This window comes from Chlorocebus sabaeus, chromosome 21 (genome assembly GCF_047675955.1).
Source record: "Chlorocebus sabaeus isolate Y175 chromosome 21, mChlSab1.0.hap1, whole genome shotgun sequence".
Taxonomy (NCBI): domain Eukaryota; kingdom Metazoa; phylum Chordata; class Mammalia; order Primates; family Cercopithecidae; genus Chlorocebus; species Chlorocebus sabaeus.
In genome coordinates, this window is record NC_132924.1 from 113,397,655 (window position 1) to 113,519,550 (window position 121,896).

The 121,896-nt window shown below is 45.8% G+C and overlaps 2 protein-coding genes, 1 non-coding gene and 1 pseudogene across 9 annotated transcripts; 1 reads left to right on the plus strand and 3 right to left on the minus strand.

Annotated features, from left to right (window-relative positions):
- LOC103227011 (large ribosomal subunit protein eL33 pseudogene) overlaps window positions 1–364 on the minus strand; it is a 435-nt pseudogene extending 71 nt beyond the window's left edge.
- Window positions 365–24,716: 24,352 nt separating this feature from the next.
- SLC37A3 (solute carrier family 37 member 3) lies at window positions 24,717–87,154 on the minus strand. 6 transcript variants are annotated; one of them, XM_037991160.2, is made up of 15 exons: window positions 87,028–87,154; window positions 71,128–71,289; window positions 68,963–69,071; window positions 58,116–58,208; window positions 52,756–52,839; window positions 49,563–49,708; window positions 46,619–46,715; window positions 43,056–43,140; window positions 42,273–42,451; window positions 39,644–39,785; window positions 36,905–37,006; window positions 36,250–36,297; window positions 34,342–34,493; window positions 28,194–28,259; window positions 24,717–26,331 (listed from the first exon to the last, which is right to left on the minus strand). In XM_037991160.2, exons 2-15 carry the CDS (start codon window positions 71,214–71,216, stop codon window positions 26,158–26,160), a joined length of 1,566 nt encoding a protein of 521 aa, XP_037847088.2. In that variant the 5' UTR covers window positions 71,217–71,289; window positions 87,028–87,154; the 3' UTR covers window positions 24,717–26,157. The 6 variants fall into 6 exon arrangements, with proteins under 6 accessions (XP_037847088.2, XP_037847090.2, XP_037847089.2 ...); XM_037991162.2 differs by having other exon boundaries at window positions 24,717–26,396; window positions 87,028–87,153; XM_037991161.2 differs by lacking the exon at window positions 87,028–87,154 and adding an exon at window positions 86,633–86,851.
- LOC119621641 (small nucleolar RNA U13) lies at window positions 63,925–64,026 on the minus strand. The gene has a single exon (XR_005238185.1). It is a non-coding gene; the product is annotated as a small nucleolar RNA U13 (small nucleolar RNA).
- Window positions 87,155–92,615: 5,461 nt separating the features above from the next.
- Window positions 92,616–118,681, plus strand: RAB19 (RAB19, member RAS oncogene family). Of its 2 annotated transcripts, none has more exons than XM_007983149.3 (4): window positions 92,616–92,808; window positions 96,533–96,756; window positions 99,872–100,055; window positions 112,778–118,681. In XM_007983149.3, exons 2-4 carry the CDS (start codon window positions 96,556–96,558, stop codon window positions 113,044–113,046), a joined length of 654 nt encoding a protein of 217 aa, XP_007981340.1. In that variant the 5' UTR covers window positions 92,616–92,808; window positions 96,533–96,555; the 3' UTR covers window positions 113,047–118,681. The 2 variants fall into 2 exon arrangements, with proteins under 2 accessions (XP_007981340.1, XP_072865503.1); XM_073009402.1 differs by having other exon boundaries at window positions 99,878–100,055.
- Window positions 118,682–121,896: the final 3,215 nt, after the last annotated feature.

The following is a 121,896-nucleotide window of genomic DNA, read 5'->3' on the forward strand; positions in this document are numbered from 1 at the left end:
ATGGCCTTAGCAGGAAGATTGCTTCGGAATGTGGCACGAACCATGCCACTGTTTCCATGGGCCCGAGTTACCTTTCCCCAGATGACTCTGGTTTTATTTGGTTTGCCGCCTGGAGTCACTGTGTTGTTCTTTGCTTTGTATACATAAGCGCATCTCTTGCCCAAATAGAATTCTGTTTCATCTCGGGCATAAACACCTTCAATTTTAAGAAGAGCTGTGTGCTCCCTTTGGTTCCGGAGACCCCGCTTATAGCCGGCAAAAATGGCCTTGGACCACAGCCTTCCAGACATAGTTCCTTTTAGAAGTCCCGTTCCCAGCAGGCCTCCACAGGAGCCAAGATGGCGGGAAGAGAAAGACGAGGCCCCGCCGCGTGGCCTTGAGAGCCATCAATTTAAAACTTCAATTTGACAAAGATTTTGAGCACCAACAATGTATCTATCTGTTGGTCCTGGGTAAATCAGAGGTGAAAAGACAAGTGCCCTGCCCTCAGACTATCACAGCCAAGATGGAGAAAGGTCTGGCATGTAAACAAATAACGAGGGAGTACGAACATAAGAGGGAAGGAGTGATGGTGTGAGGGGGGCTGGAAAACCTCATAAAGGGAGGGGATTAAAGCAAAGACTCAGAGCAGGGCCCAGGCATGGACCAATGTCTGATGCAAGCTGGGTGAGGCCCTTATCAAGCTGGATACCAGATGCCCCATCTAGAGGAGGCAGTTTCCACTCATCCCCAGCAGGTCATATCACTGTAGGTAGACCCAAGAAGGTCAAAATAAGTTGAAAAAAATTCTCAGCCGGGTGTGGTGGCTCATGCCTGTAATCCCAGCATTTTGGGATGCTGAGGTGGGCAGATCACCTGAGGTCAGGAGTTCAAGACCAAGCTGGCCAACACGGTGAAACCCTGTCTCTACTAAAAATACAAAAATTAGCTGGGTGTGATGGTGGGTACCTGTAGTCCTAGCTACTCAGGAGGCTGAGGCAGGAGAATCGCTTGAACCCAGGAAGCAGAGGTTGCAGAGCTGAGATCACACCACTGCACTCCAGCCTGGGCAACAGAACGAGACTCCATCTCCAAAAGAAAAAAATAAATAAATAAAAGAAAAAGGAAGAAGTTGAAAAAAAATCTAATTTTTGTGTGGAATTCCTCATTTTTGAAAGCTGTTAATTAATTTGAATTTTAAAACTTTATAGTGGGTTCCTCAAAATGCTGCATAGAATTACCATACAATGCAGCAATTCCACTCCTGGGTATATTCCCCCAGAGAATTGAAAACAGGGACTCACAGATATTTGTAGGCCAATGTTCATTGCAACCCAAAGTGGAAATAATCCAAGTGTCTATCAACAGATGAACTGATAAATAATACGTGATATATTCATACAATGCAATACTCTGCCATTAAAAAAAAAGTTCAGCTCCAATACATGTTACAACATGGACGAATCTTGGAAATCCTATGCTAAGTAAAATAAGCCAGCCACAAAAGGACAAATATTATATGATTGTACTACATGAAACACCTAGAATAGGCAAATTCATACAGACAGAAAGTAGATAAGAGATTACCAGGGGCTGGGGCAGGGAGGTGGGTGGAGGTGCCTAGGAGTTCTTGCTTAATAGTACAGTTTCTGCATGGGGTGATGAAAACGTTTTGGAAACAGTGGGTGATGTTTGCACAACATTGCAAATATAACTAATGCCACTGCATTGTACACTTAATAATGGTTAAAATGGGGGCTGGGCACAGTGGCTCATGCCTGTAATCCCAGCACTTTGAGAGGCCAAGGTGGGCACATCATGAGGTCAGGAGATCGAGACCATCCTGGCTAACACAGTGAAACCCCATCTCTACTAAAAACACGAAAAATTAGCCGGGCATGGTGGCACATGCCTATAGTCCCAGCTACTTGGAGGCTGAAGCAGAATTGCTTGAACCCGGGAGGCGAAGGTTGCAGTGAGCCGAGATCGCACCACCGCACTCCGGCCTGAGCAACAGAGCGAGACTCTGTCTCATAACAATAATAAAAATAATGGTTAAAATGTTACACACACACACATACATATATAGATATATATATATAAACAGCTGGGCCCACTGGCTCACACCTGTAATCCCAGCACTTGGGAAGGCTGAGGAGGGAGGATCACTTGGGGTTAGGAGTTTGGGACCAGCCTGGCCAACATGAACGAGGTGGTGAGCGCCTGTAGTCCCAGCTACTCGGGAGGCTGAGGCAGGAGAATGGCGTGAACCCGGGAGGCGGAGCTTGCAGTGCGCAGAGATCCGGCCACTGCACTCCAGTTTGGGCGACAGAGCGAGATTCCGTCTCAAAAAAAAAAAAAAAAACCTGTCTCTACTAAAAGTACAAAAATTAGCTGTGTGTGGTGGTGCACACCTGTAATCCCAGCTACTTGGGAGGCTGAGGCAGAAGAATCACTTGAACCCAGGAGGTAGAGGTTGCAGTGAGCTAAGATCATGCCACTGCACTCCAGCCTTGGTGACAGAGCGAGACTCCATCTCAACAAAACAAAACAACAACAAAAACGAAAATTAAATGTTGTATATATCTTACTACCAAAAAAACGAAACCAAAAACCTCTAGAGTGGCTAGACAAAACGTATTAGGAGTGGCTCTGTGGGCTGTGGGCCAGCAGTTTGGGCCCTTGTGCTCAGTGGTGACAGCCAGCGCCATCTCCACTAAGCCTCTTCATATTCAAGGACCAGCGGTAACGCATAGCTCTATGCTAGACATTGGAGTGGGGCTGGGGAGGTGGATAAAATTAAAAATATATCTTTCCAATCCTTGAGATTAAAGCTAGAAATAGACCTAACAGTAGTAATACGGCAACGTGCTTTCAGGGGGTTCCAAAAATGTGCCTGGAGAGATTTGGAGAGGAGATCGCATGGATCACACCTGGCTGTGGGGATCACCAAAAGACTGTGAAGGCGCTGGCACATGAGCTGAGCACTGAAGTTTAGGTGAGAGGGCAAGGATGCTGCCTGCCTGAGCAGAGGTCTGGGGGAAGAGCAGAGGGTGTTTGCGAGTACGGATCCAGTTTGACTGGAGCAGACTCCAATTAGAGAAGGAGCTGGGAAGGGAGGAGGGAACTGGGATGAAGAGACCAAGCCAAATCGAGGACTTCCCACTTCATTTTGAGCAGAACAAGCAAAGTTCTCAAAGCTGTTCCTGAGAATGATGAGCCAGGCTCCTGAGAGGAGACAGGGACCTGCTGGAAGGCTAGCAGAGGGGCCAGGAGGGACAACAGTCAGAAGCTGAAGGTTGCAAAGGGAGGGTCCGAATGGGGCCAAGGTGATAGCCACAAAGATGAAGGGAGAGGCTGGAGTGAGGGGGAGGGTCGGGGTTTCCTTTTGATGTGTGGTTTTTGTCTTTTAGGTTAGAGGAGACTGAGGCAGCAGAAAGAAATGGCAGGGGCTGGGTGCAGTGGCTCACCCCTGTAATCCCAGCACTATGGGAGGCTGAGGTAGATAGAGCACTTGAGGTCAGGAGTTCGAGACCAGCCTGGCCAACGTGGTGAAACCCCGTCTCTACTAAAAATACAAAAATTAGCCTGGCAAGGTGGCGGGTGCCTGTAATCCCAGTTACTCGGGAGGCTGAGGCAGGAGAACTGCTTGAACCTGGGAGGTGGAGGTTGCAGTGAGCTGAGATAGCACCACTGCACTCCAGCCTGGGTAACAGAGAGAGACTTGGGGGGGTACTGGAGATGAGAGAGGATGCAGAGGGACCACTGAGCAGGAGGGACCGGAGGGAGTGGAGCTGAGAGACCCGGCAAGGTGAGGATGGCGCAGACACAAGTGAGGGGAGGGTGGGAGAGAGCAAAGAGCAGAGTCTCTGGGGCAAGGAAGGAAGATGGCTCCATACTTGCCCAGAAAGATAGTAAACTAAGTCATCTGCTTTGAAGGAGGGGACCAGGAGTGGCTCTGGTGGCTCAACAGTGGCATGTCACAGAGGAAGAATTCAGTGGCTGCTGAGTGTCACGGGGCCCAGCTGAGGCTGGAGAGCACACGCCCAGAGCAGCCCCACGAGCGACGTGGTTGTCCCTGCTTCGCACACTAAAAGGAGAGTGGGAAAGGCATACAGCGTGGGGCGCAGTGGCCAAGCAGGCCTAGGAGCAGTGTAAGAAAACACCAGAAGGGAGAGATTCTCCATCAGAAGGCACGTTCTTGTGGGGTTTTTGTTTGTTTGTTAAAATTCAAAGTGTTTTCCCCCCAGAATATACTTTTTAAAACTGACAATTATTTATGGGTATAATGTAATGTTTTGAGAGATATATACATGTTGTGAAATGATTAAATCAATCCCATGAACATTTCCATCACCTGCAATGCTTACCATTTCTTGAAGTGAGAACACATAAAATGTATTCTCTTAGCATTTCTGAAATATACCATACATTAGTATTAACATAAGGCATGGCCACGCGTGGTGGCTCACGCTTATATCCCAGCACTTTGGGAGGCCAAGGCAGGCAGATCCCCTGAGGTTGGGAGTTCCAGACCAGCCTGACCAACACTGAGAAACCCCGTATCTACTAAAAAAAAAAAAAATACAAAATTAGCCTGGCATGGTGGCACATGCCTGTATTCCCAGCTACTCGGGAGGCTGAGGCAGGAGAATCACTTGAACCCGGGAGGCGGAGGTTGCAGTGAGCCGAGATCTTGCCATTGCACTGCAGCCTAGGCAACAAGAGCGAAACTCCGTCTCAAAACACACACACACACACACACACACACACAAGGCACATCTTTGAAATGGCCAGCCATGGACAGAAGGGTGACTGGGAGGATGAGAGATGGAGATTTTGAGGGATTTTGAGCTGAAAGGTTGAAGCAGGCACAGCCTCATGTAATTATGAAGTCCAGTTAGCCTCACTGCCCTGTGGGTGACTGTGCGTCCTACAGAGGGAGGCACCCTCGCTAAGAATTGAACATGGCTGTGCAATTCCTCAATACAGAGATGGCAGTGAAGAGGGTGGGAGCCTATCCGTCGGTGCTCAACTCACTACAAGAGGAGGGAGTGATTCCCAGAAGTCGGCAGATAGAAGGCACAATGAGGAGATAGAATCACAGTTCAGGACTTACAAGAGAAGAGGGGGAGTTGAATGATGGTGATGGAATCCAATTTGTTTCCAACACTAAACTCTAGGTCCTCAGGGGCAGGACCTATGCCTTTTCCCATCTAAGTACTAATCAGGCCTGACCCTGGCGGGCTTCTGAGTCAGGCACATCCAGGGTGGTGTGGCCCCAGCTATGCCTTCCCTTTGTATCTTCAGGTCTAGCGAAGAGCCTTACACGTGGCAGGTGTTCCATACTACGTGGCATGAAGGGCAGCATGTCAAGGGAGCACAGGGCACGGCATTCCCTTTTCCTGACCCATAGTCAGGGAGACGTGGGAAGAAGAGACAATTTGACAGGAAGTGATAGGGTCAAGAGGAAGTCCAGCAGATGCTGGCGGGAATGGGTCTGGAAAGCTGTGGGCAGCACCAGAGGAATTGAGTCCTGAACAATTGCAGAGAGGGAGCCTGCTCCTAGGACTTCGTTCAAATTCCAAATGGAATATACGGAGTTCTAGGGAAGGGCATGTAAATTCAGTAAAACTCATTCCGACTTTCATTAAACAGCCCAGAGCACAGGTCCTATTAGTGGTGTGTTGGTTTCATCTCTTACGTGAAAGAGGTTTACTGAAAAAAGAGCAGTGTGATAGAAATCAAACACAGATCAGGGCGCTAAGCCCAACTGTGCCAACCAAGTCTGTAGCCTTTGGAATTGACGCTGAATGACAATCTCACTGTGCCTCAGCGTCCTTGCTTCTCAATGGGGCGAAGTCTCTGTCCTACCCATTTCATGGGACGGCTCTGATGAGAAAAATGAAAGCGATCTCCAAACATTTCACATCTAAGTGCCCCGAATTGTCCCAGGGCTGTGTATTTTACCTATCCCTCGTGCTTTGCAATGTTACATAACACGTTTGAAATAAGTGGGTCGTCTACCAGGGTCTGGAATTCACTGTCATCTGGAGACCTAGTCGTATTTATTGTAAGTTTTGACTCCTGGACAAAAAGCAAAACATTATTCCCACTCAGCCTCCTCCTGTGTTCTGTCCTCACGCAGGACATCATCCACACAGCACCCCACTCTTCATCTTATGATGCTCTTTTTGGAAATAAGTATATTTGGATGTTTTGTTACTAAAGCTGCATTCTCCCCGTAGCATGTGTGCTCTGCAGAAACAGGGAAGGGAAAACAGGAACACTCTGAAGCAGTACATTGCCATCCTCACCCACACAGAGCCATGGCTTCCTAGACAAGTCCCCTAACCTGGATGTCTGCAGTGTCCTGGCACGCTGCTGGTAAGTGACAGACACACGCAGGGCTGCAAGGCTAGGAGCTCCCTCTGTGAGGGAGGAACGAGGACACTTCACAGCTTTCACTTGAGTGGATCCAAGAGAATGTTTTGTGAAAGTGGCAAAAGAGGTAAAACAGCTTTTTCGCTGCAGAAGTAAAGTGGGACACCCAGCGAGAGGCTCGCTGAGGGAAACCACGCAGCCTATGGCCTGGCTCTGGCTGACCAGATGAAGAATGATCCCTTTCTAAGCCTATTATGGCACTAGGATGGTTTCTCAACCCGTGATTGTGTTGCGGGTCAAAGCAGGGTAGCTATTATGAGCCCCAGGCCTGGACCTACACGAGGGAGTTCAGTGCTGAGGGCAGCTGGCCACCCCCTCCCATCATGGCCAGCAATCGGTGTGGACCAGCCAAGAGGCATGGGGGCACCTGGCCGAAAAATTATCCCCAGAGGCAAACATTTAACAGCTGTGATGTCTTAAATAAATATCATTCTTGCTGAGCAAGGGAAGAAAGAAAAGAATAAACAGAAAAGAGTGGGAGAAAGAAAGAGAACAGAATGCAGATTAGATTTAAGAAGGGCAGACACGATGATGAGGGGTGGTATCTATATCAGTGCAGGAGCACTGAGTAGCTCGCTAGGGCTAAGCAGGCCCCGCCATCAGACCCGTCCCAAAATTGGCAATGCAGATTCCCCTCTTCTCTAAACGTGCTTAGGGCTTAATGCAGAGAGGAGCCGGGAGCCCTTCAAAAAGCCATGAAGGCTTCACCCTGGCACAGACCCAGAGCAGGCACCCTTTCCTCACTGGCAGCATCCCCTGAAACATCGGCCTCCCCTCTGCTTGGCAGCCCGTAGGGCCCAAGGAGAGCACAGAACTGATCCATGGAGGAAGGGTGATGCGGAGAGAGAGCTGCCTGACTCACCCCGTCCTCAGTCACTCAGATCACGGGTGGGCAGGCCTGCGGATGATGAATCACTGAGAGCTGCGAACGCTATTCTGAGCTCTGCCAAGAACACGAGTGCTCTTGTTGGCACCCTGGCACCCTTCACAGTTTCTCTCCTTCCTTGTCTGGCTGCCAGGAGACATGCATTGTAGGAACCGGGTATCTGAGAGGGTTTTTTTTTAGCCCAACACAGAAACCATCTAACTCTTTCTATTCTTCCTGCTTCTTAACCAGTTCTTGTTAGTCACTGATTGGAAACCGGAACTGAAAGCCACCTCCTTCCCAGCCTAGCTGAGACAGGCTTGCTGAGAAGCCATTCCAGGGCAGGGCAGACCTTACGGAATTTACCAAATGAATCACCTGGCTACGTGTTTGGCTATGTGTCTGAAAGTACCTAAGAAGTATGTCAGTTAAGTTCTAGATTCTGTAAGGAAAAATCAGACTGGTACCCAGAGCTCTGTATAATTGCACCACACATTAGTTAATTTCTCAATCTATCTGGTTCCCATACGTCCATGAGAACTTTCATCCACTTTCATTTTTCATCCATAGAAAGAGTTAAGTGCTTTACAGACTAAATCAAACCCACCACAGGCTGCTGGGCTCAGCTACCAGGAATTTAAATAAGAACCTGCCTGTGTAACATCCTCACGCTCCTGTGTATTAAATCGCAAGAGGTCCCACAAGCGAAAGTCAGCTGTCCTTCACCTTCTCACTGTCTTGTGTCACAGACCCTTGGGAATAGGTATTTGGAAAAGCAGAGGTCATGCCTGTATGCTTCAGGAAGATGAGGAGTGTATACCTTCCATTCACAAACGTATACTGAATATGAAGAAGGCATTTTGAGGGTTACAGAGATGGAGGCACCTCAAGGAGATTAAATCTAGTAGGAGAGATAAGAAGTGTACACACATCATTATAAATAAGCACCGACAGCTGCGGTGGCTCATGCCTGTAATCCCAGCATTTTGGGAGGCCAAGGAAGGAGGAACACTTGAGGCCAGGAGTTCGAGATCAGCCCGGCCAACATGGCGAAACCCCATCTCTACTAAAAATATGAAAATTAGCTGGGCGCGGTGGCGTGTACCTGTAGTCCCAGCTACTGTGGAGGCTGAGGCAGGAGAATCACTTGAACCCGGGAGGCAGAGGTTGCAGTGAGCCAAGATCATGCTGTTGCACTCCAGCCTGGGTGATAGAGTGAGACTCTGTCTCAAAAAAACAAAATAAAATAAATAAGCACAGAGTCCTATGTGATATGAAAAAGAATTACCTGGTTTGATGAAAGTTAGGCAGGATTCACAAACTGTGCCTTGAAGAATAAGCACAACTTCCACCAGGGAAGACACAGAGATGATACTAAAGGTGCAGAGAACTGCCCCATTCTTCCACAAGGATGTGGGGAGATAAAATCAGAGTGGTATGCGGGGTTTAGACATGCAGTGCCTTAAATGACAGGCTTAGGAGCTTGGGCTTGATCCAGTGGGTCTGGAGAACCCACAAGGCGACAGGGGTGATCCAATCAGAGCTTCCAGAAGCTTGGTGTGGCAGTTGTGGCAAGATGACTTGAAAGGAAGGGAAGCAGTATCAAGATGACTTGATACAGGGAACCAGTATCATAGTTCAGATGGGAACTAATAAAGGCCTGATGAGGGAAGTAACAATGAGATAGAAAAAGAAACTTGTGTGTATAATGTTATGGAGGTAATTAAACAGAGGCCAAATATTCACCAAATGTGAAGAAATGAAAGAGGAAGAGAAAGACATAAAAATGATTCTGAAATACTCAAAACCACTAGAGGTAGATGTGTTTTTTCAACTAGAGAAAATGATTTGTAGCCGAATCAACTGAGAAGATGACAGTGCCATCAACAGGCATATGGACCTCAAGAGGAGAAAACAATTTGGGGGTGGTTCTCCCTTGTGAGGGTGAGAGGCCATGGAGATGACCAGAACACAGTCGAAAATGCATGCAAGTGTGATCAGGGCTGGAGAGAGGGATCCAGGAGTCACCCATGCGGCAGTCACAGTGGGAAGTATGGGACACAGCAAAGAAAAGCATTCCAAAGGTAGAACTGACCAAACAAAGACCTACATTGAGAGAATGGAAGAAACAGAAACAAAATGGGGGAAAGCAAAAAGAACGAGCATTTATTGAGTCACAACCATATGCTTGTGCTAAGAGATTTTACTATGTTATCTGCAAAGTACTTTTTCCATTTTACAGATGAGAAAACTGAATCTAGTCTATTCCATCAAACAACCCAAATTCCACATCAGAAATCCAAGAGTCATTCTCTGCAAATCCATCTCCCTCACCTCTCAGTCAACTGTGACACACCTTGTTATTACTATCTTTTTTTTTTTTTTTTTTTGAGACGGAGTCTGGCTCTGTTGCCCAGGCTGGAGTACAGTGGCCGGATCTCAGCTCACTGCAAGCCCCGCCTCCCGAGTTCACGCCATTCTCCTGCCTCAGCCTCCCGAGTAGCTGGGAGTACAGGCGCCCGCCACCTCGCCCGGTTAATTTTTTTTTTTGTATGTTAGTAGAGACGGGGTTTCACCGTGTTAGCCAGGATGGTCTCGATCTCCTGACCTCGTGATCCGCCCATCTCGGCCTCCCAAAGTGCTGGGATTACAGGCTTGAGCCACCGCGCCTGGCCGTTATTACTACCTTCTAATCTTTCTTGACTCAATTCCCTTCTTCCAGCCTTACTTTAGAGCCTTCCTTTAGGTCCTCAGGTGTCCCCTGCTTAGGCAATAGCTTCCTCTCTCCAGGTTGCTCTCTTCATGGTCTCACCCATTACCACTCCATCTCCTCTACCACCAAGGGTTCCAACACAAAAATCCAGTTCTCACAACACCTTCAGAAGCTAGCAAGGGCCTTGGTGAGGTGGCTCTGCTCACTCTCTGGGATCACCTCAACCACTCACTTGCAGGCACCCCATACTCTGCCCTCACAGACCTATCTGTGGCTCACAGAATACAGCTACCTTCCCATCACTGCAGGTGCTCCCTGTTTTTCAAGACTATCTCCTACTGTTTTTTAAGAGCAATTCAGGCATCATATCCTCGAGGTGTCCAAACCTTCCCAGGGGCCGGTTTTCTGTACCCTTCACTGCCTTGGCCATACCCCCATCACAGCTCTTACCACTACAGCTTAATCTATATGACTAAATCCAATGTAATCTCACTCTCTCTAACACTCAGTATTTTCTGGTGAAATTAACGAACTAATCAATTCAAATCCAAGTCTGATTCTGAGGTTCACATTCTTTCCACTATACAGAGTAGAAAGAGAAACAGGACGGTGCAAGACGACAAGAAGGCAAGCGGCCATCCACAAAACACTCACAGTTAACATCATACTTAACAGTGAAAGACAAGATACTTTCCTCCTAAAATCAGGAGCGAGACAAGGATGTCTGCTCTTATCACTTCTATACAACACTGTACTGAAGATTCTAACCAGGGAAATTGGGCAAGAAAAAAATAAGGCACCCAGACTGAAAAAGAAGTTAAACTATCTCTGTTCCCAGAAGGCACGATCCTATATATAAAAACATCCTAAGGAATCCACAGAATTATTAGAACAAATAAACGAGTTCAGCAAGGTTGCAGGATACAAGATCAATATATAAAACTCAATTGTATATCTCTATATACTAGTGTTGAACAACCCAAAATGAAGGTAAGAAAATAATTCCACTTACAATAAAATTAAAAAGAAAAAAATGGCTGGGCGCAGTGGCTCATGCCTATAATCCCAGGACTTTGGGAGGTCGAGGCGGGTGGATCACCTGAGGTCATGAGTTTGAGACCAGCCTGGCCAACATGGTGAAACCCCATCTCTACTAAAAATACAAAAATTAGATTGGCGTGGTGGTGGGCGCCTGTAATCCCAGCTACTCAGGGGGCTGAGGCAGGAGAATCACTTGAACCCGGGAGGCAGAGTTTGCAGTGAGCCAAGATCACACCATCGCACTCCAGCCTGGGCAACGGGAGTGAACTCTGTCTCAAAAAAAAAAAGAAAGAAAGAAAAAAAAAAAAAAAACAAAATAGATTTAACAAAAGAAGTAACAAGACTTGTGCAACAAAAACTACAAAACGTCACTGAAATAAATTAAAGGCATAAATAAATGAAAAGGCATCCCATATTCATGGATTGATAGGTTTAATATTGTTAAGATGACAATACTCCTCAAATTGATCTACAGACTCAACATAACCCCTATCAAAATCCCAGCTGTCTTGTTTTATAGGAATTGACAAGCTAATTCTAAAATTCATATGGAAATGCAAGGGACTCAGACTCACCAAAGCAATTTTGAAAATTAAGAACAAAGTTAGAGAACTCACACTTGCTGATTTCAAAATTTACTACAGGCGAGGCATGATGACTTACGCCTGTAATCCCAGCACTTTGAGAGGCCGAGGCGGGTGGATCATTTGAGGTCGAGGTAGAGACCATCCTGGCCAACATGGTGAAACCTCGTCTCTACTGAAAAAATACAAAAATTCAAACTTAGCCAGGTGTGGTGGTGGACGCCTATAATCCCAGCTACTCGGGAGGCTGAGGCTGAGGCAGAAAAACCACTTGAACCCAGGAGGCAAAAGTTGCAATGAGCCAGCATTGCACCACTGCACTCCAGCCTGGGCAGCAAGACCCTGTCTCAAAAAGAAAAAGAAAAAGAAAAAAAACTTACTACAAAGCTATAGTTATTAAGATAAGACAGAATGGTATTGACGTAAAGATAGACATATAGATCAATCTGATAAAAATTGAGAGTCCCGAAATAAACCCTTACATTCATGGTCAACTGATATTAAACAAAGATGCCAAAACATTTCAATGGAGGTGAAAATAATCTTTTCAACAAATGATGCTGGGCAACTGGATATTCACATGTAAAAAAAAATGAATGAGCCTCCTACTTCATACAATCTGCAAAAAATAACACAAAATGGATCATACACCTAAAAGTAAGGGCCAGAACTATGAAACTCTTAGAAGGAAACATAGGAATAAATCTTCGTAACCCTGGATTAGGCCAAGATATCTTATATATGACACCAAACCCAAAAGTGACAAAAGGAAAAATAAATTGGACTTCATCAATATTATTTTTTGTGTGTGTTTCAAAGGACGCCAGTAAGAAAGTGAAAAGACATCCCACAGAATGGAAGAAAATTTTAAAAACCCGACATCTGATTAGGGACTTATATCCAAAACATTAATACATAAAGAACTCTTACAACTCAACAATAAAAGGACAAATAATCTAATTAAAAAATAAAAAAAGATGGCCAGGTATGGTGGCTCATGCCTGTAATCCCAGCACTTTGGGAGGCCAAGGCGGGCAGATCCCTGAGGTCAGGAGTTTGAGTCCAGCCTGGCCAACATAGTGAAACCCCATCTCTACTAAAAAAAAAAAAAAAAAATTAGCCAAGCATGTTTGCAGCGCCTGTAATCCCAGCTACTCCAGAGGCTGAGGCACAAGAATCATTTGAACCTGGGAGGCAGAGGTTGCAGTGAGCCAAGATCACACCACTGCACTCCAGCCTGGGTGACAGAGTGAGTCTCTGCCTCAAAAAAAAAAAAGAGCAAAGAAGATATTTCACCAAAAAGATATTCAAATGGCCAATAAGCACATGAAAAGATGCTCAACATCGTTATTCATTAGAGAATTGCAAATCAAAACCACAATAACACGCCACTTCAAATCTGTTAGGATTATTAAAAGATAGGCAATAACAAGTATCAGTGAAAACACAGAGAACCTGGAAGCTTCACAGACTGCCGATGGGATTGTAAAATGATGCAGCCACTTTGGAAAACAGTTTGATGGTTCCTCAAAATGTTAAACATAGAATTACCAAACGATGCAGCAATTCTACAACTAGGTATTTACCCAAGAGAATTTAAAACATATGTTCACACCAAAACTTGTACATGAATGCTCACAGAAGCAGTATTCAAAATAGCCAAAAAGGGGAACACAAATATCCATCAACTGATGAATGAATGAACAAAATGTGGCATATCCACACAACGCAATATTATCCATCCAGCCATAAAAATGAATGAAGAGGCCGGGCGCGGTGGCTCTTACCTGTAATCCCAGCACTTTGGGAGAGGCCAAGGTGGGCGGATCACCTGAGGTCAGGAGTTCAAGACCAGCCTGCCCAACGTAGTGAAACCCTGTCTCTACTAAAAACACAAAAATTAGCCAGGCGTTGATGGGTGCGTGCCTGTAGCTCTAGCTACTCAGGAGGCTGAGGTGGGAGAATCGCTTGAATCCGGGAGGCAGAGGTTGCAGTGAGCAGAGATCGCGCCACTGCACTCCAGCCTGGGTGATAGAGCGAGACTCTATCTCAAAAAAAAGTAATGAAAAACTGATACATGCTACAACCTAAACGAACATTTGGCTCAATTGTACCCACAAGAGTTTAATTTATGGAGGTAACCAAGTGACTACACAGAGGTCCAGGCCACTGAAAGAAGGCTTTTATGACCTACAGCTCCTGACAGGAGGAGATGCCAGGCCATGTAGGTCCACACGGGGAAGCACCGATTTTGGGCAGGAGGCAGAAGGGTAAGCGAAAAGCCAGGGCCAGAGACTTCACTGTGTCTTCTGCAGGAAAGGCAAGACAGGTTAGGGTTAAACAGTTGAGGACTGACTAGCATAAATAATTTTGCCAGGCTTTAGAGCATAGGGGCTGTCAGCTAGTTGCCTGGTGCCTGTCGCTGGGTTGATTGAGGGCAGGGGAATATTAGCTTGGTGTGAGAGTTGGATAAAGAAGACCGCTGATTCGTTTGCAAATGAAAGGTGTTCTCCTGGGCCAGGCCTTGGCGATCTCTAAGAACTGGCTCACTCTGGGAGGGGCAGTGTCTCCCAGTTAGCCAGGCCATGAATAACAAGACATCAAGATTGTAGAAAATAAGAAAATAGAGTTAATCCAGTAGGCCCGTGATGAATGAATGCCAAATAGACAAATACAGAATCTAAGAAAACACAGAATCACCTTGAAAACATTATGTAAGTAGAAGAAACCTGTCACAAAAGGCCCCATATTGCATCCTTCCATTCATATGCCATGTCTAGAGGAGGAAAATCCATCCACACAAAATGGAAAGCAGCATTTGCCTGAAGCAGGGGAGTGGGGAGAGTGGAGTGGACTGCTAACGGGTGGAGGGCTCCTTTCTGGGGTAATGAAAATGTCCTAAAGTTAGATGTGGAGATGGTCACACAACTCTGTGAATAAACTTAAAAAAAAAAAAAAAGAATTTTACATTGTAAAGGGGTGGAGTTTCGTGTATGTGAATTACATAAAATGAAGACAGACAACCCGATGTCCATCGACTGATGACTGGATACTCAAAATGTGGTATATCCATACAATGGAAATCTTTTATGCAATAAAAAGAAATGAAATACTGATATATGCTTCAACATAGATGAACCTTGAAATGATGACGCTATGTGAAAGAAGCTAGTCACAAAAGGCCACATGCTGTTCAATTCCATTTAGAAGAAATGTCTGGAATCTATAGAGACGGAAGTGTGATGGATGCCAGGGGTTAGGGGCTTGGAGAAAATGGAGAGTGAGTGCTAATGGGTATGGAGTTTCCTGGGGGGATGATGAAAATGTTCTACAATTGATTGTGGTAATGGTTGCACAGCTCCGTGAATGTCCCCAAAACCTTTGTGCACTTTAAATGGATGACTTATATGGCATGTATAAATTATATCTCAATAAAGTTGTTTAAAAAAAAGACAAAAGAAGAGAGTTGGTCAATACTATTAATTACAAACAGTACATCCATAGAAGAAGAGTGCAGCTTCTGCTTCCTAACAGGTCTCTGGTCTGTCTCAGATTTTGTAGCTAGAGATGAGGATTCGTGCAAGATCTCACACTTAATCCAGCAAGGAAGAGTCACTCTCGACGTCTAAGCAGCGGAATAACACCGCAAAAGTCCCCTTAGCAAGACTATTCTAAGAATTGAGCACAGGGCAGAGTGAAGCGAGGCAAGGCTGGGAGCAGAAGCACTGGCGGTGAAGCTCTTGCCAGTCACCCAGGCACAGGATGGTGGCTCGGAAATAAAAATGAAAGATGAATTGGAAAAGTGAGGAGGAGGCTGACTTTTCCTCCTGGAGGAGGCTGACTACATGGAAAGAGAAAGATGTGCCAAAAATGATCCCTGTGGCTGAGAGCTCGGGGGAATTGAAAGACTGGGCTGCCCCCGACAGTTAAAGAGAAACCAGAAAGCGTGAGAATCACGGCCCAGTTGAGGGCCCATGGTCCGGGAATCAGAACAACTTCATGAATGAGAATCCAGACATGGCTCGATTCCTAAGGTTCTTCAAAATCATTTCAAGGAGCTTACTGAACAAAAACCACTAGGAAAGTTATATGGGCAGCAGGTTTGCAGGGACTGGAGAAAACTAGCTATATTAAATTGGGATATCCAGTGATCTCCAGAGAACCTGAGACTGGAAAATGAGTAACAAATTGGGGCTAGGGCTAAATATTTAGTAGTCATTTGTAGATTTTTAAAAATATTAAAAAGTGAACTTTCTAAGGAAGTACTAGAGCAAGAACAGAGAAAATTAAACATTAAGTAATGTTCTACCTCCTGTTTACCAGGCACTGTACTAGGAGTTTTTTTTTTGTTTTGTTTTTTTGTTTTTTAGACAGAGTCTCGCGTCTCGCTCTGTCTCCCAGGCTAGAGTACAGCGGCTGGATCTCAGCTCACAGCAAGCTCCACCTCCTGGGTTTATGCCAGTCTCCTGCCTCAGCCTCCGAGTAGCTGGGACTACAGGTGCCCACCACCTCGCCCGGCTAGTTTTTTGTATTTTTTAGTACAGATGGGGTTTCACCGTGTTCGCCAGGATGGTCTCGATCTCCTGACCTCGTGATCCAGCCGTCTTGGCCTCCCAAAGTGCTGGGATTACAGGCTTGAGCCACCGCACCTGGCTGAGATTTTTTTTTTTAATGATTAGAATGTAGACCTTTTTAGAGTTTTGTAGACTGGTGAAGACAAGGTCAAGTATGAACAAGAATCTCTGGAACACAGAAAATGAAAGAATTTTGCCTGGAGAGTTTCTTGGGATTGAGGATTAGGAGGAAAGAGGAAACCAAGTTGGGAAAGATGAGTAGAGTTCAAAGAACGAGAAGGTACTCAACAATTTCAAAAGGGAAGAACTGGGACCTCCCGGTTTGATCAGAAGGCAATAGTGGGGGAAGTGTTTCAATAACATTTTGAAAAAGTGTTTTTTGTTTGTTTGTTTTGAGAGAGAGAGAGAGAGAAAGAGTCTCACTCTGTCACCCAGGCTGGAGTGCAGTGGCACAATCTCGGCTCACTGCAACCTCCTCCTCCACCTCCCAGGTTCAAGCAATTCATCTGCCTCAACCTCCTGAATAGCTGGGATTACAGGCGCCCACCACCGTGCCCAGCTCATTTTTGTATTTTTAGTAGAGACGGGGTTTTGCCATGTTGGCCAGGCTGGTGTCAAACTCCTGACCTCAAGCAATCCGCCCACCTCAGCCTCCCAAAGTGCTGGGATTACAGACATGAGCCACCGCACCCGGCCCTAAAAAGCTTTTGAAAGGGAAAGACAGAAGTTGTCTTCAAATACATTGAGTTAGCCCTTCAATGTAAATAAGGAAAAAACTGTATATTACATATCTCAAGAGAAAATATACATTTGTGTTGCTTCTTCCTAGAACCAATGGAAGAAATCATGAGCTTCTCAGTGAATAGGATAAAGACCGTTCTAACCACTGGAGCTCTCCAACAATAGAATGGCTTCCCCGGGAGAGCATGCTCTGGTCCTTGAAAGGAGACAGTTTCTATGGACAGGTTAGTGGCCAGCTGGTAGAGATGACACAAAGAAATTCACACACCGGGGAGGGAGGTAGCCGATTGAGCTCTAAACTCAATTCAAAGCTGGATTCCAGATGACGGGAGGAAGAGTTGGCGGAAAATAATGTGGTTTTCCTAGGTGGACTGTCCATTCAGAGAATCTGTTCGGCATTGGTGGTAGAGGGATGGCAGCTGTAAGGGGCGAAGCGGGTGACTGATGGTCTCTCTTCCCTCCACTGCCCCAATTCAGAGGTCTGGAGACATAAAGACTGAAGAAAAAGGTAGACAGAAGCTAATTTAAGGGAGTGAGATTTTGAGTGAAGTTAAGGATCCACTTCTTCTGAGACTTTAGCACAGGCTGAGCCAGGGATTTTGAGGCTGAACTATCTCAGTGGACAATCTCCAGGTCCTCTGCATCTTCCAGTATAAGGAACTGGGAGGTTACCAGTGGAAATAGGAGGCCAGGGGAGGAAACTGAAGACTTACACAGAGGGGAAACAGAGACTAACTAGCCAGGAGGACATCTAAACAAATGGATATAAAGTGAGAGTGAAATAAAGAGCGCGCAGGACTTTCCGTCAAACAAGTGCAGTAAGCAGTGTCTGGGGCTTTGTCTCCCCCTGCTGAGCCAAGAGGTATGAATGGCCCACCATGGGGAAAAGGTTTTCACAGGGCAAGCACTGAATCTTTGGGAAGGAAAACATAACCAATGGTATAAAAATCTTTTCTCTCACAACCACCACGACCCTGCAGTATTAAAGCAGCTAGTAGAAAGTGACATGGCTGGGCCACAGCTCCAGACCAGATGCACGTGGAAGGGGACAGCAAAGGGGACAGCACTGGGCACCCCATGGCCACTCTTGCCAGGCTTTTCTCTGAAAGCTTCTTCCCTTCACCACCGATCCAACCCCTTTACCCAGAGGCTGTGCCAATGGTCTCTCACGGATTGCAGAGACTGGGGCTGGGAGGATAGGGGCGGGAGTTGGCCTTAATTTCACTTACTTAGAGATCCTTCCTCCGGTCATGACACAGGCTTGCTTCTCAAAAGATCTGTTGGTCAGGTGCGGTGGTGCACGCCTATAATCTGAGCACTTGGGGAGACCAAGGCAGGTGGATCACCTGAGGTCAGGAGTTTGAGATCAGCCTGGGTAACATGGTGAAACCCTGTCTCTACTAAAAATACAAAAATTAGCCGGGCATGGTGGCACACGCCTGTAATCCCAGCTACTCTGGAGGCTGAGGCACAAGAATCGCTTGAACCCAGGAGGCAGAGGCTGCAATGAGCTGAGATTGCACCACTGCACTCCAGCCTGGGCAACAGAGCGAGATTTTGTCTTAAAAAAAAGAAAGAAAGACAAAAAAAAAAGACTGTTAAGGGGGATTATGTGGCTCTACACTCTCTAAGAGCTTGTTCACAGAATAATCTCTTTTTGGACCCTAAGTAGAACCAATAAAAGTAAAACCCACTAGGGGCACGTGGGGAAGGAGCGCTCTCTGCCGCCAGTACTTTGGTCACTACTCTTGCCCCTCCCAGCCCCGCCTTCCTGGCTCCAGAATGGTTGCTCTTTATTTTATAACCCCATTAACATCTTCATTCTTCATTCCAGGACACAGAGGCCAGTTACGTCTGCTATTTGTTAGGTACTATTTTTTAATGGAAATTAACTGCAGTGCTGTTAGGTTCCTGAGACTTTCCATGGTGAACCTAAGAAAACTAGCACAATGCTAAATAAATAAACAAATGCACATACACACACAAAAAAATCTAGGAGTGTAGTACCCTAATGTCACTCTGTAGGGTGTGATAATAACTACTAAACAAGGTAAAGTCCTTTGAAGTCCTCAGATGAAAGGTTTCACCTAAATACAATTATCCCATTAAATCCAAAAGAACATTCCTGTCCAACAGGGTAGCCCTTTTATCTGTGTTTCTCTGCCAATGAATTTCTGAGATGACAGCTTCCTGTGCCACAGTGATAAAGGGGACTGAAAACAGTTTCCAACAATTTTGCTACTTTTTATTTAATTCCTGAAAGGACAAAAAGAAAAAAAACATTCCTTCAGCAGAGGGCAAGAACAAGCAGTAAAAAGCTGACCAATGGCATTTTAGAAGCAACAATCTCATTCAAGGTTAATTCAACATTTGTTAGAAAGAGGGGTGCCCGAGCAGGGACCCAAGGCAGACCTGGGTCAGCCAGGCCCATGAAACAGTCATACCTCCGCTGACTGCAGACACAGAATGGGGGAGAAACACCAGCGTAGCAGTTTATGAAGTGGATGCTGCAACTCTTAGACTCAAACAGAAGATGCAGGAAAAAGAGTAAAGAGGTGCTGTTTAAAAAGGCAAACCTAGGCCGGATGCGGTGGCTCACATCTGTAATCCCAGCACTTTAGGAGGCCAAGGTGGGTGGATCACCTGAAGTCAGGAGTTCAAGACCAGCATGGGCCAGGAGTTCAAGACCAGCATGGGCAACATGGTGAAACCCCATCTCTACTAAAAATACAAAATTAGCCAGGCATGGTGCCAGGCACCTCCCAGCTACTCAGGAGGCTGATGCAGCATAATCCCTTGAACCCAGGAGGTGGAGGTTGCAGTGAGCCGAGATCATGCCACTGCCCTCCAGCCTGGGCGACAAGAGAAAAACTCCATCTTAAAATATAAATAAATAAAAAGGCAAATCTAGTACAGAAGATCCCCTAAAGAGATGTTAAGACCCCAGGGCAAGGCCAGTCAGCGAGGGTGGCCTGGACATCCCTGTGGGGCCACAGCCCAACAGCAGAAACGGGGCGCAGGTGGTTTCCACACAAAGGTGCAGGTCTGACAATTCTGCTCACCCTTGGGACCCTGGCCCTAGAGAAAGATGAGAACTGGCCACCCAATTTACACCTTGGAAGTAAGCCTAGGGGAAGAGTCAATTTAAGGAGAGGCTGCATGGCAGAAAAAAAAGCCACTGAAGTTAAATTTTAAAAACTGGGTTTTAATTTAGTCCTAGTTCTGTTATTTAGATGATTTGACTCCCAGCAAGCCACTTACCCTCTCTGAATCTTGGTTCTCACATGTAAACTACAGAACCATCTGTGGACCTCAGACTGTGTAGGGGAGAAAACAGTGGTGAATGGAACAGCAGTTTTTAAAGATGCATCCACCTATGAAGCATTATTTCACTAACGGCTGAAAGACCACACCTTGGGTGTCCAGATACAGAACTTTTCGAGTATTATTTGATTCACTATGCAACATGCATATGTTCTTACTTCCAAAAAGTCATATAGTAACAAATCATTGTTATGTTGCATATAACACACACACACACAAATATAAAACCATTGAAGTGATTTGTGTTATCTATGATCATGTATATGTAAATATCAGTTTTTTGGTTTTTGTTTTTTTGAGATGGAGTCTTGCTCTTTTGCCCAGGCTGGAGCGCAGTGGTGCAATCTCGGCTCACTGCAACCTCCGCCTCCTGAGTTGAAGCGATTCTCCTGCCTCAGCCTCTTGAGTAGCTGGGATTACAGGTGCCGACCACCACACCAGGCTAAATTTTTGTATTTTTAGTAGAAACAGGGTTTCACCATATTGGCCAGGCTGGTCTTGAACTCCTAACCTCAAGTGACCCACCCACCTCGGACTCCCAAAGTGCTGGGATTACAGGCATGAGCCATCATGCCCAGCTGGTATTTCACATTTAATTTGATTTATTCTAGACATAAGTTGAAACAAACTTTATGGCACCAGAAATGGCCTAAGGAAAAGCACAAGGAGATGACATTGACTCTAAAGGCACAGAAGCAGCAAGGTGGGAAGGAACATCAGCCAGGGTGCTGACTCCTGTGACTCTCACAATTTAATTGAGGAAATGACAACTTAGCCAGAAACAATAGAGAACAAAATAAGGCAATAAAACCAATCAGCCTGGGGCAGACTGTGTGGTCTAAGGATAAGGGCTTTCAAGAGAGGTTTCCAGAAGGAAAATAGCATCACTAGTAGGGTTATCAGGAAAAGCTTCATGGAGGTGGCCAATGAAGGGGACTATGAGGGATGAAGAGAGTTTGAATGCTTGGAAGGGACAGGCCAAGTAAAAACACACAGCAGGAATAAAGACAGCAGCTTGAATAACATGGAGATTTGTATTGGAGCAAAAGAGCTCACTGTTCGCTGCCGCTGAGCCCTCAGGGAGAGCTGGCGAGGCTGCCAAGAGCCAGAGGAGAGGCGACTGCACTCAAAAGCCACGTAGTCCGAGAACCTGGGCAGCGCTGACAGTCTGCGGCCATTAATTGCAGGCGTGCAGCGTCCTGTGTAAAGCAGGTGGCGGGGCAGTATGCAGGGTCAGGGCGGAACTTTGCCCTGGCCTGCTCTGCCCACACTCCACTCTCAAATCTTCCTCCCACCCTTCCCAACACACTCCACATTTATTCTGCACCAACCATGCGAGGAGCTGGGCACTGCAGAAAAACAGCAGCCGTCTCCTTGGGGAATTAGATACAAAAATAGGGAAGACAGAAACAGCTAAGCACCAAATAAGCAACACTGACATTACCACCAAGGGAAGGAGAGATGGTAGAGAAGGAAGGGCTAGCATGGCTGGTTGGGAAAGGTTCCTCAGATGAGATGGTGCTTGGCCAAGCCTTGAGGGAAAATTAAGATTCACAAAGCTGGGAGCAAAAAAGGGGTATTAAAGAGAGGTGTCAATCAAGACAAGAAGGTATGAATACGAATGCACAACTTCCCTTTGCAGCTCGTTTACTCACTGTAGTCTGATGCTGCAGAAGGTTTGTGTGGACAGGCAATGTGAGGGTCAGTACAGAAAGTGAGTGAAACTGAACTCTGCAGAATCTCAATCCCAGGTACTTGATTCTCTTGACCAAGGTTTCAAACTCTGTGGTCCAACGATGAGCTTCAAGTTTTGGCCCATGAACACCCAATAAGAAAATTGCGAATATTTTTTCATATAAGCATTTCAATCTGGGAGACTTTAAGTGGCTTTCAGATTCTCAAAAGGGTTTATGACCTAAAGAGTTGAAAACGATTAATGCAGCAAACTGGCAGAGTGGTCTGTGTGGGGAGGGGAGAAGGGGTTGGGATTACATAAGTCGAGTCCAGTCCCCTCCCCTGAGACCGGCTGTTCTTAACTATGCACCAGATAGTCATTAACAAACAGATGCCATTCCTCTCTTTAGTGGCTTCTTGTTCAATAAGTACTTGACGGGGTTACTGGTAGATTACAAAAGTAGCTCATCAGGGAAAGTAGAAAGGAAACCAGCACAGGGGGAACAGAGGAGAGAACCCAGGAAAAGGAATAGTCGGTAAGAAGATTTGATAAATTAAAATGCCAGAGAAGCCAAAGAAGAAAAAGTCCTGGGAAAGACAAAGTGGTTACAGGTGTCAAGCACAAATACGGGATGGGGGGCAAAAAAATCTCAAAATTCAGTGACCCTCAATGCTGTGGGGTGATGAGAGGCCAGAGGCTAGAGATACGGGGTCCAAACTAGGACACTCAGAGAGCGAAAGGAAGTACCACTGATAATTACGGTGAATGACAGGCATAAACCAGGACCGTCCTGGGCCAATACATAGGTAGCTACCTAGTTGAGGAGGAAATGAGTAGCACAGACGGGAAGGCAGCAGATACTGTCTATTAACTCAAATAGTTTAGCTGCAAAAAGAAAACTAGGGCATTAGTCAGAAAAGTCAGTAGGGAAAAGAAAAGGCTTTACCATGTATTGATTTGGGAGGCAGGAGGACTTCCGGAGGTTTTGAAGAAGGGGGTTGGGTGCGGTGGCTCATGCCAGTAATCCAGGCACTTTGGGAGGCCGAGGTGGGCAGATCACTTGAGCCCAGGTGTAAGACACCAGCCTGGGAAACACAGCGAAATTCCTTCTCTACAAAAAAAATTTTTAAAAATTAGCTGAGTGTGGTGGTGAGCACCTGTAGCCCTAGCTACTCGGAGTGGGCCACTGTACTCCAGCCTGGGTGACAGAGCAAGACGCTGTCTCAAAAAAGAAAAAAAAAAGCAGCGGGAGGGAAAAAGGGAAAAGGAAAGGGGCGCAAAGGGCTGACAGCATTGTACATTCTCCATCCCACAGAACATCATGAGGCACAGCAGCTCCTCCAATACTGCTGCAGGCATGCTGACTGTGGCACTCTGGTTCCTCGGAACCAGGAAAGGACGGAATAGCAAGAGTAGCGAGAGACATTTCCTCCTTTGAAACTGTAAGAAAAAATAAACAGCTTCTGAAAAGAAAAGGCAGACCGCAGTATCTGATTTCAACCTAGTGAGCATCGGCGATCTGGCTGTGAGGAAAGGATGCATTTCCAAACTAGCTTTCACTATGGCTTTCTCGTCCCTTTTCAAGGGAGAAGATATTAAGAAAATAAAGCAAACTCTTAGATGTTCATTAAAGTTAAATCCTGGGTGGGCGCAGTGGCTCACGCCTGTAATCCCAGCAATTTGGGAGGCCAAGGCAGGTGGATCACTTGAGGAGTTAGAGACCAGCCTGACCAACATGGCAAAGCCCCATCTCTACTAAAGATACAAAAATTAGCCGGGCATGGTAGCATGCGCCTGTAGTCCCAGCTACTTGGGAGGCTGAGGCAGGAGAATCGCTTGAACCCGGGAGGTGGAGGTTGTAGTGAGCCGAGATTGCACCAGCACACTCCAGCCTGGGCAACAGAGTGAGACTCCATCTCAAAAAAAAAAAAAAAAAAAAGTTAAATCCTGTGCAGATTGGCAGAACTAGAATAAGGGAATATATCCTTATTTCATGTTGTCCAGTGCTGAGCATTTATTTGTAATTTCATTTTAGGCAGGGCCCAGTGCCTCATGCCTATTATCCCAGCACTTGGGGAGGCCAAGGTGGGAGGATCGCTTCAGCCCAGGAGTTCGAGCCCAGCCAGGTAACAGTGAGACTTCATCTCTACAGAAAATAAAAAGACTAAAAATAATTAGCCGGGCATGGTGGCGCACGGTCAGCTACTTGGGAGGCTAGTCCCAGCTCCTTGGGAGCTGAGGCAGGAGGATCACTTTTGACTCCAGGAGGTCGAGGCTGCAGTGAGCCATGATCATGCCACTGCACTCCAGCCTGGGTGACAGAGCGAGACTCTTGTCTCAAAAAAAAAAAAAAAAAAGGTTGTATTTCAATACAGCTTGGGGAAACAGTCACCAATCTAAGGTTCAACTGGGTAAGAAAACACTGGCTGGCGTGGGGACACAAAGATGAGACCACACCCACAGTGCAGCTGGAAAGGAAACTCTGAACCAAACGCCAGTCAAGAGGTTCAATGAGAAAACAGACGGCCCTTAACTTACAACCGGGCAATTCATCCAAACGGAGCACAGTCTTCCACAGTAGGAAAGGGCAAGTTTTCACAGAACAGATGGAAATGAAGCCACCCCAGCACCTTGGGTGAAGGAGCAGGTAACCCAGCGATGCTGTGGGTTGGCGTGGGCTCACCCGGGAGCGCTCAGTATCAGGAAACATCAGGACACTGATCACATTCTAAATCTCAGCAGTCATGGCATATACATTTAAATACCGAAACGGAGGTTCATTATAAAAGTCAGTTTATTTCCCCTTTCTGTGTTTTGTATTTTCCCTTTTTGTCAGTAAATGAGCAATACACTGATTGGAAATCTGCATGATTAAATAATATTAACAAGTTCATAAACACACCCCATATCAGAGTATAAAGCAAGAGGTTGAAAAATATTCCCTAACCCAATGCAAATTAGGTGTTCCTCAAAATTGCACATTCTCCTCCTAGCTTGCTTGTATAATTTAAAACATATACATATACAGAATGATCTTAAAATATTGATAACTAGTATGGAATTCACAGCCCTGAAGATATATACTCTACATTTTTCTAAAGAACGGATACCCCTCAGGCCCTAGTAATCCACTCACGTGATTCAATGTCACATACAGTCAGTCCTCGGCTTCTGATTTTTGGACTTTACAATGGTGCGAAACGGTTGCAATTTCGACATAATGTACAGTATTCAATAAATTACATGATATATTCAACACTTGATTATAAAACAGAGTTTGTGTTAGATGATTCTACCCAACTGTGGGCAATTCTAAGTGTTCTGAGTACATTTAGGGTGGGCGAGGCTAAGCTGTGGCGTTCGGTAGGTCACGGGTATTAGATGCATTTGGCTTCCAATGGGTTTACTGGGAGGTAACCATCGTAAGTCAAAGAGCATTCGTACTTGACACTTACTAGAACAAAAGGTCTTTCCCTTTTCTCTAATTCTAGTCCTCAGCTGAGGTAACTCCAGGAACCCGGTTGTGCCACAGATCAATCCTCTAAAAACAGACTAAGCAGATTAGCTTCCTAGAGGATCCTAAAGTCCCCAGACAACAGATCTGGGGTGGAGTTGCTTCGGCTGCGAGTTACACGTCGGAATGTTCGAGATAACTGATGTACCTTATGGTCCTTGAAAGGAAGACTAAATACTTCCAGGAGCCAAAGTTCATTTGAATGAAGATGGAGGAGAACAGTTGACAATAATTTGAAGATATTCATGCTTCTAGGGCTGAATGACTTTTGGATCAGACACAGAGTGACTGAGCCATTCAACGGGCATGTAGTGTGATCTTTCCCACCACAGGGAACAGAGGGATTCTTTGTCCAAGGCAGGCTGGCAGCTCGGTCCAGCTTGAGCATTTGATCAGGATTTGATGCTTCAAAGATGAGCCACTCTCTATAAACTCATTACCAAAGCAAAAAGCAATGATCTCTTCCATTTGTGGAACACATCACCAACACAAACCACGCGTGGCTTTGCCTCCTACTCACTCCATTTCTGAGGCTAGAGAAAGTTCAAGTCCAAAACAACAGTTAAGGTTAAAATGCTAAACCTCAACAGGCCACACAAAGATGCTGGCAGAGTCAGAGGTCACTCAGCACATTCATGAAACAACAAAAATCATCAACAATAATTCCTGTAGTGTACAAAACTCGCGCAGCCTTCACCGCTGGTCAGCATCTCAGGTGGCTGGCAGTGTTGAGAGAGCCCTGACAATCCAAGGTCAGGCTGGTGCTCCTAGACAAACCCAAATTAGGGCAGATTCGAAGCCCCAACGGTCCTGATGTGGCTGACGTTCTTTCTGTCTCACAGACACCAGTCACTCCCTCAGTATGTGAGCCTGTCTCCTTCGCAAGAGAGAGAATATTTCCCTCACTATTAATGGTGAGATAAACACAATTGTACAACTTGTCTGTGAAGAGAAAATAGGATTAAAAATGCAACAACAATTTACTTCTGTTAGAGCGTCATGTTTTGAACATAACAATTACATTCATTTTGACTTCATACAAAGGTAACATTTAATCGTCAATGAATTGGAAAATGATTTTGAAAAGTATGGCTGATATTACAAAATACTTAACATCACATTTCAGTTGCCAAAAAAAAGAACACCACATACACATAATTTGCCATAGGCAGAGCAGAGAACTGAGACCAGAGGCTCAGATTAAAACGATGATCCTTATAACAAAGTTTTCTTTCTACTACAATTCCTAGTATGATCACATCAGAAAGTTCATCACAAGATACTTCCCTCTACTTAGCATGGATGTCAGAAATGGAACACAAGTTATATGGCCCAGTCTTTGGAAGCTAGATGCGAATTAGATGAAAGCTCCAAGGTATTCCTGGAACTGGACTATCCCGGGAATCCTTGACCACAGCAAGAGGACAGCTGCCTGGAGTAGGGGTGGTGGAGGCTGCCTTCAACCCCAGTGCCCTGGATTTGAGGACAGGATACTGAATGCGTCCCTGGTGCCTTCCACACTCTCAGGTAGACCTGTCTTGAGCACTGTCCCACCAATAATGTGCCTCAGTATGTCACAGCTCATAACAGAGAGCAACATTTTAAAAGCACAAAGCCTCAGGAGTTTGAGACCAGCCTGGGCAACATGGTGAAACCCCCTCTAGGAAAAATTCAAAAAGTTACCTAGGCGTGGTGGCACACACCTACAGTCCCAGCTAATCAGGAGGCTGAAGTGGGAGGACCACCTGAGCCCAGGATCACCTGAGCCCAGGAGGTCAAGGCTGTAGTGAGCTGTGATCGTGCCACTGCACTCCAGCCTGGGTGACAGAATGAGACCCTGTCTCAAAAAAAAAATTAAAAAAATAAACAACGACTTATTCTTTATTGGCTATTTCCAAGAAAGCAGAGAATCCCAGCCAAGAATGTCTAGGGCATCATAAATATTTCCTCAAGAAACTACCACCGTTTTAGAACCGGGAAACATGACAGTGTTAATTACAGCAATGCTTCTCTTTTAACTCAGTGTTGCTTGGTGTACATTGTAATTTACTTCAGAATTCCTAAATTATATTCAGCAGATAGAGAGTAGCCTAGAAGAGTATACTGATTAGGGGCTGGTGATACTTTAAATAAGTCTCTTCTTGTTTTTCTGAAGTCATAAATGGCAATATTCATTAGACTCAGGTCAAGAGCAAACTGAGAGCCTTTTTCTTCCTTAAAAAGAAGAATGTGAGGTCAGGCGCAGTGGCTCATGCCTGTAATCCCAGCACTTTGGGAGGCCGAGTCGGGTGGATCCCCTGAGGTCGTCAGAAGTTCAAGACCAGCCTGGCCAATATGTGAAGCACCGTCTCTACTAAAAATACAAAAATTAGCCGGGCGTGGTGGCAGGTGCCTGTAATCCCAGCTATTCGGGAGGCTGAGGTGGGAGAATCACTTGACCCGGGAGGCAGAGGCTGCAGTGAGCCGAGATCATGCCACCACACTTTAGCCTGGGCAACAGAGCGAGACTGCCTCAAAAAAAAAAGAAGAAGAAGAAAGAAGAAGAAAGAAGAAAAAAGAAAAAGAAGAAAGAAGAAGAAGAAGAAGAAGAAGAAGAAGGTGTCTTTTAGACTAATAAAATGTTACTTTTCACAAAGGAGCCTTTAAAAGCAATCAACAATTCTGCTGAAGAAGTGACTTAAGTAGATGGTTTGAACTTAATAGAAAAATGACTTTTTTTTTAAAGGAGCACCTACTTACCATGAGTATGAAAAAGTAGAAAACCCACATCCATCCTAGCTTGTCCCGGATCAGAGACACTAAATACTAAAAGGGAGAAAAAAAAAATTACAATATAATTCTTTATAAATTTATAAAAGGAAGCAGCTAAAAAGTAGATTAAACATGGCTATTTTAGAAAATAAGAAGGGGACACAGGATTTGTATGTTTTGCAGTTTACAGAGCTCTTCCACATACATGTGCCTGCTGTGATTAATGGCCCATTTAAGCATGCAGAGTCTAAATGGAAAAACCATATAGTAGAAGTTGTCAGTTCAGAAGGTTTATTTATTTATTTATTTATTTATTGGTTATTTTTTGGGACGGAGTCTTGCTCTGTTGCCCAGGCTGGAGTTCAGTGGCGCAATCTCGGCTCACTGCAAGCTCCGCCTCCCGGGTTCACACCATTCTCCTGCCTCAGTCTCCCGCGTAGCTGGGACTACAGGCACCTGCCACCACACCCGGCTAACTTTTTGTATTTTTAGTAGAGACGGTGTTTCACTGTGTTAGCCAGGATGGTCTCGATCTCCTGACCTTGTGACCTGCCCGCCTCAGCCTCCCAAAGTGCTGGGATTATAGGCGTGAGCCACCGCACCCGGCCCAGAAGGTTTATTTTATTCACTTTGCTATTTAGAGAGGAAGATGAACATCCACAAGCTACTCCCACTTAATCATTCTTTCTTCCAATGAAAGGTACTATAACTGATGCCTCAAAAAGAGTTTGTCTTTAAGCATGCCACTCATTTTCCAATCATGCTGTTTGCTCACAGTGTTGCTGTACTACCTTTGCATCCTACAGCATATCCGTTTACTTTTTCAATTACTGAAAAGGATCTAATTGCACTTATTTAACCCATTTTCTTTTTTTCTCTTACTATGGTAAGATATAACTTACATAAAATTCGCCATTTTAATCTTTTTTTTCTTTTTTTTCCAAGATGGAGTCTCCCTCTGTTGCCCAGGCTGGAGTGCAGTGGCGCGATTTTGGCTCACTGCAAGGTCTGCCTCCCAGGTTCACGCCATTCTCCTGCCTCAGCCTCCCAAGTAGCTAGGACTACAGGAGCCTGCCACCACGCCCGGCTAATTTTTTGTATTTTTAGTAGAGACAGGTGTTAGCCAAGGATGGTCTCGATCTCCTGACATCGTGATCCACCCACCTTGGGCTCCCAAAGTGCTGGGATTACAGGCGTAAGTTACCGCGCCCGGCCCATTTTAAACATTTTTAAGTGTGCAATCCAGTGGTATCAGTTACATTCATAATGTTGTACAACCATCACCACTATCTATTTCCAAACGTTTTCATCATCCAAATAGAAACTCTGTTCCTAATAAGAAATTAACTGCCCATCTCCCCAGCTCCTGCTAACCTCATCTTTCTGGTTCCATGAATTGGCCTATGCTAGATATTTCATGTAAATGGAATCACAGTATTTGTCCTTTTATGTCTGGAATGCTTAGCATAATGCTTTCAGGGTAGACTACATTGGAACTTCACTCCTTTTGTTTGGAGATGGGGTCTCGCTCTGTCGCTTAGGCTGGAGGGCAGCAGGCAATCTCTGCTCACTGCAACCTCCGTCTCCCAAGTTCCACCAATTCTCCTGCCTCAGCCTCCCAAGTAGCTGGGATTACAGGCATGAGCCAGCATACTCGGCTAATTTTTGTATCTTTAGTAGAGATGAGGTTTTACCACGTTGCCCAGGCTGGTCTGGAACTCCTGACCTCAGGTGATTCACCCACCTCAGCCTCCCAAAGTGCTGGGATTATAACCGTGAGCCACTGCACCTGCCCCCCCCCCGCTTTTTTTTCCGAAATGGAGTTTTGCTCTGTCACCCAGGCTGAAGTACAATGGTGCGATCTCAGCTCACTGCAACCTCCTCCTCCCAGGTTCAAGTAATTGTCCTGCCTCAGCCTCCCAAGTAGCTGAGGTGCCACCACGCCCAGCTAATTTTTGTATTTTTAGTAGAGATGAGGTTTCACCACCAGGCTGGTCTCGAACTCCTAATCTCAGGTGATCCACCTGCCTCGGCCTCCCAGAGTGCTGGGATTAAAAGGGACAGGGTCTTTCTCTGTTGCCCAGGCTGTAGTGTAATGGTATGATCACAGCTCACTGTAACCTCCCTTCATTTCTTTTCAATGGCTCATTAGTATTCCATTGTATGGATATACCACATTTTGTTTCTCCATTCATCTGCTGATGGACCCGAGTTGTTTCTACCTTTTGGCTACTACTGCAATAAATGCTGACATACAAATATCTGAGACCCAGTTTTCTTTTTTTTCTTTGTTTGAGACAGAGTCTTCCTGTCACCCAGGCTGGAATGCGGTGGTGCAATCTTGGCTCACTGCAGCCTCCGCCTCCCAGGTTCAAGCAATTCTCCTGCCTTAGCCTCCCAAGTAGCTGGGATTACAGGTACCTGCCACCACATCCAGTTAATTTTTGTATTTTTAGTAGAGATGGGGTTTCACCATGTTGGCCAGGCTGGTCTCAAACTCCTGAACTCAAGTGATCCGCCCACCTCGGCCTCCCAAAGTGTTGCGATTACAGGCGTCAGCCATGGTGCCCGGCCCCCAGTTTTCAATCTTTTGGGAAATACCTAGGAGTGGAATTGCTGGGTCATATGGTAATTCTATTTAAATTTTTTTGAAGAAGCACCGAAGTATTTTTCACAGAAGCTGCATCATTTTGCAGTCCCACCAGCAATGCAGGGCTTCAATTTCTGCACATCCTCACCAACACCAGTCACCTTTCCTGGTTTTTAATTACAGCCATCACAGTAAGTATGAAGTCACAGCTCACTGTGTTTTTGATTTGCATTTTCCTAATGACTAAGGATGTTGAGACTCTTCATGTGCTTATTGGTCATTTGTACATATTTGTCATGAAGATTCGTCCCTATGTTTTCTTCTATGAGTTTTACAATTTTAAGTTCTTACAGTTAGGCCTTTAATTCATTTTGAGGTAATTTCTGCATATGAGGTAAGGTAAGAGTCCAACCTCATTCTTTTTTATTTTCTTTCCTCTCCCACTCCTCAGCTCCAACTTCATTCTTTTCATGTGGATATCCAGTTTTCCCAATACTGTTTATTGAGAGACCATCCTTTCTCCATTGAATGGTCCTGGCACCCTTGTCAAAAATCAGTTTGGCCACAGGCACAAAAGGATAACATTCTTTGATCACATTATTACTGAAATGTACATGTGAAAAAAATTAAGGCAGAATGACTATGTGATTTATATTAGATCACATCATGTGAAGCAAAAAAGAGGTCTAATCATCCACTAAAGGAAGCACAGGGTGCTCCAAACTCTGACTGCAACTTTGTTTTGTTTTTTTTTTTTTAAGACAGGGTCTTGGCCTGGCAAGGTGGCTCATGCCTGTAATCCTAGCACTTTGAGAGGCCGAGGCAGGAAGACCACTTCAGCCTGGGAGTTTGAGACCAGTCTGGGCACCGTGGTGAAACCCTATCTCTACAAAAAAAAAAATACAAAAATTAGCTGGGCATGGTGATGCGTACCTGCAGTCCAGTCTACTTGGGAGGCTGAGGTGGGACAATCGCTTGAGTCCCAGAAGGCAGAGGTTGCAGTGAGCCAAGATCCTACCACTGCACTCCAGCCTGGGCAACAGAGTCAGATCTTGTCTCCAAAAAAAAAAAAAAAGAGAGAGAGACAGGGTCTGGCTCTGTCACCCAGGCTGGAGTGGAGTGGTGTGACCATAGCTCACTGCAGCCTTGACTTCCCAGGCTCAAGCAATCCTCCCATCTCAGCCTCCTAAGTAGTTGGGACAGGCACATACCACCAGGCCCAGTTCACTTTTTATTTTTTGTAGAGATGAGGGTCTCACTATGTTGCCTGGGCTGGTCTTGAACTCCTGGCCTCAAGCAATCCTCCTACCTTGGCCTCCCAAAGTACTGGGATTACCGGCATGAGCCACCACACCCAGCCTCATGTACAAGTTTTAATGTGGACATTCGTTCTCATTTCTCTCGGGCAGATACTGCAATTTAATTTTACTGAACCCCTAGTATGTGTCAAAAAAAGCACTAAGCATTGGGTATGCAAAGACGAAGGAAACAAGCACAGCACCTGTCATGGTGTAGCCCCTTTACACCACGACAGGTGCCTACTAGAGGACCGCATCAACTGCTATGGCAACCTGAAGGAGAAACAATTCTTTACTTGGGAAGTCAGGGAAAGATGGGGGCAACAAAGTTATTCAGGGTAAATTAGTACACTGGCTAAGGACAGGACTGATAGAGTTTAACGCTAAGTCACAGAGTTTGGGACTTCACCCCTTAGGCAATGGGAAATCATTCAAAACTCAACATGGAAGAGGAATGAGTAAAGCTAACAGTGACTTACTCCAGATATGCTTCCCCGACCATGAAGGTCAGTCTAGGACCCAAGTTCACAGTGAGGGATCTGGATACCGGCAGGTGAGGCAATCTAAATAAAAGCAAACTCTCTGAAATACTCATTATAATCCACCCATTTAGTTAGTGAAGAAAACATTCAAAATGAAGGATAACTTAAAATAATATAATGTCAGAAAAGGATGCCCAATGCAGTCACTCTCTACCCCAAAGAGGAAAATATCTGAACTGACAGCTGGGAGCATTTTTCAATTTCCACTCCAGAGCATGATCAGGTAAGCACATTTTTCAAGTCTTTGCTAAGGTTTTTATTTCTTTGGGTTTTTTTGCCCTTTAGTCTTATAATCAAATATGCTAAGCATATCAAGCATTCATTCCACAAGTAATGTCTACCGTGTGCCAGGCACTGTTCTCGGTACTAAGGTGACAGAAGAACATACAACAAAATGCCGCACTCAGGAAGCTTATGTTACAGTGGGAGGGACAGACATTAACAAGCACATATAGACTATTAAAATACGGCTAGGTAGTCAAAGTATTAACATGGCTTACTTTACCTCAATACGTGTCTCTCATTAACCACTAGCAATCAGACATCAGCAATTCACCCCCACCAAGCAAGTAACAATAATCGTCAAGGCTATTAATGACCTCCTAGATGTCAAAACTAAGAGCCTAAGAGACAAATCCTTCAGTTCTCCTTCTCCTGACCTCTCTACATCCATGACCTTACTAACGCCTTCTCAAACGCAGTTCCCTTGACTACAGGTCGCTCTGCTGCCTTCCTCCTCCTTTGACCACTGGGCATTCCCTGAGGCTCGGCCAACATTCTCGTTCCCCATTAAATGGTTCATTCACTTCCACAGGTTCAACTATTTTTATCTATACAGATGACTCTCAAATCCGTCTTTTAGCAAAATTAGTACTCTACAATCTGTAGTGGTATATCCTAGAAGAGGCATGACTCATTACTATGCCAGAAAAGAAATATCTGTCCCAGAGAAAGCCTGAATTTATGCCAAAAAAAAAAAAAAAAAGGTCAACGTAAATCGTTCTAAGTATAGTAGGCCAGTCTTAGTGTAGGGATCTCAAACATCCGAGTGCGGAAGAATCACTGAGAAGGCTTGTTGAAAATTCAGATCTGTAGGTTCTAACTCAGCGAGTCTGTAGTACGCTTGGTGTTCTGTACTTTAATGAGTGCCCCAGATGATTCTGATACCAGACACTTATGGGCCACTCTTTGAGATACAGTCAGAGATTTTTGGACACACAGAAGTAGAGCAAGTGATTCAGAAGCAGCTGCAGAGTCCATGGCCATGTCTGGTGGGGCCCAGGAAGGAACATGTATGCAGTAGAGTGTCTGGGAGAGGGAGACAGGAGACAGCAATGGTGGGGTCCACATGCCAGGTGGGGATAACAAGAAGCGCCCCTGGCCATGGAACACCAAGTTCAGCCTGGAAAGAAAGAAGTGGGTGGTGGGCTGGGGCAGAAGGATCTACCTGTCTTATGAAGTCTTAGCTTATTTGCAGACAGGAAGAATCTAGAAGTATAAGTAGAAAAAAGGAACTAAAAAAAATGGAGAATCCTTCCACATTAGGAGGCATCAGCTGGTCCTGAGAGGAGACGGAAGTCCTTGGGCTCTCGGAACAGCGTTCTACAGCACAAGAGTGCCACCTACTGAGGCCCAGAGGGCAGGTTCATGTTCAGGCGCCTTTGAGGGAAGACATTAGAATCCCAGCCCCTCTCCTGTTCTCTCACCTGGCCCACGGCAGCTCCAATGCTCCCCGAACCATCAACAATTCCTGTGACAGTGGCCAAGGCCTCACTGCTCCCTTGGATGAGCTCCTGGCGACCCAAGTCCGCGGAAATAGCAGAACTAATCATATTAGAAGGTCCACCAATAAAAAATCCTGAAGTCACAAACAGAACAGGTTCTTATTAAAACACAATTCACAACCACTAGCAATCTACTGCATAAGGCAAAATAATATCCCAATAGTTTTCTTAATATGTTGGACAGACGTGGAAAAAAAAGGAAACCCCCAGATAGTATCATTTTCCAACTATTAGTAGTTAACATCCACGTTCCTGAAATCTCTTCTTGAATTATGTGACACTCTAGTATATTTTAGTATACTAGATTTAGTATTTAGTGTATATTTAGTATATATATAGTATATATATATATATTTAGTATTTAGTATATATTTAGTATTCTAGTATATTTTAGTACACTCTAGTATATAGTAGAACCCAAAGATACAAAAATATAGTGAAACACATAGCCTGTCTAATCCTGTGAAGTTTACATTCATTAATAACAATTGCACTAGCTTGTCAAATAAATTCTATCATGGTAGAGTTGCATCATATGATCTTTCCACTACACAAATTCAACCAGGAATACTGAAAAAAAAGAGCAAAGAGGAAAAAGCCACTGAAATGGACCAGGTGACGCTATCTGCCACTGCTCTCAGTGAGGCTGCCCATGAATCAGGCATGGGATGGCCCAGGTGATTCTGTTCTCACTGCTGGAATCAGTTCCATGTACCCCAAGCAGAATAAGCAGCTCACTCTGCCAAGAACGATCTAAAGTTTAAAATAAGTAACTTTTCTGGCTGGGTGCAGTGGCTCATGCCTGTAATCTCAGCACTTTTGAGGGGCTGAGGTGGGCAGATAACCCGAAGTCAGGAGTTCGAGACCAGCCTGGGCAACATGGTGAAACCATGTCTCTACTAAAAATACAAAAATTAGCTGGGCGTGATGGCAGGTGCCTATATTACCAGCTACTCAGGAGGCTGAGGCAGAAGAATCGCTTGAACCCAGGAGGTGGAGGTTGCAGTGAGCTGAGACTGCACCACTACACTCCACCTGGGCAACAAAGCAAGATTCTGTCTCAATAAATAAATAATAAATAAAATAAGTAATTTTTCTATAACACAGTCCCTAAATGCACCCAACTATTCTATCTAGTGCTCAAGTGACAAAATGCTGACCGACTCCAACGCAGGAGGAGACACGAGCTACTGTGGATTTTTTGGAAAGCTCGTGAATTGGTTTCCCATGTGGCATCTTTCTAAGTCACTTCTAGAAACAAGAGCAGAAGCTGGGACAGTAATCAAAAATCTCAGAAAATCTGCCGGGTGCAGTGGCTCACGCCTGTAATCCCAGCACTTTGGGAGGCCGAGGCAGGCAGATCACGAGGTCAGGAGATCGAGACCATCCTGGCTAACACAGTGAAACCCCATCTCTACTAAAAATACAAAAAATTAGCCAGGCGTGGTGGCGGGCGCCTGTGGTCCCAGCTACTCGGCAGGCTGAGGCAGGAGAATGGCATGAACCTGGGAGGTGGAGCTTGCAGTAAGCCGAGATCACACCACTGCACTCCAGCCTGGGTGACAGAGCGAGACTCCATTTAAAAAAAAAAAAAAATCTTAAGAAAATTTCTGTCAATAGGGACTGCTTCTGTCACAATAGGACTGAGGAGGTGATATAAGAAAGAGCAGAGAAAAAGAATCTGGAAAAGGAGACATCTTTCCTTCTAAAATCTGAATTCTCTGTAATTAAGGTTTTGGTACGACTCAAATTGAGGGAGAAAACAGTTTCCCTTTTCCTCTGAATTGACAGAGTAGCAGAAGCACGGTGGAGCAGAGCCATGGGCCGCACCTGTAACAGTCATCAGAAGGGCATTGATGGCCTTATCATTTGGAGAACCTGTGAGGGAAGACACAGACAAACCACGGTGACTTAAAAAGCGGACTCCACGTGCCTCTGCCAACAGTACGCAAAGATCTGAATCTCCGCGACCTCACAAATCACTCCCAGAGACAACAAAGAGACACAGCTCTCTCTGCCGCTTTCAACTCTGATTTGTAACGTCTGCCTCTTGCTGGTGCTCAAGCTAACGAGACTTCTAAAAGCTAAAGAAAAGCTCTACTCCTGTCTCAGCAGCATCTTAAGGGACATACACCAAACCTACTAATTACCGTCTTTCCGCTTTTGAAACCTGTTCCCTTTTTATTGTTTTATTGGCTATAATGCCATGCCTCTGGAGCCTCCCCCAAACAAAGCATATACACTCCCAAGCAAGCTTTTAAGCAAATTAACAAAGCAAAAGAGATGTCAGTTTCCTCCCAAGACAAATAAAACGATGTGATGACAGGTTTCCCAGGCATTCACAGGACAATGCAAAGGTGGCATATCAGGCCTTGAAGCTGGTCTCCAGGCTCTCCCTAGCACTGGTCACTGACTCCAGACAAAATGCCTTATTCCTACCAGATTAGGGAAGCAAAGGAATTCGTAATTGCAAAGGAATACTCACGACTATACCCGACAAGGGACCCAACCGCCAGAAGTAGACTCAGGGCAAGAACCGGCGCTCTCTTCTGTAGTACGTCAGAGATGAAGCCTTGCAAAGTTCCACCTTCAAGCACAGAGTGTCGAGCAATCAAAATCACTTCTAATTTAGCTCGCTCACCTGAGGTGTGCTCCCCATTGGCCCTCTAGTCTCACTGGCAGCAGCCTAACACTGGTCTATCAAAAAATGTGGCTGGGCCGGGCGCGGTGACTCACACCTGTAATCCCAGCAGTTTGGGAGGCCGAGGTGGGCAGATCACGAGGTCAGGAGATACAGACCATCCTGGCCAACATGGTGAAACCCCCTCTCTACTAAAAATACAAAAAAATTAGCCGGGCACGGTGGCGGGCACCTGTAGTCCCAGCTACTCGGGAGGCTGAGGCAGGAGAATGGTGTGAACCCGGGAGGCGGAGCTTGCCGTGAGCCGAGATCGCGCCACTGCACTCTAGCCTGGGCGACAGAGTGAGACTTCGTCTAAAAAAAATAATAATAATATGGCTGACTCCCTGAAAAGGGGTCCTCCATAACTTCCTTTTAGGAAGATAAACTGTCTGTTAAATCGCCATGATGACCAATGGGGACAGGCGACCACAAATCAGATAGCAAAACATGAAAAAAGGAAAAACGGTCAAAACCATCGGCTATCCCTTATAAAAACAAGCTGTGAATGCTATTTCTGATTTTTCTTTTTAATTTAAAAGATAATGAACTAAGAACTATGTCTCTCTGGGCATGGTGGCTCACACCTATAATCCCAGCACTTTGGGAGACCAAGGCCAGGGGACTGCTTGAGGCCAGGGGTTCAAACCAGCCTGGGCAACACCGTGCCCTTATCTCTATAAAAAATAAATTAGCCGGGCAAGGTAGCACGTGCCTATATTCCCAGCTACTTGGGAGGCTGAGGTAGGAGGATCGCTTGGGCCCAGGAGGTTGAGGCTGTGGTGAACTGTATCGTGCTGCTGAACCCAGGAGGCTGAGGCTACAGTGAGCTGTATTGTGCCACTGCACTCTAGCCTGGGCAACCGAGCAAGACTGTGTCTCAAAAAACAAAAAATTGTGTCTTACAGTATATTGAGGCCAGTAGGTGGACACAGTGGCTCACGCCTGTAATCTCAGCACTTTGGGAGACGGAGGTGGGCAAATTGCCTGAGCCCAGGAGTTTGAGACCAGCCTGGGCAACAAAGTGAAATGCCATCTCTACAAAAAATACAAAAAAAATAGCTGGGTGTGGCGGTGCGTGACTGTAGCCCCAGGTACTCGGGGGGCTGAGGTGGGAGGATCGCTTGAGCCCAGGAGGTTGTGGCTGCAGTGAGCCAAGATCATGCCACTGCACTCCAGCATGGGCAACAGAGCAGTATCCCCATCTCAAAAAAAAAAAAAAATTGTGGCTAGTAAATATTCACTAAAATAAAATTTAGCAGTTATGGTTTGGTAATAGGACACAATCTTTAAAAAGCAGGGATATGAATCTTTCAAGCAACAATGTCACATACAGCACCATTCTGAGTTCTAGGGGCTACAGGACATCTGGTGTGTCCTTATTAGACAGGAGGCAGCTGGACAATTTCAACTTCAGAGGATACAGAAGTATGGTGAGGTCTAAAGGTTGCAACCTCACCTTTGGCTCTGGATTTAAGAATGCGGGCAGCCAAGTTCAAATACAGTAATAATAGATTGCCTAGCATAGACTGTGTGCTTTCACAAACTCATGGCAGTTGAGTCTCACCACAATTCTAAACGTTAACATTATTGAAGGTTATTAAGATCTGGCATAGCCATGTAAGTAATACCCACTAAAGTACATTCTGCTCCTCTGTCTTATTTCCTTGTTCATACTTATTACTTCCTTGTTGATACGTCCAGCTACCACAAAAAAACCACTATTAAAATCTTTGTTTACAATGAAACAACTGTAAAACATTCACAAAAGTTAATCCCTGCTGTTACGTCTACCTCTGTGATCTGACAACCTACATACTAAGGTGTGGTTCCCCTTTATCCTCAGCCGATATGTTCCATGACCCCCACGGATGCCTGAAACCACAGACAGTAGCAAACTCTATATATACTATGTTTTTTTCTATACATACATTCCCATGATCAAGTTTAATTTATAAGTTGGGCACAGAAATTAACAGTAACAAAAATAGAATAACAATATACTGTAACATAAGTTATGTGAATGGTCTCTCTGAAAATATCTTATTGTACAGTATTAAGAGTAACTGAAACTTCGAAAAGTGAAACCACAGATAAGGGGGGACTGGTGTATTCTCCCTTATTAGGCTGGGGGAGGTGGGGAAAGCGGGAGGTAGACACAATGAACACGTTCACATTCTAACTTGGATCTCTGACATACAATTAGCTTTAGAGCTAAGATATCAATGAGAAAGCCGTATGAAAGGATTGCATTTAAAGAGATTTCCATGTGCTTCCCAAGACAAAAGAACTGATCCATCAACAAAGGACTAAGAAAAAAGAGCCCAGTAAATCACAGCGCTGCCTTAGGCTGGGTCTTCCTTTCTACGGACCACTTGTTTTTTCCTTTTTTTTTTTAAGAGTTTGGCTGTTTACTAATAGGACAGTTTAGGGAAAATGGCTGTAGAATAAGTAATAAAACTTTAAATGAGGCCAGATTTCACAACCCAGTAAAAGATCACTAGTGACTAACTCTATTATGGAAAAGGCGCATCACTGGCATACCTACGATCCCTCCAACGTCGTACCAAATGGACAGCTTGTCGGCTTCCGCCTCCTTCCAGCCGAAGTTGTTACTCAGATAAAAGGGGAGCCAGAAGAAGAAGGAGTAATTCACTAACTTCAAGCAGGCGTAGGCCAGTGAGTACTACAAGAAAAGCATTCAACTCTCAGTGAGGGACAAATAGCACAGCATGACCACCATTTTTAATGTCATTTAAAAGCAAAACAAAATAAAGGAATTTAGGATGAACAGAACCTGATTTTACAATTAAACATCTCTACAAACCCCCACATGCCTGACTTCAGCCAGTCTCCCTCTGCTCTTCATCCCTGTTAACTTCTAGACAGGCATGTACAGCGGGCCTTTGGAATAAAAAACACATATGGCTACTTCTTAGCTGTCTCCAGTTTCTCCTCCTATCAGTTCTCCGGCAGAAGCAAGCCAGTGCTTGGAACCTATAAGGCAGGGCACATGCCCACATTTCTTTATTCACACAAAGATGAATGGTATTCATGCCACTAACCAGCGTTAACCACAGGCAAAGAAGTCCAGGAAGCACCACGGCCTTTACTGGGAGCAGCCAAACGGGCTTGGTTATTCTACTCCTTGCCAAGGCAACACTATGAACAATGGAGAGCAAAGGGGCTACACTACAGTTCCAAGGTCTAAGAAGAGCAGCAGCATGATAATTCCTTTCACACTAGTTTCCAAAAGCTCCACATTCCCGGGTCCAGTGGCAAAGAAGAGAGTCTCTCTGGCGAGTCAAAAATGAAAGAACATGTCATCATCGTCCTTGTGACTCTCTCCTTTAGGGGAAAAAATGCTGCAGCTACATGAAGATGGTGGTGGGGCTGAGCCTCCTATATTCAACACATTACTACCAGGAAATCCTGACATTTAGCATCAAAGGAAAAAGGTGGGGGGGAACAGAGGGGCTGACTTCAAAGGGTGTCTGGCTAGTATATTCTTTTCCCTGGAGCTGCCAGTTATTCCCTAGGTATCACTTGTTTTAAAACAGCTTCCCTGGCAGGCAACAGCCACCCCCTAGAGGGCCAAATCCCAATCACGAGTGCATTCTGACCAGACAGCCTGCTACAAAGACAAAGGAATTAAGTTAACTAGATTTCCTTTACATCCCTGCCCGTGTCAGCGAACAATAGCTTGTGAAGAACAAAGGAACAGCAAAAGCGGTCCATATTTAGTCACAACAAAGATCTTTCTCAAAAATTAAACTATTACCAGTAGAGTATTTTAAAAACCAGTTAAAAGATAATAATCAATAGCATAAGAACAGGTCTAAAGCAACCTGCATTTCTCTTATATCATATATCATCACTGGGTTAAAGGATTGTGGAAAATTACATTTTAACTCATACTTAACTCTGTTGGAAACGTGAGTTCTCTCAGCTTGGGGGCACCGACAGAAGGGGATTGACAGGCACGTATTAAGACGGCCTACAGATCACTCTACCTGAGGGATCACATTCATAAAGCACCGTTGACAAATGAAGTAACAACAGGTGCTTGTTCAAAACACAACAGCCCAATGTTACAGGCCCCGGGGAAGGCTGGAATAATTTCTATTCCATGGGAAGGGGAACTGAGACACACGGATGGGTTGCGTGACTTACCCCAGGTGTCACAGAAAGTTAGTGGGTAAGCTGGAAACATAACCTAGGCCTCTTAACTTCCACTCCAGTGCTAGAGCGCCCGAAACATCAAGACAGAAAAACTGCAGAAGGGATTTAGTGTAGACGTTAGAAGGCTTTCCTGACTGCACAGGCTGTGGAAAACACTGGAATGCATGACCAAGAAAGACTGTGGAGTGCTCTGTTCTGGACCCTTTAAAAGCGGGCAAGCTGGGCGCGGTGGCTCACGCCTGTAATCCCAGCCTTCTGGGAGGCCACAGCAGGCAAGGAGGTCAGGAGACGGAGACCATCCTGGCTAACACAGTGAAACCCCGCCTCTACTAAAAATACAAAAAATTAGCCAGGTGTGGTGGCAGGCACCTGCAATCCCAGCTACTCGGGAGGCTGAGGCAGGAGAATCGCCTGAACCTGCAAGGTGGAGCTTGCAGTGAGCCAAGACTGCACCACTGCACTCCAGTCTGGGTGACAGAGCAAGACTCTGTCTCAAAAACATAAATAAATAATAAAAGGGGCAAGGCAGACTTAGGAACCATTCACAACCCTTCTTCTTGGTCCACATATAATCCTATAATACTTTGAAAGGCCCAAAAGTGACATTAAAAAATATCAATTTTGCCTTTTTAATCACATACTAGATCAGGGTCAGGAAAGCAGGGCTCTTTGGCCAAATCTGGCCACGCCTAACTGTCCCATGTTTTCTGTGACTTATTTTGCTCTACAGAGCTGAGTAGTGGGGAGAGAGACTGGATGGTTTCCCGAAGTCGAAAATATTTACTCTCTGCCTCTTCATGGAAGGTTTGTCAACCCCTGCATTAGGGATCAGATAAGCTGAGGGGCACGAGACAACATTCCTCAGAACACATATTCCTAAAATAAAGTATCCAAGACAGGCTCAATACTTAGGGAAGCTTTATCCCAGGCAGAGGGGATGTCACGAGCTCTCACACCTCCCTAGCAGTGGTGAGATGTGAACGGCCCTTACCGGTATGACTCCAGGAAGGCAACACGCCTGGTAGAAGCTTATTGCCTTGACTTGCGCGACAGAACTATCGTCTTGGATGGAATAATTCGGCTCATACTCCTCTTCATTTTCACCACCATTAATTAATGGCCTGTGTGAGTCTTCTTCAAAGTTTTCTTCTGCCTCAATACCTGAGAGACCTAAAACAACAGCGACAGCCACTGTTTATGGAGAGACCACCACGTGCAAAGGGCTCGGCATACATCACTACTTATGGGGCAATGTTATTTTTATTTCCATTTTACAGAAACAGCAACGAAGTCCAGAGACCAAGGTCAACTAAGGTCAATTAAAGTCACACAGTCTGTCTAAAAATCCTGAAAAGATAGAAGAATTGTACATCTGTTTGCTTCTGTGGTTTCGCTTGTATGTAATCTGTATTTAAGTACAGGTATCATTTTTGTAAATCATTTTTATGGATGAAAAGAAATGTTTCAAGAAGTGAAATTAGAAATACATCCATGTTCATTCCTTGCCAGTGTCTCAATTATAAAAATCATTTGCAAATGCGAAGATTTTCCTGTATCTATAAAAGACGTGCATCACTCCCCTCAAACACGTCCAGCTGTGCCAGGGGCTGGCTACAATGTCGACAGGACTCAAACGGCAGTACTGTTCTCCTTTCACTCACTAAAAGGAGCTCAGAGTTTTCCTAGGAAAAAAGAGATTCGATTTCTTGGCCTCAGATTTCCTTTTGGCCATAATAGTAAGACATTCGGAATAGAAGGGACGGCTTCTCCTCACCAATTTCTTCTGGTGACACCAGGAGTCCAAAGAAGATAACGATCCCACCGGCAAACTGCACAGACGCCGTCACCAGAAAGGCATACTGGAGGAGAGGGGGAAAGGGGGTCCTTACATATCTGGGGACAGTCATCACAAGCATATTCAGTAAAGGCAGGTGGGGGGAGGCGGGGGTGGGGGAGAGGTGGGAAGGGAGACTGGGAAGCAAGGGAGCACCCAGTGCTTCTACTGGGCCAGGCGCTGTGCAAAGTGTTCTACTCGTGTTTTCTCATTTAATTCTTCCTGGTGATTCTATGAGGCTCAGAGAGGAAAATTAAGGTCCCCTGGATACTAAGTGGTACTATTATGGTTGTGAAATTAGACTAGCTCCAAAAATCTAGTTATTTGTATCACATAGCCTCCCATAAAAGACAGTATCTGCCCTCGAAGATATTACATACAGTTGAGGGGATTAAATACATGAAACAATATTATAAAGCACTATGTAGTTGAATAAATGAGAAGGCCCAATCCTACTGAGAAACATATACAGGAATCCAGACGAAGGAAAGAGCTGAAGAGGCTGAAGCAGTAAGACAATGTCTTAGGGAAGAATGGAAAATGAAAGCCAATTGTCCATCTTTCCAGGCACATGGTAAGCAAAAGCACAGGGTGGAAGGAGATAGAAAGCTTACTGCACGACTCAAGGAGAGGGCTTCTGTTAGGGTATAATAGGGAAGAAAACTGATTTGGAAAGGTGACAGGTAGATTAAAGACTCTCCATCCCCAGGCTGCACGGCTGAATTTTTATTTAACAGAGAATGGAGCCTGATGTGGACACTCTGAATTTTTAAACCAGTGAGTGACAAAATTAAAGCAGTGTTGCCAGAAGTCAAATCTGAGAGCAGCAGAGAAGGTGAACAGAAATTTTCATCTGAACCAACTACACCATCCAGGTGTGAGGCTAAGAAGCCTAGAATAAAGGTGGCCATGAACAAAGGGAATGAAGGACTTCTCACTGACCCTAACTACACCAAAACTCTTGGTGAGCTGTTTAAAAATGTATCCACTTTTTAAAAGAGCAAACTTACTTTTAATAATTTAGGTTTTTGAGTAGGTGATATATTCACATGATTCAAGCAATAGAGGAATAAGATGTACAGTAAAGCTGGGCATGGCGGCTCATGCCTATAATCCCAGCACTTGGGGAGGCCGAGGTGGGCGGATCACCTGAGGTCAGGAGTTCGAGACTAGCCTGGCCAATATGGTGAAACCCCATCTCTACTAAAAATACAAAAATTACCCAGGCATGGTGGCATACACGCGTAATCCCAGCTACTCAGGAGACTGAGACAAGAGAATCCCCTGAACCCAAGAGGTTGCGGTAAGCTGAGATCACGCCATTGCACGCCATTGTCACACTCTGTGTGACAGAGTGAGACTCAGTCTTGGAAAAAAGAAAAAAATGTACAATAAAAACTCTCCCTCCTACCCCACCTTCTCTATCTGCTCAATTCTCCCAATTTTCCCAACATATAACCATTGCTGTTCATTTTTACTGCCCAGAAATCGTTTTGGAAACATACAAGCTAATACAAGCATATTCTCTTTCATTCTTCCTTCTTACAAAAACGGCATTCAATACAGTTTTGCATCCTTGCCGTCTTCACTTAGCACACTATTTTTTTTTTTTTTTTTGAGACACAGTCTCGCTTTGTCACCCAGGCTGGAGTGCAGTGGCGTGATCTTGGTTCACTGCAACCTCTGCCTCTCAGACTCAAGAAATTCTCTGCCTCAGCTCTGGAATAGCTGGGATTACAGGTGCCCGTGACCATGTTTGGCTAATTTTTGTATTTTTAGTAGAGACGGGGTTTCACCATGTTGGCCAGGCTGGTCTCGAACTCCTGACCTTGTGATCCACCTGCCTTGGCCTCCCAAAGTGCTGGGATTACAGGCATGAGCCACCGCACCCGGCCCACTTAGCATACTTTTGAGATTGTTGCAGTGCACTGCTCTGCAACATTCTGGCATTATAAACAATGCCAAAATAAAGAACCTTGTAGATGTATCATTTGCATGTGTTTCAGTCTATTCATCTGTGTGAATAATTCCTGGAGGTGGAACTGCTCAGTGTGTGTAGCTGTAATTTTGATAAGATACTGCCTTTTTGATCCCTCCACGAGTTAGTGACTCTGTTAGTCTTTCGATTGTAATGCCTGTCTCTTCAGGTTCTTACAAGTACAACATGTTTTCAAACTTTTGGATTTTTACCAGTCTAATAAGTATATAGTTTTTCTCCCCCCACCTTTTTTTAAAACAACATAGCTTTAATTTGCATTTCCCTGCTAAGTTCTGTAAGAACAAGAGATTTTTGTCTCTTTTGGTCAGTTCTATATTCTAGTTCCAAGAGCACATATGGGGAGTTAAATATTTATTAAATGAATAAGCAGTGAGTAGAATATTTTACATATAGTTACAAGCCATTTCTATATCCTTTCCATAACTATACATTCAAATTCTGTATCTTTCTGTTGTTGGTCTTTTTCGTAAAATTCATGGATGCTCTTTACATATGAGGGGGATTAGCCTTTGTTTTTGGTGTTGTTTTTTTTTTGAGACAGGGTCTTGTTCCATCACCCAGATTAGAGTGCAGTGGTGTGTCCTGGCTCACTGTACCCTCCAGCTCCCAGGCTCTAGCAATCAATCCTCCCATCTCAGCCTCCTGAATAGCAGGAACTACAGGCACACACCCCCACACTCAGCTAATTTTTTAGTTTTTTGTAGATACGAGGTCTTATTATATTGCCCTGGCTGGTCTTGAACTCCTGGGCTCAAGTGATTCTTCTACTTCAGCCTCCCAAAGTGCTGGGATTACAGGTGTGAGCCGCCATGCCTGACCCAGATTAGTCCTTTATCTGTAACATCAGTTGCAAATACTTCCCAACTGGTTATATGTCTTTAGGCTCTCCATAGTGTTTTTGTTATGAATAAATTTTTATATTAAATAATACTGTGGCCATTTAAAACTACGTAGAACTGTGTCTGGATAATTTTTATGTGTTTGAATATATCAGAAATGTGTCTACTTTTAATGAATATATCAAAAGGTTGTCTACTTTTTTTTTTAATTAATTTATTTTTGAATGGAGTCTCACTCTGTCACCCAGGCTGGAGTGAAGTTGTGCGACCTTGGCTCACTGCAACCTCTGCCTCCCGGGTTCAAGTGATTCTCCTGCCTCAGCATCCGGAGTAGCTGGAACTACAGGCATGCACCACCACACCCGGCTAATGTTTGTATTTTTTGAGTAGAGACGGGGTTTCACCATGTTGGCCAAGCTAGTCTCAAACTCCTGACCTCAGGTGATCCACCCACCTTAGCCTCCCAAAGTGCTGGGGTTACAGGTGTGAGCCACCATGCCCGGCCAGAAGTTTGACTACTTTTAATACAAGCCTTGCCCTATCCAGACACAGTTCTGCATAGTTTTAAATGGCCACAGTATTATTTAATATATAAAAAGCAACACACATGTGCAGACACACAGATAGAGAGAGAGAGAGCACGAGAGCTAGAAAACAACACCTACCTCATAACCATACTGAAGAACAGAAGAAGCTAGGCATGCTCCCAAAATGTTGCCCACAGAAGCACAGGCACTCCAGAGACCAAAAACAACTCCTCGTCTAAGATGGAAAACAGTGGGAGACAAAGGACCATGGTCAGAAGAGATACTCTGGGCAGTTTAAAATACAAAACAGCCAAAACAACCAAGGTGCATACTACCAAGACTAAACACGCTATTTAAAAAGTTTTTTAAAATACACTAAAACGGGCCAGGCACAGTGGCTCACGCCTGTAACCCCAGCACTTTGGGAGGCCAAGGCGGGCGGATCACCTGAGGTCAGGAGTTCGAGACCAGCCTGACCAATATGGAGAAAGCCTATCTCTACTAAAAATACAAAATTAGCTGGGCGTGGTGGCACATGCCTGTAGTCCCAGCTACTTGGAAGGCTGAGGCAAGAGAACAGCTTGAACCTGCAAGGCGGAGGTTGCAGTAAGCCGAGATCACGCCACTGCACTCCAGCCTTGGCAACAGAGCAAGACTCTGCCTCCCCCCACCCCCCAAAAAAGCTGTATCCAGAATATAAGGCACTCTCAAAACGCAGTAAAATATGACAACAGACAATGCAACACAATGGTAAAAAGCATGAATCTACAATCATCTCAAAATACAAAGGCTTTGAAAAGTGGGCAAAAGATTTTAATAGATACTTCACACAAAAAAATATGCAAATAAGCACATGAAAAAACACTCAATTGGCCAGGCAAGATGGCTCACGCCTGTAATCCTAGCCTTTAGGAGGCCTGAGGTGGGCAGGTCACTTGAGGTCAGGAGTTTGAGACTAGCCTGACCAACACGGTGAAACCCCGTCTCTATTAAAAATACAAAAATTAGCTGTGCATGGTGGCTGCACACCTATAATCCCAGCTACCTGGGAGGCAGGCAAAAGAATCACTTGAAACCAGGAGGCGGAGGTTGCAGTGAGCCGAGATCACACCACTGTACTCCAGCCTGGGTGACAGGGCGAGACCCTGTTTCAAAAACAAAACAAAGCAAAAATATTTTTAAAAAGATGCTCAAGTCATTAGACATGAGAAAAATGCAAATTAAAGTCACAATGAGATATCATTACACACCTATTAGAATGGCTAAAATCAAAAAACACCAAGCATGCCAAGTGCTGGGAAGGGCACAGAGTAATAAGAATCCTTATGCTGTGCTGATGAGAATGTAAAATGGTACAACTACTTTGGACTGCCAGTGTCTTAAAATGGTAAACGCACCCGGGCGCGGAGGCTCATGCCTGTAATCCCAGAGCTTTGGGAGGCCAAGGCGGGTGAATCACCTGAGGTCAGGAGTTCGAGACCAGTCTAACCAACATGGAGAAACCCTGTCTCTACTAAAAATATAAAAAATTAGCTGGGCATGGCGGCAGGCCCCTGTAATCCCAGCTACTCCGGAGGCTGAGGCAGGAGAATCACTTGAACCCACGAGGCGGAGGTTGTAGTGAGCGAAGATCACACCATTGCACTCCAGCCTGGGCAGTAAGAGCAAAACTCCATCATGGGAAAAAGAAAAAAAAGGGAAATACACACCTAACATATGATCCAGCCATTCTACTCCTAGGTATTTACCCAAGAGAAATGAAAGCATATGTCCACACATGGATTTGTACACAAATGTTCCCAGGAGCTTTATTTGTAATAGCCCAAAACTGAAAACAACCCAAATGTTCATCCACAGGTGAATGAATAAACATGAATAAATTTCTAATTATGCTGAATAAAAGAAGACACAAAGGCTGGGTATGGTGGCTCATGCCTGTATTCCGAGCACTTTGGGAGGCAAGGCAGAATAGCTGAGACCAGGAGCTTGAGACCAGCCTGGGCAACACAGACCCTTTCTTTACAGGAAAAAAAAAAAGAGTACATACTGTATGAATCCATTTATATATAAAATTATAGCTGGGCGTGGTGGCTCACACCTGTAATCCCAGCACTTTAGGAGGCTGAGGAGGGCGAAATCACCTGAGGTCAGGAGTTTGAGACCAGCCTGACCAACGTGGAGAAACCCTGTCTCTACCAAAAATGTAAAACTAGCCAAGCGTGGGGGTGCATGCCTGTAATCCCAGCTACTCAGGAGGCTACAGCCGGAAAATTGCTTGAACCTGGGAGGTGGAGGTTGTGGTGAGTTGAGATCGCACTATTGCGCTGGGCAACAAGAGCAAAACTCCATCTCAAAAAAAAAAAAAAAATTAGCTGAACGTGGTGTTACACACCTGTAGTCCCAGCTACTCAGGAGACTGAGGCAGGAGAATCACTTGAACCCGGGAGGCAGAGGTTGCAGTGAGCGGAGATTGCCCCACTACACTCCAGTCTAGTGACAGAACAAGACTCTGTCTCAAAAAAAAAAAAAAGAAAAAAAAGCTACTTGAAGGTTTAGGGGAAAAAAGTACCCCACTTGATCAAGCCCCAAAGTCTGGCGTTCTTCATCTGAATCTAATTACAGCCCTTGTTACATGACCTTGGGCAGGTCACATGAATAACCTTTGACCTCAATTTCCTTATCTTTAATATAAAAAGGTTAAATAAGATCACTCTCAAAAATGGGCAGGGAAGGCAAAACCCAAAGGAAGATACACGACGGACAGCAAATGAGATTTTTATGTTCTCTAAAGAAATGATGAGTAAAATAAAAAATTGAGACCTCCTGACTTGGCCCACACTCAGAATCTGCCCACAGCCCAAAGAGTAGTAGGAATGTGTCTCCTGGGCTGGATCACTTCTAAAGCCCACACCATTTCCAACGCACACTGACGTGAAACTCTCTCTCCCTGAACTCCTCTGACTTGCTAATGAAAGATGTGGGTGATATCTAAGGCATCAAAGTAACTGACTTTGACAAATCTGAAAAATTCATCATGGAAACCACCTAAACAGAGAAATCAGAGAGGAAAGAAGTGGCATACCCGGCTTTCCCAAACCAGTTGCCCATAATAGCAACCACACAGGGCCAACCAGTGGACTGCAGCAGGCCGTTCACAATCCACAGGCAGCAGTACAGCCATTTGTTGTAGAAACGCAGCCATTCTGTGAGCGTGCCAAAGACAAACACCTTGAAGAGGGGGAAACAAAAGGAATATGTAACAGCCACACTGAAACTTTCAGGGGATGCCACTCCACCCACTTGCTTCAGAGTAGAGACCACGTGAAGGATACACTCACACAGCCAGTGCCTGTAAGTCATGTGGCTGGCATCACAGGGGTCCTGCTCAGAACCACAGTGAGGAGGCAGCCGCCCAATCACTGCCCACCAGAGCGGAGGTGATGTCAAAGACACAAAGTCATTAAGCTATCAGCGCTCCAACTGACATCTTCCAAGACTAAAAAGTGAATTCCTCGTTTGACATCTATTTCCATCTCCTCACCCTCAGACTGTGCATGTGGAGGGAACAGCAACCTCCAGAGGGTTGCTGTGAGGATGGAATGAGCCCAGGGAGGCCACCTTCCCCGGAACAGTGCCAGGCGCCGCTCTAGGCAGAGGCACGGGGTGAGTGCCAGCCACTGTTATGGCTGCAGCTCCTGAGTTAATCAACGAAAGCGAAACCTATCGAACTTGTGATCTGCTGAATCATTTAGCAGCTTTCATCAAGCCGCTGCTTTTTTCCAGGCATTTTGCTCAAGTGGACATTTTATCTACAGTCAAACTCTATTTTGAGAATACTCTGCATGATTAAAAAAGTAGCATGTATAATACTGTCTGGTTCCAGTTATAAGACATTCTAGAATAAGCAAAACTGTACACAGAAAAATGATCGGGGGTTGCCAGGGGCTGGAGAAAGGAGGGGCAGTCACAAAACTACTTATTTGTTGAAAGTCTGAACAATATGCTTAAAAAGGGCAAGTTTATGTACAAACTGCAGTTTTTAAAAAATATATAAAAAGCAAAAAAGTCTGTACACAGGTTTTAAAATAATATGTTTATATGTGTGGGTGAGCAACTCATAAAAAATAAAGTGCTTCCATCTCTAAAATTTCAAGGGGAAAAAAAGGTTTTACTTACACTCAAATGACAAACACTGAAAAACAATAGTAGGCCAAATGCAGGGACTTGTCCCTCTAATTCCAGTGTTTGGGGAGGCAAAGGAGGGAGGATCACTTAAGGCCAGGAGTTCAAGGATCAACCTGGGCAATATAGTGAGACTCCATGACTAAAAAATTTAAAAATTGCTGAGCATGACAGTACACACCTACAGTCCCAGCTACTCAGGAGGCTAAAGTGGGAGGACTGCTCAAGCTTGGGAGTTCAAGGCTCCGGGATCACACCGCTGCACTCCAGCCTGGGCAGCTAACTGAGACCTTATCTCTAAAAAAAAATAATAATCATAATAAATTACGGTCTAACTAAACTCCATGGTTTCATTTAATCAACAAAAATTCCTGACTAGAAGCTAGTAAACAATGACAATTAGTCAGATATAGAGGCCGGGCACGGTGGCTCACGCCTGTAATCCCAGCACTTTGGGAGGCTGGGGCAGGTAGATCACCTGAGGTCAGGAGTTTGAGACCAGCCTGGCCAACATGGTGAAACCCACACTCTACTAAAAATACAAAAATTAGCCAGGCATGGTGGTGCACACCTGTAGTCCCAGCTACTCAGGAGGCTGAGTCAGGAGAATGGCTTGAATCCGGGAAGTGGAGGTTGCAGTGAGCCAAGATCATGCCACTGCACTCTGGACTGGGTGACACAGCAAGACTCCGTTTCAAAAAAAAAAAAAAAGAAAAGATTAGTCAGATATGGATCCTCCCCTACACAGCACTTGTTTCAAACCCCTCACATACAGAAACTCGCGGTCCTCACTGCCAGCCAGGGAGAGGTAATATGCGTATCTCCCTCTGAAGCTCACAGAAATCATAAGCTAGGAAACCACAGAAGAGAGACAGAAACCCAGGCTGTCCTGGTAAAGGGAATCTGTGATTTTAACCACTCCACGCCCACCCTAAGGGAAAGCAAGACTGAAACAGAAACAACCAAGCTAAGCAGCAGACTGTTTCAAGTGCCTACAAAGAAACCGGCACGGGAGCTCAGAAGAGAGACTGGCATTCTCAAAGAGGTGTCATTTGGCCAATGCTTGAAGGAGACTGTGAGTCGGACTACGGAGAGCTGAATAGGGGACCATCTGAGGCAGGCAGAACAGCAGGAACAAAAGCACCGAGATAGAAAGGAGCAGGATGGGGCTGGGCACGGTGGCTCACACCTGTAATTCCAGCACTTTGGGAGGCCTAGGTGGGCGGATCACCTGAGGTCGGGAGTTCGAGACCAGCCTGATCAACATGGAGAAACCCTGTCTCTACTAAAAATAAATAAATCAGTCAGGTGTGGTGGCATATGCTTGTAATCCCAGCTACTCGGGAGGCTGAGGCACGAGAATTGCTTGAACCCAGGAGGTGGAGGCTGTGGTGAGGCAAGATCGCACCATTCCATTCCAGCCTGGGCAGCAAGAGCGAAACTCCATCTCAAAAATGAAAATAAAAAAAAGAAAGGAGCAGGATGTTAGTGGCCTTGAAAGCAGTCCAGCTTGGCTGGAGCAAAGGGATGAAGCAGAGTGACAAATACCATGGGAAGGCAGGCTGGAGCCAGGGTCTAGCAAATGCCAGGCCATTTATTCAGACTACTGATTAACTCTGCTGGTGCCTGAGGGACAACAAAGGGACCTGATTAGAATCTTACCCTAAAAAGACTCATCTGGCCAGGCACGGTGGCTCACGCCTGTAATCCCAGCACTTTGGGAGGCCGAGGCAGGAGGATCACTTGAGGTCAGAGATGAGCTTAGCCAACATAGTGAAACCCCATCTCTACTAAAAATACAAAAATCACCCGGGCGTGGTGACTTGCATCTATAGTCCCAGTAATTCAGGAGAATCATTTGAACCCAAGAGGCAGTGGTTGCAGTGAGCTGAGATCGCACCACTGCACTCCAGCCTGGGGTAACCGAGCAAGACTCTGTCTCAGGAAAAAAAAAGACTCATCTAAGTGAAAAGGAAAATGAGGGATTCGAACACTGAGGATTAATCTTACTATTCTATTCTACAGAGAAGTAGGGGGATTCCTTGGATTCTAAAATACCTGACCAAAATAATAATAAGACCTTTTCAACTTACCACGAATGCAGAAGAGCACATGCCGAAAGACAGAACCCACCGCAAATTCAACCGATCCCCAACGATGCCACTGATGAAAAGGCCCTGAAAATAAAGCATATTCTTTTACAGATCTCAATAATAACACAGTATGAAAAAGTAATATGTACTGCAAAGCAAATGAGACAAACGCAGACATTATTTAAAATTAACCCTTATTCACATGCCTAGGCTAGCTGTCTACAGGAGTTTCACAAACGTTTCATGAAATGGCAGTGGGCTGGATAACAAGGTCAGTGATGAAGTGAAAACAAAAAAGTTATGAAAATAGAAGGAAAAAATATTAAAAAAAAAAAAAAAAGGAAATGGCAGTGGGCTTCTGCATACTCTACCACAAACACACCAAAATTCAGGGCAAACTTTGGTTTTACTTGGTTCCCTAACTGGAAAAAAATAAATAAGAATGACTCTAATGAAACAAGCACACAAATATATTCCATTTTCTAGACTAGATTAATTCCTGCCCATCAGTGATAAGCTCTCCCAAAGGGATTCCTCTTAGCCATCTGCACTCTGGGTTAACATGTGTTACCACACGCCCTGCAGTTTCAGTTCCAAACTTGTAAAAAGTGGAATAGAAGGTTCCAGGGCACACTAGCTGCCTGTTGAATCTGACCCTTGGGTTTCATGACATCCCAAGGCAGGGAGAGCAGGAAGGCAGAGACAATAATTAGTTAGAGACAGGTTCTGCCTTCTACTCTCCTCCCACTGAGGGGCAGGAATTAAAATGTTGAGATCATGGCAGGAAGTGAGACTGAAGACCTTAAGGGCAGCAGACTTTAGGTTTCTTCCATAAATATTTAAAATGTCTTGACTTAAAACCTAAATTCAGTTAGGACCAGGTGTTTCTGATAAATTGAGTATCTCTACATCATTAGAAAAACTTGGCTGGGCGTGGTGTCTCACGCCCCCGTAATCCTAGCACTTTGGGAGAGGGGAGAATTGCTTGAGGCCAATAGTTCAAGACCAAACTGGCCAACAGAGCAAGAACCCATCTCTAAAAAAAAAAACACGACCAAGTGCAGTAGCTCACACCTGTAAACCCAGCACTTTGGGAGGCCGAGGTGGGTGGATCACCTGAGGTGAAGAGTTCAAGACCAGCCTGACTGACATGGTGAAACCCTGTCTCTACTTAAAATAGAAAAATTAGCCATGCACGGTGGCACGTGCCTGTAATCCCAGCTACTCGGGAGGCTGAGGCAGGAGAATCACTTGAACCCAGGAGCCGGAGCTTGCAGTGAGCCAAGATCGCGCCACTACACTCCAGCCTGGGCGACAGAGTGAGACTCCATCTCAAAAAAAAAAAAAAAGAGAAGATAAAATTTAAATATGAATGTTTCTCCCTCATTATCATCAAGCTTCCTTATTCTTAGAGAACCATGTCAGCCTTAAAGTAGATTCTATGTTGTCTAGCTGCCCCTCACATGGACTTATGCTACACAGAACAAAAGGGACGAAGAAAATCTCAATTCTGCTTCAGATGACCTAACAATACATGCTTTTATTTTTGAGATAGAGTCTCACTCTGTCGTCCAGGCTGAAATGCAATGGTGCGATCTTGGCTCACTGCAGCCTCTGCCTCCTAGGTTCGAGCGATTCTCCTGCCTCAGCCTCCGGAGTAGCTGGGACTACAAATATGCACCACCATGCCTCGCTAATTTTTGTATTTTTAGTAGAGATGGGGTTTCACCATGTTGGCCAGACTGGTCTCGAACTCCTGACCTCAGGTGATCTGCCCACCTCAGCCTCCCAAAGTGCTGGGTGGGATTACAGGCGTGAGCCACCGTGCCCCGCCAGAATCAATACATTCTGTTTTGCTGCAGAAAGCAAACTGACCCTAAGTTACAGAAGGAAGTACAGCTCAAGATAAAAAACCATGACCATTGATTTTTCATGGCACTGATCTTTTATGTCCTAAATCTATTCCTCTAGATGACTCTATAGATGAGGAAACTAAATACCAAAAAAGGTTAAGTTCTACTTTGCAACCAAGTTTAACACAGCTAGTTAATCATGGCAGAGCTGGCCTTTCCAGTAGACTGCACTGCCTCTGAAAATGGTCCCTGAAGGAAATGAGTGGCTCAAAGAGAAGCAAGCACCCTGTCACCAGCTCTAGCCAAAGCCCAGTGCCCCTATCTGGGGATTTTATACAGACTAAATGAATGACCAAAGAACCATTCCAACTGTTTCTCTGTTTCCTCTTTGAAGAAAAGATACTCTTCATAATTAAACAAATAGGCTGGGCGCGGTGGCTCATGCCTGTAATCCCACCCAGAACTTTGGGAGGTTGAGGCGGGTGGATAATTTGAGGTCAGGAGTTCGAGACCAGCCTGACCAACATGGTAAAACCCTATCTCTACTAAAAATACAAAAAAAATTAGCAGGGCATGGTGGCACATGCCTGCAGTCCCAGCTACTCGAGAGGCTGAGGCAGAAGAATTGCTTGAACCCAGGGGGCGGAGGCTGCAGTGAGCTGAGATTGCGCTACTACACTCCAGCCTGGGCAACAGAGCGAGACTCCGTCTCAAAAAAAAAAAAAAATATATATATATATATATATATACACACACACACACACACACAATATACACACACACACATACACACACACATATAGGCCAGGTGTGGTAGCTCATGCCTGTAATCCCAGCACTTTGGAAGGCAGAGGTGGGCGGATCAACTGAGGACAGGAGCTCGAGACCAGCCTGGCCAACATGGTGAAACCCCGTCTCTACTAAAAATACAAAAATTAGCCAGGCATGGTGGCATGCACTTGTAATCCCAATTACCCAGAAGGCTGAGGCAGGAGAATTGCTGGAACCCAAGAGGCAGAGGCTACAGTGAGCTGAGATCACGCCACTGCACTCCAGCCTGGGTGACAGAGCAAGTCTGCATCTCAAAAAAGAAATAATAAATAAAATTAAATAAATAAATAAATAAATAAAAATTAACCAAATAAACATTTAGAAACTACTTCAGGACTTTTACCCAGTATTTCACATTGCCTGAATATTGAGAATTAAAAGGCGTTTTTAATAAGGCACACTTAGAGACAGAAATAAGGCACACTTAAAGACAGCATCTTATATGCTGGGGACAAAAGGTCCACGTTCCAGCTGCTGCCACCGTCGGCTCCAGAACTCTAATGTGGGAGCCACCACAGCCATTCCTACAGCAAGCCAGAGATGCCAGCTGCCTAACCTTATGCTGAATTACTCCTCACCACCGTGGAATGTCTCCCAGGATGCTACCTCTCCAGGATCCGGCCTTCCTTTTTTTTTTTTTGAGATGGAATCTCATATATTTTTTTTTTTTTTTTTTTTTTTTGAGACGGAGTCTCGTCGCTCTGTCCCCCAGGCTGGAGTGCGGTGGCCGGATCTCAGCTCACTGCAAGCTCTGCCTCCCGGGTTCACGCCATTCACCTGCCTCAGCCTCCTGAGTAGCTGGGACTACAGGCGCCCGCCACCGCGCCCGGCTAATTTTTGTATTTTTTTTAGTAGAGACGGGGTTTCACCGTGTTAGCCAGGATGGTCTCGATCTCCTGACCTCGTGATCCGCCCGTCTCGGCCTCCCAAAGTGCTGGGATTACAGGCTTGAGCCACCGCGCCCGGCCGGAATCTCATTTTGCCATCCAGGCTGGAGCGCAGTGGCACAATCTCGGCTCACTGCAACCTCCTCTTCCTGGGTTCAAGCAATTCTCCTGCCTCATCCTCCCAAGTAGCTGGGACTACAGGCACCCATATCTGGCTAATTTTTGTATTTTTATTGGAAACGAGGTTTCTTCATGTTGGCCAGGATAGTCTCAAACTCCTGACTCCAAGTTATCCACCGGCCTCGGCCTCCCAAAGTGCTAGGATTACAGGCGTGAGCCACCACACCCAGCCCCACCTTCCTTACCACTCCATCCCCGCCACCTGGCCCATTCCTCACCCACCTCTGAGGACTGGAAGCCCTAGGGTTTAGGCTTCACACCTCTTTCCTGCCCTGGCCTGTTCCCTTGATCAATTCATGCAGCTTCACAGTTTTGATCTATAAATCATCTAAAAGGGAAGGCGCGATGGCTCATGCCTGTAATCCCAGCACTTGGGAGGCCAAGGCAGGCAGATCGCCTGAGGTCAGAAGTTCGAGATCAGCCTGACCAACATCTCTACTAAAAAAATACAAAATTAGCCAGGCGTGGTGGTGGGTGCCTGTAATCCCAGCTACTCGGGAGGCTGAGGCAGGAGAATTGCTTGAACCCGGGAGGCGGAGGTTGCAGGGAGCCGAGATCGTGCCATTGCACTCCAGCCTGGGTGACAAGAGCAAAACTCTGTCTCAAAAATAAAAAATAATAAAAATAATAAAGGCCAAGGATGTGTATCTTCAGCCTGAACCTACACCTTGAACTCCGACTCAATGCCCAAGTGCCTGCTCTTCATCATCTGGGCAGTAGTGGTCAAATGTAATGCATCCAAAAGCGAGTCCTCAAATCTTTCTATCTCCCCAGTTTCCCCTCCGCCATGACACTTCCACCCTGGAGGTGTTCTTCACACATTTCTCTTACAGTCCACATTCAAGGGGGAAAAAATATTGGCTTTACCTCCAACACACTACTAAAATCTACTTTCCCGCAACCTCTGTTACTGCTATGCTGGACCCAAGCCACCATCATCCTTCACCTCCAAAGAACTCAGCTCCCAGAGCAAGTGCGCCTGTCCAAACCTAAGTCAGGTCCTGCTGCTGCTCTGCACAAAACCTTCCAGCAGCTCCCATCGCACTCAAGGTTAAAGCCAAAGCCCCTACAAAGGCACCAAAACCCTACAGATCTGAGCCCCGCCACATCTCTGGCCTCACTTCTTACAGCTCTGATCCAAGCACACCGACCTCACTCACCTGCTTGGGTCTTCACTCAAATGCCCGCTGCCTCCTGAAGTCTCCCAGCTATGCTACTTAAAATTACAACCTCACTCAGGCCCCTTTAGTCCCCCTTCTCTGCTTTATTTTCCTTCATTGCACTTATCACCTTCAAATGTACTCTACAATTTATTTATAGCATTTGGTGACTGTCTCCCCAAGCTCCCCGCCGAAGAACACAGGCTCCATAAAGGCAGGGCACTTTTGCGTTGTTCAGGATAAATTCCCATTGACATGTGCTACATAAGCAATAAATATCTGTTGAATGAATTAATAAATGAATGGGAAGAATAAAAAATATAAACTTCAGAAATACTGAACTCTGCCTCGGTCAGCAAATTCAAAATCCTGTACACATTTCGTAAGGCTCAGCGTTGTTTCCTTTTACATTTTTCTTTACCTTTAAACCCTAGAGTTCTAAAACTTACCACAGCATAGGAGAAGAGGAAAATGGTATCCAGTGTTCCGAGGAAAAGAGTCGCTTTCTCTGCATTGGGGAACAAATGGTTGCTGCTCCAGATCTGCAGTAAGACAGCAGGAATGGGTCAGTCCCTGTGGAATCTGCTAGGCCTTTCTGTTTCCCAAAGCCCCTTCACAAACACTTCCAAAACACCAGTAATGCTCAAGACCAACTTTTACTTCAAATGCATTCAGAAATGACTAGTATAGCCGGGCGCGGTGACTCACACCTGTAATCCCAGCACTTTGGGAGGCCGAGGCAGGCAGATCACCTGAGGTCAGGAGTTCGAGACCAGCCTAACCAACATGGAGAAAGGCCATCTCTACTAAAAATACAAAATTAGTTGGGCGTGGTGGCACATGCCTGTAATCCCAGCTACTTGGGAGGCTGAAGCACAAGAATTGCTTGAACCCAGGAGGCGGAGGTTGTGGTGAGCAGAGATCGCACCATTGCACTCCAGCCTGGACAACAAGAGCAAAACTCCGTCTCAAAAAAAAAAAAAAAAAAAGGAAAGAAATAACTAGTATTTTTTTTTTGCTTTTATTATTTTTAATTGACACACAATAATTGTACATATTAAGGGAGTACAGTGTGATATTTCAACATATATCCAACATGTAATGATCAAATCAGGGCAATTAACCTATCACCTCAAACATGTATCATTAGAATGCCCACACACTAGTGACTAAGTCAATTAAGTGAGAAAGTGGGGCAGGAAGTTTAAAAGCAGACATTTATAAAAAATAAATTCTGATTATAATCTTTTTGTTTGGCAGAATTCAATATGAATCAGTTAGAAATTATGCCTACCATCTAGGGCCATACCACCCTGAAAGCATGCAATCTCATCTGATACAGCAAGTTAAGTGGGGTCAGGCCTGGTTACTAGTTGGATGGGAGAAATTAAGTCTAACTCCATCTAAGGAAACATTTTACAATATTCTTCAAAAATAATTTCCTACTGATCAGTGGTTGCCTAGGGCTGAGGGAAGCAAGAAGGGCTGACTAACAAGGGGTAAAGAGAATCTAGGGGGTGATGTTCTATATCTTGGAATAGTTACCACACTATACGTGTTTATCAAAAACTGTAGAACTGTATACTAAAAAGGTCGTTAAAAATCACATCTTGATTTTTAAAATGAAAAAGAGTGTCCTTCATTAACTTACTTCAATCAAATCACAATGTCTTGCCAACTTTATTATCTTTCTAGTCTGGTACTCAGAAAACTTATAATCCCAACTCTATGCTTAAGAATTTGTTGTGCTACAGGAGAATGGCGTGAACCCGGGAGGCAGAGCTTACAGTGGGCCGAGATCATGCCACTGCACTCCAGCCCGGGCGACAGAGCGAGAGTCCGTCTCCAAAAAAAAAAAAAAAAAAAACACAAAGAATTTGTTGCCCTAGAGAGGCCACTTATCCCAGTACTTCTCAGCTTCTTCATAGGCACACATAGAAAACGATCTTTGTACAACACACTGGGGTAAACTGAAGATGATGTTCAAGGTCAGAGCTGATTGGCCTGGGAATATCCACCAGTCTAAAATCAGGAGGAGACTATCCCAAGCCCCACTTAGCAACCCCAGGAGCTTAGGGGAGATCGCATCTCACCTACAACCCATTCACGACAAAACAGCTGAGCAGCCCTCAGAGTACCTCAGTGGCCAGTCTGTAGAACCACAAAACGAGTTAAGTTCTATTTTTATTTATTTATTTATTTTTTTGAGATGGAGTCTCACTCCATTGCCCAGGCTGGAGGGCAGTGGCGCGATCTTGGCTCACTGCAACCTCTACCTTCTGGGTGCAAGGGATTCTCCTGCCTCAGCCTCCCTCAGCTAGGATTACAGGCACGTGCCACCATGCCCAGATGGTTTTTGTATTTTTAGTAGAGATGGGGTTTTGCCATGTTGGCCATGCTGGTCTTGAAATCCCGACCTCAAGTGATTTGCCCGCCTCCACCTCCCAAAGTGCCGAGATTACAGGCATGAACCACCGCACCCAGCCGAGAGCTAGGCTCTTTCTAACTGCAAAATGCCATGTATGATTCTGCAGGATGTTTATATTCTTCAGCTGTGTTGAAATGAATCCAGCTTTTTAAATTCCTTTAGGATAAGAACCAAGTCTTACACATATTTATAAGGGTCTAACAGTGAAAAGAACCCATGGTTATTTTGTCAGTATCTTTTGTAATGAATTAAATAATGTCCATTCATTTTCATTTTAAAGAAAGATGAGCAGGATATACGAAACCAGGCCATGAGAGGAATCACTGAAGGAAATGGAAATACAAATTTATGCTGAAAAAGAGAGACACAGGGGATTTGTGAAAAGTTATCCTCAACTTTATGAAGGGCCAGCAGTGGAAAAAGGATCTGAGTTAGTTTACAGAACTTTCAAAAATGTAATGGGCTGCTTCACGGTGTAGTGAATTTCCCCCACAATAGACATCCCTGAGGGAAACGGGAAGGTAATTTCTCAAAGATACAGAAGGGGTTCTTCCACTGGATGGGAGATGGACCAGATCACAGCCCTCCAACTGTGGTCCATGGAACTCGGGTAGACGGAGAGGCCTCCAGAGCCTTCCTCCAAGGGGGTCTGCAAGGTCAAAATTATTTGCACCACATTAAAATGTGATGTCCTTTCGACTTTGTTCCCTATTGCACTGGAGAGAAACTGCCCCACCTTAGCATAAACCAAGGCAGTAATGCCAGACAGCACTAGTAATCACCATATTGCTCACTGTAACATCCTCACAATAAAAAACCAAAAAAGGATTTTAAAAAGCCAATGTTGGCTGGGCTGGGCGGCTCACACCTGTAATCCCGGCACTTTGGGAGGCCCAGGAGGGTGGATCACTTGAAGTCAAAAGTTCAAGATCAGCCTGACCAACACGGTGAAACCCCCATCTCTGCTAAAATTATAAAAATTAGCCCGGTGCGGTGGCGGGTACCTGCAATCCCAGCTACTCGGGAAGCTGAGGCAGTAGAATTGCTTGAACCTGAAAGGAGGAGGTTGCACTGAACTGAGATTGTGCCACTGCACTTCAGCCTGGGTGACAGAGTGAGACTCTATATCAAAAAAAAAAAAAAAAAGCCAGTGTCACATAAGACTGTCCTTCATGAAGCAGTAAAAATTTTTAATTTTATAAACCGTAGGTCCTTGAGTAAAATAATTTTTCTTTTTCTTTTTCTTTTTTTTTTTTGAGACACAGCCTCACTCTGTCGCCCGGGCTTGAGTACAGTGGTGTGATCTCGGCTCACTGCAACCTCTGCCTCCCGGGTTCAAATGATTCTCCTGCCTCAGCCTCCTGAGTAGTTGAAATTACAGGCACGTGCCACCATGCCCGGCTAATTTTTGTAATTTTAGTAGAGACAGGGTTTCACCATGTTGGTCAGGCCAATCTCGAACTCCTGACCTCATGATCTGCTCCCCTCGGCCTCCCAAAGTGCTGGGATTACAGGAGTGAGCCACTGCGTCCGGCCAATAATTTTTCATATTCTGTGTCAGTAAGTAGAAAGTCTGCAAGAATCACTTCTGATACCAAAGCAGCTAGAACGTATTTTGACTTGAAAGACTGAGAAACTAGTTACTCAGATTTGAGTATTTGGCAGGGATTGCCTCAGATATGAATGAAATGAGCCTGTCACTTTAAAGATCCAAAGAACAACACAGACCAATGGATCTTAATGTAACAGTATTCCAAAGTGCATTGATACAGTTTCAGATTCCATCACTGGAACTAATTTTTAAGAAATTATCACTTATCCAAATTTTGCTGTAGTACCAAAGACAAATGAACATCCACAACTAGCAGAAAAGGCTACAAAAACACTTCCCTCTTTTCTAACTTCAAACCTGTGAAAAGGCCAAATTTTCTTCCTATATGTCAAAGAATTTTTTTTTTTTTTTTTTGAGATGGGGTCTCATTATGTTGCCCAGGTTGCTCTTGAAATCCTAGGCTCAAGCGATCCAGCAATAGCTTCCTGGATCTGTAGTGGGACTACAGACACACTCCATCATGCCCAGCTAAAGATCTTTGAATAAACTCTGCAACACACTGAATTCAAAGGAGACATGAAAACCCACTATCTCCTATTAACAGACATGAAGTGATGTGCAAAACTGTAAAACAATGCCACTCATTATTTTGTTTTGAAAAAGTCATTTTTCAGAAGATGTTATTTATGTTAATATTTATTGACTTATTTAATTCATTAAAATGCAATCCCAAAAACTCCAATGTATTTTTTAAATTCTCAGCTTTAATTTCTAAACTAGTATCTATAGATATAAACCCATATAACCAAAAACACTTTGGGGTCCTATGACCAAAAAGCTAGAAAATGCTTGGACTAAATCATTTCTGAGGTACTTACTAATTATAATATCCTGGCATTTCTGAGATGGGTTGTTACAGAAAGAAATTTTGATTTTAGGCCAGGTACAGTGGCTCATGCCTACCATCCCAAGCACTCTGGGAGGCCGAGACAGGTCGGTCGCTTGAGGTCAGGAGTTTGAGACCAGCCTGGCCAACATGGCAAAGCCCCATCTCTACCAAAAAATACAAAAACTAGCCGGGCGCGGTGGCATGTGCCTGTAGGCCCAGCTACTCGTGAGACTGAGGCGGAAGAATCGCTTGAACCCAGGAGGCAGAGGTTGCAGTGAGCTGAGATTATGCCACTGTACTCCAGCCTGGGTGACAAAGCAAAACACAATCTCAAAAAAAAAAAAAAAAAAAAAAAAAAAATTAGATTTTAGAATATTTAAAGAGACTGGGTGCAGTAGCTCATGCTTATAATCCAACACTTTGGGAGGCCCAGGCAGGAGGATCCCTTGAGACCAGGAGTTCAAGACTAGCATAGGCAACATGGTGAGAACCTCCCCCCATCTCTACAAAAATAAAAATAAATTAGCTGGGCATGGTGGTGCACACCTGTAGTGCCAGAGTACAGGAGGCTGAGATGGGAAGATCGCTTCCCATCTTCTGAGATGGGAAGATGCCCAGGACTTCAAGGCTGCAGTGAGCTATGATCATGCCACTGTACTCCAGCCTGAGCAACAGAGCAAGACCCCGTCTTAAAAAACAAACAAGGCCGGCACGGTGGCTCACGCCTGTAATCCCAGCACTTTGGGAGACCGAGATGGGGGGATCACGAGGCCACGAGTTTGAGACCAGCCTGGCCAATATGGTGAAACCCGATCTCTACTAAAAATACAAAAATTAGCCAGGTGTGGTGGCACACACCTGTATTCCCAGCTACTCAGGAGGTTGAGGCAAAAGAATCGCTTCAGCCCAGGAGGCAAAGGTTGCAGTGAGCCAAGATTGTGCCACTGCACTCCAGCCTGGGCGACAGATCAAGACTGCACCTCAAAAAAAAAAAAAAGAAAAAGAAAAAAAAAACCAGGCCGGGCGCAGTGGCTTATGCTTGTAATCCTAGCACTTTGGAAGGTGGGGGCAGGTGGATTGCCTGAGCTCAGGAGTTCGAGTTCGAGACCAGCTTGGGCAACACGGTGAAACCTCATCTCTACTAAAATACAAAAAATCAGCTGGGCGTGGTGGTGTGCACCTGTAATCCCAGCTACTCCGTAGACTTAGGAGAATCGCTTGAACCTGGGAGGCAGAAATTGCAGTGAGCTGAGCGCCACTGCACTCCAGCCTGAGCTACAGAGCAAGACTCCGTCTCAAAAAAAAAAAAAAAAAATTAAAATTTAAAAGAATATTAAAGAGAAAAATCGCAATCAGCAATTTTTAAAAAACATCTTTATTTTTAATCCATGTCAAGTGAGTAATGTGCCCACGTTGTAACAAGGTCCAATGTTGGCACATCTCACACGTGTGTGAATACTCAATAATCCAGCTTATGAACTACAAAAGAATCAAAGAAATATATCTTTAACAAAAAATAAAATCCCCAAATCATAAACAAATTATAAAGTGTGATTCCAAAGCAGTGGAACTCATTTCTGGGTGGCTTCTGGCACCAAACTGGTTACTTTAATGCCACTTCACACATACTGTGAAGACGCGTTCTTTCCAAGATGAGAAAGCAGCGCAGGCTCACACAGCTGACATCAAACAGGATTTTCAGCAATGCCAATTTGGGGTCCTAAATGTCTTCAATGAGAGTGACGTTCCCACATTTTCCCTGCAACCACAGTCTTCCACCCTTGTGTGCCCACCAGACTGATCAGGACCCATGACTAAGCCCTGCTGGGTACACGCACCGGTGTGAGCTAGAGACAAGGACCTTATTAAGCAGCTGCTCAAAGTTGTAGGTTTTCTTTACTCCTCCAAGAAGTTACCGAAAACTCCCTGCAGGTGTGGCTTTTGCAAGAATTAACAGATTTTAAACAGCTTTTTTTCTGCTTCACTGCCAGAATTCAGTTGAAATATATTTTTTGACTGTTGACTTAAATGGAAAACAAAACCGAACCAAAAACTAAAAGAAGACAGTAGGACTAACAAACAGATGCAGGAAACAGGGTAACAGAAAAAAGCCTGGAGAAGAAAGTTAACATCAATAACATAGCTCAGATCAGGATGACTATACTACTTGGTTAGTCATGTTGCAGTTATTCACAGTGAACCATCCAATGTTTAATGAAAGTCACCACTACAACTAAGTCAACATGCTAAATGTGATTCAACCTGTGTTTGATGTGAACTTATCAGCCTGAATGTACTGCAGGGTTTTCTTGTATTGTGCTGGGGGGACTATATAAGCTACTACACTTGCTCGATGTGAGGTACTTCCTGTGCACACACTAAAGGTCCCTGGGTGGGTTTCCCAGGTGAGAATGTTTATAACAGAATAAGGGCTATGCAGGAGGACAGGGGAGGCTCACTAACACGGAAGGGCTTCCTCAAAGTGGTGAGCAGAGGATGAACAGGCCAACTTATGCATGCGGTTCTTTGCACAAGGCAGAGTGGAACATGTTTACGTGGGAATCTACCAAGTAGCTGTGCACAAGGTTGAAATGGAATCTCCAAAGACACTTTTTGAGACAGGGTCTTGCTCTGTCACCCAAGCTGGAGTGCAGTGGCACAAACACGGCCCACTGCAGCCTTGACCTCCAGAGACCAAATCATCCTCCCACGTCAGCCTCCTAAGTAGCTGAGAGTACAGATATGTGCCACCACACCCAGCTAAATTTTTTTTTTTTTTTGAGACAGTCTCACTCTGTCACCCAGGCTGGAGTGCAATGGCATGATCTCAGCTCACTGCAAACTCCACCCCCCGGGTTCAAGCCATTCTCCTGCCTCAGCCTCCCAAGAAGCTGGGACTACAGGCATGCACCACCATACCCAGCTAATTTTTGTATTTTCAGTAGAGATGGAGTGTCACCATGTTGGCCAGGCTGCTCTCAAACTCCTGACCTCAAGTGATCTGCCCGCCTCGGCCTCCCAAAGTGGTTTTTTTTGGTTTTTTGGTGTTTTTTTTTTTTTCATTTTTGTAGAGACAGTGGTCTCTCTAATGTTGCCCAGACTAGTCTCAAACTCCTGGGCTCAAGCAATCCTCCTGCCTAGGCCTCCCAAAGTGGTGGGATTACAGGCCTGAGCCATCGCGCCTGGCCCAAGACACTTTAAATTCTTCTTCCTTCTCCTGGGGATAATTTTGGATTCTCTAGCACTATTCTCATGTAAGAACTGTACAAATTTTTATTATAGATTTTAGCTGAGTTGTTCTCAAATATAAGATCTAGTGATTATTATCTACATAGATTTTATGTTTATTATGATTACTCACCATTTCCAATGTTTGTCCATGTCAGTGGATCCATTATAAGTTCTAAAGGTAACAGAGACTGTGTCTGCTGAACTCTTTTTGTAAAACACCCAGAGCTAAGCATAAAAATGAAAGCTATAAAAGGTACTTTTTAGGATGCTATTTAGAGCACTTAAGAAATGTTTTTCTGTTTAACTTTTTAACTTTTAAAAATATATAAGCAAAATATTTTTTTAACTGGCCATGGTGGCATACACCTGTAGTCCCAGCTACTCAGGAAGCTGAGGCAGGAGGATCGTTTGAGTCCAGGAGTTCAAGTACAGCCTGGGCAACATAGCAAGAGCCCCATCTCTTATAAAATAATTATAAAACTTTTTTTTTTTTTTTGAGACGGAGTCTTGCTCAGTCGCCCAGGCTGGAGTGCGGTGGCGCGATCTCGGCTCACTGCAAGCTCCGCCTCCTGGGTTCTCGCCATTCTCCTGCCTCAGCCTCCCAAGTAGCTGGGACTACAGGCGCCCGCCACTACGCCCGGCTAGTTTTTTTTTGTATTTTTAGTAGAGACGGGGTTTTACCGTGTTAGCCAGGATGGTCTCAATCTCCTGACCTTGTGATCTGCCCGTCTCGGCCTCCCAAAGTGCTGGGATTACAGGCGTGAGCCACCGCACCCGGATATAAAACTTTTTTTAATTAAAAATTAATGAAAGAGGCCTCTGGGCCTGGCCTCTTCCAGACTTTACACCAGGCCAGCCTCTTCCCTTTGCTGAGTTTATCTCATATCCTCTCACTGGAATAAATTACAGCCACACGTACTCTTATGTTGAGTCCTCCTAGTTAATCACCAAACTGGGGGTGGTCTTGGGAACCCCCTACCCAGTTACTTAAAAATAAAGGCAGCCTTAGGCAATACAACCGGAAATCTAGTGCCTAAATGAAATCCCATTTTTCTCTATATTGTTCAGGCTATACCTGAAATCCCACAATCAGTGCTCAGTGTCACTAAACTACAGCTGAAGGAGCCAAGAATGTTTTGCCTAAACAGAAACTTACGGAGACAGGAAGGAATTTTCTTCAAAAGCTGAATAAAAATGTAAGCATCCAGCTCACACAACAGCAAGTTTCTTCTGCCTAGAACTACTGAAGCAGAAGCTGGATGGTTATTTTCCAAGAATGACAAAGAAAGATTCCAATCTGGGAGGGTAGGGTGCATGATCTCTCTAAGACCACTTCTATCTTTAAGATTTACGATCTGGGCCGGGGGCGGTGGCTCACACCTGTAATCCCAGCACTTTGGGAAGCTGAGGCGGGAGGATCACGAGGTCAAGAGATCAAGACCATCCTGGCCAATATGGTGAAACCCTGTCTCTACTAAAAAATACAAAAAGTAGCCAGGCATGGTGGCGGGCACCTGTAGTCCCCAGCTACTCAGGAGGCTGATACAGGAGATTCGCTTGAACCCGGGAGGTGGATGTTGCAGTGAGCCGAGATCACGCCACTGCACTCCAGCCTGGCAAAAGGGCAAGACTCCATCTCAAAAAAAAAAAAAAAGATTTATGACTCTAGCCAGGGGCAGAGGCTCAGGCCTGTAATACCAACACTATGGGAGGCCGAGGCAGGCAGATCACTTGAGGTCAGGAATTAGACTAGCTTGGCCAACATGGCGAAACCCCTTCTCCACAAAAAATACAAAAATTAGCTGGGTGTGGTGGTGCATGCCTGTAATCCCAGCTACTTGGGAGGCTGAGGCAGGAGAATCACTTGAACCCCAGAGGCGGAGGTTGCAGTGAGCCGAGATTGCGCCTGACTTCAAGGCACATAAGCAAGATACAAACAAGTGAAACAGGCTGGGCGCAATGGCTCATACCTGTAACCCTAAAACTTTGGGAAGCCAAGGATGGAAGATGGCTTGAGTCCAGGAGTTCAAGACCAGCCTGGGCAACAGGGCAAGACACTGTCTCTACAAAAAAATTTAAATTAAAAAAAGAAACAGGCTGGGTGTGGTGGCTCATACCTATAATCCCAGACTTTGGGAGGCCGAGGAGGGCAGATCACGAGGTCAGGAGATAGCGACCATCCTGACTAACAGGGTGAAACCCCATCTCTACTAAAAATACAAAAAAAAAATTAGCCGCGCGAGGTGGCAGGCGCCTGCAGTCCCAGCTACACGGGAGGCTGAGGCAGGAGAATGGCGTGAACCCGGGAGGCGGAGCTTGCAGTGAGCCGAGATGGCGCCACGCCACGGCACTCCAGCCAAGGCGACAGAGCGAGACTCTGTCTCCAAAAAAAGAAAAAGAAACAATTAGAAAATATTGAAATACCAAGACATTACAATGTGCAATACACAGTGTACAGGAGTTTAGTGAAGGGAAATATTAGAAGTTGGGAAAAAACTTGATTGAAAACGTGGCATTTTCCCCGGGTGTGATGGCTCACATTATAATCCCAGCATTTTGGGAGGCCAAGGCAGGTGGATCGCTCGAGCTCAGGAGTTCAAGACCAGCCTGGGGAAATGGTGAAACCCCATCTCAAAAACAAAACAAAAAAAGATTAGCCGGGCATGGTGGTGAGCGCCTGTAGTCCCAGCTACTCAGGGGGCTGAGGTGAGAGGATTGCTTGAGCCCAGAAGGTGGAGATTGCAGAGATGTTTCCTGAAAGATCGTGCCACTGCACTCCAGCCTGGGCAACAGAAAGATACCCTGTTTCAAAAAAAAAAAAAAAGTGGCATTTTATCTTGACACAAAGAGAAAGGCAAACTTCAGACAGGTGGAAAAGGGCAAAAGAGCACATAAAAGATAACATGCAAAATCTCAAAGACAGAAACGAGGACAGCACTAATGAAAGCCAGTGAAAAAACAGCCTTGTCAGAAGGTGTGATTTCTAAACGGTTAGAAATAAGCTAGCTGGAGAGGTAAAATGGGACTGAGTCGGAGCAGGCTTTGAAATTAGTAGAATAGTTTGGCTCTTATGTGATAGGAAACAGTGAGCCATTTCAGAGTCCTAGGCAAGCAAAAGATACAAAAAAGAACGTAAGAAGAATCTCGGGGTGGTCACGGTCTCCTTCGATCCATCCCAGCTCTTTGTTCTGCTTACCTCCACAGGCAGCTCAACTGACGTGTTAAAAGCACTTGGGGTCCACTGCTCAGAGATACTGACTTTGACATTGCTAAATGTTTTTCGTGAAGCATGGAGCAATGAATAACTACAAAACAGAGAGAATACAGATGAATGAATAGCAAGGAGAAACGGCATTCAATAAAATCACAGGTATAAGCCCATTTCTTTTATTCAATTGTGTTTTATTTTATTTGGGGGACAGTCACTTGAACCAAAATAGATTCAGAGAGGCTCTCTCAATTTTATTTTAGTTTTTGAGACAGGATCTCCCTCTGTCACTCAAGCTGGAGTGCAGTTATGATCATAGCTCACTGGGCTTGACCTCCCGCGCTCAAGCGAACCTCCCACCCCAGCCTGAGTAGCTGGGATTACAGGCGCACCCTACCATGCTCAGTGCACCTGTAATCTTAGCTACTCAGGCTACAAAAATTTCTGTATTTTTTGTAGAGACAGAGTCTTGCTATGTTGCCCAGGATGGTCTCAAACTCCGGGGCTCAAGTGATCCTCCACCACTTGGCCTCCCAAATTGCTGGGATTACAGGCATGACACTGAACAATTTTAGAATTCTTCTCTTTTTTTTTTTCCTGAGACGGAGTCTCACTCTGTTGCCCAGGCTGGAGTGCAGTGGTGTAATCTCAGCTCACTGCAAACTCTGCCTCCCAGATTCAAGCCAATTCTCCCGCCTTAGCCTCCCAAGTAGCTGGAATTACAGGTGCAGGCCACCATGCCCAGCTGATTTTTGTATTTTTAGGAGAGATGGGGTTTCACCATGTTGGCCAGGTTAGTCTCGAACTCCTGACCTCAGGTGATCTACCCGCCTCGGCCTCCCAAAGTGCTGGGATTACAGGTGTGAGTCGCCATGCCTGGCCAAGAGTTCTTCTCTTTAAAAAAAAAAAAAAAAAAAAGATGAGCCAAGCATGGCAGCTCACGCCTATAACCCCAGCACTTTGGGAGGCTGAGGCAGGAGGACTGCTTGAGCCCAGGAGTTCAAGACCAGCCTGGGGAACATAAGAAGACCTCATCTCTACAAATAATAATAAAAAAATAAGAAGAAGCCAGGCGTGGTGGTTCATGCTTGTGGTCCCAGCTACTCAAGAGGCTGAGGCAGGTAGATCATTTGATTCCGGGAGTCAGAGGCTGCAGTGAACTGTGATCACACTACTGTACTCCAGCCTGGGTGACAGGGTGAGATCCCATCTCAAATAAATAAATAAATAAATAAATAAATAAATAAATAAATAATCATTATTTCTGGTGTCTTTCATAAAGATTAATAATAAAATCTACTCAGCAGAAATATTAAAAAAAAGCTGAGTAACAAGGTCACTTATAGCACGCCTCTAACACCCAATGGCCTGAGGTATGTTATGTTTCTAAGAGAACCGCTTACGATCACCTTTGTTCTCCAGCTCCTGGTTTTAACAAATAGAGGACTTCTCTCTCCAAACAGAGTGATGAAAAGAAGTGAGATATGTTGGCCAGGCGTGGTGGCTCATGCCCATAATCCCAGCACTTTGGGAGGCCAAGGCGGGCAGATCATGAAGTCAGGAGATGGAGACCATCCTGGCTAACAGTGAAACTGTTTCTATTTAGTAGCCAGGCACAGTGGCACGTGCCTGTAATCCCAGCTACTTGGGAGGCTGAGGCAGGAGAATCACTTGAACCAGGAGGCGGAGGTTGCAGTGAGCCGAGATCAGGCCACTGCACTCCAGCCTGCGCAACAAAGTAATATTCCATCTCAAAAAAAAAAAAAATACAAAATAAACAACAACAAAAAAACAGACCAGGGCTTCTCCGCCTCCACATTATTGACATTTTGAGCCGAAATGTTCTTTGTTGTGGAGAGCTGTCCTGTGCATGGGAGGACGTTTAGTAACCTCCCCGGTCTCCACCACTAACTACAAGTAGCACTCCTCCCCGCTCATGACAACCAAAACTATCTTAGACACTGCCAAATGTCCTCTGGAGGGCAAAATAGCCCTCGAGAACTACTATATTAGAGCTATCAAGACTACCACAGAAGGAATAACTAACATTATAAGTGTAGGCCCATCAGTGCATTTGACACTTGCCATGCAATAGCTCCCTCAAAAGAAAAAAAGCAAAAAAAGCAGGAGAGCAGCTTTAGCAACATGCTTACCTGAAGAAGGTGAGCAGGAACACTACAACGTGATGATGGCTGAACCGGGACAGCAGAGACCCTCTTTGAAAAACACTTGGCCAGGCCATGTTCTTCCTGACCTTCCTTCTCACCTTTGACCTTAAAGTTTGGATAGTGAGTGATTTACATCATTTCTTCTTTCTGGAAAGAAAAAACACATTATGGACATTATTAAACCTCGGCAGATTATCCAAAAACTGAATTATTTCGATTTATAGTCACCATATAATCAGGCCTTGTGGGAAAAAATCTCATGGCCTAGTTAACACCAGAAAACTGGATTAATAATTATGTTAAAGGTATTAGGTAGTCCTTTAAAAAAAAAAAAATCCTGGACAAGAGATTATATCTTAATAGAAAGAGCTCATACAAACTGATAAGAAAATCACTCATTCTTACAGAAAAAATGAGCAAAGGAAATAAACAGACAACTCAGAAGAAATGAAACGGCTATTGAACTTAAGAAATCAAAGTTCAATCCCACTGGTAATATTAGAAATATAATTAAGGCAAGAAAACATTTGGATAGTTAAAAAAGATTGTGCTCAATGCAGCTGAGGGTATGATGGTTCCTGAATTCCCATACGCTACTGAAAGAAGTAAAAATTAGTATAATATTATGGGAGGACAATCTAGCCATGTTCATCAAGAGTGTTTGACACAAAAATTCAATTTCTGGGCTGCTCTCTCTATGGAGTGCTGTCCTTTTATTCCTTTACTTTTGAATAAACTTGTTTTCACTTAAAAAAAAATGTATTTCCAGGGATCTATTCCTTAAAAAATACAAGATGTGTTTAGGCCTATAAAAAGTATTTTTCACAAAGTGTTGGAGGAGGTTTTTTAATATTAAAAGAAAGAAGGAGCTGGGCACAACGGCTCACACCTGTAGTCCCCCAGCTATTGGACAGGCTGAGACAAGAGGATCCCTTGAGTCCAGGAGTTCGCGGTTACAGTGAGCTATGATCACGCCACTGCAGTCGACCCTGGGCAACAAAGTGAGACCCCTGACTCTAAGCAAAACAAAACAAAATGATTCAAGACAATGTTCTACACGATCTTCTATTGCCTTGAGGTGAGGTCCCAGTGCAAGACTCTGGGCAAACTGCCTAACCCCTGTCTGCCCCCCAGTATCCCCTCAAAATGAAAAAAAATGTGTCAGTCAACGAAACAGAGAAAGAGGTCGGGCCATTCCTTGCCATCTCCTTCCACTACTTCCAGCAGCTTTTTTTTTTTTTTTTTCTTTTTGAGACAGGGTCTCACTCTGTCGCCCAGGCTGGAGTACAGTGGCACGATCTCGACTCACTGCAACCTCCGCTTCCCAGGCTCAAGCCATTCTCCAGCCTCAGCCTCCCAAGTAGCTGGGACTACAAGCATGAGCCACCATGCCTGGCTAATGTTTGTATTTTTTGTAAAAACATGGTTTCATCACATTGCCCAGGCTGGTCTCGAACTCCTGAGCTCAAAGCAATCTGCCCACCTTGGCCTCCAAAAGTGCTGGGATTATAGCCATAAGCCACTGTGCCCAGCCCCAGTGCCTTTTCATTTGACTGTACTCTCTAAAAGCTGCACCCATTCTCTGATATCCAAGAACAATTAAGCATAGTGTAAGCAGCAAAACTTAATGTCTCCAGTTATGAGTCTGCAGAACCAATTTAAAGATACAATAATAGGGGAATAATTAAATAAATTATGGTATGTCTGAATGGCTGAATCATTCATAATCATTTGCCATGAAGACCTTTTAATGACATGAGAAAATGTCAAGTGAAAAAAAGTGGGAGCTGGTTATGGTTATAAATGTAATCAACTCAACTGTATTTACATAATACAAATAAATAGGGAATATACCCGTTCTCTCTGGGTTGTGAAGTAATGGATAATTTTAATTTTCTTCTATATACTTTTTTCTTAAAAAGCCTACAATAAACATCAATACAATTTTTATAATGGAAACACCCACAGCATTAGGAAAGTACTATAATTTAGGCTGGACATGTTGGCTCCTGCCTGTAATCTCCACACTTTGGTAGGCCAAGGCGGGAGGAACACTTAAGCCCAAGAGTTTGAGAACAGCCTGGGCAACATAGTGAGACCCCATCTCTACAAAAACTAAAAAAAAAAAAAAATAGCCAAGCATGGTGGCTCGTGTCTGTGGTCCCAGCTACTCAGCAGGCTAAGGCAGGAGGATCGCTTGAGTCCAGGGGTTCAAGGAGGCAGGGAGCTATGATCGCACCATTGCACTCCAGCCTGTACCACAGAGTAAGACCTTGCCTGCCCCCTGCCAAAACAAAAAAAGTAATGTAATTTATCCTCATATTCAGGGGAAAGAAATCCATAAAATGGCTTGTATGATAAATATACAACAGTGGTCAAGATAGGGAACACATGCAAGAGCTCCCAACACTCAAGAGAGAATCACAGGGCTTGGCTCTCAGATCTATGTTCACTGGAACTGTTACACTACTTATTTTCACTAGCCACAGCTCAATAGATGCGCCCAAGCCTTAAAGGCTAAGAGATCCAGCAGAAAGGCCATTCTTGCAACTTGCAGATAAAAGAAATAAAGTTGAGGTGGTTACAATTATGTACACATAACAGTTGTTTTCCTTACTGGCTGTGAGCCCTGGGACAGGTCATGCTCTATAAATCACAAGTGGTCATCCATAAAACGGCTTATCTCATTTGAGAGCTGTAAGGCTAAAAGTAACAATGTATGTGACATATTCAGATAAATTATATTAGCCACTGATCTGCCAAGGATTAATTCCAAATCAGTAGAATTTAGCTAATTTCATTTTAAAGTCATTCTTCTTGGAAAATGTTAATAAAATTACGTGCAGAGTAGGACAATAAAATTCCACTCACAAAATGTAAATAAACTTCCTGTCTATAATTCCAGGAAGTTACAAAAACAAGAGCTATTAGTGTTATGACTAAATTTACTTCCATCCTGAAAATTAAACATGAAACCCAAGTGGAAAAACTCAAAACTTTAATCGTTCTCTATGAATCGTAGCTCTTTGAACTGGACACTTTCCCACCTCAAAACACTGTAGTATGTACTCCAGGAAAGGGCATGGGATATGAAATTCAATAATGTATCATGTAAAATCATAATTCCAAAAATAAATGCTCCAACAGATTGAAATTACAGCACATTGGCAATAGAGCTGCATAGTCTAAGGCTGCACACTTATATTAGTAGCTTTAAATAACTACCAAGATATTTGAGGCCATTTGGATTTAGTTTCTAAATAGACGATCTTTTCTTAAGTTACAATGATTGGGCAGAAAAGGCTTAATATGCACATTGGGCAAACAGGCTTTATTTTATTCTTTTATTTATCTATTTTTTTCTGAGACAGAGTTTGGCTCTGTTGCCCAGGCTGGAATGCAGTGGCATGATCTCAGCTCACTGCAACCTCTGTCTCTCAGGTTCAAGAGATTCTCCTGCCTTAGCCTCCCAAATAGCTGGAATTATAGGCGCCCGCCATCATGCCTAGCTAATTTTTGTGTTTTTAATAGAGACGGGGTTTCATCATGTTTGCCAGGTTGGTCTCAAACTCCTAACCTCAGATGATCTACCATCCTTGGCCTCCCAAAATGCTGGGATCACAGGCGTGAGCCACCATGCCCAGCCTGATTGATCGATTGATTGACTGATTGAGACAAGGTTTCATTTTGTCACCCAGACCGGAGTGCAGTGGCACAACCTCAGCTCACTGCAGCCTTGACCTCTCAGGCTCAAGCAATCCTTTGGGAATACAGGCGCACATGCCACCACATCCAGCTTATTTTTTGCATTTATGTTAAGTCGGGGTTTTGCCATGTTGTCCAGGCTGGTCTTGAATTCCTGGCCTCAAGCAATCCTTCCACCTTAGCCTTCCAAAGTGTTGAGACTACAGGCGTGAGCCACCTCGCCCAGGAAAATAGTTGTAAACATTCACCTGCTGTGTGCATAATGACATTTAAGATAAATACTGTAACATTTGATCCTATGCAATAGTAATACCTTGCACATGTATCCTACCTATCACAGAAGTGATTGCCAATCATTCATGAGCTCAGGGACCCTGGGGTGTACAGGAGTTTGTGTCAAGTCTGAGTCCATCAAGCACGTCCTACTTTTTGAAGAATAATCTCTTTACCACTCTAAATATACACTGAACAAGAGTGTAACATGTTTCAAGTATGTGTAAATGCTGTTATGATTAATAAAACCAAATTTCAAAACCAAATTTCATTTGAGCATTTCTGAATTCATTGTAGCTTATCATTTAGTATTTTCTCAATAGGTGAATTTTTATTTCTTAAAGCCGACAGCACCGGTATTCTCAGGCAGTTTCCCAGCCAAGCACTAACCAGGCCCCACCATACTTAGCTTCCAAAGTCCGACAAGGCAGCCCATGTTCAGGCTGGTATGCAGGGATGGTTGCAGACTCTATTAACAAATACTGAATACACAATTATCAACTGATAGTTGACAGCAACAAGATTTTTAACATTAGAGTATTTTTATTTGACAAATAAAATTGTATATATTTACCATGTACAACATGTTTTAAAATATGTGCGCATTGTAGAATGGCTCAGTCAAGCTAGTTAATGTATCCATTACCTCACCTACTTATTTTTTGTGGTGAGAAAACTTAAAATCTACTCTTTTAGCAATTTTCAAAATAGAGTACATTGTTATTAACTACAGTCACCGGTCGGGCACAGTGGCTCACAGTGGCTCACAGGCCTGTACATCAGCACTTTGGGAGGTCAAGGCGGGTGGATTGCTGGAGTTCAGGGGTCTGAGACCAGCCTTGGCAACACAGCAACACCCTATTTCTACAAAAAATACAAAAATATTAGCCAGGTCGGGTACAGTGACTCACATCTATAATCCCAGTACTGTGGGAGGCCAAGGCGAGTGGATCACTTGAGGTCAGGAGTTTGAGACCAGCCTGGCCAACATGGCGAAACCCCTGTCTCTACTAAAAATACAAAATTAGCCGGGCGTGGTGATGCACACCTGTAATCCCAGCTACTCAGGAGGTTGAGGCACGAGAATCACTTGAACCTAGAAGGCGGAGGCTGCAGTGAGCCGAAATCATGCCACTGCACTCCAGCCTGGGCAACAGACCAAGACTCCATCTAAATATATATACATATATTAGTCCGGTGTGATGGCGCAAGCCTATAGTCCCAGTCACTCCAGAGGCTGAGATGGGAGGATCACCTGAGAGCTAGAGGCTCAGTGAGCCGCGATTGCGCCACTGCACTCCAGCCTGGGTGACAAAGTGAGGGCCTGTCTCAAAAAAACAAAGCCTGTAGTCACCATATTGTACAATAGTTCTCTTAAACTTATTCCTCCTAACTGAATTTTTTAATCCTTTGGCCAACATCTCCCCAAACCCCCATTAGAATTATTTTAAAAGACCAAAAAAAAAAAAATCCTTGTTAAAAATAAGATTCTGGACAGGCATGGTGCCTCATGCCTGAAATTCCAGTAATTTGCGAGATCGAGGTAGGAGGACTGCTTGAGCCCAGGAGTTTGAGACCAGCCTGGGAAACATGGCAAAACCCCGTCTTCACAAAAAATACAGAAAGTAGCCAGGGGTGGTGGTGCGTGCCTGTGGTCCCAGCTACTCAGGAGGCTGAGATAGGAGAATCACTTGAGCCTGGGAGGCAGAGGTTGCAGTGAGCCGAGATTGTGCCACCGCATTCCAGCCTGCACGGCAGAGTGAGACCCTGTCCCCCTCCCCACCCAACCAAAAAAAAAGGATTCCTTTGCTTCCATTCTCTCCAGGAAAAAAAAAAAAAAAAAAAATATATATATATATATATATATAGTGGTAAGATTCTTGCCATCAAATAAAATCCAGAAAACCATTGGCCGGGCATGGTGGTTCACACCTGGAATCCCAGCACTTTGGGAGGCCGAAGCAGGCAGATCACGAAGTCTGGGGTTTGAGACCAGCCTGGCCAACATGGCGAAACTCCATCTCTACTAAAAATAAAAAAATTAGTCGGGCGTGGTGGCAGGCGCCTGTAATCCCAGCTACTCGGGAGGCTGAGGCAGGAGAATCGCTTGAACCTGGGAGGCAGAGGTTGCAGCGAGCCAAGATCATGCCACTGCACTCCAGCCTAGGCAACAAGAGCAAAACTCTGTCTAAAAAAAAAAAAAAAAAAAATCCAGAACCATAACCTTCTACTTTCCAAAGCAAGTTCACAATCACTAACTCATGTGATTTTTGTAGTGAAGTTTTTCCAGTTTTTCTTAGTCCTAGAGGACTACCCCATCAAAAATGGTAATTTCCAGAATGGAACACAATAGTGAAACTGCCTTTGCAAAACTATAACTGAGGAGATTATGACAGTGAAAGCAATCAGAGCTAACCGGCCCTACTTGCTTCTAACCCTTAAGCTGTCCTTGTTCATTCCTGGGCATAGGCTGAACTAACTTTAGGAAGGAATTCAGTTCATGGTTTGACTCTGAAACAAAATTGATAACAGACCCCCTTCTTGCCTGGGGTCCAGTCTGCCTTTGCAGGACTAACCAATTAGCTACAAGATTAGAAATTACATTTAGGGGTCATGCAGCCTCTGGCTCCAAGGGTCAGAACCTCCCCAAATTGCTCCTGGGGAAAACATCACTATTGTAAAACTTAAGATCAGTGCTTGAGATATTTTGCGGCCCCTGCACTGGATGGATCAGCTGACACCACCCAGACCGGTAACGTGGCTCAACCAGCTCTGCCATCCCACCCAGGAACAGAAGACAGCAAGAAAAACTCCGTTCAGCCCGCGATGACTCCATCTCCAACCTGACCAATCAGCACTCCCCACTTCCCAAGCCCCTACCCGCCAAATGATCTTTAAAAACTCTGATCCCCGAATGCTCAGGGAGACTGACTTGAGTAATAATAAAACTCCCATCTCCCACACAGCCGGCTCTGTGTGAACTACTGTTTTGCCATTGCAATTCCCCAGTCTTGATAAATTGGCTCTGTCTAGGCAGCAGGCAAGGCGAACCCATTGGGCGGTTACAATAGTGTGCAATCACTGCTTAGTAAAAGATGACTTCGCACTGCAGCAACACGTCCAGATGGAAGGCAATGCGCTGCCTTCTACAACACTGCTTTGGGATATAAAATTTCCCCCAAACATTATTTCTAATTTCACTTTCTATAGTGGTATTTAGAGTCCTTTCCAACCCAAATATAAAGCTGTTCTTCAGAGGCCAAGGCAAGAGGAAAACTTGAGGCCAGGAGTTCAATATCAGCCTGGGCAACAGACCTTGTCTCTATAAAAAATTTAAAATTTTGCCAGATGTGGTGGCATGTACCATAGTCCTAGCTACTAGGGAGGCTGAGGCAGGAGGATCACTTGAGGCCAGGCCTTCAAGGCTGCAGTGAGCTATGACAATGCCACTGCACTCCTGCCTAGGTGACAGAGGAAGATCCTGCCTCAAAAAAAACAAACAAAACAAAAAAACCTAACTGTCTCGTATGAGGAACTCTCTGAAGAAAGTCTACTGCAGAGTGGGCAGGGGAGGGGTCAGCAGGAAAAGAGATGACATACGTGAAGCCACCACACACCCACTCTGCCCCATTCATCTCTTCTGCCCAGCCTTCCCACACACCCCACCCCCAGCCCTTTTGACCACGCCATCTGGAAACAGAGATACACGGTTAGCAAGCCCCGTATCCTTGCTCTCTGGAAACCTAGTTACATGGGTAGCAGGCACCATATCCTTACAAGACTCCAGACACTTCCCATACCTTCACTTCCCCTAACGCCTCTCAAGAGGGAAAATCTTCCCTCCGGCAACCTACATGCCTCAAGGACACAAGGGGTCCAGGTTGTCTTTGCTCCCCAAGGCCATTTCTGGAGCGTCTTCCTGCCAAGAACCCCCTTCTTTGAAACTCACACCTTGGGGCTCTATAGCCTGCTGTTCCCCATAGATGTCAGAGACTGATCTCGCCCGCATCCTGAGCCACGGTCACCCAACCTCCATCCCCAAGGCCAGGTGGATAAGTTTCCTCCTGGGTCTCTCAGTTCCAGTTCTCTTCACCACCACCCTTCTCCTCCATCCCACAATAAAAACCCACGCAAGGCTGAACCCTGGTAACCGGATTTCAAACCTTCTACTTCCTTTCCTTGCAGATCACTTACCTGAATACACCACACCTCAACAGTCATTTGACCTCAACAAGGCTCCCAATTCAGTAGCCTCGTTTTTCCCTTATCCAGCCCCGTCTTGTCCTCATTTCCTGCCTTACCAACTTAGAATCTACAGTGCACTTCCTTGTCTCTGTCCTCCTCCTTCCCTGCACCCAAGCAGCTGAGTTTTGCCACAGAAAAACCACTCGAGCAGGCTGATTTCACTTTTTAGATTCAAAACCACAAACCTCAAAGGGCATGCAATACTGCCCAGCAAGCCTACTACACTTCCAAGTAATTTTGCTTTCTCAAACTGAGACAGCGATTTCACACTTCTCTTTTTAAACTTCCAACATCTTTCTCTCCTCCTTCCTAGGGTATCATGCCTTTATGTCAACAATTCTCAGATTCATGGCTCTAACTTAGACCCTCCAGGATCCAAATGACCACTTAATATCCCTCCATAGATCTAAAACAGAACTCTTAGGCCAGGCTCAGTGGCTCACGCCTGTAATCCCAGCACTTTGGGAGGCCAAGGCAGGCAGATCACTTGAGATTAGGAGCTCGAGGCCAGCCTGGCCGACATCGTGAAACTCCGTCTCTACTAAAAATACAAAAATTAGCCGGTCACGGTGGCATGCGTCTTGTAATCCCAACTACTCGGGAGGCTGAGGCAGGAGAATCGCTTGAACCCGGGACGCAGAGGTTGCAGTGAGCCGAGATCAGGCCACTACACTCCAGTCTGGGCAACAGAGTGAGACTCCGTTTCAAAAAAATAAGATAAAATAAAACACAACTCTTCACTTCTCCCTCCACATCTATCCCTCCCATGTGGAGTTCTAATTAGAGAAAAAGGAGTCAGGCTGGTGGGATCAGGGGAAACCAAAAAGAATAAGCAGATAAACTAAGTCTGCCTTTCTTCGTGGTCCAGGACACACACCCCTTTTGCGCAAGTAACTTACAATCTTCCTGCACCCAGTAATCACCAGACGCTCAGCTGAGAGAAAAATGCAACTTAGCTCACTGCAACCTTATCGTTATCTGTACTGCACAAAGCCCTCTTCAGCACACAGCACCATCCTATAAAATCTCCAGCAAGCCTTCATCTCCTTGTAGTCAGCTCCTCTCTTGCAAACATACTCTCCTACCTTCTCTAATAAATCTGCCTTTCTATACCTATAACTGCCTTGGCAAATTCTTCTCACCGCCTACACCACCAGGCCAGATAGTCACTGATCACCTGCAACATTTTGGTGGCCTGTACGGGAAACTCTCCTTAGGGAGAACCCTCTCCCCTCCCTTTCTCCTTCCCAACTTGGAACCCTCAGTGAACCAGCATCTAAGCAGGAAGATAACTGAAGGTCCTGGCTGGAGCTACACTCCAGTGGGACTGAAAGGTGTCCATGTAACCTCCACCAGCCCAGATAGTCGCTAATGACCTGCGACATCCCTTGGTATTCCATCTCAGCCATTTGTTACAGTCAACCAAGGTAACTACGAGGTAGCCTTTACTTCTTTTCCCTTAACTTCTACATCCAATCCATTACTAAATCCAGTCCTTTTCACCTCCAAAATATATCCCAAATCCCAACATCCAGATGGATAAGCTCACTCCCCAGCCTCTTGGTTCTGGTCCTCTTCACCGCCACTCTCTCTTCTCCATCCTCACTGCCATAGCCTAAGATAAACCACCAGCAGCATCTCCCACCTGCCTACCTCGACAGGTTCTGCTTAAAACCCTTTACTGCCTTCCCAAGACTCAGATAAAAACAGATTCTTTGCCACAGCCTTCAAAGCCTGTCTAACCTCTGCAGGTAAATAGGATGCTTAGGGCTGGGGAGGGACTGGGCTGACAGATGGGTTGGTACATATGGAGGAGGAGCCTGCTGGAGCCAATAACTAAACTGCAGAGGTTGGGTTTTGTTTTATTTCATTACTTTTCAACCGGTATTATATGCCTAAGGTATAAAATTCAAAGGATATGGCTTGGCACAGTGGCTCACTCCTGTAATCCCAGCACTTTGGGAGGCTGAGGTGGGCAGATCACCTGAGGTCAGGAGTTTGAGACCAGCCTGGCCAACACAGGGAAACCACGTCTCTACTAAAAATACAAAAATTATCTGGACACAGTGGCATGTGCCTGTAATCCCAGCTATTCAGGAGGCTGAAGCAGGAGAATCATTTGAACCCAGGAGGTGGAGGTTGCAGTGAGCTGAGATCACGCCACTGTACTCCAGCCTGGGCGACAGAGCAAGACTCTGTTCCAATAAAAAAAAAAAAAGAAAAAAAAACCTCAAAGGATACAACTCCCTCCTGTGTTCTCGGTCCACCCTGATCTCCTAACCAGTTTTTTTCATATCTTCTTTCTTTCCTTCAGGGGCACAATCTGTGCCTCTGGACACACACCAGACAGAGCCCCCAAGATCACACATGCAAGCACACAGCACACACTATCTGCTGTGCATTTTCTTCACTTACCAGAGGTTGGAGGTCCATCCATATAAGCACCCGCAGAGCTGCTGCACTTTTCTGAACACATGTGCCATCCTCCCTGACATGAACGAATCTTTAGATATTTAACTAGTCCCCCACTGGGCAGCTGGGTGGTTCCCAATCCTTTACCAGGCTGCCTGGTGAGGATCTAGCCTGTCTCCTTTCTACTTTGCCCACTTACCTCCCACCCTCACCACCACCACTGTCTCCCCACACCAAATCCCTCTCCTGTCCCTGAACCCATCAAGCCTCCTCTTGCTTCGGGCTTTGTGTTTGCTGTTCTACAAGAGAAGTGCTTTTGTCCTGCTTCTTGGCAAACGGCTTGCTCCTTTTCTTGGCTAGTCAATGAAATGTCACCCCCTAGAGTGACCTCCCTGACCACCCCATCTAAAATGGTCTCCCCTGGTTACCACCTCTCTCATCTCTTTCATCATTTCTTTCCTTCAGAGCATTTCTCCCAATTATCTGGTTTAATTGTTTCCATGTCTACTGTTCATCTGTAAGCTCCATAAAAGCAGTGGCTCTCTCTGTCCTGAGTCCCACAGCTACATCCACAGGACCCAGCAGAGCACTGAGAATGATCAATAAAGATCTTTTGGGCTGGGCGCAATGGCTCACACTTGTAATCTCAACCCTTTGGGAGGACAAGGCAGGCAGATGGCTTGAGCCCAGGAGCTCGGGACCAGCCTGAGCAATATGGTGAAACCCTGTCTCTATAAAAAACACAAAAATTAGCAGAGCATGGTAATTTCCCATCCTCAAAAGGATGGGAAAAATAGCACACCTGTAGTCCCAGCTACTCAAGAGGTGGAGGCGGGAGGATCACTTGAATCCGGTAGGTGGAGACTGAAGTGAGCCAGGGTTGCACCATTGCACTCCAGACTGGGCAACAAAGTGAGACCCCATACAAAAAAAAAAAAAGTTTTTTTTAAATCAATGAATTGGCTGACTGAAGGCAGAACACTGAATGCTTACAAAGTACCAGGTACCATGCTAGGTGCCTACCATGCATTACTGCATTTAGTTCTCTCAGTATTTTACAGATGAGAAAACAGATATTAGAAAGTAATCTCTAGGTCTGGTCCAGTGGCTCACGCCTATAATCCCAGCACTTTGGGAGGCCAAGGCGGGAGGATCACTTAAGCTCAGGAGTTTAAGACTAACCTTGGCAACATAGGGAGACCCCATCTCTACAAAAAATACAAAAATTAGCCAGTCGTGGTGGTGGACACCTGTGGCCCCATCTATTTGGGAGGCTGAGGTGGGAGAATCACTTGAGCTCGGGAGACTGAGGCAGCAGTAAGCCATGACTGCACCACTGCACTCCAGCCTGGGGCAACAGAGCGAGACTCCATCACAAAAAAAAAAAAAAATTTTGAGACAGGGTCTCGCTCTGTCACCCAGGCTGGAGCACAGTGGCATGATCTTGGCTCACTGCAACCTCCACCTCCCAGGTTCAAGCAATTCTTCTGCCTCAGCCTCCCAAGTAGCTGGGACTACAGGCATGCACCACCACGTCCAGATAATTTTTGTATTTTTAGTAGAGACAGGGTTTCACCATATTGGCAAGACTGGTCTCGAACTCCTGACCTCGTGATCCACCTGCCTCAGCCTCCCAAAGTGCTAGGATTACAGGTGTGAGCCACTGCACCCAGCCCTCAAAAAATTTTTTAAAAAAGAAAGCAATCTCTCTTAAGAGATGGAGTGCACGTTCCAACTCAGACCTAATTCTAGATCCTATGTTATATCATTTAAGGGGAAAGGTTAAAATAGAAAATACTCCAAGCTGGTTAAAATAGAAAATACTCCAAGCTGGGTAAAATACAGTAGTTAGAGCTATCACACCCTTCATGCATTAAAAAAGAGCTATAAAGCCAGGCAGGTGGCTCACGCCTGTAATCTCAGCACTTTGGGAGGCCGAGGCGGGTGGATCACGAGGTCAGGAGTTCAAGACCAGCCCGGCCAAGATGGTGAAACCCTGTCTCTACTAAAAATATAAAAATTAGCCAGGAGTGGTGGCAGGTGCCTGTAATCCCAGCTACTTGGGAGGCTGAGGCAGAGAATTGCTTGAACCCAGGAGGCGGAGGTTGCAGTGAGTTGAGATGGCGCCACTACACTCCAGCCTGGGCAACAGAGCAAGACTGTCTCAAATTCAAAAAAAAAAAAAAAAAAAGAGCTATGAATAAATAAAAATAGGCTGGGTGCAGTGGCTCATGCCTATAATCCCAGCACTTTGGGAGGCCAAGGCAGGTGGATCATTTGAGGTCAGGAGTTCTAGACAACCCTGGCGAATATGGCGAAACCCTGTCTCTACTAAAAACACAAAAATTAGCCAGGTGTGGTGGTGGGTGCCTGTAATCCCAGCTACTCGGGAGCCTGAAACAGGAGAACTGCTTGAACCCGGGAGGCGGAGGTTGCAGTGAACCGAGATTCCCCTACTGCTCTCCAATCTGGGCAACAGAGCGAGACTCCGTCTCAAATAATTAATAAATAAATAAATAAATAAATAAATAAATAAATAAATAAATGAACTAGCACACCTAAACTCAGAGGTATACACAAAGGATGGGAAAAATAAACAACTTACTGGTAAGAGTGGTTCTCTTACTCAAAGGAGAGGGGCATTAGGTGGGCAATTACCTCCCAGACTTCATTTTTTTTGTCTGCAGAGTAAAAAGATTATGTGTATTCAAAGTGTAAAGAAGAATGTGGGAAATTATTAAAAGGATAGTTGAGCTCACCCTTTTTACAGTATTGTATATGTTGCAGTTCAGCATCTCAATGCTCACACTCATACAAGTATCTTTTTTTTTTTTTCCAAAGATGGGGTCTCACTCTGTTACCCCGGCTGGAGTGCAGTGGCGTGATCATAGTTCACTGCAGCCTCAATCTCCTACCTAGGCTTAAGCGATCCTCCTGCCTCAGCCTCCAAAGTTGCTGGGACTACAGGTGGGCACCATCACACCTAGCTAATTTTCTTAGTTTTTATAGAGACAGGGTCTTGCTATGTTGCCCAGTCTGGTCTTGAATTCCTGGCCTTAAGAGATAGATCCTCCTGCCTCAGCCTCCCAAACCCCTAGGATTATGGGCGTGAGCCACTGCACCAAGCCACAAGTATCTTTTTTATCCCACATTATCTTATATGAAGCCATTAACTTGTACCGCATAATCCTTTTTATTCATAACTCAAGTCTTCCTGTAATTTTTCTCTCTTCTTAAATTGTCTCATTACCACAGACATAAAATACCTGGCATTTATCTGTAAATATCTCTCATCTTATTCCAGGGTTTCCAAAACCACATTCCTCCTCCCTGTTTTTGGACATGTTTCAAAGACAACTAGTTTTCAAGATAAAAATCTTTTCCTCTTCTACACAAAGGATTTATAATCTAGTTAATGGTCACTGTAGTGACATGACATTAACACTGATGAACAGAGACAAATCAGAACCTTAAACAATGAACAAGGCAGTTGATCCTGACAGCTAGAAAGCAGCAAGACACTGTTGACTTAACTTTTATAAAGTTATTGTTTCCGGGTCACCTTCTTAGGCAGAGACTGGAAATCAAAGACTAATAGAAGAATGGTGTCATTCAAGAGACAAGCCAGGTACGGAATCTAAGACCCTCCACTTAAGCAGCTTCTCTGAATCCCAATTTCTTTTTTTCTCTTTTCCTTTTTTTTTTTTTTTTTTTTTTTTTTTTTTTTAAGACAGAGTCTGAGGCCAGGCGCGGTGGCTCACGCCTACAATTTCAGCGCTTTGGGAGGCTGAGACAGGCAGACCATCACGGCCACCATGGTGAAACCCCGTCTCTACTAAAAATAGAAAAGTCAGCCGGGTGTAGTGACAGGCGCCTGTAGTCCCAGCTACTTGGGAGGCTGAGGCAGAGCAATCACTTGAACCCGGGAGGCGGAGGTTGCAGTGAGCCGAGATGGTGTCCCTGCACTCCAGCCTGGGCAACAAGAGCAAAAACTCCGTCTCAAAAAAAAAAGAAGAAGAAGAAGAAGAAGAAGACAGAGTCTGGCTCTGTCGCCCAGGCTGGAGTGCAGTGGCATGATCTCGGTTCACTGCAACCTCCGCCTCCCGGGTTCAAGTGATTCTCCTGCCTCAGCCTCCCGAGTAGCTGGGATTACAGATGAGCGCCGCCACGACTGGCTAATTTTTGTTTTTTGTTTTGTTTCGTTTTGTTTTAGTAGAGACGGAGTTTCATCATGTTGGCCAGGCTGGTGTTGAACTGCTGACCTCAAAGGATCCACAGGCCTCGGCCTCCCAAAGTGGTGGGATTGCAGGCATGAGACACCGTGCCCGACCTGAAGCTCAATTTCCTCATGTACTGATTAAACGACATAATTTATATGGAGTTCTTAGTATAGAGCCTAGTATCCAAGAAACATCAAACAAACGGAATAGAAATCAAGCACCAAAGCACTGAAGACATTCCCTTCAAAAACTATTATATATATGTATGTATAAATTTGTGTAAAGGTAGAAATAAAGCGGTGGACAAAAAGGTAACAACTGAATGATTTTGCTCACCCCAGGAACCACTCCTCCCTATAAACTTTTCAGTAACAGTTACCACGAGATAGCCTACCATCTTACATTTCAAGAAAACACTAAAAACTCCGGGGACACATTCCCATTATCTCCTGTCAAAACTGAGAATAAACAGGACACATCCTGCGAAGAAGAGTAAGGAGGGAATGACGAATAATTTGACCAAATTCCTTGATCGAGTTCATGCTACCAGAAAACAAAACCAGTCATTCCACTGAGACCACGCTTCTTCTTTGACCTCTATACATCCTTCCCAAAGAGCTTCCTTCCCTACCTACCTGAAAAGCATCCCCTCTCTCCTGGTCCGAACGACAAGCTCTTTTCTGATCAAGTCAGAATCTCCCAACCCACGGCTGGAGAACAGGCTGGCGAGGAGCACAAAAGCCGCCGCCGCGTGGATCCAGGCCGGGCCGCAGGGTCCCCCGGGGGTCCTTCTCCTCCCCATCCTCCCCATCGCAGCCTCCCCGTGACCGCCGGGACGCCAGGCCCGGGCCCAGGGAGGAGATGGAGGGGGCGAGCGGCCGACCCTGCCTAGTCGCTCCGCCCAAGGGGGGCCGCCACCTACATCTCCCCACCGCCCTCCCGACCGGGGAAGCCCCTCGGATTGGACCCGCCCCCGCCCCCGCCCCCGCCCCTAGCAGGTCTTCGGCCCCACGCATCACGGCTCGCCCACCCGAGATCCGCAGTGGTTGCAGCTCTCCAGCCCCGGCTCCGCTCGCGGATTCCGCCTGGCTACGCAGCCCGCCGCCCCCGCCGCCAGCTCACCCCTGGCGCCGCGGCCAGGGTTTCCGGACGCCCACGTGACCCTCCCGTCCCGGGGCACGCTGGGAGTTGTAGTCCCTCGGCGCGGCCTCACCTGCCGGCGCGGAGAAGGGCGAGGAGGGCGGAGGCTGAGAGCCCAGAGAACTCGGTTGCTGCAGACCCGGCCAGGAATGTTAGCTGCAAACACCAGCGGTAGAGAAAAGAAACGATATGGGGAGAACTGGTGCATACTTCCCCCCACCCCCCAAAAAAGCAGTATTCGGTCTTTGTTTTTATAAAAAGTTACATGCTGCTAAGTGTGCCACTGACCAGCCTAAATTTTAGGTGTCTAATTAAATGCAGGCCTGGCACAGTGGGCTCGCGCCTGTAATCCAACACTTTAGGAGGTCGAGAAGGGAGGATCATTTGAACCCAGTAGTTCAAGACCAGCCTGAGCAACATAGCCAGACCTCATCTCTACAAAGAATTTAAAAATTACCCAGGGGTAGTGGCATGTGCCTGTGGTCCCTGCTACTGGGGCGACCGAGGTGCAAGGATCGCTTGAGCCCAAAAGTTTGAGGCTGGCAGCTGTGATTGCTCCACTGCACTCCAGCCTGGGCAACAGAAGGAGACCCTGCCTCCAAAAATAAAAATAAAAAAATAAAAAATAAAATAAAATCCGGCACAAGTGGCTCACACCAGTAATCCTAACACTTTGGGAGGCCGAAGTAGGAGCATCATTTGAGGACAAGAGTTTGAGACCAGCCTGGGCAAGATAGTGAGAGCCCACCACCACCACCACCAGCACCGCAGCCGTTTCTTAAACAAAGGGAAAAAATACAGACACTTATCCGAATTTTAAAGAAAAAAAAAAACTTCTCTTAACCCAGAAAATCTCCACAACAACCATTACATACGATAAACGATCACTAGTCTTCAAATAACAGAACTTGACAACACCTTTTGTCAAACATACTTCCTCCTAACTTAATAGTAGTAATTGGGGAGACCACTCACGTTGGCTTTATCCAGAAGCAAAACAAACTTCACATAACTTTTTGTTGTTGTTCATTTTTTAAACTTCGCATATCTTTTTTGTTTTGTTTTGTTTTTGAGGCGGAGTCTTGCTTTGTCACCCAGGCTGGAGTGCAGTGGCGCGATCTCGGCTCACTGCAAGCTCTGCCTCCCAGGTTCACACCATTCTCCTGCCTCAGCCTCCCGAGTAGCTGGGACTACAGGCGCCCGCCACCTCGCCCGGCTAATTTTTTCGTATTTTTAGTAGAGACAGGGTTTCACTGTGTTAGCCAGGATGGTCTCGATCTGCTTACCTCCTGATCTGCCCGCCTCGGCCTTCCGAAGTGCTGGGATTACAGGCGTGAGCCACCTCGCCAGGCCAAATTTCGCATATCTTTATAGCAGGAGGTAGTTTTATAAGTTGAGCACGGCGCCCATGCCCATTAAGTGTAGTCTCCTACCCTCCCGTAGGAACTGGGAGATAAAGGCACTAACTCCACTGCATTTCAAAAAGATGACCCCCAAGTCCTTGAGGACACATTTCTGAGTTGTGATACTGGCAAGAGGCTCATTTTGCCATTATAAAGATTTGTATACATTTGAAAAGGACAGAGAAAGAAATTTTGAAACAAAAGAGAGAAGGCTGAGAAGTCTCTATTTTCGGCACAGGAATTAAGCCTGTTATGTTTCATTTTTATTTGCCCTTATACCGTGGTAGTTTTGTCTCTAGGCATCCAAGGAGAAATATGATGTCAGGGTGAGTAAAAATAAATGAGCCAGATATGTGACTTTTCTTTTTAAAAATATATTGTGAATCGTTTATTTTTCAGCCTAAAAAAGGAAGCAAGTTCTGACACACGCTACAACACAGATGAATCTTAAAAAACATTCTGCTAAGTGAAATAAGTGAGATATAAAAGGACCAGTACAGGACAATTACACTTACATGAAGTAGCCAGAATAGTCAAATTCATAGAGTCGGAAAGTAACACAGTGGTTGCCCGTGGCTGGAGGGAAAGGGAAATGAGAAATTGTTGTTTAATGGCTATGGAGTTTCTATTTGGGATGACAAAAAAGTCCTGGAGAGGGATGGTGATGTTGGTTGCACAACAATGTATTTAATGCCATTGAATTGTACACTTAAAAATGGTTAAAATGGTAAATATATATACATAGAGTGAAATACATACTTTTTTGTGTTATAGTTCTATATGGGTGTATACATATATATGTGTGTGTGTATACTATCAAGTATATGACCTGTGTCACCACCACTCAGGGCTAGAATGCCTTCTTAGCCACGTGGTGGTGTGGACCTGAAGTCCCAGCTGCTAGGGAGGTTGAGGCAGGAGGATCACTTCAGCCCTGCCTTTGGAGGCTACAGTGAGCTATGATTGTGCCACTGCACTGCAGCCTGGATGACAGAGGGAGACCCAATCTCTGAAAAAAGAAAAAAAAGTGTATATATACACACATATTTCTACATATGAATGCCTTCTTTCCTGTAGCCCAAGCTATGCTCTTTGTATTTATAGTGACCTTGGTGGAGAGGGTCGGGTGGTAGACAGAGGCAGCATCTCTCTCTCCTTGACTTCCAAAACCATCAAGATATTTAAATATTTGTAAAATTTGTTTTCTACCTGTAGATGTTCTCCAAGTGCTCAGTGGGTCTGAGTCAGGTGGCTTTTTTTTTTTTTAAACAGTAACCACCCGGGGTGCAGTGGCTCACCCCTGTAATCCCAGCACTTTGGGAGGCCAAGATGGGCAGATCACCTGAGGTCAGGAGTTCGAGACCAGCCTGGCTAACATAGTGAAACACCATCTCTACTAAAAATACAAAAATTAGCTGGGTGTGGTGGTGGGTGCCTATAATCCCAACTACTCGGGAGGCTGAGGCAGGAGAATCGCTTGAACCCAGGAGGTGGAGGTTGCAGTGAGCCAAGATCGCACCATTGCACTCTAGCCTAGGTAACAAAAGCTAAACCTTATCTCGGAAAAAAAAAAAAAGAAAAAAAAGTAACCATTACCGGAAAAAGACAACATTTGGACACTTAACTTCATGACATTGACACCTAACAGGTTTTATTTCCCGATCACACATTTGGGGCGAATCTTGACCTACACTGGATTTCCACATTGTGCTGGTGGTTCTCACCCTGCAGCAATATTTGGCAGAGTCTCTTGTTCTCTTGCTCTGCTTGCCAGTGTTGAGTTTATCTCACCCAGAAGAGAGTATCCTGAAAATGGATATGTAACTGGAATTTTGGGTAAGATAAATATTTTCAAGGTTATCTGAAGACATCATAGAAGTAATATTCTTGGACAGTGAATAATTTATTCACTGTATTTCAGTGCTTCTCAAAAGTTGTGGACCCCAGCCTACAGTAAACAAGACATTTTAGGCTGGGCACGGTGACCTACGCCTGTTATCCAGCACTTTGAGAGGCTGATGTGGGAGGATTGCTTGATCCCAGGAGTTCGAGACCGGTCTGGGTAACAAAGTGAGGCCCTGGCTCTGAAAACAATGAAAAAAATAGCTGGGCATGATGGTGCACACCTATAGTCCCAGATGTACAGGAGGCTGAGGCAGGAAGATTGCTTGAGCCCAGGAGGTAGAGGCTGCAGTGAGCTATCATGGTGCCACTGCACTTCAGCCTGGGTGACAGAGCGAGACCCCGTCTCAAAGAAAAACATTTTTTTTAACATCACCCAGTACAATATGCACGTGTACAACTGACCCAAACATTTTGCAAAACATTAGTCACTGTTACTACACAAGATACATTCTGAAATTGTTTCCTAATCCCTGCTTGTGAAAACGCTGGTTGCAACTCACAAAGATTGATTTCATGACTCATTTATAGGTCTCAGCCCACAGTTTGGAAACAGGACACCAATGTCAACATTTTATCCAACAAGATGTCTCTGTTTCAATTTTACTTATTGTGTCTTTAATGCCATTTAACTGCCTACATATCACATCCTATGTAGTGGAGAAAATCTGGTCCCTGTGATAGACAATGAGAGACAGTTACTGTTCTAGACTCTGTGGAAAAAAATAGTAAGGAAAATTCACCTCAGCTTTATGCTTCTACCGCCAGCGTCTGGGACTGATAAACTAGAGGTTTTCTGCACGGTAACCTTTGCTCTATGGTAGAATTTTTGAGAGAGTGAGGCAGACTTTTTTTTCAGCTCTTTCTTCCCATATACCTTCAAAGTTCTTTTAGTTTTAATTTTTGTTTCCTTCTCTTTGCATCATCTCCTTTCTCTGACTGCTCACAAAGAGATATTCAGATCCACAAAACAAAGACTTAAATTACTTACAATCTGGCCAGGCACGGTGGTTCATGCCTTGTAATCCCAGCACTTTGGGAAGCCAAGGCAGGAGGATCACTTGAGCCCAGGAGTTTCTTTTCTTTTTTTCTTTTTTTTTTTTTTTTTGAGACGGAGTCTCACTCTGTCGCCCAGGCTGGAGTGCAGTACCGCGACCTTGGCTCGCTGCAACCTCCACCTCCCAGGCTCAAGCGATTCTCTTGCCAGAGTAGCTGGGATTATAGGCACACCACCACACCCGGCTAATTTTTGTATTTTTAGTAGAGATGGGGTTTTGCCGTGTTGGCCAGGCTGGTCTCGAATTCCTGACCTCAGGTGATCTGCTCACCTCAGCCTCCCAAAGTGCTGTGATTACAGGCATGAGCCACCACGCCTGGTCAAACCCAGGAGTTTCAAACCACCATGTGCAACATAGGGAGACCCCATCTCTAAAAAACAAATAATAAGCGGGCATGGTGGTGTATGACTGTAGTCCCAGCTACTTGGGAGGCTGAAGTGGGAGGCTGAAGTGGGAGGCTTCCTTGAGCCTGGGATGTTGTGGCTGCAGTGAACCATGATCACACCTCTGCACTCCAGCCTGGGCCACAGAGCAAGACCCTGTCTCTAAAAAATATGCATATATATAATAAAATAAATGACTTAAGATCTATATCCTCCTTTAGTTGATGTTCTCTCAGCTAACAACCCCTAGGCCAGCTGTAGTCCCAGATATTCAGGAGGCTGAGGCAGGAGGATTATTGAGCCCAGGAGGTTGAGGCTGCAGTGAGCCATGATTGTGCCATTGCACTTCAGCCTGGGTGACAGAGTGAGACCTCGTCTCAAAAAAAAAATTTTTTTACATCACCCAGTACAATATGCACATGTACAACTGACCCAAACGTTTTGCAAAACAGTCACTGTTACTACATGAGATACATTCTGAAAATTTTTTCCTAACAAGGGACAGCAGGACAAATTGAGAGCAAAGGACGCAATAGCACACAAGAGAAGGTAAGTAGAAGAAAGGAGCAGGGGCAGCATCGTATGGGCCAGCGCTGGTTGAATTTGCTGGCTATTCCTTCCCGTGAGGCCTTTCTGCTAGGCTGGCAAAGCCTGATGAGAAAGCCAGTTCTGCACTCTGCCCTGTGCTGGCCACTTTCACCTGGTGCTTTGTACCCTGCGGCAGCCCTAGGCTCAGGGCAGGTGGGAGGGATTGTACTTTCCTTTCACTTTCTCAGGACACCAAACCTGACACCTGGGGCCAGAACTACACTTCCCACCAAGCAGCGAGGCAGGAGGAAGAAGGGGGCACTGAGGGCTGAAAAGGAAAACCAGAAGAAAGAGAAAACATTACCTGCTGAGCAGCAGAGGTGAGAGAGCCGGACAGGTAAGTGACAGGTGAACCAGGAAGGCGAAGGTTGCGGGATGCCGGCGGGAGGACATCATCGGGGTGGACGCTGCCTGTGTCTCCCGGCAAGGCTTACAAGCTAAATGAAAGGGGGCTTTTGTGGAAACCCTGAGGACTCCAGAGGGTGAGGGGAGACATGGAAGTAAAGTCTCAGCTCAAGTTACAGTGATAAGTCCAAGACACCGGAAGTGGAATGGCTGTCTTTAGTTGAAAAGTCAGACAGGAAAAAAGTGGTTGGCTTGTGTCTGTTGTCTGCTGGATCATCTACCCATATTGATTTCAGAGAGGTCCAAGAGAGGTATGGGATCCTTCTTCATCGCCTTAAAGCCCTGGGTTTTTGCATGCAGATTGGACACTTGAGTGCATTTTAACTTGTGTGATGAGACAGACTGTCCTTGTCTATGACTTTAGAGAAAATCAGGGTAAAACAGAGAAGTGAAGAAGGATGTCACAAGGCAGGGGCAATTTGCAGCACATCAGATGTGATCATTAAGTGGGATCAGGTTTCAGTTACTTTTAGAGCTATTGGATGAGGAGTCCGAACACACTGTCATGAAGAACAGGTAAAGAAGATGGAGATATTCTCCTTGGGGGGATATTCTTGCTGCTTCAAATATCTGATGGGCTGTCATGTGGAACAGGAATGTGATGTGTCTTGGCAGAGTAAGGATAGCACTGAGCTAGACAGATGGAAACCTCATGGAGGGAGGTGTCAATCCCACAGAAGTGAGAACTGCCCAGTGTAAAATGGAAATTTTTCAGGAGGTAGTCAGTTCCTTGTGATCAGAGATATTTAAGCATAGGTGGACATTTAAGCCAGGGATGCTGATGGTGGGAGTAAAGTTTCAGGTAGGTGACTTGGTCAATTGGTGTTTTCCAAACCTGGCTCGTCATCAGAATCACCTGGGGAAGAGACAGCATGAGAGAGAAGAGGGGAGGGGAGGGGAGGGAAGAGAGAGAGAGGTTTTTGGTTTTGTGTTTTTGTTTGTTTGTTTGTTTGTTTGTTTGTGTTTTGAAATGGAGTTTCGCTCTTGTTGCCCAGGCTGGACTGCAATGGTGCAATCTTGGCTCACTGCAACCTCTGCCCTCTGGGTTCAAGCCATTCTCCTGCCTTAGCCTCCCATGTAGCTGGGATTATAGGTGCATGCCACCACACCCGGCTAATTTTTTGTATTTTTAGTAGAGATGGGGTTTCACCATGTTGGCCAGGCTGATCTTGATCTCCTGACCTCAAGTGATCCACCTGCCTCAGCCTCCCAAATTGCTGGGATTACAGGTGTGAGCCACTGCACCTGGCCTATTTCTTATGATTTTAATAAAGATTGGCAGGGGGTTGGGCGGGCGGTGGGGAGTCTCATTATGTTGCCCAGACTACTTTCAACCTCCTGGCATCAAGTGATCCTTCTGCCTCGGCCTCCCAAAGTGCTGGGATTACAAGCATGAGCGACTGCGCCTGGCACAGTAAATGTATTTTAAAGTTAAAAACACAAAACACAAAACCTGGCCCGGTGCAGTTTTGAGATCATACCACTGCACTCCAACCTGAGTGACAGAGCAAGACTCTGTCTCAAAAAAAAAAAAAGAATACTAAGAAATAATTTTTAAAAGAACAAGGTAAAATTAGTTTAGCAAGTCTGGGATAAGCTTCAAAAATATATTTTTTTCAATGACATTCTCAGATAATTCTGACCATCAGTTAGTTTGTGAAACACTGTCATTAGAAACCTTTATTTTCCAACCAGACACAGTGGCTCATGCCTGTAATCTCAACACTTTGGGAGGCTGAGGTGGGCAGATCGTCTAAGGTCAGATGACTGGAGTTCATAACCAGCCTGCTCAACATCGTGAAACCCCGTATCGACTAAAAATACAAAAATTAGCTGGGCCCGGTGGCAGGCGCCTGTTATCCCAGCTACTTGGGAGGCTGAGGCAAGAGAATCGCTTGAACCAGGGAGGCCGAGGTTGCAATGAGCCAAGGTCACACCATTGCACTCCAGCCTGGGCAAGAAGAATGAAACTCTGTCTCAAAAAAAAAGAAGGAAATATATATTTTTCAATGATACTCACAGATAATTCTGATAATCAGTTAGTTTGTGAAACACTGTCATTAGAAACCTTAATTTTCCAGCAGTACGTGGTGGCTCAGGCCTGTAATCCCGGCACTTTGGGAGGCTGAGGTGGGTAAATCACTTGAGGTCAGGCATTCAAGACCAGCCTGACCAACATGGTGAAACCCTGTCTCTACTAAAAATACAAAAATTAGCTGAGTGTGGTGGTACAGGTCTATAGTCCCAGCTACTCGGGAGGCTGAGGCAGGAGAATCATTTGATCTGGAAGGCAGAGGTCACAATGAGCTGAGATCATGCCATTGCACTCCAGCCTGGGTGACAGAGCAAGACTCTGTCTCAAAAAAAAAAGAAAAAGAAAAAAAAAAAACCTTTGGTAAAACATGCCATAACCAGGCTTTGGTAAAATATGCCATAACATTATAGCCATGATTTTAATTTTGAATATTCTCAAAATCCTAATTTCCTGGTTGAAAAAATTAGGCTCCAAACAAGACAAAAAGGCCGTGTCACTCTTCTCCAAGTTGACTTACCAATCACTGCTTATCAGTCCTTGTTGCTGGCTGCCTGGATGGTCAACATTTTTGTTTTTGGTTTTTTTTGTTTTTTTTTTTGAGACGGAGTCTCGCTCTGTCACCCAGGCTGGAGTGCAGTGGCCGGATCTCAGCTCACTGCAAGCTCTGCCTCCCAGGTTCACGCCATTCTCCTGCCTCAGCCTCCCAAGTAGCTGGGACTACAGGCGCCCGCCACTATGCCCGGCTAATTTTTTTTGTATTTTAGTAGAGATGGGGTTTCACTGTGTTAGCCAGGATGGTCTCGATATCCTGACCTTGTGATCCGCCCATCTCGGCCTCCCAAAGTGCTGGGATTACAGGCTTGAGCCACCGCGCCCAGCCTTGTTTTTGGTTTTTTTTTTGAGATGGAGTTTTACTCTTATTGCCCAGGCTGGAGTGCAATGGCGTGATCTCAGCTCACTGCAACCTCCGCCTCCTGGGTTCAAGGGATTCTACTGCCTCAGCCTCCCAAGTAGCTAGAATTACAGGCATGAGCCACCACATCCAGCTGATTTTATATTTTTTGTAAACACGGGGTTTCTCCATGTTGGTCAGGCTTGTCTCGAACTCCCAACCTCAGGTGATCCACCCACCTCAGCCTCCCGAAGCACTGGGATTACAGGCATGAGCCACCGTGCCTGGCCTGGATGGTCAGCCTTATAGCAGTTGGGAGTCTTTCTCCCCAGGTGAAATTGACACTGGTGGGACGTCCAATGGCAGGTGAGTCACTGCTGTAAGCATTTCCTCTGCCATCCTCCTGCTCTCCAGGCACTCTGATGGAGCATGTGGCACCTCATCTCTAGGCCTAGGATATATCACTGCTTTTATCTGATGGTGTTGACCGTCCACTGGACCCACCAGAGAATGGCAGTAGAAACTCTTTATTCCAAGAGCACCCCTAAAGTAAGATCAACACATGTAAGGTAGATGTCCGCTTATGGGGGCAACTCCTCTGTGCCTAACTAGCATCATTAGCATCATCCTCTCACAAGAATGTAGCGCTGTGAAGGTAATGACCTCCCTCCGTCTTGTCTTGTACTGGATCCCCAGTTCCTGGTGCTGAATTCCATCCTTTCTACCTAGCTCTGTTCTAGGTGGCAAGAACCATGCACTTCTCCGGCTCAGCAAGGGCAGCAGATGAGAACTTTGACTATTTGTTCAAGATTATCCTCATTGGGGATTCCAATGTGGGGAAGACGTGTGTGGTGCAGCATTTCAAGTCTGGAGTCTACACGGAGACACAGCAGAACACGATTGGAGTGGACTTTACCGTGCGCTCCCTTGATATTGATGGCAAGAAAGTGAAGGTCAGAGGGCACTGGGACGGGACTGATTCCACCTTTTTTTTTTTTTTTTTTTGAGACGGAATCTTGCTCCGTTGCCCAGGCTGGAGTGCAGTGGTGTGATCTCGGCTCACTGCAAGCTCCACCTCCCAGGTTCACGCCATTCTCCTGTCTCAGCCTCCCAAGTAGCTGGGAGTATAGGTGCCCACCACCACGCCTGGCTAATTTTTTTTTTTTTTTTTGGATTTTTAGTAGAGACAGGGTTTCACCGTGTTAGCCAGGATGGTCTGGATCTCCTGACCTCGTAATCTGCCCGCCTTGGCCTTCCAAAGTGCTGGGATTATAGGTGTGAGCCACTGTGCCCAGCCAGTTCCACCTTTTTTAGCCAGAATTCCCAGCAACAAAGCACATGTCTGAGCGATAAAATATTTCAATACAAAACATGAAATCATACAAATAGTGGAAGAAAACGTGGGAGTATTTATTTTTCTCATCATGGAATGGGAAAATCAGGCTTTAAATGAGACACGAATCCAGAAGCCAATAAAAAAAATATTGCTGAATCTAACTATGAAGCTCAAATTTATACATTTCTCTAACTATATAAAGGTCAAATTGGCTTTTATTTATTTATTTATTTATTTATTTTGCGGGGGGAGGGGATAGACAGGGCTTTTTGTTTTTGTTTTTTTGAGGCAGAGTCTCACTCCATCACCCAGGCTGGAGTCCAGGAGCGCAATTTCAGCTCACTGCAATCTCTGCCTCCTGGGCTCAAGCAATTCTCATGCCTCAGCATTCCAAGTAGCTGGATTTACAGGTGCACACCACCACGCCTGGCTAAGTTTTGTATTTTTAGTAGAGAGAGGGTTTCACTATGCTGGCCAGACTGGTCTCAAAGTCCTGACCTCAAGTGGTCCACCTGCCTCTACCTCCCAAAGTGCTGGGATTACAGGTGTGAGCTACCACACCCAGCCTGAGACAGGGTCTTGTTCTGTCACCCAAGCTAAAGTCCAGTGGCATGATCACAGCTCACTCCAACCTCCATCTCCCTGGCTCAAGCGATCCTCTCACCTCAGCCTCCTGAATAGCTGGGATCACAGGTGCACCCTACCATGCCCAACTCATTTTTTAAATTTGTTGTAGAGATGGGATTTTCCTGTGTTGCTCAGGCCAGTCTCAAACTCCAGGGCTCAAATCCTCCCACTTCACCCTCCCAAAGTGCTGGGATTACAGGCATGAGCCACCATGCCTGTCCTTAAAAGGTCAAATGTTCTAGCGGCCAGGCAAGGTGGCTCACACTTGTAATCCTAGCACTTTGGGAGGCCGAGGCAGGTGGATCACTTGAGGTCAGGAGTTCAAGACCAGCCTGGCCAACATGTTGAAACCCTGTCTCTACTAAAAATACAAAAATTAGCCAGGCGTGGTGGCAGGCACCTGTAGTCCCAGCTACTCAGGAGGCTGAGGCACAAGAATCTCTCAAACCTGGGAGGCAGAGGTTACAGTGAGCCGAGATCATACCACTGCACTCCAGCCTAGGCAACAGAGTCTCAAAAAAAAAAGAAGTCAAATTTTCTATGTACTGAAAAATGCCATAAACTGCCAGGCACGGTGGCTTACGCCTGTAATCCCAGCACTTTTGGAGGCCAAGGCAGGAGGATTACTCAAGGTCAGGAGTTCAAGACCAGCCTGGCCAACGTGGTGAAAACCTGTCTCTACTAAAAATACAAAAAATTAACTGGGCGTGGTGGCACACGCCTGTAATCCCAGCTGCTCGAGAGGCTTAAGGCATGAAAATTACTTGAACCCAGGAGACAGAGGTTGCAGTGAGCCAACATCACACCATTGCACTCCAGCCTGGGAGTCAGCGAGACTCTGTCTCAAAAAGATAAAATAATAAATAAAAAGTTTAAAAATTTAAAAATACCTCAAAGAAATCAACAGAAAGGGCTAGATGAAACAAGTAACAAAATCTCATTAATTATTAAATCTGGATGATAGGTGCATGAGGGGTTTTTTAAATTTTTTTTGAGACAGGGTCTCACTCTGTTGCCCAGATGGAGGGCAGTGGCGCATGATCTCAGCTCACTACAGCCTCAACCTCCTGTGCTCAAGGGATCCTCCTGCCTCAGTCTCCCAAGTAGCTGGGACTACAGGCATGCACCGCCATGCCCAGCTAATTTTTGTATGTTTCATAGAGATGGGGTTTCACCATATTGCCAGACTGGTCTCAAACTCCTGAGCTTAAGCAATCCGCCACCTCAGCCTCCCAAAGTGCTGGGATCATAGGCATGAGGCACTGCACCCAGCCTCATTTTTCTATTATCTCTAGCTTTGGTGTATGGTTTGCAAACTTTCTCTAAAAAATAAATTTTATATAAATAGTGTGAGAATATGAAGAAATTGTTACCCTCAGACACTGTGAGAGGCTGTGTGAATTGGTGCTGCCGCTTGGGTGGCTAATTTGGGAGGCATTATTGTGAGGACATTCCAGACATGAACAGCTTGAGTGTTCCTTTAAAATCAAAACAGTTCGGCCAATATTATCGCCTTTGCCAGTGTTCAGATCCATGGGCAGGCTCAAAAGATGAGTCCCCAAATCTGGACCACGTGATGAATCAGGTGAAAAGGCAAAGAACACAAGACCCCAGGATAAAATAGGTCCGCCTCTCGGACAGCAGCATCCCTTCAATCAGGGCTGTCCAAGCTTCTGGTTTCCCTGGGCCATGTTGGAAGAAGAATTATCTTGGGCCACACATAAATTACACTAACACTAATGATACCTGATGAGCTAAAAAAAAAAAAAAAAAAAAAAAAAATTGCAAAAAGATCTCATAATATTTTAAGAAAGTTTAAAAATTTGTGTTGGGCCACATTCCAAGCCGTCCTGGGCCAAATGTGTCCCGCGGGTTGCAGAATGGACAAGTTTGTCTTAGATGGTAGTTCCCCAGCCAAGGAGGATACCCAAGTCATCCAGTGAAAAATTGAAAGAATAGATTCCTGCATCCTACTCCAGATCTACTGGGTCTGAATATCTAGAAGTGAGACCCAGAAAACTGTGTTTTTAAGACAATGTAGGTGAAGGAGTTCCCATTACCTGTGGGAACCCCTGATTTGGACTCCCTTTCCTGTCCTTCTCTAGATGCAGGTGTGGGACACAGCTGGCCAGGAGCGCTTTCGCACCATCACCCAAAGCTACTACCGCAGTGCCCACGCGGCCATCATCGCCTATGACCTCACCCGGCGGTCCACATTTGAGTCCGTCCCTCACTGGATTCATGAGATAGAGAAATATGGAGCTGCAAATTTGGTCATTATGCTGATTGGTATGGCATTTTTGAAGTTTTTAACTTTGGTTTACTCTCCTCTGAGGATGCTCAGCTTTCTGAGTGTTTCTGATGGCAGTGGAAAATGAAATCTTAAATGTGCAAGTGATGGATAGGGCTCCAGAAAGTGCCTTTAAACTGGATCCCACCATGCCCAGTCCCTTTTTTTTTTTTTTTTAAATTTTTGTAAAGATGGGGTTTTGCCTTGTTGCCCAGGCTGGTCTTGAACTCCCGGGCTCAAGTGATCCTCCTGCCTGGCCCTCCCAAAGTGCTGGGATTACAGCATGAGCCACTGTGCCTGGCCCTTTGTTTTTATTTTTGACAATCTCTACTGCAGAGTGAACAGGTGAGTTTTGTTTTTTACTTGTTTATGGGAATCTAGTAGGTATATATATATTTATTGGGTACAAGTGGGTTTGTTTTTTTGTTTGTTTTTGAGATGGAGTCTTGCTCTGTCACCCAGTCTCGAGTGCAGTGGCACGATCTCAGCTCATTGCAAGCTCCGCCTCCCGGGTTCATGCCATTCTCCTGCCTCAGCCTCCCGAGTAGCTGGGACTACAGGTGCCTGCCACCACGCCTGGCTAATTTTTTTGTACTTTTAGTAGAGACGGGGTTTCACCATGTTAGCCAGGATGGTCTTGATCTCCTGACCTTGTGATGCCCCCACCTCGGCCTCCCAAAGTGCTGGGATTACAGGCGTGAGCCACCACTCCCGGCCACAAGTGGATTTTTAAAAAGAAAAAAGAAGAGTCAATTTATAAGTGTTTACCAATAATGTACATTAAAATACATAAACTAGGTGGGGCGCGGTAGCTCATGCCTGTAATCCCAGCACTTTGGAGGGCAAGGCAGGTAAATTGCTTGAGCCCAGGAGATTGAGACCAGCCTGAGCAACATGGCGAAACCTCATCTCTACAAAAAATAAAAAAAATTAGCCGAGTGTGGTGGTGTGCACCTGCAGTCCCAGCTACTCAGGAGGCTGAGGAGGGAGGATTGCTTGAGCCCAGCAGGCAGAGGTTGCAGTGAGCTGATTATACCATTGCATTCCGTATAGGTATCCAGTTTTCCCAGCACCATCTATTGAAGAGACTGTCCTTTCTCCAACATGTGTTCTTAGCACCTTTGTTGAAAGTGACTTTATTGTAGATGTATGGATTTATTTCTGGATTCTGTATTCTGTTCCATTGGTCTATGTGTCTGTTTTTATCAGTACCATACTGTTTTGGTTACTATAGTTCTATAGTATAACTTGAAGTCAGGCAATGTGATTTCTCGAGGTTGGTACTTTTTGCTCAGGATATCTTTGGCTATTCTGAGTCTTTCATGGTTCCATAGAAATTTTAGGATAATCTTTTCTATTTCTGTGATGAATGTCTTTGGGCCAGGTGTGGTGGTTCATGCCTGTAATCCTAGCACTTTGGGAAGCTGAGGCAGGAGAATAGCTTGAGACCATCCTGGTCAACATAGTGAGACCTCATCTCTACAAAAACTAAAACAAAATAAAATAGTGAGATGTGGTGGGAGGTTGGGGTGGGGGGATCACTTGAGCCCAGGAATTTGAGGCTGCAGGGAGCTGTGATCATACCACTGCACTCCAGCCTGGGTGATAAAGCAAAATCTTGTCTCTTAAAAAAAATAAATAAATAAATAATAAAAGGAAACAGTTATGTCGTAGTAGAGCAAAGATGGGAGAGCTGTGCCATGGCATACAAAGGGCTGGGGTGGACAGGCAGGTGCAGCCCATGTCCTCCAGGGGCAGAAGGAAACTCAGCAATGGTGACTCCTAGAAAAGGGCGGAATAGCATGCATCTCATTTGGGAATGAAGCAGTTCTAAGCCACATGTGGTTTCCCCAGGAATGTGGACCAGCTCTACCTTTTTATTAAGGTCATGCATCTCCAGGACACAATGGAGGCAGTTCTTCCTCATGGCTGAAGGGGAAGCTGTCCAACCTCAGGTGCCTCCCTCTGTGCTACCTTCTCTCTTTTTGATATGGAGTCTTGCTCTGTTGCCCAGGCTAGAGTGCAGTGGCGTGACCTTGACTCACTGCAATCTCCGCCTCTCAGGTTCAAGCAATTCTCCTGCCTCAGCCTCCCGAGTAGCTGGGATTACAGGCTCCCACCACCACCCTCAGCTAATGTTTGTATTTTTAGTAGAGACAGGATTTCACCATGTTGGCCAGGCTGTTCTGGAACTCCCGACCTCAGGTGATCCACCCACCTCGGCCCCCCAAAGTGCTGGGATTACAGGCATGAACCACCACACCTGGCCCCTCTGTGCTATCTTTGAAGGCAGCTCCCTGTCTCCAGCCCACGAGACCCCAGCTGCCTCTCCCCCAGCCAGCTCCATCTTTAACTAGTCACTCTGTGAAACAGATGCATCAGAGAAGGGTGACAGATGCCAGGATGTCGCAGGATTTCCGGGAGTCTCAGAATGTTTTCTTGACATTTTTACCCTAGTCTGTCTTTCATAACAACCATCTCTGCCTCACTTCTTCCTCGGTTCTAGAAATACCCCCAAAGATGACCTGGAGTGTTGCAGTCTCCCAGTTTATAAGGTGTCCCTGTCAGAGGGCTGACACAGGGGCCTTCCTGTCTTCTGTACGTGGCCTCCCCGCCTAAATCCAGAAAAATTTATGTCATCCCTCACGGAAGTGTCCCTGCACATATTGCCTCATACAGGTGCTTCTTTCTGTCTCAGAAGTTTATCCCCAGCTCCTTGAAGCCACTTCATCAGCACAGGAATGACCCCAGTGCCAGTAGTTGATTGCATGTTGATTTGTACAGCTCTTCCTCCTCTAGCTGGCCACAGGGGGCCCGACTCCTCCTGATGGCCCCATGTAAAACCCTCAAAGGCCCCCATTTCCCTTAGAATAATGCACATATTCCTGAACATGGTTCATAAGGTACTTCAGGTCCCAGCCCTGCTTTCTTCTGGGCATGGCTGGCTTCCCATCTTTCTCCCACCCCCACTCCATCGCAGCAAGGGCTTTAGGAGGTGACCTCATTTTTATTTATTTATTTATTTATTTAATTTTTTTTTTTTTTGAGATAGGGTCTTGCTCTGTTGCCCAGGCTGGAGTGCCGTGGTGCAGTCTCGGCTCACTGCAACCTCTGCCACCAGGGTTCAAGTGATTCTCCTGCCTCAGCCTCCCAAGCAGCTGGGATTACAGGCACCTGCCACCATGCCTGGGTAATTTTTGTATTTTTAATAGAGACAGAGTTTCACCGTGCTGGACAGACTGGTCTCAAACTCCTAACCTCAAGTGATCCATCCGCCTCGGCCTCCCAAAGTGCTGGGATTGTAGTGAGCCGGCCATTTTTATAGGTTATCCTGGATGCTCTGTCTCATAACTTTCTTCAGCATCTGATATTTGTCCCTCTAAGGATCTTAGCCAAACCTTCTGCTTAAAGTCCTGTTATATTTACAGGTCCACAGTCACTCAACAAAAACCCTCAGCAGGGTATTTTTCAAATATTTCAGAGTTCAGAATTTGTCAGATTTTAGAAAAGTGTACTCTGTGTTACATAACACCCTCAGCAGGGTCTGGGCCAATGCCCCATGGCCAAATACATTACTATTTATGCAGTCAAATGTATAAATAGTCATACAGAACAGATTGAATAAAATCTTCAAGGCTGGGCGCAGTGGCTCACGCCTATAATCCCAGCACTTTGGGAGGCCGAGGCGGGCGGATCACTTGAGGTCAAGAGTTTGAGACCAGCCTGGCCAACATGGTGAAACCCCGTCTCTATTAAAAATACAAAAAAAATCAGCCAGGCATGGTGGTGAGTGCCTGTAGTCCCAGCTACTTGGGAGGCTGAGGCATGAGAATCACTTGAACCCAAGAGGCGGAGGTTGCAGTGAGCCAAGAGCGCACCACTGCACTCCAGCCTGGGTGACAGAGCGAGATTCTGTCTCAAATAAATAAATAAATAAATAAATAAATAAATAAATAAATAAATAGCTGACTCAGTGGTATATACCTGTAGTCTCAGCTACTCCAGAGGCTGAGGTGGGCAGATCACTTGAGGCTAGGAGTTCAAGGCTGAAGTGAGCTATTACTGAGCCACTGTGCTCCAGCCTAGGTAACAGATGAAAACTCTATCTCTAAAAAAAAATAATAATAAAACAAAAAAGTCAAAATCCACAGATGAAGCAGGATGCAGGGAGTAGATCAGATTCCTGGCTGCAGAGGTTCCTTTTCCCACCACATCCCTTCCTCCACCAGGGGCTCTCATTCCTTTCTTCTAGAAGCAGAGCTCAGCCCTGAGCTTCAGGCTCACCAGCTAAAAACATGCTTCTCCTGAAGGTGCGTGCTATACAAGCTTCCTATGGCTGCTGTAACCAGCTGCCACAAGCTGGGGGCTGAAAACAGCAGATGTGTTCTCCCACTGTTCTGGAGGCTACAAGTCTGAAATCAGTCCTGCGGGGCTGAAATGGAGGTGTTAGCAGGGCTGTGCCCCTCTGGACGCTCTAGGGGAGACTCGGTCCCTCACCTCCTCTGGCTTCTGGTGCAATCTTTGGCTTTGTGTGCCTCTGCCTTCACATCACGTTCTCCTCCCTGTGTGGGATCAAGGCTCCTTCTGCCTCCACCTTGTAAGGATACTTGCGATTGCATTCAGGGCCTGCCCAGCTAATCCAGAATAATCCCCCCATCTCAAGATCCTCAAATTAATCACACCTGCAAAGACCCTTTTAGCATTGACAGCTGCCTGAGGCTAGAGCCTGGTCTCCATGGGACCCCTTTCCCAGCCTACTGTAGCACTCAAATGTGCTAATGCCTGCTGAAAACAGTCTTGGATTGAAACTTCTTTGGGGATCATTATGATCTAAGTCCAGCTTTGACACTGAGCAGGATGACGACAGTGACTATGGGAAAGGATTTTCAAAATCTTTTTTGTTGGGACATATTAATGTATATAAAGAAAAGTACACATTGATTTATCTCAAAGGGAACAGCTGAGCAAACACCAGCTGGGTCAAGACAGAGAATATTGGCCAGGCGTGGTGGCTCATGCCTGTAGTCCTAGCACTTTGGGAGGCCGAGGTGAGCAGATTGCCTGAGCTCAGGAGTTCGAAACCAGCCTGGGCAACACAGTGAAACCGTGTCTCTACTAAAATACAAAAAAGAAAAGAAAATTAGCCAGGCATGGCGGCATGCGCCCGTAATCCCAGCTACTTGGGAGGCTGAGGCAGGAGAATTGCTTGCACCTGGGAGGCAGATGGTGTGATGAGCCAAGATTGCACCACTGCACTCTAGCCTGGGTGACAGAGACTCAGTCTCAAAAAAAAAAAAAAAAAAAAAGGCAGAGAATATTGACTCTGTGTGGGCTCACACCTGTCACCCCAACACTTTGGGAGGTAGAGATGGGAGGATCTCTTGAGCCCAGGAGTTTGAGATCAGCCTGAGAAACACAGGGAGACCCGATCTCTATAAAAAATTGCAAATTAGCTGGGCATGATGGCATGTGCCTGTAGTCCCAGCTATGAGGGAGCCTGAATTGGGAGGATTGCTTTAGCCCAGGAGGTAGCGTCTGCAGTGAGCTGTGATCACGCCACTGCACTCCAGCCTGGGTGACACAGTGAGACCCTGTCTCAGAAAAAAAAAAAAAAGAATATTGCCAGCCCACTCTCCACCCTCACCAGCTTTCACTTCATTACTCCCTACTCCTTCTGCCCCAAAGGCAAGTGCTTTTATGATAAATACTTCTTTGCTTTTTTCTTTTTTAATCATTTTACTACCTAAGCCCACATCCCTAAATACTGCAGTTTTGTTTTGTTTTGCTTTTTTTTTTTTTTTTTTTTGAGATGGAGTCTCACTCCATTGTCCAGGCCGGAGTGCAATGCCATGATCTTGGCTCACTGCAAACTCCACCTCCCAGGTTCAAGCTATTCTCATGCCTCAGACTCCCAAGTAGCTGGGATTACAGGCAGGTGCCACCATGCCCAGCTGATTTTTGTATTTTTAGTACATACAGGTTTTACTGTGTTGGCCAGGCTGGTCTTGAACTCCCGACCTCAAGTGATCCACCCATCTCAGCCTCCCAAAGTGCTGGGATCACAGGCATGATCCACCATGCCTTATCTTGTTTTGCTATTGTTTTGTACATTATATATAAACAAAATCATACCTTTTTGCCTAAGTTTCTTTCCCTCGATATTGTTTATGAGTTTCATCCATTGTTGCATGTGGCTGTAATCTATTCTTTTGTATAATTTGTATACTATATTCCTTTGCAAGAACACCCTACAGAGTATTTCTCTGTTCTGTTGGCAATGGACATTTGAGTTGTTTCTAGTTTGGGGCAACTAGGAAAATAATGCTGCTCTGAGCATTCTGTTATATGTTTATTGATGCCGATGGGCACACGGCTCTGTTGGGTAATATCCAGGAGCAAAATTGCATGGTCATGCCGCTCTAGATAATCTCAAACTACTTGCAGAGTGGTCGTTCTAGTCTATACTCCCATCAGCAGCGTGTGCAGGTTCCAATTGTTCTACATTCTCACCAACATTTGGTGCTGTTAGTCCTTTTACTTCCATGCATCCTGAGAAGTGTGTCATGAGATCACTAGTGTTTTTCATTTGTACTTCCCTGTCTATTAATGAGATCGAACACCTTTCAGATGTGTGTTAGCTATTTGGATATCCTCTGTTGTGAAATACTTTTCAAGTCCAAGTCCCATTTTTCTGTTTATCTTTTTCTTGTTAATTCCTAATAGTAGCTTATATCTTCTGAAAATGAGTCTGTGTCAGTGTGGGTCCTCCAGGAAGCAGATGTTGGGACAGGATGAGATAGACATGGAAGAGATTTATTGGGAGAAACAGCAGTGAGGGATAAAGAAGAAGGAGCAGGGCTGGGCACGGTGGCTCATGCCTGTAATCCCAGCACTTTGGGAGGCCGAGGCAGGTGGATCACCTGAGGTCAGGAGTTCGAGACCAGCCTGTCCAACATGGTGAAACCTCGTCTCTACTAAAAATACAAAAAATAGCTGGGCGTGGTGGCGGGCGACTGTAATCCCAGCTGCTCAGGAGGCTGAGGCAGGAGAATCGCTTGAACCCGGGAGGCAGAGGTTGTGTGAGCTGAAATCGTACCCTTGCACTCCAGCCTGGGGGCAACAGAGCGAGACTCCATCTCAAAAAACAAACAAAAAAAAGAAGGAGCAGAAGGAGGCAGGGAGTCTTCTATGAGATGTAGACCTGCCCCTGGGAAGGAGAGAATGGAGGAAGGACAACTTGGTAGGTAGAAAGAGTCTTAGACTAAGCACAACTTGAAGAAAGTTTATTTTTCAGGCAATGGGGTGCTCAAAAGCCAAGGTTGCCTGATAGAGGAATCGAATCCTGCATCTTGCAGCATGGTTGTGCATGAGTGCCTGCATGGTACGGGGGATGGGGTGCTATCCCCCCAGGGCGCTGCACTAATCCTGCTGGGCTGTCTGTCACCTGCGTTCCCTGCACCAGGCTCTCTTGAAGGAGGCCCCAGCCCTTGTCAGTTACATGTGTTGCAAACATCATTTTCCACCCTGTGGAGTCATCTTTCCCTCTTTCTTAAAAATACCTGAAGGAAGGAACATTTTGGTTTTTTTATGTTTTATTTTTTATAGATAGGGTCCAACTCTGTCACCCAGGCTGGAGTGCAATAGTGCCATCCTAGCTTACTGCAGCTTCGAACTCCTGGGCTGAAGCAATCCTCCTGCCTCAATCTTCCAAGTAGCTGGGACGACAGGCGCATCCCACCATGTCCAGTTAGGTTTCGTTTTTGTTTTGATTTTCTTTTTTTTTTTTTTTTGAAGCAGAGTCTCGAACTGTGTCCCAGGCTGGGGTACAGTGGCCCAATCTTGTCTCACTGCAACCTCCACCTGCTGGGTTCAAGCGAGTCTCATGCCTCAGCCTCCCAAGTAGCTGGGATTACAGGCATGTGCCACTACACCCAGCTAATTTTTGTATTATGAGTAAAGATGGGGTTTCACCATGTTGGCCAAGCTGGTCTCAAACTCCTGGCCTCAAGTAATCCACCGGCCTCAGCCTCCCAAAGTGCTGAGATTAGAGATGTGAGGCACCACGCCCAGCCCCAGCTAGTTTTTTTTAATGTTTTGTAGAGATGGGGCCTTGCTGTATCGCCCAGGCTGGTCTTGAATTCCTGGGCTCAAGTGATCCTCTTGCCTCAGCTTCCCAAACCACTGGGATTATAGGCATGAACTATTATACTCAGCCTTTTCCTCTCTTGATGGTGTATTTTGGTGAACAGACACTCTTAATTTTAATATACTTCAATCTATTGATCTTTTCTTTAATAATGATTGCTTCCTGTGTCCTATTTAGGAAACTTTTTCTTAATTGAAATCATCAAGATTATATTACCTTTTAAAGTTTAATCGATTAATTATTATCATTACTCTGCTTTTTACATTTAGATCTATGATCTACCTGTAATTGATTTTTTGTGTATGGTGAAAGGTATGGGTCAAAACTTTTTCATATAAAGATCTAATTGTCTCAGTACAGTTTACTAAAAAGGCAACCTTGGCCAGGCACAGTGGTTAACGCTTATAATCCCAACACTTTGGGAGGCCGAGGTGGGCTGATCACCTGAAGTCAGGAGTTCAGGACCAGCCTGGCCAATATGGTAAAACTCCATCTCTACTAGAAAAACACAAAAATTAGCTGGGCGTTGTGGTGGGTGCCTGTAATCCCAGCTACTTGGGAGGTGGAGGCAGGAGAATCACTTGAACCTGGGAAGTGGAGGTTGCAGTGAGCTGACATCGTGCCACTGCACTCCAGCCTGGGCAACAGAGTGAGACTCTGTCTCAAAAAAAAAAAAAAAAAAAAAGGGCAACCTTTTCCACTGCTCTGTGGCACCATCTTTTTGTAGAGTACACATCATTTATACATGAGTTTGCTTCTGAGCTGTTTTTCCTCTCCATTGATCTTATTCATTCATGCTCTTGGGAGTGAAAATATCTTCAATATTACAATGGTTTATGACCCTCCAAAGGGCCATACACAGTACATCTGTGGTATTAAATTTTCATAGGCCAAGATCACTCCACTGAACTCCAGCCTGGGTAACAAAGTGAGACCCTGTCACACACACACACACACACACAAATTTGCCATGTATGGTGGTGTGTGCCTGTAGTCCTAGCTATTTGAGAAGCTGATTGCTTGAGCCCAGAACATTAACGTTGCAGTGAGCTATGATCATGCTATTGCACTCCAGCCCAGGTGACAGGACAAGACCCTGTCTCAAAAAAAAAAATGAATAAAGGCCAGGCACAGTGGCTCACGCCTGTAATCCCAGCACTTCGGGAAGCTGAGGCAGATGGAACACTTGAGGTCAGGAGTTCAAGACCAGCCTGGCAAACATGGTGAAACCCTGTCTTTCCAAAAAATACAAAAATTAGCCAGGCATGGGGTTGCACACCTGTAATCCCAGTTACTCGAGACGCTGAGGCAGGAGAATCGCTTGAATCTGGGAGGTGGAGGTTGCAGTGAGCCAAGATCACGCCACTGCACTCCATCCTGGGCGACAGAGCAAGGCTGTGCTCAAATTAATAAATAAATAAGGTGGATGGTTAAACAAATGTTGGTCCTTGGCTGGGTGTGGTGGCTCACGCCTGTAATCCCAACATGTAGGGAGGCCAAGGTGGGCAGATCACCTGAGGTCAGGAGTTCAGGCCAGCCTTGAAACCCCGTCTCTACTAAAAATACAAAAATTAGCTGGGCATGGTGGCACACTCCTGGAGTCCCAGCTACTCAAGAGATGGAGGCAGGAGAATCCAGCCTGGGCAACAGAGAGACTATGTTTAAAAAAACAAAAAACAAAAAACCACAAATGTTGGTCCATGCATACTATTAAATACTACTCAGCAGTGAAAACCATTAGTGGTATGCAGAAAACAAACTACTGATTTATACAACAACTTGAATGGATCTCAAAGGAATTATGCTGAGTGAAAAAAAGATAATCTCAAAAGGTTATGTATATGAATCCATTTATATAATATTCTGGAACTAGAAGAGATTGGTGGTTAGCAGGGGCGGAGGACCGGGGGTGGTGAGAGTTATAAAGGAATAACATGAAAGAGAGCTTTGTGAGAATGGAGCTGTTCAGTGCTTCGACTGTGATGGTGATTAAAGGAATCTACGCATGTGATCAAATTGTGTATAATTATAAACATACACACAAATAAGTGCGTGGGACATTTATTCATTTCATAACAAGAAATCTTTTTATTTTTTATTTTTTAGAAAGAATTTTGTTCTTGTTGCCCAGGCTGGAGCGCAGTGGCACGATCTTAGTTCACTGCAACCTCCGCCTCCCAGGTTCAAGTGATTCTCCTGCCTCAGCCTCCTGAGTAGCTGGGATTACAGGCGCCCGGCACCACACCCAGCTAATTTTTTGTATTTTTAGTAGAGACAGGGTTTTTACCATGTTGGCCAGGCTGGTCTCGAATTCCTGACCTCAGGTGATCCACCCACCTTGGCCTCCTATAGTGCAGGGATTACAGGTGTGAGCCACCGCGCCTGGCCAAGAAATTTTTTTTTTTTTTTTTTTTTTGAGATGGCATTTCACTGTTGTCGCCCAGGCTGGAGTGCAATGGTACGATATCAGCTCACTGCAACCTCTGCCTCCTGGGTTCAGGTGATTCTCCTGCTTCAGCCTCCCAAGTAGCTGGGACTACGGGCATCCACCACCACACCCAGCTAATTTTGTTTTTTTGTTTTTTTGTTTTTTTTTTGAGACAGAGTCTCGCTCTGTCGCCCAGGCTGGTGTGCAGTGGCCGGATCTCAGCTCACTGCAAGCTCCGCCTCCCAGGTTCACGCCATTCTCCTGACTCAGCCTCCCAAATAGCTGGGACTACAGGAGCCTGCCACCTCGCCCGGCTAGTTTTTTGTATTTTTTTAGTAGAGACGGGGTTTCACCATGTTAGCCAGGATGGTCTGGATCTCCTGACCTCGTGATCTGCCCGTCTTGGCCTCCCAAAGTGCTGGGATTACAGGCTTGAGCCACCGCGCCCGGCCTAATTTTGTATTTTTAGTAGAGATGGGGTTTTGCCATGTTGCTCAGGCTGGTCTTGAACTTCTGACCTCAGGTGATCCACCTGCCTCGGCTTCCCAAAGTGCAGGGATTACAGGCATGAGCCATCAAGCCTGGCCTCGTGACAAGAAATCTGATTAAAGTCTGTGGATAGCACCCATGTCAATTTCCTGATATTGATAATGTGCTATAGTTATACAAGATATTACCATTGGGGGAAACTGGGTGAAGGGTAAACTGGACCCCCCCTTTCTCTATATATATATGTATAGATATGTGTGTATATATGTATATATGTGTAGATATGTGTGTATATATACATATGTGAGTATATATACATATGTGTGTATATATGTGTGTATATATACACATGTCTATAATATATACATATATAATGACTTCCCATATATCTATAATTATTTCAAAATAAAAGGCTTAAACATGTTTTATGGAAGAAGGGGGAAGTAGGGAAAAAAATCTCTACAGAGGCTCCTGTGGGGACAGTAATGAAAACCAGGTTGAGTAACACTAGTCTAGCTTGTCTTAATTACTACAGTTTTGTAATAAATCTTGATGTCTGGTAGAACAAATCCTGTGGGAAAGTAATTTTATCTTTAGATTCCTGCCTCAGGGAAACCAAGGCAAACTTTTATTGTATGTAAATTATAGCTTTCTCAGAACGTCCTTTAGGCCAGGCGTGGTGGCTCATGCCTATAATCCCAGGCACTTTGGGAGGCCAAGGCGGGCAGATCACTGGAGGCCAGGAGTTCAAGACCAGCCTGGCCAACATGGTGAAACCTTGTCTCTACTGAAAATACAAAAATTAGCCAGGCATGGTAGCACTGGCCTATAATCCCAGCTACTCGGGAGTCTGAGGCACAAGAATAGTTTGAACCTGGGAGGCAAAGGTAGCAGTGAGCCAAGACAGCACCACTGCACTCCAGCCTGAGTGACAGAGCGAGACTCCATCTCAAAAAAAAAAAAGAAAGTCTTCCATTATGCACCTCCAATCCAGCAAATCCTGATCACAGTCTACTCAGCTAAATGAGCCCCGTCTCACACAGCATCCAACACTCTGCTGTTTCAGGGGGGAAATAAAAGAGAGTAAAAAAAGGAGCAAGGGCTGGGCGCGGTGGCTCACACCTGTAATCCCAGCACTTTGGGAGGCCGAGGCAGGCGATCACCTAAGGTCAGGAGTTCGAGACCAGCCTGGCCAATATGGCGAAACCCCATCTCTACTAAAAATACAAAACTAGCCGGGCATGGTGGCAGGTGCCTGTAATTCCAGCTGCTTGGGAGGCTGAGGCAGGGGAATCGCTTGAACCCAGGAGATGGAGGTTGCAGTGAGCCAAGATTCCGCCATTGCACTCCAGCCTGGGCGACAAATTGTGTATAATTATACACAATTTGATCACATGCATAGATTCCTTTAATCACCACCACAGTCAAATTGCACTCCAGCCGGGGCGACAGCCTACACTCCACCTTGAGACAAGAGTGAAACTCCGTCTCAAAAAAACAAAAGAAACAAACAAACAAAAAAGTGTGCCCTCAGTTACCATTTGTGAATGAATGCATGCATGCCTATTGAAGAACTAAAATGTTATTTGTAAAGTTCATCTTGAAAGAAACCAGATTAAGTTATTCAATGGAATATCTGCTTATCTTTTTCCTTCTAGGAAATAAATGTGACCTCTGGGAAAAGCGGCACGTCCTGTTTGAAGATGCCTGCACACTGGCTGAGAAGTATGGCCTCCTGGCCGTTTTGGAGACATCGGCCAAGGAATCCAAGAACATAGATGAAGTCTTCGTGCTCATGGCCAAGGAGCTGATCGCCCGCAACAGCCTGCACCTATATGGGGAGAGTGCCCTGAACAGCCTCCCACTGGACTCCAGCCCCGTTCTTATGGCCCAGGGTCCAAGTGAAAAGACCCACTGCACTTGCTGAGATGTTTGCAAAACCAGTCACACCCACCAAAGAGGCCACCTCTGAAACTAAAGGTAGCCAGGATACCGTAGTGTTGCCCCAGTAGCACTTTAGACCCCAGCGTGGACTTGCCGCTCACCCCTAATCCTCCCAGTCTGGATGGGTCATGCTTCTCCCTTGATTCACACTACAGGTCGTAGCTGCTGACTCTCAGGAAAACCAGCACCATTGTTTTCACTGACTCTTGACTCCTGGAGAAAGCAGGACTTCAGGCCAGGAGAGGGAGGACGAATTGTACTCTTCTCCCCTTTCACTTTTCTGTCTCCCCAACGCTTCTGCTGCTTTCTACTGAATTTCGTTTCTTGCTTGAAGAAGAGCGTAGTGAAGGAGAGGAGGGAGGCAAAACAGCAAGAGAGAGAAGAGGCTGTTTGGAACATTCTGGAGCAGTTTGAAACAGCTCAGGCAGGGAGAATGGAACAAAAGCCCGCAATGAGAAACCAGAATGCTGCTATCATTTTGTTCCTGACATTCACACCTCAGGTCTTCACTTTGGGGAGCAAAGCCTTTTAGCAGAAATACCAGAAGTACCATCTTGCCAAATGGTCAGGAACTGTCTGATGGAGATGGAACTGGAATTCACTCTCTTCTAGCAGGGCTGCCTTGGCCACCCACCCGGGATAGGGGAGACACCTGCAATTTTTTTTCTTTCTTTCTTTTCTTTTCTTTTCTTTTCTTTTTTTTTTTTTTTTTTTGAGACAGGGTCATACTCTGTCACCCAGGCTGGAATACAGTGGTGGGATCTTGGCTCACTGCAACCTCCGCATCCTGGGTTCAAGAGATTCTCCCACTTCAGTCTCCCAAGTGGCTGGGACTACAGACACACGCCACCACACCTGGCTAATTTTTGTACTTGCTGTAGAGACGAGGTTTCACTATGTTGCTCAGGCTGATCTTGAACTCCTGAGCTCAAGTGATCTGCCCACATTAGCTTCCCAAAGTGCTGGAATTATAGGCATGAGCCACCACACCCGATCTTCTTCTTCTCCTTCTCCTTCTTTTTTTTTTTTTTGAGACTGAGTCTTACTCTGTCACCCAGGCTGGAATGCAGTGGTGCGATCTCGGCTCACTGCAACCTCAACCTCCAACTCCTGGGTTCAAGCGAGTCTCCTGCCTCAGCCTCCCAAGTAGCTGGGACTATAGGCACCCACCACCACGCCCAGGTAATTTTTTTTTTTTTGTATTTTTAGTAGAGACTGGGTTTCACTATGTTGGCCAGACTGGTCTTGAACTCCTGACCTCGTGATCCACCCATCTCAGCCTCCCAAAGTGCTGGGATTATGGGCATGAGCCACCATGCCCGGCCTTATCTTTTTTTTGAGACGGAGTTTCACTCTTGTTGCCCAGGCTGGAGTGCAATGATGTGATCTTGGCTCACTGCAACCTCCTCCTTCCAGATTCAAGTGATTCTCCTGCCTCAACTCCCTAGTAGCTGGGATTACAGGCGCCCACCACCACGCCTAGCTAATTTTTGTATTTTTAGTAGAGATGGGGTTTCACCATGTTAGCCAGGCTGGTCTCAAACTCCTGACTCGTGATCCGCCCGTTTCGGCCTCCCAAAGTACTGGGATTACAGGCATGAACCGCTGCACCCAGTCTTTTTTCTTTTTTTCTTTTTTTAATTGTAGAAATGCAGTCTTGCTGTGTTGCCCAGGCTGGTCTCCAATTCCTGAGCTCACAGGATTCTCCCACCTCAGCCTCCCAAAAAGCTGGGATTACAGGTGTCAGCCACCATGCCCGGCCCAATTTCTTTCTGAAACCCCAAATCATCTACCATATCAGAAGTCATTTTTGAATTAAAATTAAATTGGTTCATAGATGAATATCAAGCCAGCGTTGTACTGCCCCTTCTGTAAGATGTGGCCAGAGAGCAGCTGGTGCCTTCTGGAATGGAGTAACCCCGGATTTCAGAACTAAACATGTAAGAGGAGGCTGGAAGGCACCAGGCGCCCCTCGTTTCCAGGACTGTGTTAGGGGACATCAGGGCAGGCAGCAGGAGCAGGCCAGGGAGCCCTTCCAGGGTCCCAGGGAGCTGTGGACACTCACCTGGGGCTTCCGGAGGACAAACACCACTTATGACTGCAGCTGCCATTTACTGAGCTGCTTCTTGTGGGCAGAAGTTGTGTGGGGTCTGTGGGAAGTGAATGGTCCCCTTGGTTTGTGATGCCAGTGGAAGGGAAAGAGGTACCAGCTGCGTTCTGCTGCTCCTCTTTTTTCTTTTTCTTTTTTTTTTTTTTTTGAGATGGAGTCTCACTCTGTCACCCAGGCTGGAGTGCAATGGCGTGATCTCAGCTCACTGCAACCTCCACCTCCCAGGTTCAAGTGATTCTCCTGCCTCAGCCTCCTGAGTAGCTGAGATTACAGGGGTATACCACCACACCTGGCTAATTTTTGTATTTTTAGTAGAGACAGGGTTTCACCATGTCGGTCAGGCTGGTCTTGAACTCCTGACCTCGGGTGATCCACCCGCCTCAGCCTCCCAAAGTGCTGGAATTACAGGCTTGAGCCACTGCGCCCAGCCTGCCACTCTTAACATCCTTGGACTTTCTCTCATCCAGCATCCTGTCATCCAGCAGTAGCTCTTAGTCTCCCCTTTCCCTGCTCCGCTCCTTTTTTTTTCTCTCTTTTTTTCTTTTTCCTTTTCTTTTTTTTGAGATGGTGTCTTGCTCTATTGCCCAAGTTGGAATGCAGTGGCGTGATCTTGGCTCACTGCAAGCTCTGCCTCCCAGGTTCAAGCGATTCTCCTGCCTCAGCCTCCTGAGTAGCTGGGACTATAGGCGTGTGCCACCACACCCGGCTAATTTTTTGTATTTTTAGTAGAAACGGGGTTTCACCATGTTAGCCAGGATGGTCTCGATCTCCTGACCTCATGATCCACCCTCCTCAGCCTCCCAAAGTGCTGGGATTACAGGTGTGAGCCTCTGCGCCCAGCCCTTTTTTTCTTTTTTGAGATTGAGTTTCGCTCTTGTTGCCCAGGCTGGCATGCAATGGCACGATCTGGCTCCCTGCAACCTCTGCCTCCTGGGTTCAAGTGATTCTCCTGCCTCAGCCTCTGGAGTAGCTGGGATTACAGGCATGTGCCACCACGCCTGGCTAATTTTGTATTTTTAGTAGAGACAGGGTTTCTCCATGTTGGTCAGGCTAGTCCTGAACTCCTGACCTCAGGTGATCCACCTGACTTGGCCTACGAAAGCGCTGGGATTACAGGCATGAGCCACCACGCCTGGCCCCCTGCTTCACTCTTAGCATCTGAGTATCAGGGCCCCAATCACAGCCCATCTGCCTTTCAGCGAGAGTAAGGCAGTCTTTGGGCTCCTTCCCTGGACTGGTTTTCTCCTTGGCCTTAAGTTATTCTCCTGCTCCTTTATACATTTCTTGGTCCCCAAGGAGTCCTTAGGTAGGAGCCAGAATTTAGATTCTGACCTTCGGGATACATCCATAAACTAAGCCAGCCACAGAGAAGAAGGACAAAACTAGGAGACCTACGGAGCACGAGCCTCCTCCCAGTTCTCCTTCACCATCAGGAAGCACTCTTCATTTTTCTCAGTTAAGGTGCCTTTTAGAAATTTCTTGTCTTGCGACAGAGTCTTCCTTCCTTGTTGATTAGTCTATTCTTGAGGAATGGATCCATCAGTCTGTTCAGTGTGTGTCCCAGTGCCGGCTCAGGGTGGGCACTGATCAAGATGAACGGCCCGCCACGCCTCCCATGGGGGCTAGCCCTCTCCCATTCTGAGGAGCAGCCATGCAGCCCCCGCTGAAAGCAAGCCTCACCCTCTTTCCCCTCCTCCTCCACCCCTAGGAAGAGATCTCAGTTCAGAGACCAATGGCAGCCTGGAGTACTAGTCTTCCCTGAGACACCTGTATTTTGATGGGAATCAAAGACACAAACCTACAGATAAAGCTGTAAGGTTGGAACTGTAGCCAGGACTTCAGCTCACAGGATCACAGGAAAAGAAAGGCATCTAGAGAGAAGGAGGCCTTCTGGGAACCCCTGAGATCACCGCTAGGACAGCCATCATCCTAGTGTGGATATCCCCACCGGGAGAGTGTTTTTCTATGCACAGGTGTCCTCCACTCCAGGCCTCCCAGACAGGTGTTGAGGGGATGGAGATGGCTGCTTGGTGCCAGGTGGAGGGAGGGCTCCACACAAAGACACCAGTTGCCTGAGCAGCTCCCCTAAACAAGCCGCAGCCCAGATGAGTCATGTTAGTCCCTCGTTTTTGCTGGAATGTCTGCCCTTCCTTACAGAACCCTCTTCTCCTCACTGTGTTCACAAAGGGCAAGTTCTGAGACCAGCTGCCAAACCCTGGCTTCCACGGTCCAGTTAAGAATTTGCATTAGGCTGGGTTACCTGAGGTCAGGAGTTTGAGACCAGCTGGTGAAACCCTGACCAACATACAAAAATCAGCCAGGTGTGGTGGCGTATGCCTGTAATCCCAGCTACTCAGGAGGCTGAGGCAAGAGAATCACTTGAACCTGGGAGGCAGAGGGTGCAGGGAGCCGAGATTGCACCATTGCACTCCAGCCTGGGTGACAATAAACAAACAAACAAACAAACAAACAAAAAGAATTTGCATTAAAGTTCTGAGAGGTACCGCAGCCATATCCACAGGTCCTTCCTCACTCAATCAACTGTCTCTACCAGGACACCTACCAGAAAAACCAACTTCCTAAGTCTATCACCAATATAGCGGCCTCCTGTGTTTGGGTGCAGGTACTTGGCAGTGTGTGTGCATGTGCCCAGGCTCACCCACTTAGTCAACAAGCCAAGGCAGGGGCCCACAGCTCTCTGTGACCCACCTGGGCAAACGTGGCCCGTGATAGAAGGAGAGGGTGATGGTGTGAGACTCAAACCCCTGGGCTTGGGCACTATGTATCCTTGGACAAGTCACACACCTCTGTGAATTCCCTTTGCTCAAGCATATGATGTCGTTGCTTAATTAAACACTTGTGAGGACCAAGAGAGGGAATGGCTGTGAAAATGCTTTGAAAATATAAAACCAGGCCAGGCACGGTGGCTCATGCCTGTAATCCCAGTACTTTGGGAGGCTGAGGTGGGAGGATCACCTGAGGTCAGGAGTTCAAGACCAGCCTGGCCAACATAGCAAAACCCCGTCACTACTAAAAATACAAAAAATTAGCCGGGTGTGGTGGCATGTGCCTGTAATCCCAGCTACCCAGGAGGTTGAGGCAGGAGAATCACTGGAACCTAGGAGGCAGAGGCTGTAGTGAGCCGGGATTGCGCCCCTGCACTCCAGCCTAGGCGACAGAGCAAGACTCCATCTCAAAAAAAAAAAAGATATAAAAGGAAGACAACGGCGATAGGGAATCATTGTCATGTTGTTCAGCAGCCATCAGGGAACTGAAGCTCAGTGTCTGGACACTTGGTTTGGTATTTAAGGCCTTGCCACCTGGGAAGAGGTGGAAAGGGGTGCATCTTCCCTGTGGCCTACTAGTTCCTTGAGAATAAAGCCCTTCTCTATTCCATGTGTTGGCACAAATACGCTTGATGACATAAAGAAATTCTTGAGAAACTCACATTATCTGAAAATGCACACGTCAAAGCACTGTCCTCACAAGAAGCACTGGTAAAGGACTTCATTGTCCATTCACAGAGCAAACAGCCCGGAACTACCTACACCCAACCTCACAGAGCCGCTGTGGCTGGTGCCTGCCGCTTAGCCTGCCCAGGGAAGAGTTATGGTGGGGGATGTGAAATTCTGGGGTGGTGTCTTTTCAGAAAGAGGGTTCGCAAAACCCTTCCTGCCGCTATTCCAAGCCCTGTGCCCTTCAGCTCCAGAAAGGACCTTTTACAGCTTCTTGGTGCCAGCATGTTCTGACAAATGCCATTTCTAGAATAATTTCCTAACAGGTTCCAAGATCAAATCACACATGGTTAATGCAGCATAATTTCCAGGGCATAGGAACAGAGGGATATGAAATTGACAGGGTGTCGGAGGGATGCTGTGCGTCACTCATGATGACGAATCCTGGAAAGGCCTCGGGTTGCCTGGCCCACAGCAAAGGCTGAGGCAGTGCTCCTTGGGTTCTCTGGACTATCTTTTTTTTTTTTTTTTTAAGAGATATGGTCTCACTCTGCCACCCAATCTGGAGAGCAGTAACATGATCATAGATAGTTCCCTGTAGCCTTGACCTCCCAGGCTCAAGTGATCCTCCCACCTCAGCCCCATGAATAGCTAGCTGAGACTACAGGCTTGCACCACCATACCCGGCTCATTTTTTGTATTTTTTGTAAAGATGGGGTCTTGTGGCCGGGCATGGTGGCTCACTCCCATAATCCCAGCACTTTGGGAGGCCGAGGCGGGCAGATCACGAGGTCAGGAGTTAGAGACCAGCCTGGCCAACATAGGGAAACCCCGTCTCTACTAAAAATAGAAAAATTAGCCAGGTATGATGGCACATGCCTGTAGTCCTAGCTACTCGGGAGACTGAGGCGGGAGAATCACTTGAACCTGGGAGGCAGAGGTTGTGGTAAGCTGAAATCGAGCCCCTGTACTCCAACCTGGGCAACTGAGTGAGACTCCATCTCAAAAAAAAAAAAAAAAAAAAAAAAAAATAGATGGGGTCTTTCTATGTTGCCCAGGCTGGTCTCAAACTCCTGGGCCCAAGCAATCCTCCCGCCTCAGCCTCCCAAAGTGCTGGGATTACAGGTGTGATCCACCACACTGGGCCCCTGGACTATCTTCTTCTGACTTGGTCATGGGTGAAGCCTCTGGGGAAAGCAGGCTCCATTATGAACCCCAGGAAAGTGAGAAGAGTAAGATGACAGCTGCCCACCCAGTTCAGACCTACTAAGACCTGGAGAAGGGTTGGGGTGAAGAGCAGAGTTCAAACAACTTCAGTACAGAAAACCCTCCTACGTTTCTTGATGAATCCACTGACCAAGATGTAATCTTCAAAGAAAACTCCCTCTTTGGAGAGACTCCTACCTTATTCCATTTAAAAATTCTAGGGGCCAGGTGCAGCGGCTCACATCTGTAATCCCAGCACTTTGGGAGGCCAAGGCAGGCAGATCACTTGAGGTCAGGAGTTCAAGACCAGTCTGGCCAACATGGTGAAACCCCATCTCTACTGAAAAATAGAAAAATTAGTCAGGTGGGGTGGTGCACGCCTATGAAAAAAAAATTATATTTTAGAGATGGAGTCTCTCTGCATTGCCCATGCTGGTCTTGAACTCTTGGACTCAAGGGATCCTCCTGCCTCAGCCTCCCGCGTAGCTGAGATGACAGGTACTAAAGTTGGTGGCTCAAACTCCTCTGGGCTGGGGCAGGGCAGAGGTGAACAGGGAAGCCGTTTGGGAGAGGCAGATATGGGTGTGGGCCTGGGTTCTTGCTGACCGAGGGAGTTGGGAGGGTGGCCTGGGCCTCAGTCTGGGTGGCCGCAGCTGTGCTGGCGCCGTGCCCAGCTCACCAGGTTCCTGATCGGGAACCACAGCGGGACCCGTCTCCGAGCCCCCTCCACGGAGTTTCTTGCCTGGAAGAGGTTCCTGCTGATGTGGGCGCTGAAGTCTCCCCATGTGGTCCCAGGGCGCACGACCACACTGGACCCTTCGCAGGCCTTGGGTAGCAGGGTTTTCCCCGCGGGCGCTCGCGGTGCGCGACAAGGAAGCGCTGTGCGCCTGCAGCGTTTTCATCCCCACCAGCGTGAAGCCGCCTCTCAGAGCGCTGGACCCCGTCCCCAACGAGCCGCCGCTGCGCCCCATCTGGCTTCTCCGCGACGAGGGACCACTCCAGGGTCCAGGAGGGCCCTCCTGAGCTAGGGTGCACGAAGGCTCGGCCGGGGCCCACAGGCAGCAGCGACACCCGCGCGCAATGTGCCCGGAGAAGCCGCCTGTGACGCCCGGCCCGCGGGTCGCCTGCTGAGCGCTAGTATCAGTTATTTCTACAACCTCACAACATGCAGCTTGGAGCATCCAGCCACCCTGTACTCCCATTCCTTGCAGGCTCATGCAGCAGCGTGTCATTGGCACTCTTTGGAGTGTGTGAGTGTGTGTAACAGGGTCTCAGGTTAGGCGCGGTGGCTCATGCCAGTAATCCCACTTTGGGAGGCCGAGGTGGGAGGATCGCTTGAGCTCAGGAGTTGGAGATCAGCCTGGGCAACATAGTGAGGAGACCCCCATCTCTACAGAAAAAAATTTTTTAATTAGCCAGGCATGTTTGTGGGAGTCTGTGGTCCTAGCTAATTGGAAGGCTGAGGCTGGAGTATCGCTTTAGCCTGGGAGGCGGAGGTTGCAATGAGCCAAGATCCACAACTGCACTCCAGCCTGGGTGACTGAACCAGACCCTGTCTCAAATTAAATAAATAAATAAATAAATAAAGTAAATTGATCTTTCTAGGTTGCCCAGGCTGGTCTCAAACTCCTGGACTCAACCAATCCTCCAGCCTCCTAGGTAGCAGTAGCTGGGATCGCAGGTGGCACCAGGGCACCTGGTTCTGGCACCACAATGTACTCCTACGCTTCTCAGGCTGTTGGAATGAGGTGGTTTAAGATGAGGTTCTTCTTCAGCAGAATGAGGTTCTTTATGTAGTCACACAAGAAGCTGGTGATGAAAGAGCTGGGAACCTGGGTGGCCACCATTAATTCTCTTTGATCACTATTTATAATAAAATGCCGACTTGGCTTATATTAGCCAGCACGTCATCTTTGAATTTTTTCATTTCCCTGGCTTTTATGCAGCATCCCCCCGACTCCTGCCCATACATACACATACACCATCCTTCTAGTTCCCCAGCCCCTCAGTGCCTTCTGCTGCTATGGACAGCAGAGTTTCCAAGGTTTTTCCCTTCCTGACT

What these genes read in the sequence shown, in the direction of transcription:
- SLC37A3 (XM_037991160.2), bottom strand. Translation starts at nt 71,216, where the DNA reads ATGGCCTGGCCAAGTGTTTTTCAAAGAGGGTCTCTGCTGTCCCGGTTC. An exon ending in TTGGAGCTGCCGTGGGCCAG is followed by an intron (nt 28,260 to 34,341) that starts GTGAGAGAACAG and finishes TCTCCCTTTTAG; the next exon opens with TATTTAGTGTCTCTGATCCG. An exon ending in TCTACTTTTTCATACTCATG is followed by an intron (nt 26,332 to 28,193) that starts GTAAGTAGGTGC and finishes TCTCTTGCGAAG; the next exon opens with GAGACAGGCTCACATACTGA.
- RAB19 (XM_007983149.3), top strand. Translation starts at nt 96,556, where the DNA reads ATGCACTTCTCCGGCTCAGCAAGGGCAGCAGATGAGAACTTTGACTAT. An exon ending in TTGATGGCAAGAAAGTGAAG is followed by an intron (nt 96,757 to 99,871) that starts GTCAGAGGGCAC and finishes GTCCTTCTCTAG; the next exon opens with ATGCAGGTGTGGGACACAGC. An exon ending in TTTGGTCATTATGCTGATTG is followed by an intron (nt 100,056 to 112,777) that starts GTATGGCATTTT and finishes TTTTCCTTCTAG; the next exon opens with GAAATAAATGTGACCTCTGG.